This window comes from Amblyomma maculatum, chromosome 9 (genome assembly GCF_055883805.1).
Source record: "Amblyomma maculatum isolate TAMU_Amacu chromosome 9, ASM5588380v1, whole genome shotgun sequence".
Lineage (NCBI taxonomy): Eukaryota > Metazoa > Arthropoda > Arachnida > Ixodida > Ixodidae > Amblyomma > Amblyomma maculatum.
This window is the reverse complement of record NC_139352.1, coordinates 114,170,735-114,314,913: the sequence shown is the minus strand read 5'-3', so window position 1 is coordinate 114,314,913 and position 144,179 is coordinate 114,170,735. Positions and strand designations below refer to the sequence as shown.

The 144,179-nt window shown below is 47.5% G+C and overlaps 4 protein-coding genes across 6 annotated transcripts; 1 reads left to right on the top strand and 3 right to left on the bottom strand.

Annotated features, from left to right (window-relative positions):
* Positions 1 to 41,353: 41,353 nt before the first annotated feature.
* Positions 41,354 to 51,329, bottom strand: LOC146180186 (transmembrane protein 115). The gene is made up of 4 exons (XM_084579418.1): positions 50,577 to 51,329; positions 48,020 to 48,199; positions 44,865 to 45,195; positions 41,354 to 41,811 (listed from the first exon to the last, which is right to left on the bottom strand). Exons 1-3 carry the CDS (start codon positions 51,296 to 51,298, stop codon positions 44,913 to 44,915), a joined length of 1,185 nt encoding a protein of 394 aa, XP_084435544.1. The 5' UTR covers positions 51,299 to 51,329; the 3' UTR covers positions 41,354 to 41,811; positions 44,865 to 44,912.
* A 1,192-nt stretch (positions 51,330 to 52,521) lies between these two features.
* Positions 52,522 to 68,564, bottom strand: LOC146180185 (calcium-independent phospholipase A2-gamma-like). Its single transcript, XM_084579415.1, has 9 exons — positions 68,228 to 68,564; positions 66,864 to 67,521; positions 65,160 to 65,297; positions 62,844 to 62,998; positions 61,388 to 61,654; positions 58,152 to 58,209; positions 56,924 to 57,115; positions 55,259 to 55,457; positions 52,522 to 53,365 (listed from the first exon to the last, which is right to left on the bottom strand). The coding sequence occupies exons 1-9, from the start codon at positions 68,287 to 68,289 to the stop codon at positions 53,115 to 53,117; spliced, it is 1,980 nt and encodes a 659-aa protein (XP_084435541.1). The 5' UTR covers positions 68,290 to 68,564; the 3' UTR covers positions 52,522 to 53,114.
* A 1,083-nt stretch (positions 68,565 to 69,647) lies between these two features.
* On the top strand, positions 69,648 to 127,025 carry Naus (cortactin binding protein N-terminal like nausicaa). 3 transcript variants are annotated; one of them, XR_014700790.1, is made up of 9 exons: positions 69,648 to 70,009; positions 71,154 to 71,255; positions 79,190 to 79,435; positions 80,738 to 80,896; positions 82,388 to 82,513; positions 83,850 to 83,990; positions 93,126 to 93,386; positions 111,689 to 116,416; positions 120,142 to 127,025. XR_014700790.1 is itself a non-coding variant. In XM_084579417.1 (9 exons), the coding sequence occupies exons 1-9, from the start codon at positions 69,920 to 69,922 to the stop codon at positions 120,157 to 120,159; spliced, it is 1,341 nt and encodes a 446-aa protein (XP_084435543.1). In that variant the 5' UTR covers positions 69,649 to 69,919; the 3' UTR covers positions 120,160 to 127,025. The 3 variants fall into 3 exon arrangements, 2 of the variants coding, with proteins under 2 accessions (XP_084435542.1, XP_084435543.1); XM_084579417.1 differs by having other exon boundaries at positions 69,649 to 70,009; positions 111,689 to 111,886; XM_084579416.1 differs by having other exon boundaries at positions 111,689 to 127,025.
* Positions 89,959 to 92,054, bottom strand: LOC146180184 (uncharacterized). The gene has a single exon (XM_084579941.1). The coding sequence runs from the start codon at positions 91,939 to 91,941 to the stop codon at positions 90,100 to 90,102; it is 1,842 nt and encodes a 613-aa protein (XP_084436067.1). The 5' UTR covers positions 91,942 to 92,054; the 3' UTR covers positions 89,959 to 90,099.
* Positions 127,026 to 144,179: the final 17,154 nt, after the last annotated feature.

The window sequence follows — 144,179 nt, the reverse complement described above, 5'->3', positions numbered from 1 at the left end:
CTGAGCAGCCTTTAATTTGAGCGTTGACGAGTGCGACGGGCATTCTTTGTTCGATGATCGACGAGCACGTTTGTTGCTATCGCCGCCGCCAAGTTGCTTAGTTGTTTTGCGGGCGTAAGTCAGCCGAATAAAGCGTTAATTTCAGTACCATCAAGCCCGTGTCTTCTTTTGGTGTCAACGGCCTGGTCACCACTACGTGACAAAATTACTGCACCAACAGCTGCCACGATTGTGTCTTCTTTCCTTTGCTGGTACTTCTTGAGCATGTTGATATAGAATATCTTTGGGACATGGCCCAAATCCACTTCATAGTCCCCTACTGAAAAAGCGTATGCGAAATGTACGAGATTGCTACGATGTGTACGAGAAATGTGGGAGATTTCTAAGAGCTATGCGATTTGTACAAGAATTCTATGAGGTCTCCTAGAGCGTCTACGATGTCTCGTAGAGTTGTACGAGTATTGTACGATGTCTCGTATTGCGTCTACGGTGTCTCCTAGAGCGTGTACGATGTCTCGTAGGGTTGTACAAGTACTGTAGGATGTCTCGTACCGATGTACGAGGGCTCAAGCAGCTTGTAGAAGATCTCGTAAAGTTCACGTAAAACCCTGCAGACGCCGTACGCGGTCTCGTAGAGCTCGTACGCTCAGTTCCCACACGGCCAATTATGTCCGTCGGACGTCCGGTTAAAGTCCGCACGTCCGGAGCCGGAGCGGGACGACCGCCGGAAGAACGAAACACATCCGAAAACGGATCATCCGAATTGGGACATAAACCGGTAGGAACGAAACACAGCCGATAACGGACATCCGTTTTGGGGTGTCCGTAGGATTTACGAGGGATCATCTTTTTCGGATCAACATTCAATTATTTCAGAAAAATAGTCTTTCGATACAGACCTCAACAGAACCCGTGCTATCAGTTCATGTGTGGACACTGGTGGGCACTCATTAGTGGAATGGGCTACCAAGGAAATTCCGACCTGAGCGCACTCATTATAACATCAATGTACCAGTAAAAAAGCAATAATCCCTGCCAGTCATTGCAATTTATATCAAGTTATCAATAGTTGCGCTTTCTCGCGAAAAGCTATCCATTTAAGAAGCTGTCAGGGCAGTTCTGCGTTGTTCAGCAGTGAACTGGCCTTTTCGCACCGCTCGATCCTTGGACGCACTCACAGCGCTCTGATCCTAATTACTACATTTATGATGTCACTAAGAGCAAAGAAACGTCCTCAGTTTATAAACTTCAATCGCACATCCATTGAGCCAGCGCTTCGAACGCACTATAACTATGGTATATTGAATATGTTATCGACGTTTTATCCGCCATGTTTGTTTAGATATCATAGATGGCTTCGACTTGTCTTGACTCAGTGTACAAATAATATTAATAAACTGCTGTTAAAAAATTGTTTTAATACAAAATACTGCATATTATTTATTGTGACACATTAAAATTTTACCTGGAAGTTTAATTTTGGCATAATGGGGTAACATGCCATGGTAGAAGAACAAATGGTAGCGTAACTCCCATAGAAGCCTGCGTGTCGACTCTGAGCGAGGCTTTAGTTTCCCAGCGCCCCCTGCGAACTGTGAGGAACAGCAAACACGTGACGTTGCTTGTGACGTCACAGTGATGTACTTTTGGCGGGGAATTTGATTGTCTTTTAACTTATGAACGAAAAACAAGGCCAACAACGACGGAGGCAGAACGATGCTCGGATAAGGCAGAAAAATGGACACCGTAGCTGTTCAGCCAACTTTGCTTGACATGGATTTCTACTGTCAAGTTTTACGTTAACTGAAATGTTACGGCATCTTTAACCACCTTATCATAGCATCGTTCTGCCTCCGTCGTCGTTAGCCTAATCTTTCGTCGCGCGTCATGTAAACGCATTCTGGGGCTTATTTCTTCGGGCACATTTGTGAACAAGGGCCTTCAAGTGAATTCGGCAAGCACATGGATAGAATCACATGGCTTGAGGCATTTCACTAAGGGCATAAATGAGTGAAGCTGTGCTGCATAGAAAGCCAGGCTTTATTAATTCACGATTACTTACATAGACTCTTCACGACAATGAAATCTTTAAGTGTAGGAAAGCGACCACCGCTCATTCGTCATGGTCTTCATGAAATACTCGTGATAACAAAATGACCTCAGCGTAGGTCTCCTAACGAGACGCGGTGAGATTATAAAAGGGTAAAAAATCTTGCTAACAAACAATACATATCAGTGTCAAAGAACAACAAAAACAAACGAACGGAATAACTAACGCTTGCGCTAGAACGCCAACCTGTAAGAGCTTAGGTAAGCAATTCAAATTGGGATTACTAGTATTTAGAGGTTAATGCGTCTGAGAAGTGAAAATATCTACGATATAGCTTCGCTCCAATAAATCTTGCCCTGTTCATGATTCTCATATTTTACTCGCGCTTCATTTGCCACTGAGAGGAGTCAATGTGAGGTTACAAATTTACAACTTAAGCATTTAACATGTTCACGAGAAAGATCCCATTGACAATAGGAACATCACTGTAATAACAGCTAAAGCACGTTCAGCGAACGTTGGTGCGGTAATAGGACGCAGTAAGCAAAACACGCAGCAAAGGGAGCGGAACGGAAGGTTTTGAAGCAATGCGACACGCATCTTGGGGGCAATAAAATCTCACCTTCACCGTTCAATTAAAACATGCAGCGATACGCCGCTCATGCAGACGTGTATCCGTAAAACAAGCCACCACTTTTGCGACGTGCCTGGGAGGCCGAGCCGAGCCGCCGAGCTGTGACGCAGCATTGTCCCATCGTCCGGAAATGCGCACATGCAGCGGCAATCAGTTTCTCATCGAGCACAGACAGTCTTCGCCTTGCTGTAAAGCTCTACCACAACCAGCATAATAAAATACTGACTGTTTGTTACAGATAACCCACTCTGTACGCAGCGCGCAACGATGAACGTTGAACCGGGGCCGATGACGCACCTATCCCGCGCATGAAAAAAGCTTTGGTCTGAGCCATGTCTGAGCTTTGGGCAACTACGCAGCGGATAATAAGTGGCCGAGAGAGGCCGTTAGAAACAAGTTAAAATATTATTAAAAACGTGACACGTTTTTTTCTTACGCAAGAAACAAAAACGGCATTCATTCCTGAGCGCGAATATTATGTTTACTTTCTAGTTCTTTGGAGTTCTGGCAGATCTTATTTTCTGTGCGCTAGTAATTTGCCTCACAGTTCGCAGGAGCCCTCATCATCGAGTTGATGCCTCTGACAGTAGGCAGCTGCACGCGTTTTCTTCCAAGTTGCGCGACCAGTTATACATTGACCTTGAACATGCCACATACGCGTTACTGGCGGTTCAGCCAAAGTCTCGGCTAAGCCAGCCTAAGCCTACGCCAGCCATAGCCACTAGCCGCTCAGCACGAGTGGCCGTGTTCTCACCGTAGCTTTGCTCGTCGGCGTGCGATTCACAATCCGGTGCATCTAGCTGTGTCGTGGTAAGTAAACATCTTTTAACGCACCCATCAGGGTTTTTTTAAGTGCTCTTCAATCTGTCTCGTAATTAACAGCGCAAATTTTGGTTTTGGGAGTAGTTCATTTGGTACGAGTGTTCCAACGGTCAACACGGACCGCAAAATGCCTCTGTCGGTTAAACCGCTCGCTTATTCACGCTGAAATTCGGCACACGTATAGCATACAACCGTCTGTCTTTTTTAATACCAGTTTAGATTATGTACTTGCCTGATTCGACCACAAATCATTCGAAATCCTGCAGCATCGTTGCCGCGGCGACCCATAAGCAGCCAAGCCGCGTTATCTGGGTCACCGACCGCCGATGCTGCAGGCACAAGTTTCAGCTTGATTCTAATCGTATCAGGCAAGTAAATTGCCGAAACTGATATTAATAACGATACAGTTATGTACTATCTGGCATATAATAGCCGAATAAGCGAGCGGATTAACCGATAGAAAGATGTTACGATTCGCGTTTAGTGTTACAAGTTGCAACAGTTAGAACGCAGCTCTGGTTAAAATCGCATACGTTCCTACTGTTTGCTCCCAGAGACACTGCTTTCATCTTTACAGGTAGTAGTAGTAGTAATCTCATCCCATGATTGTCATTCGCTGTGCAAATGTTTTGCGCGACCAAACAATTTCGAGTTCTCATTGTGGTATTTTGAACTGCATTTTTTTTCTAGCTGCAGTGAGGAGCCTACACTCGGACTCAAGGGGCACCTCTGAGGCTGTCGCGAAATCGTGGCCGAGGCACTCATCGGAACGGTCAGCTCAACCCGCAAGAGCACATCTGACTAAGCACGTTCTTCTTGATGTATGTACATATCGTGAAATAAAACTTTTATTTCACTTGAGACTGGTTCTTTTAATAAAAACAGTGGCCTGCCACCGTTTTATAAACAAATGCATGTAGAAACCACGCGGATTTGCTAGGTATGCATGCTACTATAAAACGTCCGAGAATAGTCCGTATGTCTGCGCTCGGACGTCCGCTGGATTAACTGTACATGTTCTGCGGTCTTGCATCGGATGGTCCGTAGGACGTCCGAGAGGTGACTTCGGGACAGAAACCGGATGACCGACGGAGGTCCGAAGCGGGCGTACCGACGGTCGTCCGTCGGATGTCAAATGCCGTGTGGGTTGTAGGAGACGTAACGCTCGCGTAAAATCACGATGCTCGTACAGCACCAGCACTCGATTTCGCAGTGCTCATTCAGGGTCCATGCAAGTTCAGTTGGCTCACTAAGCCTCCGCGTAAAAAATTCAACCAGTTATCATAACATGGAACCTTTCATAACATGGTTCCATCGCCCCTGCAGTTGATGACCGGAAAAGGACCCTTCCATTGCATGAGCAGCTTATTGTGCTCTGTGGGAAGAATAGGAACCTTCTCTTCCGGTGGTATGGAATATCTTTGGGACATGGCCCAAATCCACTTCATAGTCGACATCGTCCCTGCGGCTGATGACCGGAAAAGAACCCTTCCATTGCATGAGCAGCTTATTGTGCTCTGTGGGAAGAAGAATAAGAACCTTCTCTTCCGGTTTGGGCGAGCGTTTGCGGCTCTTGATGTTTTAGTAGCGGCTATAACGCTCTCCTGCGCGCTCTAGATCTTCGTGGGCAAGTGTACAGGTATTTTCCCGTCTGTCCCGTAGAGCAAGCAAGTACTCGTACGTAGTTCGCAACTCGTCAGGAATGGTTGCATTCGTCCAAAGCTCTCTAAGTACAGCCAGGGGTCCACGCACATTTCACCCATATAGCAGCTCGAATGGGGAAAAGCCGAGGCTTTCTTGGGGTACTTCCCTGTATGCAAACAGAAGTGGAGCTAAGTAGCGATCCCAATCTGTCGGTCTCTCCTGACACATGCGCTTGAGCATTTGTTTAAGCATGCCGTTAAACCGTTCGACTAGGCCGTTCACTACCGGGTGGTAGGGAGAGGTATGCAGCTTTTTTACTGACAACAGACGGCTAACCTCTTTCATTACTTCGGACGTAAAATTAGTGCCCCTGTCACTGAGGACCTCTCTGAGCACTCCTACACGAGAAAACATTTCGACAAGTGCTTCGGCTACCCTTTCGGTCTCGATGCTAGGAAGTGCAACTGCATCAGGGTACCGAGTGGCATAGTCCACCATGGTCAGGATGTATTAATTGCCTTGAGCGGACTTCGGGTTTAGTGGACCAACGATGTCGATCGCCACCCTCTGAAACGGGTTCTCGATGACAGACACTCGGACCAAAGGCGCTCGTGTGGTGTGACCCTTCGGAGTTGTGCGTTGGCACAGATCGCAAGAGGCAACGAACCGCTTAGCGTCAGCCTACAGTGCGGGTCAGAAGAATTCTGTCTGAAGCTTCAGTAGGGTTTTCTTCGCGCCTTGGTGGCCTCCCATCAACCCATCATGTGCCAGCTTGAGAATAGCTGCACTTTACTTTTATGGCACAACAACTTGAGTGTACTCCCCGCCATACTCGGCGACGTATTTCCTCTGAAGAACACCCTTAGCAATGAAAAATTGTGGCTACCCTTTCCTTTCTTCGCTTGTGACGGGCCCACGCGATTGAAGCACGAGCGTAGGGACGCGTCATTCCCTTGCTCTTGACCCATCTCTCCACGGCATACACTAGGGAGGCCTTGCAGGACTTTAAGCTTTTTCAGCGTTTTATACATGCGTGCCTGTGCTCTAGTCACTACCGGACAAGCTTCAGTGCCATCCAAAATGGGTGCGGTGCTCTCGGTGTCAGGCGCTAGCTCTTCAACTTTTAATTTAGTAGACTTCGTAGCCTTGCGTTCTGTTGTCTTGTGCCAGTTCGGATCGGGGTCGTCTGCTGGCCTAGCACCTTTCACATTTCCCAGCACCAAATCGTGCCAGGAATTCTCCATACACTTAGCGAGAAGTCGTCCCTTAAAGTACGGGGTGTCGACATCGATCCAAGCTTCTGGGAGCATTAGGATTGAGCGGTTAAGTAGGTAAACTGGAGACTTCGTATCTGTGATATCTTCTTTCCGTACTAAGTCCTTCCTTACCACCACCATGTTGCAGCCTTGCAGCCACCACCGTGTCTCTCAGGACTCGGACTGTCCGGCCTCCAATCATGCCGGCTACGACATGTAAGCATTCCCTGACTGCGCATTCTTTACTGGTGAACCCAGCATTGATGACGGGGATATTCCCTCCGTCCTTAGGTTCGGGGTATCCTTTCTCAACGCATACTGCAGCGGACTCCAGATTTTCTTCTCTCTGTTTCGGGGCCCCATTTGCCCAGCATCTCCAGCTTGGGTGACCTGGCTTGCCGCATTTATGGGATTTCTTGGGCGGTTCCGATCCGTCAGAGGGGGCGGCCCGGCAGGTTTCGGGGCGGTGTCCCATACGTGAACAGATAAAACATTTATTTTCATCGCTGCTCTTCGCATCCGATAATTGAAGCAAATTTTCCTTTCCCTCGGTAGTCTTGGGGATGGCGTTTTCTGCCTTATTCTTCGGGGTGCTTCGTTTTCCGAAGTTTGACCAGCCATGGGCCTCCACATACTTTTCTGCCCTTACTGTTTCCGAGAAGGATGTGTTCTTCTTTTCTTTCAAAAACATTTGTAGCGGAGTGGCGCAGTTACAAAAGGAACTGTTCCTTTATAATCAGGTCAACGAGATCGTACTTTTTCTTGGTGTCCGACAGCTCTATCCATCTCTCTAGGAAGTTCTGTAGACGCGTCACGATTTTTGAACATGTTTCCGGGGACTAGCAGACCTGAATTTTTCTCTGAACCCTACTGTCATACAGGAACGAATCATGAGTGCCTGCCGGAGCTTGTTGTAGTCCAAGCACTCGGACACAGACATGCGACTAAAAACGCTGAGCGCTTCGTCGCTTAAGCACAGCTGTAGCCCACTGGTCGCGATGCCAACTCTGACTCTCAGCGACAAGCTCGAAACGCATGAGGTAAGCGTCTAAGTCGCCCCTTCCCTCATTAAAAACAGGCATCAGCTTGTGCAGGCTTATGCGTTCGGGCCAAGCAACTTGTCTCTCCCCCGTTTCTGACCTTGCCTATCCGGTGCTATTAGAGTCAGTTGCCAAATTATTCGGTAGGTCTCGTCGGAGCATCAGTAACGCTTTTTTCTTTTTCCAGCTCCGTCATCCGTAACTCCTTTTCTTTCTCCATCTCCGCCATCCGGAGTTTAGATTCTAGTTCTGCCTCCTCTTTCCGCCGCGTACGTTCCTCATGGCATTCCTCTCTGCGACGAGCTCGCTCCTGATCTACCCATTTGAGCAGCCTTTGACCCTCAAAGCCAGAAGTTCGGCCATACTCAACAAGTCATTCTAACTCTGCATCAGCCATGTTACGGGTGAAGCGTTATGCAGTGCTAGGACACAACACTAAAAGAATTTGCCCTTACTCCTCTCTCTCACCAACACTTGGTTGACCAGTCCTGTCGCGGACGCCAATTATGCCACAAACCCCCGTCTTTACGGTCAAAAGAGGCGCGGGATCCCCTTTACGGCTACCCGTCTTCCCTATATGAGGTTTGAGAACACATTTAAAAGTTAGGCCGATCAACCCGTGAAGTACGTGTGTAGATATGTGATTGAGGAATAAGTTCAAATAGGTCACTTTCTTTTACAAACAGTTTACTGCTTATAAATAATAGGCCAAAATTCACTGCATAATAATAGAGTATAATAAAAAAATAAAACGCCACGACAAGATATTGATAAAAGACGAAGAATTAAATGACAAGAGGAAAAATCCGACAATGAACAAAACGCTGTTATAAAAAGACTATAAAGATAACAAAGCAGGTATTCTAAACATGATAAATATGGGCAAAAGTTACAAAGAAAACACAGCGAAAAATTATTACTAAGTCAGGTAAAGGTTAACAAAAGCGAAAATTATCTTCGATTGAACAACAATCTGTGGCGAATGCAATTCTCACGGCTTTCATGTTTGCTGAGGCGTCGAAGGCTGCGTTGCTCGGTAGCGGCGGCCATACAGATGCAGAGGACGATGCGTCGATCGCGGGCCCGAGAAACACAATACGCTTTTCCCGCAGCAGCCGCGAGAGTGGCCGGAAGTCTGAATCTCCCCAGGCGCACTGGCGAGGGCGTTCTGCGGTCGGTTATTTTATACACTCGGCTGTCTACGCAGCGCCCGCATCAAGGACAGGCGGTCGCTGCCTCATCGGCTTGTCGAATCTTGTCCAGAGGAGCGACGGAGTCCCGTGAATTTCGCTCTATATAATAGGTGAGGCATCTTGTGACATATGCCCTTTCAGCCATTGACTCGAACGGCTGCCTTAAACGGATGCCAGAAGAGGCGGAAGAGGCAGCTCTGACAGAGCTGTGACCACCAACCCGCGGTGCGAGAAGTCGTCACAGTGGCTGATTCGGGCCAGATATCAGATAGGTGCTTCAGATATCAGATAGCAGATACCAGGGCTGGCAAACATATTTTCCTTCCTTTTGTATATACAATAAATAACCACTACCACCATCACCACCACAATCCCACTCTTCGGGGGTTAGACCCGGAAGGTGGGACAATCGCCTTGGTTGCAGGCCGGTAGTTTTGGACCCCGGCGGAATCTTCGGCCAGTCGAACAATTTCTCTTTGGGCTTTTGGACATTAGCCCTGCCTGGTGACTTCGCACATTCCCATATTGTGATCTAGTGAACCCCCTTCCTTGCATAATGAACATAGGTCTGATTGTATTTCTGGCTGACTGCTCTTTGGAGGGTCAAATTCTAAAGTTAAAGCTCAGCTACTTTGGTCATCTGATGAGAAGAGAGGAATCGCTGGAGAAAGATTTGATGTTGGGGAAGGTTGAAGGTCACCGGAGAAGGGGTAGGCAGCGAACGCGATGGTTAGATGGCATCCTCGAGGCGCTGCAGATGAAGTTATGTGATGTTAGGAAGATAGTGAGAGACCGGAAAGCGTGGCGTGATATGGTCCATAGGGTCACAAGAGTCGGACACGACTGACCGACTGAACTGAACTGACTGATATGGTTGACAAGAACTGGATTCGGGTATGTACTTGTCTGTAGCTTTCTCCATGCTATTGCGAACGCTAGCACGCCCCCCTTGTTTCTGTCCCCTCGTTGAGTCTGCCGACGACCACATCAACATCGCGCCTCATGTCTCTCGGCATCCGCACCACACTCCAAGAAATCTGGGAGGCGCAACGACTGTCACAGCTCAACCGCCTGACAATCACTCGAACAGGTCAAACCCTTCTGAACAAGATACACCTCAAAGTACCCTACACAGGGACCAAAGGACGGAACTTCCTCTATAAATCCGCAAGAACATCTATGTCCATCAAACATCCAATAACATGCATCTGACATTTAACGCGGAGCGAAGAAACGCCACAGCCGAAAGCCTTCGCAAGAAATTGGATGGTCACCCGGACATGCTCTACGTGGATGCAGCCGGTCCAATCCAAGGGCGGATGACCATCGCCATAACGAATCCCGAGGGCAAATTGATCAACTGTGCATCGGTCCGCATGTCTAACCCCACTCACGCAGAGGAGGCAGCCATTGCACTAGAGCTAGCTACCAACCCAAACGCTATTGTACTAACAGACTCCCAAAATTCGTGCGGGAATATTACCATCGGACTAATCCATCAATCCATGCAGATGCAGTTATGTGATGTTAGGAAGATAGTGAGAGATCGGAAAGCGTGGCGTGATATATGGTCCATAGCGTCACGAAGAGTCGGACACGACTGAACGCCTGAACTGAACTGAATCCATCAATTATGACTGACACTATTAGCAAATCACCCTCCTTATCGGGCCTCAATGGTTTCCGGGACACACACAATGCACGGGAGGAGTTGACGCCGCCCTTCGGCATGCACAAGCTCTCTTACACCGGGATCCCCCCTTAGCCGACGAGGAAAAAGAGCATATTACACAGTCCATAATCACCTTTCCTGAACACCTGTAGGCCTACGGACAGGCCAAACACGTACCCCACACCTCACAAAACTCTAGACAAGGCGGAAGAACACACCCTCTGCCGGCTACAAACAGGCACGCTCGTTACACCATTTAAACTCCACCAATGGTACCTGTTACAGTTTCGGTTCGTGTTTGTTCGTGGCACCACCCTGTGCCGGCGCGATAGAACTTACGAGGCAGCAAGGCAATAAAAAGGACACGGCTCGCGGAGTCGTTCGTTGCGCAGTGGAGCGCGGTGCATCATTGTCCGTTTCTTGGAGCTAGCCCTTGACGGCGACCGCCGAGCTGGTCCGCCTCTCGGCATTGCTCGGCCCACCAACTCGTAACAAGTGGCGACGAGGAAAAAATTCAAGTTCAAGTTCGTCTTTCATCCGCCCCCTTCTGTGCACGTGAGTTCGTTGTTCTGACGAGTCAGCACGCAAGAATTCCGTCATGCCAATGTTCGGCACCCTCGAAGCGTTCGATGGAGGAGGGTGAGATGCGTGGCCTTGCTACGTTGATCACCTTTAAGCTTTTTTCATCGCGAATGACATCGCAGAAGAGAAAAAGAAGTCAGTCTTCTTTAGTTGCTGTGGACAGAAAACGTATGCTCTCTTGCGGGATCTCGTGAAGCCCACCCAACCGCAAGACAAAACCTTGCAAGAAGTTCTTTCTGTTCTTTGTGACCGTTACTACCCCAAGCCATCTGCTGTCGCGCAGCGTTTTAGGTTCAACACGCGTGCTCGCGCTGAGGCCGAGTCAGTAACTTTGTGACGTCGCTCAAAAGCCTCTCGGAACACTGCAACTTCGGAGCTGAGCTTAGCCACATTTTGAGGGACCGCATCATCTGCGGCATCAACGACACAGCCGTGCAGACGAGGCTGCTCGAGAAAGCAGACCTTACGTATGAAGACGCTGAAAAAACTGCACTTGCCGTGGAAGTGGAAGCTGCGAAGAAAGATGCCGGCGAGATAGCGAGCTCAATCCGAAGCGCGCTGCCCACTTATCAAGTCGCGGCATCAAAGGGGCGTGTCACATGCTACCGCTGCGGGGACGAACACCGTCGCGCCGTCACCACCCTTCACTGCGACAGTCAGCGTTTGCGGTAAGCCGCTCTGTATGGAGCTGCACACCGGTGCGAGCGTGTCTGACATGGGAAGAAATCGTCTTCATAAGCTGCTGCCGTCAGTACCTGTCATGCCGTCTGATGTACCCCTGCGAAGCTACTCGGGTGAGCTCACACGAGTTCAAGGTAGAGCGGATGTCACAGTGCAGTTTGTGACAGAAAAGCAGTACTACCTTTATTTTTGACTGGGGAACATTCACCTACACTTCTGGGCCGGAACTGGATTCGAGAACTGGGCACTGACATTGGTCGCGTGGAAGCAGACGTTCATGCTGTTTCTGATGTTGAGGACATTCTTCAAGCGTCTCCTGAGGTGTTTGGACAGAGCCTGGGAACTTTCAAGTCAAGTAATCGTTATTTCAACATCGCAGAGATGTTAGGGGCGTAGCCAAAAAGCCTAACAAAGGCTTGAAGAGGGGCTACGCCCCCATAAAAACACTTGGCAACTTTGGTGCGACAGATAACAATACAAATACACATTTCTTTGTCTTATTTTAATTTTTTTTTTACAGAAACAAACATGGCAAAGCGACACTTCCAAATAATGATGAAACAAGGACATACACGCAAAACAGAAGGCACTTTTATAGAAATACAGTTTCAGTCAGTTCATAAAGGGTATGGAATCTGCATAGTGTAATCAATCTATTGTGTTTAACAGAAGTGGCAAGTTGAAATTAATGCTTTGTCGTCCGTAATTTGTTAGGGTTTGCCGAAGGATGAAATTATTTTTAGTACGCGTGTGATAGTTATGAGTTTTGTGCTCAAGCCTGCACATTTCTCTGAAGAAAAGGACTGGATTTATTGCTGCAGTCCTGTAGCGGCTTAATAAGGTTTACTTGTATTGCTGCGGGAGAGGAACTATATTCAGTTTTTGAAAAATTGATGCCGTAGGTGTGTCTCTGGAAACGTCGACGAGTATTTTAAGGGCAAGTTTTTGCAGTTTGAAAAGCTTGGTAATATTAGAAAATGTGGTGGTTCCCCAAACCAAAAAGCAGTAACCTATAACGGAAGAGAATAGGGACTGAAATATAATTTTTTTAACACACTGTGTTAAAAAAAAATACCGAAGCCTTGACAGAATACCTACTACCTTAGCTGTTTTGTTTATCGTGGCATATATGTGTATTTCATGATAATTGTTGATTGAAATATACTCCAAGGCTTTTGAAATCCGAGACGAGCTCGATTTCAGCTGACCCCAGCCACAGTGAGAAGCCCGAGAAGTCAACGATCCTGTTGCTCGGCCGGAAAAGGACAGCTTTTGTTTTTTTTTAGTATTTATTTCTAAGGAATTAATGGTTATCCATTCGTGAAGGGAACGCAAACACCTATTTGCTTGCCCAAACAGGTCATATACATCTGTTGATTTAAAGAAAATGCTTGTGTCGTCAGCGTACATTATAAATGTGCATTTGTTATCTATACTGGTAATGTCATTTATGTTTAGGTTAAATAAGAGTGGACCCAATATACTGCCTTGAGGGACGCCGTTTCGCACGGCCTGTATGTCAGAAAAGTGATTGTCAATTTTAACTTGCTGGCAACGGAAGGTTAGGTAAGATCGGATCAATTGGAGAAAAACTCCCCGAAAACCGTATGTGTCTAGCTTTCCTAATAAAGTCTCGTAATTGATCCGATCAAAGGCTTTTGATAAATCTACAAATATGCCCAGGATAAGCTGTTTGTTTTCAAATGATTCTAGTATTAGCTCTTTCTGTACAAGAAGGACGCTCTCTGTTGACCGACCCTTTCGAAAACCATGCTGGCATGTACTTATCAAATTATGTTTTCCATTAAACCCAGCAATGCCCAGCAATGCGCTGAAGCATAACCTTTTCCAGACATTTTGAGAAGACGGGAAGTATCGATATCGGACGATAGTTTGAAAGGTCATTTCTGTCACCATTTTTGAATATAATAGAAACTACAGCCATTTTCATTCGCTTTGGGAATACTCCTTTTCCTAGACAGGTATTGAATATGTGCTCCAAAGCTTTGCTGATAATATCAATGACGTGTTTAAAGGGTTGTCCATGGAAACCATCTATATCACGGGACCGGCTGTTTCGAAGGGTTGTAAACTGACTTTCAATTTCATGTTTATCTGTCGGTGACAGAAATGCAGTATGAGGGTTGCGAAATTTTAAATACCCTGCACAGCGGCGATCATGAGCGCTGCTCACAACTGTAACAAAGTAATCGTTAAAGCGATTAGCCAACTGCTTTCCAGTTAGTGTGCGGTCGTCAATCGTTATCGAAGTACAGCTGCCTTTGAGGGTTTAAGATGGGTTTAATTTCCTTCCACACAAGGTCACTTCGTTTTACTGTATTTTAGTTGAACACTTTATTCATATAGTCCTTCTTTGCTTGGCGAAGGAACAAAGTTACCCGATTTCTAAATGTTTTAAAAGCTACGAGGTCATCGGAAGCTCTAGAAGAAATAAATTGGTTGTATAGCTTGTTTTTCCTTTTTATCATTTTAAGACAATCTCTATTTATCCAAGTTTTGCGAGCTTTTCTTGGTTTTTGAAAGTTATTTCGGGAAAGCACTCTATATACATATTTTTTACTATTTTACTGAACAGATCGTACGCGTCATCTGGGTCCCTAATTTTGTACACGCGCTCCCAGGACACTTCCTTGAGTTTGGCTCTGAAAAGTTCTAAGGTATCTGCATTTATTGTTTGGTACGTTTGAACTACTGGCTTCTTCCGTTGACGCTGTTTCACACAATCAGCAAACAGAAAAATTGGTAGGTGGTCACTCAGTCGGGCACAGATTACACCAGATTGTGTATCCTGAATATTGGTGATAAAAACATCAATTGATGAGCCTGTATGCATTCGTGTTGCTTCCAAGATCACATTTCGGAAACCATTACAGTTCAAAACCATGTTTAATTCATGCTGTTCATTGGATGAAGTTAGGGAATCTATATTGATGTCCCCTCCTAATATTAGGTTCAGCCTATTTTCAGTTATCTGCGATAAAAAACAATCAAGGAACAAAAGAAACGAAGACACATTGCCGCCAGGATATACAACTGCAAACACATTTGAACCACAACTGTAGGACAGTATTTCGTAGTCATCGACCACTATCGAGAAGCGAAGAATGACGGAGCCATTAAAAGATTTGTTTAACATTAGCATATCACACCACCTTCTCTTTTATTGATCCGATGCTGACTGAGCGTATTGTGATCTTCGAGAGTTAAAACTTCCTCGTCCTCCCTATACCAAGTTTCTGTTATCATAATTACATCAAATAAGGGCTCAAGAGACTTGAGAAAAGCAAACACTTCGTCTTCTTTATTGCGTAAGGACTGAGCGTTCAAATGAAAAAAAGAAGTGGTTTTTTCGTTACTCAAATGTATATTTGAAACATCAGTGGGCAAGAAAAACTGCGGGGCCGTGGTGAAGTTGTAAAAGCACTACGAAAACGTGCTTTCATTAAACTATTTTATCTAGGTCGCCTACACAGGCAATGCGGATTGCATTGGACAATTCATCCTTGCGAAAATGCGTCCATTTCTCTTCCAGACGAATTTCCATTTTGTTTTTTCTTTCTTTCGAGTGATGGCAGATCCCAGCAGTTTTTTCAACGTGGGGCAAAGGTACTCGTTAAGATAAATTGCTGCCGAAGTCCGGGACATGCTGTTGTTTAGATCAGCTTCACAGTTTGAATTCGCTGTTGCGACGCTAGTTTGTTCACTTGTTCCGAGTTCAAGACTGTCAGTAGTAATCTTTGCATGTCGAGCTTTATCAAGTACAGCATCACGTTTTGACCGATACCGGAATCGCACGATTATGTTTGGACATGGGTTATTCTTTGCCGGGACACGGTGACAGACATCTATATCCTCCATTGTTATTGGTTCTTCAATAGCTTCGCCAACTTTCGAAAGGATCTCAGGCAAACGTTCGTTCTGTTCGAGAGGAAGACCCTTGATTTCGACATTTTTTTTTTGCCTTGAATATTGCTCAAGCTCAGTCAGGCGCTGTTCGTAGGTGGACAGTAGCTTTTTCAAAGAATCCTGCTCAGTGGCCAGTGCTGCATTTTCATTTCTTAGCGCCTTGTTCTCCTCTTTTAGAACCGAGATTTCAGCCTTTAACTCATCAAACTGGGAGCTGCAATACTCAACGCTAGTGGTCAGTTCTCGGTGGTCTTTACGAAAGTCTTTCTATTGCGCTTCGCAATGCAGCAATGCCCTTCTGAAATTCCGCTTTTAATTCATCCCGCAACTTATCCAGTTCACGCACCATATTTCGTACCACACTTGACTCAAACGCACTTGGTAGCAGCAACAGCAAAAAAAGAAAGAAAAAGTAAGGCTAATGACTAGCAATGAATCAGACCTGTGAGTAACAGAAGGTACGTATGAGCCGAACAGCCTCTGTTGCTGCCGCCGCCACCAAGTGCTGGCTGGTGCTTGTTCCTGGGCTTTTATATCCTTGGGGCCTGGCACTGAAACCTGGAAGCTTCGGTACGGCACGTGGCAGTTCAGTCAGCAATTGCGAGGGCAGCCAGTCGGCAGGTGTGGTAGGTGATAAGGTGTAGACGGAAGATGAAGGCCGCGATTGACGATTCCTGTGAGTAACAGAAGGTACGTATGAGCCGAACAGCCTCTGTTGCTGCCGCCGCCACCAAGTGCTGGCTGGTGCTTGTTCCTGGGCTTTTATATCCTTGGGGCCTGGCACTGAAACCTGGAAGCTTCGGTACGACACGTGGCAGTTCAGTCAGCAAGGGTCCAGAAGCCACAATCCATGTTCCACAAGATGCTGTACCCAAGTTTTTCAAGCCACACCCACTGCCCTTTGCCCTGAAGGACGGGGTGTCACAAGAGCTTCAGCGCCTACTACGGGAATGCATCCTGGAGCCAGTCACTTCTTCAGCTTGGGCTGCACCAATTGTTCTAGTGGCCAAGAAGGATGGACGCGTCAGAATTTGCAGATATTTCAAGATTACCGTTAATCCAGTGGCTACGGTGGAAAAGTATCCAATTCCAAGAATTGAGGACCTGTGGGCCATGCTGTCAAGAGGTCAGAAGTTCACGAAGCTGGATTTGAGGGACGCCTACCAGCAAATGGTTCTTGACAAAGAATCTAAAAAGTATATCACAATCTCCGCAAACATGGGATTATTCCAGTATACACGTCTTCCTTTTGGCGTGTCATCGGCACCAGCCTTGTTCCAAAGGAAGATGGAGAACCTTTTCCGAGGGCTGCCACATGTTGCAGTTATGTTTCGATGACATCCTTGTCACTGGCTCGAATTACTCGGAGCACCTTCGCAACCTCAATGCGGTACTATCTAGACTTCGTGATGTTGGACTTAAGTTGAAGTTCGACAAGTGTCATTTTTTCGTCCGACAAGTTGAATACCTCGGGCACGTCATGAGCAAACAAGGCCTGTCTCCAAGTTTGAGCAAGGTATCTGCCATCCTTCATGCACCTGAACCCCGGGACGTCAAGGAGCTTCAAAGTTTTTTGGGACTTGTGAACTTCTACAGGCGGTTTCTACCAAACCTTTCCGGACGCATCCGCCCTTTGCATTTGCTTCTCATGATCGAGAAGGAATGAGTGTTGAGAAAAGAGCAAGAAAATGCATTCCGCCCCAGTCCTAGTACATTTCGACCCAGGGAAGCCACTGTGTCTCAGCTCCGATGTCTCTCCATATAGGATCGGCGCAGTTTTGGCACACCGAGAATCTGATGGTCGAGAACTGCCCATTGCTTTTGCCTCCAGTTGTTTGTCTCGTGCAGAGCAAAACTACAGCCAACTTGACAAAGAGGCATCAGCCTTTGTATTTGGTGTTGAAAAGTTCCACCTGTACTTGTGGGGCACTCCTTTCACTGCTTATACGGATCACAAGCCATTACTAGGATTACTGAATGATGACAAACCCATTCCAGTGCAAGCATCACCACGACTAGTCAGATGGGCATTGAAACTTTCTGCATACAAGTACAACCTTGTGTACAAGCCTAGTCTGGACTTAGGTCATGCGGATGCTCTCAGTAGGTTGCCGTTGCCTGCAAAAAACGTGGATCTACCTGCACCTGCTGAAATGTTCATGCTTGAACAAGCATACCCAGGACTGTTGTCACCTGCCATTGTGGCACAAGCTACAAAAAATGATCCATTCCTGAGCCATGTAGCTCTTGCTGTCCTGCGAGGGGAACAACTTCCAGCAGGACCAGAAGGAAATCCATTCACAGCAAGGAGCAGCGAACTCAGCCTCCGCGAAGGTTGCTTGCTGTGGGGTTCCCGAGTTGTTATCCCAAAATCTTTGCAAGCCCAAGTCCTAATGATACTTCATGCTGGGCATCCTGGCAATGAGAAAAGCAAGACAATTGCTAGAAGCCACATCTGGTGGCCGAGAATTGATGGAGACATCGCTAAGAGTGTAAAGAGCTGTGAAACCTGCCAAGCTTACCTATGTGCACCGCAACGCATCCAGCACACGCCATGGCCGTTTCCACAGAGGCCCTGGTCTAGGCACTATAGTCAAAGCTTCACATTGACTTTGGGGGCCCATCCATGGGTCATACATTCCTGGTCATTGTTGACGCCTATTCAAAGTGGGTCGAAGTTTTTCCAGTGGCGTCAACGTGCGCGGATGCTGTTGTCAGTGATTTGCGAACAGCATTTGCGCAGCATGGGCTGCCAGATATCTCATCGTGTCCGACAATGGGCCTGCCTTTGCAAGTGAACAGTACTTGGAATTCTTGACACGTAATGAAATACGTCGCATGCTTGTGCCTCCCTACCATCCAGCTTCGAATAGTGCGGCAGAGCGCGTCGTACAGACTGTCAAGAACAAGATCAAGAAGAGTGGATCCGGATCTTTCCAAACCCAGATTTCGCGGTTCTTATTTCATTACAGAACCACGCCGCATGACGTCACAGGCAGAGCACCGTGTGAAATGCTCATGGGAAGGATGTTCAAGACACCTTTGGATGTTCTTCGCCCAAATCTACACACTTCAGTGCTGCTGAGACAGTTGAAGCAGAAACTACAGGCCGATAAAGGGTGCCGTTCTTCTCCAGTGCCGAATGTGGGAGACAACGTACTCGCAAGGAACTTTCGTCGGGGGCCACCGTGGGTACCCGCACGTGTCACGAGCACCACAGGTCAGTCAGCAGCTACAGTCTGTCTCAGTAACGTTACTGTCTGGCATAGGCATGGCGACCACCTACGTCCTCAAGTCGAAGAAATCGCTGAGCCAACCACTGGACTATGGAGGCCTGGACCTACTGGAACACAGGGCGTTTCCAGCCACCCATCAACTGAGCGTGACACCAGCTTGGCTGTTTCTGTGGACTCTGACCCCACCGTGAGTGCTACTAATAGCACAGAAGAGACAACTGTGAACGTGACTGGTGGTACAGAAGAAACTGCTATGAACTCTCCCAAGTCAGCGTGCAGCACGCCTTAGTTGCGAAGAAGCACGAGAAGCCGTAAGCCAGTGCAGCGCTACTCTTCATAATACTCTTCTTGAACAAACTAATAGGGGAGGACTGTTACAGTTTCGGTTCGTGTTTGTTCGTGGCGCCACCCTGTGCCGGCGCGATAGAACTTGCGAGGCAGCAAGGCAATAAAAAGGACACGGCTCGGGAAATCGTCGTTCGTTGCGCAGTAGAGCGCGGTGCAACATTGTCCGTTTTTTGGAGCTAGCCGTTGACGGCAACCGCCGAGCCGGTCCGCCTCTCGGCATTGCTCGGTGCACCAACTCGTAACAGTACACCTCACTTTACGCACTAAAGTACTCACACTGTGGAGAAAAAGCTACGGCTTTTCACATGGTGTGGGCATGCCAATTAAATCCCTTTATTGATAAACATCCTAATCCCAGTATGGAGCAGTGAGAAGCCATTCTGCAAAGCGAGGACCCCAACGAGGACTGATTCGCAGGGCCCACGCTGCGGCGCAGGCCACTGGGCTGCCGGAATAGGGGGGTCGAGAATTCCCATGCACTAAATAAAGTTTTCAATAAATCAATCCATGCTATTGCTTCCTCTTTGTCTAACTTGGGGTCTGGTGGTGTACCTCCTGCTTAGTCTGTAGTGCGTTGTTATTTCGCTATAGTTAATCAGGTCCTTTTGTTTGCCTAGCCCGTGCTAGTCTGTGTGCCGCCTCGTTTCCGGGCATGCCTGTGTGGGCTGGCGTTCAAACAAGGGCAACGTCTTTTTCTATTGGCTTTTGATCGAGGATTCTACCCGCGGTCGTCGTTATGACTCCTGCGGTGTAGCTCCCGATTCCGCTTTTGCTATCACTGACTATGTATTTTGCCTCGGTCTGAGCAAGAGCCAGTGTTATTGCAGCCTCTTCCGCTGTCTGTATAGATCTCGTTTTTATAGATTGCTGTAACCATTTCTCCCTTGAGATTTACTACGACTGCATTCATTTTTCCTTTGCCGCAGTATGCAGCGTCTACATATGAAATTCTACCTGGATTTTCTTGCGGCGGGGGCTAGCCTGCCACCGAATTTTTGTCTGTTGTAGGCCGTCACTGTTGCGACGCGCGTCCTTCTCTCCCTCTTCTTTTTCTTTATTGTCTATTTTCTCTTCTGTCCGCACGAGGCAACGGAGGTGGCTCAGCTACAGAGCCAGTAACAGGCCCGTGCATTTTCTTTTCCTTCTGCCTACAGTCGCAACAACTGGTTCTTGGCAAGGACACGCGAGTTTCTGGAAAGGAGACAGCGAGCTGGCAGGAATGGCGCTGGGTGTACACAGAAACACTCCGGTGGGGGGAGTGCAGGAAGACCTGGGCTAGTCCTCGTTTACGGCACGAGATGCAGTTGAGAAGTTGTGCTATGAGGACCGGCTTCTTCGTCTGCCCAACGCTGGCCTAGCCTACCAGACGTTGCTCCACGCCATTTTGGTGGTTGTGGTAAAACATTTATTGTGGGAACCAGGGTACATTACAAGGATTGAGGTGGTTCCTGATCCCGGCTGGTGTCTGTCAGGCCATGTCTGGCAGCGACCGCTTCATGCCAGTCAACTAGCATCTTTTGAGGTGCTGGGCCCGAGCTGGAGACCGCGATCTCCCAATCCTCTTGGTCCGTCAGGACCCATTGGGGAGCGGTGGCTTGAAATCTTCGCATAAAAACATTATGTGATTGAAGGTGGCTCTCGGTGCGCTACATAGAGAGCATGTGGGGTCGTACCGGCCCGGGTGGCGTATTAGCAAACCCTATCCCGTAGGAGCACTCGAGCAGACGACGCTCTGGCGCGTGGAAGGATGGAATGGATGGAATATATAGCGTCCCCTTTGAAACGGGGTGGTAGCAGCAGCTATCAAGCTCATTTTTCTCCATATATCTTAATTATTGATTTAGAATGAATAACTAAACCATCATTCTATTTATTAAATTTTGCTCCTACATTACTAACATTATGTCACTTCTCTGCTTTTAAGCCACCAATCTTCCAGTCGTTTTTTGCTAGTTTCCACCGCCGGTTTATTCACCCGGCCACTGTTATCTCTAAACCCCAGAGCTTCAGGAACATTGACTGCGCCTGCATCAACTTCCGGATGGATACCATTGCATTCGAGTATAATATGGTCAATTGTTTCACTGGAGTTACCACATACAGGACATGCGTCATCTTCATTGTTAAATTTATTTTTGTAGCTGCGTGTTCTAAGGCACCCTGATCTAGCTTCAAAAAGTAGGGCACTGCCTCTTGAGTTATCAAAGAAATCTTCCTTCCTGATTTGCATTTTCCACTTTCGGTATAATTCCACACTCTGTTTCTTTTCCATCGAATTTATCCAATTTTTACCTTCTGTGTCTTTCACCTGTTGCTTAATGCTCTTTATTTCTCCGTCCTTGTTACTAGCATACTTACTAGTTAGTTTCCTAGTTCTTTTCCTCCATTGTGAGTCAAGGTTTTTTGGGTGCAGGTATTTAAATACCTTAGCTGCCCATCTGTTACTGTCCAATTTCCTCAGGCGTTCCTCATATAATATTTTACTCTGAGCTTCCCGTACTTCGAAAGATGCCCAGCCCATATCTCCCTGTACCGCCTCATTTGTAGTTTTGCCGTGGGCACCTAGTGCTAATCGTCCAACGGATCTCTGATTTGTTTCTAATGTCGACTGTACCTCTGATTTTAGGCACAAAACCGCATTTCCGAAAGTAAGTCCGGGCACCATAATTCCTTTCCAAATACCCCTCAATACCTCATACCTATTGTATCCCCACAATGACTTATGCTTCATTATCCCGGCATTCCTTCGCCCTTTGGCCTTAAGTGATTGCTCATGCTTTCCAATGTATGCCAATCCTTCGTTTACCCATACCCCCAAATATTTATATTCTGCTACTCTAGGTATTTCAAGGCCTTGAATTTTAAGACCCTGATCAGTTGAGCCGTTGAAAATCATCAGACCCGACTTAACTGCGCTAAAACTGAAGCCTAGAGCGTCCCCTTCGTCACCGCAATACTTAACTAGAGTTTGCAATTCTTCCAGACTCTCAGCTAGCAGCACAATATCGTCTGCATACATCAAACCGGGGAGGCGCTGCTCTACCGCCTTTCCACCTAATCTGTATGACAGGTTAAAACCTAGGTTACTGTCTTGTATCCTCCGTTCGAGGTTTATCATATAAAGCAAGAACAGCACCGGTGATAGAGGACAGCCTTGTTTTAATCCTTTGCATACTTTGACATCCTCCGTACTTCTTATCCCTTCCCACGTAATTTCTACTTTGTTATCCCGGTATATTTCCTGTAGGAACTCTATTGTCTCATAACCGCTACCTTCTTCTTTTAATATGTTCCACAGGAGTTCCCTGCTTACGTTGTCGTACGCCCCGTTTATGTCCAGGAAGGCCAAATACAAAGGTCTATTTTCCACTCTAGATATTTCGATGCATTGGGTAAGCACGAACAGGCAATCATCTAAGCGCCTACCATTTCTAAAGCCGTTCTGAAGTTCTCCGAGTATCTTGTTACTTTCAACCCATGCTTTCACCTTTAATTTCACCGCCTGCATGGCTAACCTGTACATTACAGATGTTATGGTAATCGGCCTGTAGGATTTTATGTGCATCCTTTCTCCTTTCCCTTTATAAATCAAATTCATTTTACTCTGCCGCCAGCTGTCCGGAATTTGCTTATTCGCTATGACTGTTTCCAAAAGTTTTAACAACGTTTCCTTACTTTTTGGACCGAGTTCATTAATCAGCTTGATCGGAATTCCATCTATTCCTGTAGATGTGTTTTTATGAATATTTTTTTCTGCCTTTTTCCAGTTTAGATTGTTCAGTTCTAAGGTGTTTTGTATTCTGCTACCTTGTGTTGTTTCCTGATTTGCGGAGATTACCCTATCGTCGTTCTTAAATGACTCGGCTATAACTGATGTAATGTAGTTCACTGCGTTGTCTCCCTTTAAACAATTTCCCTCGTTATCTTGAATCCGATCTTGCTTTCTTTGATTCTTCTTCCCTAGCCAGCTTATATGGTTTCAGAATTTTCTTGCTCCGCCTCTAGAGGCATCGTGTATATCAGCCATCCAGCGATCGGTGGACTGTCTTATTTTACTTTGGACGAGGGCCTGCACTTGAAGTTTCTTTTGTCGATATGATTCCCATTTTTGGTCGATTTCCTCCTGAGAAGCCTGTGCTTTCTTTGCCATTCGGTGTTCCCTTGAAGCAGCCCGTCGTTGTTCAATGGCTTCCCTGATTTCCTTATTCCACCAGCTCCGTGGCTTCCTCTTTCCATTCCAGCGTTTTGCTACTTTAACCTCCTGAATTTTACTCCTTATGAGTAGTTCTACCTGTTCATAATCCCAGTCTTCCATGGGGCTTTTCTCTATTGCTTCCTCTATGTCTGCTGCTATCTGCGCTATTTGATCGTCGTTTAATTTTGCGTTTACGTTTTGTCTAAGTTCCATTTCTCTTTTCATCAAAGGCCCCATCTGCAGACTAATACGTTTATGATCACTTCCCAGACTACACTCCCCTTCTTCGTCTATTTTTGTGACCTTGCTATAAATTTCCTGCGACATTAGACAATAGTCAATAGTCGTCTGCCTGTTGCGGAATTCCCACGTGATTTGGCCTTCACATTTTGTTTCTCTATTTACTATAACTAGATCGTGTCGCTCGCAGAAATCTAGCATTAGCTTGCCGTTACAATCCGTGTATCCGTCCAGATCGTCGATGTGGCCGTTCATGTCCCCCAGCAGAATAATATTGGCCCCGTTTCCAATGTGGCTTATATCGTCACTGAGACATTCAACAAGATCCCTGTTTTCTTGCCTGCATTGATGTCCTGTTCCTAAATAAACTAAATAAACTACCCCTAGCCATGTCCTTATGCCGGCAATGGTTCCTGAAACCCAGATATGTTCTTTACAAGATGATTTAATTCTTTGCCAATTTGTTCCCTGGTGTATCAACATACCTACCCCTCCACCCTTTCTTTCCGTTCTCGTTCTGTTGCACCCTTCCCAGACGTAGCCTTCTATAAACGGCGGATCTTCTAGATCCCTGAGATGAGTCTCGCAAAGAGCGTACACACCTATTTTGTCATCCTTCAACTGCTGTTCTATCTCTAGCCATTTCGCTCTTTTTCTACCTCCTTGCATGTTTATGTAGCTGATCGTAGTGTTAAATTTGTTTTTTGTACTTTTCTTTCTCGACCTACTCTTTGCCATTCTTGGGGGCTCAGCCTCAATTATTACACTTTCTTCTGCTTCACTTCTAACTACTTCTGTGCACGGAGTCCTCGCGGACCCCCTAAAAACGCTACAGCCCTGCCTGCCAAGCGCCAGCCGATCTCTGCTCCGACCCTTCTGTTAAAATGAATGCCATCTCGCTGAAAAGCCCTACCAAAACCTGCTTTATGTACCTCCTTGTTAACCTCAACCACTTCGAAACGCTTCTCCAGGCTTAACTTTCTTATGTCCTGATTAACTGTCACCACGTCCTTTTCCATCTTTCCGTTCAATCCTAGCACCTCTGGTACTGTGCATACAACTATCTGCGTCTGCTGTGCTATCTCCCTGATCTCGTCAACTCCCTTAGCTAAACTTTCCACCACTCCTGCAGCGTCACCATTTAGGACATCGTTTAGACCCGCGGCTACTATTACCATACTGCGCTCTGCGGAATCCTTCAACAGCCTATTGTTACTCTCTTTTAGTACAGCCCTCATTGTTCTCCCTGGGAAGGCTCCAACCAACACTCTCTTATCACCTTTTACACGTTCCAAGATATCTCGCTTGCACCTGTTCATGTTAGAATCTCCGGCGATAAGCACCTGTGCCTTCTCTCTCCCTCTCCCAACTGTTGGCTCCTGCTTTCGGTTATCTGTGTCCTTATCTCTGGGATTTTCATTTTTCCTTACTTCTTCCTTTTTTTCCGGCGTCTTAGCTGCTTCTAAATAACTCTGACGGTTCGAATCCGCCTGACCTACTTTGCTTATGCCTTCCATGCCAGTGCTGGCCCCAGCCACGTGGCCCGCATTGGAATGTTCGTCCTTGTTGGTTCCAAGGACAAAGTCGGCCCCTTTCTTTTCAATCTGAGTAAGCTGTCCAAGCAGTTTCTGATTTTCCGGCCTTAGCAAACATACTTCATTTTCTAAATCCTCCACACGAGACACTAAACTCCCCTTTTCTTGATCAAATCTATCTAGACGGGCATTCAGTACGCAACATCGACACAAAAAGTCGCTGCCTTCCGCTTCACCTACAGAATCAAAACGCGTTTCTTTGAGATTAACCTGCGCCTCACACTGAGTACACTTTATCTTCTTTTGATTGCACATCTTAAGCGCTCATCGACTGAACTATAACTGTTACGAATTCTTAGAATATACAAATCGCCAAAAGAAGACAAAAGAAACGACTAGCAAACACGCGTTAAAAACCAAATCTGCGCATGCCAATAGCCTAGAAAGAAAAATATTTATCTAAACAAGATAGCTAAACAATGAACGCCAAGAAAACCTAGCTGCCGGCACGAAAAACCAGGCCGCTAGGACCAAGAGCTAAAATCTATTCTTTAGGCTGCACCTAACCTAACTAGCTGAAAAAGAAATAAGGTAATAAAAGAAAGAACTCATCTATTTGACGCTTCAGAAGCTCCCGCTGTCGCCAGCCGGTAGCCACGTGCAATCGGAGGAGCGATGGATCACGCGTCCGCACCACACGGCTGTCAACTGTCAACTGATTCCTCCGTGATACGTGATTGATACGTGATTCCTCTGAGCAGCGCCACCAGGCGACAAATAGTGCATATATTGTCTAAACGAATAAGAGCACATTTAAAGCTGTGAAGAACATGTGATAACTTGATCAAAGACGAAGAAAGAAACGAAGAAAGGAGTAAGAGGAAAACGTGAAGGCTGGCTCGAGGAGCGCGAGGCAGGAGCAGGAGAGAACAGGCGAGCAGCGGAGCCGATCGGCTGTCCAAGGAGCTCGGAGCGGTGCGTCTTCTGCTGCCAGGCCTGACCCGGGGATCCAGACTTGGGGCCTGCCGGCCGTATCCTGTCCTGTTCTCCTGTCGTCCACGATACTCGGAACGGTGGTCGGGCCCGGGAGTGCCACAGCGCCAGCACTTCACTGGCACGAGCGTTCGGCGCCGTGCTGAGCCCAGGCACGTCGGGGAGGCCTGACGCATCGGCCGTGGAAAGGCAACCCGAGGCCTCTTGCCTCTACTGGGCCCCGTCCGGTGGCCTAGCCTTCCGCTGGGCTTACTGAGGCCTTACTGCACCGACCCTGCAAAACTCTGACCACCCGGAGCGTCTGCACCGGCTTCTCCACCCAACGAACTGGTGACTGTAGATAACTTAGAGTTTAGTCTTTGACCTACTTGTTTGTCCTATTCTCGTCCCGTCCATGTGTATACATAAAAATTATTCGTCGTTAGATTGGTCGGTCTGGTCGTCTATTTAGATTGCTGTCTCTGAATAAGCCACATAACAAGGTGGCCAGAAGATTTAAAGAAAAGAACCTCACAAAAGCCCACCGTTCTCGTCGTTTCGATGGTGCAATGGATTAACACCACGCATCTCTTCACTGATGCCACTTAAACATGCGTTCGAATCCTTTATATCCAGCCTTCAGTGAGTGTATGTTACCTTTAGGTTGCGTTTACAGACACCTTTAAGTAAGAATCGGTATGACAACAGTTACACTAAGCAATTACCTTCCCCACAATCATTTCCTACCTTGGTGAGTGTATGGTACCTCTAGGTTGCGTTCAGAGACATCTTTCAGCAACAATCATCGTTTACAGTGAGTGTATGTTACCTTTAGGTTGCGTTCAGAGAGATCTTTCAGCAACAATCGCCGTTTAACTCGCTGAAAGCGTCATCTGCTCCAGTACGCCTACGGGATATGGTATGGCAATACGCGCCCGGGTGTGCCAAGGCCAACCAAGCTGGGGAAGGAAAGGTTTTGGCTTGTAGCTGTCGCCAGATTATTTGGACAGGTATGAGGTGGAGGATATAAGAGTCGTTGTCTCGGTAGTGAAGTGTTATGTCATGATAGGTGAGAAGTCTGTCCCGCGTGCTTCCCCAGTCTTAGGTATGCCCCGCTCGGTTGACGTGCGCTCGAGCATTTGAGTGGGCTGCCTCGTTACCTGGGTTGCCTAGAGGGGCTTTAGGGTTGCTTGCATGGCCTGGTACCCAGACGATGTGAATGGGTCGGGGAGCTGTGGAGCCAGAGGTTAAGTTTTGATAGGCGACTGGGTGCATTTCCCTCATGCGAAATTTTGAATGGCCCTTTTAGAATCGCTGAAAATGGGCAGTGGAAGCGGAGATGGCTAGCGCTATGGCTGCCTCTTCGGCTTCTATCGACGTTTTTGCTTTGACAGAGGCAGAAACTATGTGATTGAAGTTATAAGAACTCACACTGATGACATATGCCGTGGGGTGACTGTATTCTACCGCGTCTACGTAGGCCGCTTCGGTGTCAGTCGCGTGTGCTTTGTGTAACGCCTTGGCTCGAGCTTCTCGTCGTGCCTTGTGGTGAGCAGGGCACGAGGCATTTTTAGGTAGGGGTTGTACGGTAAGGTTGTCCCGGATGTGTTGGGGGACTATAGGTGGCTGTTACCAATAGGTGGACCAATTGGTTGGAGTTTCAGCGGTGCGAGAATGAACCTGCCCGTCTCTGTGGAGGAAAGTCTGTGGGCAGTACAATGAGCTTCCACTAGTGCTTGGATTGTGTTGTGTACTCCTATATGTTCAGGAGGCGTGTGGTAGGAGTATGTTTCGGGGGGTGAAGTGCTGTTTTGTATGTCTGACGAATGAATGCGTACAAAGGCAGAAACGGAAAAGTGGACCCACGCCATTTTTGCAGGGGTGTCGACGAGGTGCACCCGACGGTCAGCTGAGACTGATAAAACTTTATTCACAATAAGTGGGAGAAATAGGAGAAGTCAGCTAGCGTGCCACAGACAGTGGAGACTTGGCAATGCCTGCCATTCGACGGCCTTGAACTGAATGCTAGGGTCATCGCTGGACCTTAGCTTGTCCCAAGCTTCTTCAGAGGAATCAGGCAAGAGTTCCGATGGAGACTTATTGGCTTTGCCCGCCCAGATCATATGTCCGAAGTTGTCTTTCTCCCCGCAAAACCAGCAGAAGGGATTCATATTCTTATTTATGAATTTATGAATCTCTAACGTGCGCTGACATCACACAGCATGTGATCAATTGCCGTAGCACGCGTCATTGAAACCACGTGACCACTCTCATGTAAGCTAAGGTGGTGACCAACTTGTGTGTCCACCATGGTCGTCAAGGTGGTGAGCGACCATATGTATGACGCCGTCCATCAGTTTACTGTAAACAGGTCAACGGGCGCAGTCACGTGATCACAAGCCCATGTAAGCCAAAGTGGCTCACCGCCATTAGTCGCTGTTGGCGCTTCCTTTCTGCCTTCCTTGCTTTCGTCCCAGGCGCCGTTGACGCCGACGGTCAGCAAATCTGCGTCGCCGTTTTGGTGTTCCACCGGCGTCCATCGCTGCTGCTGCCGCCGAGCACTAGACTGTCACTGGTGCGAAAGTTCGAGAACGATTGCAGAAGGCGGAGAAGTAGGAGTGGCGTACAGGAGCTAAAGTGAAGCCTATACCCTGGACCTTTACAGTGCCAGCAAGGTTATCTGCCGGGAACGACTATATGACAACTCCTTAGCCAATGGCCTGCAGGCGTGGCGAGTGCGCTTCACGAGCGATCTCGACACAACTTGTGCCATCTGTGGAGCGTTGGCAGAGACGATCAATCACAATTTTGGACTGCCCGGCGATTTTGCCGTCCTCCGAATGTTGTCAGCTGTCCTGGGATTTGAGGAGTCTACGAGACATATGTGCTTATGACACTAGTCTGGACAGCGAATTGACAGACATTTTGTTTTTCTGTTGTGTTTTTTTTTTTTTTTTTGGGGGGGGGGGAGGGGGCTCCGCCTTCTGGAGCGGCGAAGCCAGTGGCGACCAACTACACAGGGCAAAGCTTGGAGGAAGGAAACAGGCCCTTACCATTCCTAATGCATTGGAGAAAGTGGCGGAAGTGACGTCAAAATTTAGGGTTAGCCAAGTCGGGCTATTATCAACGGCATCGCTGTTACAATGAAAACTAGGGCCACTAGTAACAGCGTTGTTAAGGGCCCGAGATACGTGAGCGTCGCGGAGAAAGAAAATGCGGAGGGTAAAGGAAGAGACAACACTGCAGCGTCCGGTCGCGGCGCGGTCATGCCGGCTTTAAAAAAGTGACGTACGTCAGGGCCTCCCACGATGTTTGCTTCCTCCATGGGGCCAGCCACCATCACCAGCTATCCTTCACATCACGTGATCACTTAGCAAAACCATCAGGTGGCGCGCCGCCACGGAGATTAGGCATGGCTATAGTGAACTAGGATACATATTCTAGTTCACTATAGGCATGGCGTCACCCCCCCCCCCCCAGCGAGTTGCTAGGCAAACGATGCATACACTCCTCGCTCCTCGGCGACAGGTGGCGGCGCCGAAGCGCATGCGCATAGCAACAGTAGCTTCACCTGCACCGGCAGGCGGAGCGAGTACGCACTGCGACGGCCCTCCTTCACCAGACGTGTCGTTGCAATCGAGTGAGTCGGGTTTTCCAAACGACCCAGTGATTGCAACGCTTCTATGTCAATATGATTCCGTTACAGGGAACGGTCGCCCTTGGTGACACCTGTTGTGTGATCATGAAGGTCCGCTTTGCGGCTGAGTGCCTCGATGGTGCTACAGATCCACTTATGTGGGGGCATCGCATGACGGTCCCCTTGACCGGGTAGGGCCCAGGGGGAGGGGGGGGGAGGGGGAGGGGCTGTCGGAGGTGTTGAACGGATGATGATGTACTGATGAGTTATGTGAAACTCTGGGGCATGGCACTTTAGGGTGTCAAGTCCCCCTTCCAATCTGACAACGGTAGCGATTCGGATAAGCACAGGAAGGCGGATTCCCCCAACACCAAACGGCGGAAGATCAATGAACGAATGCGACTCAACGGCGCCTGGGACGAAAACAAGCGAGGCAGCTGAAAGGAAGTGCCAACAGCGTCAAGAGCGACTATTTGGCAGTTGAAGGGGCGCGGCAAAGGCTTTCCTTTCGCCTAGGCTCACACTGGCGACTCGCGAAAGTCGCGCGGCTCGATTCGTCACGGAGGGGGAAACCGGCGACAATCGTCGATCGCCAGGGAGTGTTCACACCGGAATGCGACTCGCTTCACGACAACCCCTTCACTGAACGAGATTTGAACGAAGAGCGAACTTCTGCTACCGCGCTCGGGGTAGATCAATTCGGACTCATTTCGGTTATGAATATGTGAAATTATCAGCGAAGAACAAGATCTTATGATTATCCCCATGTTTAGGACTGTTTCGACAGCCAAAGCGCTATAGTTCGACGAAGACGGAAGCGGCGGTGGTGTGTGCGCTGTTGTTAGCGTTCTCGCGAAATAGCAGATCACGAAATCGCCTCATGCCCGAGCGTCAAGCACATGACCAAAAATACGAGTACAAACGCGAATTAGTACGCTTCACTATCGAAGTGATCCTTGACATGTGTGTCCAACAGCTGTGGCCGCAGTAAGTCGATCGTGCACACGCGCGCATGCACTCTTGAAATTTCCCGCCTTGGAAGGAGGCAGAAGCGCTGCGGATTGGCTCAGTAGTTTTGCGACTTCAAGTCGCGTCGCAAGAAATCGGTCAGCGATCGACTCCTCACACTACCTCAAACGGGTCGCTGGCTACTCGTTCGGGTCGCCCCCTCCGTGACGAATCGTGTCGCGCGACCTCCGCGAGTCGCTAGTGTCTTGCGACTAGCAGCGGTCGCGCGACCGTTTTGGTCGAAAAGTGACAGTCGCAAATGGTCGCATCGGTCGAAAAGCGACTACCGCGGGCCGATCGGGCACTGCTCGAATTTCTAGTCGCGCGACTACTAGTCGCAAACCATTTCACCAATCAGCGAGGCCCCGGAGTACTCGATCGAGCACCCCTACCTTTTCGACAAACTGCACCCGGAATTCAAAGGCAGGGAGAAGGATATGGCCTGGGAGAAGATTGGAAAGATATTCGGACTATCCGGTAAGTACTATGAACTTTTGAGAAATGGGTTTTTCACGCAGGCGCAACGTTTTATATTGACACCGTCTAGTCGTCGTCGGCGTTCTCGCCTGAAAAAACTAAAGTGTCTGGCAAGCGGCTGCTACCGACGTTCGCTGTCATCGCCCTGCAGCTCTCCTACTCCCAACTCGTTTTTCGAGAAGGCGACAGTCGCAAGTGTGAACACGGTAGTGGCGAGCTCCTCTCTTCTGGTCGCAAGTGTGAATAGACCTTAAGGCTGGTTCACACTGGCGACTCGCGGAGGTCGCGCGGCTCGATTCGTCACGGAGGGGGCGACCTGCGACAATCGTCGATCAACAGGGAGTGTTCACACCGGAATGCGACTCGCTTCACGACAAACCTGCCTCCGAACGAGATTTGAACGAAGAGCCGACTTTCGCGCCTTTACGGCTTCTGCTACCGCGCTCGGGGTAGATCAATTCGGACTCATTTCGGTTATGAATATGTGAAATTATCAGCGAAAAACTGGATCTTATGGTTATTCCCATGTTTAGGACTGTTTCGACCGCCAACGCGCTATTGTTCGACGAAGACGGAAGCGGCGGTGTTGTGTGCGCTGTTGTTAGCGTTCTCGCGAAATAGCAGATCACGAAATCGCCTCATGCCCGAGCATCAAGCACATGAACAATGATACGAGTACAAACGTGAATTAGTACGCTTCACTCTCGCAGTGCTCCTTAACATGTGTGCCCAACAACTGCGGGCGCAGTAAGTCGATCATGCACACACGCGCATGCACTCTTGAATTTTCCCGCCTTGGAAGGAGGCAGAAGCGCTGCGGATTGGCTCAGTAGCTTTGCGACTTCAAGTCGCGTCGCAAGAAATCGGTCAGTGAGCGACTCCATGGCGACTCCCTCAAACGGGTCGCTGGCGACTGGTTCGGGTCGCCCCCTCCGTGACTAATCGCCCCCTCCGTGACTAATCGTGTCGCGCGACCTCCGCGAGTCGCCAGTGTGAACCAGCCTTTATACGGCTGGTTCACACTGGCGACTCGCGGAGGTCGCGCGGCTCGATTCGTCACGAAGGGGGCGACCAGCAACAAGCGCCAATCGACAAGGAGTGTTCACACCGGCGTGCGACTCGCTTCACGACAACCCTGCCTCCGAACGAGATTTGAACGAAGAGCGGACTTTCGCGCCTTTACGGCCTCTGCTACCGCGCTTGGGGTAGATCAATTCGGACTCATTTCGGGTATGAATATATGAAATTATCAGCGAGGAAGAAGATCTTATGGTTATGCCCATATTTATGGCCGTTGCGACAGCCAAAGCGCTATAGTTCTACGAAGTCGGAAGCGGCGGTGGTGTGTGCGCTGTTGTTTGCGGTCTCGCGAAATAGCAGGTCTCGAAATCGCCTCATGCCTGAGCGTCGAGAGCATGACCAAGGATACGAGTACAAACGTGAATTAGTACGCTTCACTCTCGCAGTGCTCCTAACTGCGGGCGCAGGAAGTCGATCGTGCAAACGCGCACATGCACTCTTAAATTTTCCCGCCTTGGAAGGAGGCAAAAGCGCTGCGGATTGGCTCAGTAGTTTTGCGACTTTACGTCGCGTCGCAAGAAATCGGTCAGCGAGCGACTCCCTCAAACGGGTCGCTGGCGACTCGTTCGGGTCGCCCCCTCCGGGACTAATCACCCCCTCCGTGACGAATCGTGTCGCCCGACCTCCGCGAGTCGCCAGTGTGAACCAGCGTTCTAGCTCGACGAAGACGGAAGCGGCGGTGGTGTGTGCGCTCTCGTTTGCTGTCTCGCGAAATAGCAGTGCCCGAGCGTCGAGCACATGACCAAGAATACGAGTACAAACGCGAATTAGTACGCTTCACTCTCTCAGTGATCCTTAAAATGTGTGCCCAACAACTGCGGGCGCAGCAAGTCGATCATGCACACGCGTGCTTGCGCTCTTGAATTTTCCCGCCTTGTAAGGAGGCTAGAGCGCTGCGGATTGGCTCAGTAGTTCTGCGACTTGAAGTCGCGTCGCAAGAAATCGGTCAGCGAGCGACTCCCTCAAACTACCCCAAACGGGTCGCTGGCGACTGGTTCGTGTCTCCCCCTCCGTGACTGGGATAGTTTGGGATAGTTTGGGATAGTTTGAGGGAGTCGCTCGCTGACCGATTTCTTGCGACGCGACTTCAAGTCGCAAAACTACTAAGCCAATCCGCAGCGCTTCAGCCTCCTTACAAGGCGGGAAAATTCAAGAGCGCAAGCACGCGTGTGCATGATCGACTTACTGCGCCCGCAGTTGTTGGGCAACCCGCCGCCGGACACCCACCGGTAAAATTGGGTACAAGCGTCCCCCGGCCCGGCGCCCGGCTCTTTCAGGGGTGTGCGTTTGGGTGAGGCTCTGCTAACCCTGCTGTGCTCCCTCGGGGGCTTAGTTTCGAACAACCATGGTCTGCAAAGGCCGTGCTGAAAAAAAAAAAAAAAAAGGGCCACATAATGGGTTTTTGCCGCGCGAGGCGGGCTTATTGTTGTCCGATGGCGGAACGGATCACTGCCACATCGGAGCAACTATTTAGGCCGTGACACCTTTTCCCAAGCATTTCACCCCAGAAGAGCCGAGCACCAGGCCGGGAGAAAGCTTGTACCCATTGAAAAACCGGTGGGTAACCGGCGGCACCGGGATCGAACCCGGTACCTCCCGAATGCGAGGCGGATGCTCTACCACAAGGCCATCGCTTCGGTTCGAGGCTGAGGCTCTAAGGGAGCACTTCAGGTGAGGGTCAAAGGAAGTACCTTTGCAAGACAAACAGAACCACCTTTGCAGGCTGCGAGGTTCGAAACTGGGTTTGGGCCCACTGCGGAGGAGGGGCGCGCAGCGGGGTTTACGGAGCTTCTCCCAAACGCACACCCCTGTAAAAGCCGAGCACCAGGCCGGGGGACGCTTGTACCCATTTTTACCGGTGGGTGTCCGGCGGTGGGTTTCGAACTGACCACCTCCCGCAGCCGAGACGGGCGCTCTAACCACTAGGCCACGGCTGCGGTTAGGGTTAGGTGGTGAGGGTCAAAGGAAGTACCTTTGCAAGACAAACAGAACCACCTTTGCAGGCTGCGAGGTTCGAAACTGGGTTTGGGCCCACTGCGGAGGAGGGGCGCGCAGCGGGGTTTACGGAGCTTCTCCCAAACGCACACCCCTGTAAAAGCCGAGCACCAGGCCGGGGGACGCTTGTACCCATTTTTACCGGTGGGTGTCCGGCGGTGGGTTTCGAACTGACCACCTCCCGCAGCCGAGACGGGCGCTCTAACCACTAGGATCACTGCGAGAGTGAAGCGTACTAATTCGCGTTTGTACTCGTATTCTTGGTCATGTGCTCGACGCTCGGGCACTGCTATTTCGCGAGACAGCAAACGAGGGCGCACACACCACCGCCGCTTCCGTCTTCGTCGAACTAGAACGCTTTGGCTGCCGAAACAGACAATTAAAGTGCGCCCTGTTAAGGATGGCGACAATGGGTTGGCGCGGGAGCTGCTGCTTTCATCCATCAAGGCAAGAAGTCCCGACCGAAAGAGGTGAACGCTCAGGAACGGCGAGACGTCGCTTGGAGTGGCTATCACAAAAGAAAGCCGGAAAGGAACGCGGGGCTGTTCCAACGGTCAGCGGCAACTACGGGGCATCTGGAACAAAAAGGTTCAAGTGCTCCCGGTGTCTCCCGCATGGGTCGGTACCCTAGTGGCCACGCGGACAGGGGTCGTCGCTGGCTACGCTTCCCCAATTCCTCTTGCTGACGGCGCGCGGCGCCCCGTTCGACGCAGGTGTGTTCCAGACCATGAGACGCGGCATGCAGACAGCGATCGACACAGGTGTCCCAAACGATGAGACGCCGGTAGACACCCGAGCTCCTCGTGTGCTGCCGTCTACACCGTCACAATGGCTTCCTCCTTACCATCAAGTCTAAACTTTCAAGGGGGCGTGTCTGCGACAGTTAACGTGTACCAATGTGACTGACATTAAAGTGATAAGGACACTCCCTCGACGACAAGCCCACCCTTCACCTAGGGAACCTGGGGAACACGAACAGTTTAAAACTGTGTGTGTGTGTGTGTGTGTGTGTGTGTGTGTGTGTGTGTGTGTGTGTGTGTGTGTGTGTGTGTGTGTGTGTGTGTGTGTGTGTGTGTGTGTGTGTGTGTGTGTGTGTGTGTGTGTGTGTCTGTGTGTGTGTGTGTGTGTGTGTGTGTGTGCGTGCGTGCGTGCGTGCGTGCGTGCGTGCGTGCGTGCGTGCGTGCGTGCGTGCGTGCGTGCGTGCGTGCGGGCATCGTCAGCTCTTCTCTACTCCATGCGCCGGCCGCAAGGCGTCTTTGCACCGCAACCCCCCCCCACCCCCCCCCCCCCCCGTTTGTTAGAAACCCGGCGGATCATGCGGCCCCCCCCCCCCCCTTACGGAGTTTCGCCAAGCTAGTGTACGACCGGTCGTACGACGGTACCGTCTATGTTGATAAATGAAGAGCCCCAGTACCCGGACTTCTGTGCGTTCAGGAATTGATCCTGTCTCTAAAAAGAGCTCAATTTTGGCCGTACACTTTGGTGAGGGGCGTATGTGTACAAATTCAGATTTTTGAGGGGAGCATTGAAGGCTGCAGCGGCGAGCATAACGGTCCACTATGGTTGCCGCTTGCTGCAGGTTGGCCTCAATATCTCCAAGGGAACCTTGCGTGGCCCACAGGGTGATGTCATCGGCATACAGCGCCACCCACCACTAAACACCAGCGACAGTACCCAACTGGGCCGGCAGGTGCATCATAGCCAGATTGAATAAGAGAGGAGACAGTACTGCACCCTGTGGTGTTCCTCTGGTTCCAAGTTGGAACGGGCCATGTTTGGTGTCCTGGATTTTAAAGTAGGATTGGCGATCAGTCAAAAATTGCCGAATGTATCTGAACGCGTTGTGTCCGCAACCGGTTTGTGAAAAACGAGTGAGTATGTTACCTCATGAGTAACATTGTCGAAGGCTCCTTTCAAGTCTAAGGCGAGTATGACCCTATCGTTGTGAGGGCATTCGACCGGGTCAAGAACGTCCCGATTAAGCTGTAGCAAAACATCCTGTGCGGACCTGTACGGGCGAAATCCGAACATAGAGTCTGCGAAGATGTGATTTTCCTTTCCATGAACTCGGACAACCTGTCACGCACCATCGTCTCCATTAGTTCGCCCGCACACGAGGTTAGAGAGATGGGGCGAAGGTTGTCCGTGTTGATAGCCTTGCCAGCTTTTGGAATGAAAGTGACCGGAGCAGTCTTCCAATGAATGGGAAGTGGCGCGTCCCCAAGCCAAATTAAATTGATGTAATCCAATAAGGACTGGTAGGCCGGGTCGGGTACGTTAGCTAGTAATTTGACTGTAATTTTGTCCCGACCCGGGGCTGCGCCACGTTTCATTTTCGCCTAGGCCGCCCGCAGATCGTGGAGCTGGAACGGCTGATCCAGCTCAGCGTTCTCCGAACCTGCATAAGAGTTCGCCGGTCCGCGGGGGTCCTGGGTATTGCACAAGTATTGGTCCCGCAACTTGTGCACTAGCTGAGTTGTGCTGCCCTGAAAGCTCTGTATGGCACGTTGTAGATGTTTGAGTTTCTGTGTGTGTCTGCGTTGGGTGGTTGGGTCGATAAGAGCGCGGAAGAGCCGCCAGGTGTTCCTGTTGGACATCTCCCGCGCCGCCGTGTTGCAACGATCCACCCAGTTGGCGTCTGCGAGCTGAGCCGCATACTCGGCCGCCTGCTGGGCGAGCTCGGAAATTCGAGCCTTAAGTTTACGGTTATGCTTTTGTCGGCGCCACCGGCGGACAAGGCAATGCCGCGCTTCCCAGAGGTGGAGGAAGTGGTTATCCACGTCTGATACCGCCTCGGAAAGCTGAATTTTGGTTTCGGTGGAGCGAAGGCTAGAAACCAATTGTTCGGACCATGACTGGTAGCCTTGCTCGAGTATAGATGTAGCTGTGTTGTAATTTTCCCTAAACTTGGACCAGTCTGGGAGTTGAGCCTGTGTTGTGGGTTTCGCTAATGGTCTGGTCCGAATTGCAGTGTTCAGTATACAGTGGTCGCTACTGAGGGTTTCCTCAGTGTTGACCCAGTCAGCATACTGAATGTTGCGGGTAAAGGTTAAATCCGGACACGTGTCCTGAGTCACGAAGTTGCCTATATGTGTTGGGGTGGACGGGGTCTGTGTGAAGAGCAAGGCCCAACGTAGACGCAAGCTCCGCCAACTTGCGTCCCCGTTTCTCTTCACGGCGGTAGCCCCAGACTCGACTGGGGGCATTAAAATCGCCCACAATCAAGAGGGGGTCCCGACCCGCAGCTTTCAGCGCACGGCTGAAAAGGTCCGAGAATGATACATTCGGCAATTTGGGTGGGCAGTAGACATTTAGAATGTGCAGTGGTGGGTCCTGCTTGCGGAGGGGGAGGAGAGTCACCATTACATGGGAATAGCCAAGTTGGAGGTTCAAGTCGACCATATTTGCTGTGTATTTTTTGTGAACGCATAAACAAGACGAGGGGTCCTGCTGAAACGTCGTATAGTTTTGTTAGGGTGGCGCCACTTCCTGGCTCGTGAAGGGCCACCACGGCGGGCATATGCTCGAAAGTTGAAAAGAAAAGCCGAAGGTCGGGCCCGCTTAGAGCGAGACCGTAGCCCTCGGCAGTTCCATTGAGTTACAGTGATGGGGGAGGCCAATTTAGATAAGTGGGAACGCCTACACCGAGGTTGCCCCGCCATGTTCAGGTTTTGGGGTTAGAGGAGGGAAGGTAGATGCCCCGAGGCCATCAACCCGGGGCTGAAATTCAGCTCCTGGGAGGGGGCAGCTATCTTCCTCATTTTCGATGTCAGTTTCTCGACGCGAAAATTTTGAGGGCCGGCTGGATGCGTTTTTGAGAGGAGCGGCCCGGCGAGACGTGCGGGGGAGATTTGCGACATGTTGAGCGATCATGGTAGGAAGGGCCTCCATGACTTTGGCAATGATAGGCTCCATTGCCGTCCCGATAGGGGTTTCGATTTTGGCGTTAAGGCGAGCCTCAAGAATGGCCACGGAGGAGTCCGAGGTCACTGGTGCCGCCGCATCGCTCTCCATGGCTTCTGCTTGGGGGCAGGTTGTGGGAGAGGAGCAGTTTTAGTTTCAAGGACTTCAATTTTGGCAAGTAGCATCTCGTTTTGGACCCGGAGAGAAGCTACCAGGTTATGAAGCTCGGCGTCGGCCGCCGAGCGAACGTGAGGAGAAGGGGGGGGGGGGGGGGGAAGAGGAGGCAACCCTACCCAAGCCGCTCACCTGTTTTCCCTTTTTGACCGCATTTGCCCAGGCACCGCCTTCTCCTTGCTTGAGTTGGAAGTGGGTTTGCTTCCCCGATCCGCCGTGCGGGGGCTGTGGTGGCGCTTGGTCGCCTTTGATGTCACGCTCGCTTGAAGGCGCTTGCTTCTTGGAATTGGTGGCGTCACCGCCGGTGACGTGATCCTGTCGACGTGGCTTCTTGCCCGTTGCGCCAGTTTTGTCGCTCCTTTGGGCAATCGTATTGCCGAGGCGGTACTTTGCGGTACAATCTCTGGAGTTTATGGCATGGCCGCCACCACAAACAGCACATTTCAGCTTACACTCATGAAGGGCCCGCACTCCCTCGACGAAAGGAGCCTGTAGTCCACACAGGCCGCACTTATCTTGCAATGGATTTGGGCATGTGTCTGCCCTGTGGCCCACGGTGCCACACACACCGCAGGCTGGGATAGTGCGCAGGTAGGGCTGCACTTGGACAATTTCTGAGTCGTAGGTCACCGTCCGTGGCTTCACTTTTCCGGCAAAAGACGAGCCTTATTGGAGGTTCCAAATTTGCGAATTTCCAAGATAGTGCCATATGCCTCCACTGGACACCATCTTTCAGGGTTTCCGCTGTTTCGTGATTTGCCACAGTGATGACGCCGTAGCAAATTTCTTCGCCATTTTGCTTGAGATGGCCTCACAGTGGCACATCTCTCGAGCTGATTTGATCGCGAAATCACCAAGCAGACGGTCCGCCACGTATTCGTTTTTGGTGCTCGCAATGAGTAGATTTTGCTCGGGGGAAATGACGAAGCTGAGTTCGGACGCCATTTGCACGCCGAGATAGGCACGCAAGGCTAAGCCCAGCTCACCACATTGGAAGACAGTCCCGATAGCCCCAGCGAATGGGGCTTGATGATCACGAAGAAATCGTCGAGGCGGAATTTGTGGAGAGGTCTGGGCCTCCACGGGTTGGCGATCCTTGGCCGCGTGCGAGACGCGATCCTGCTGAGCTGGGGTTGACTTGCCGGACATGTAAACCTGGCGTCTGCCGTCATCTTGGCTTTCCGGCGCTGAGAGCGGCTCTCAGCGAGACGGATGAGATTTGAGTCCTGGAGTTGGTCCGATGGTGCCGAATTGGGTTCCCCGGCTTGATGAACCGTCGACCGGGTCATGGTGTCCGGGTCGCAGCCGCGTTGAAGCAGGGCGTTCGCCATGTTAATGCGGAGAGTGGCTTCCTCGCCGCCGGCGCAACGCGAGCGCGAGTGAAAGTCCGCTCTGAAGTGGTGAAACATTTGCCCACTAGGATTGAAGTGGTGTACTTGTGTGCCGGGCAACTTGCTGCGTCCGATGGATGCCAAATTTGCGGGGTGCGACGAATTGGTCCGTGGCTCTTGTCAAAAGCTGACGGAGCCGAGGTGCCACGCCGAGCTGCTTCCGACGATCCGGAGCAACGGATAGCCCTCGAGAATGCTTTGCCCGTGAACGGAGAAGCTGAGTGAACCGAACTATTGCTAGCATTTTTCAGTAGAACACCTGCAAAGCGGTGGTGGCATCTTTTTTTTTTTTTTTTTTGTAAACAGGCTCCACTACTATCACTGCCACAGAGACCTTTACGACTCGGTAGTAGTGCTTCTGCATCATTCCCGAATTTTGACAGGATGTAATAAGGAATGACAAAACTGTGAAAAACTGTTGTTGATGGGCAGACTTTTACTCTGAAATGCAAACCATTGCTTTCCCAAAATCCAAACAGCTTTTGGCATGTTTTGGAGAGCTGGTTCTCCAAGCACCCGAAAGTATGCTATACTACTTACAAAGAAAGGCTGCGGTCGGTTTGAAATTTCAATTCTCTGCTTTGCACTGGAGGAATGAGAAAGGAAGAGAGGTCATTGTCTCAGGCCCATACAACCAATTTGGGCATGTGGCCAGAGGCTTGGGAGATTGTGCAGGCACTTCAGGCGTTACTTCTTCCCCGATGCCCATATTGCCTAGTTAGGCCCACAATGCAAATTGGTCATGACAACCTTTATGTTTATGTATGCCATCATCTGCTATTTTGGCACATCACGAGGATTAAGTGTGAAAGCATAGTCACATATGCCAGCCACCACAGTCAGGACAAAGTGATATCAAGAGCCCGACGACCTCCGAGTCGTAAAGCCAACTAGCTCGCTTGCAAGTACTACTGATATCAAGAGAGTTTACAAGAAAGATTGACATGAAGAGAGAATGTGCCAACCAAACACATGGTGCATACAATACTAAACTTTTGGTTTGCATGTTCTTTGTTTCAGGCTTTGTGTAATGTTAAAGGCTATGAGATACATACCAAGTGTTTCAAGGAAGCCCACCACTAATTTTTAGAAATTGGTTTTATGAGACATGAAGACTACTTCTGCAGTAGAAATGTACTGGTGTTGGTAGGCATAAAAAATCAGAACATTGTTAATTAGTATGCTGGTTAACTAAATTCTAATAATTTGGTTTTTAACGATTGCATTTAGGTGTTCAGCTGGAGTTAGGGATTTGCAGCTGGCCATTACTAATAGCCACATCAGTTCTTATAATTTTGAAAGCGCTCATCCTTAGCACAGTGACTCAACAAAATTTGGCAATCCCACACTTAAAGACTCTCTAAGCACAATCTCAATTCTTAGCTGCTCCTTATATGATGGCCCCTTTCTTCATATCTGCACCAGTTCCAAGCTATTTCCGCCTTGAAGCCAATTTTTGTGGGAGGATCTCGGGCCAGGAATACATAAAACAAAGTCTGACCACCATCTACATTTCTGAATGCCTTTTTAAAACAAGCACCTTGAACACATCTAATGCATGTGGCCTTACAACGGTGAATGTGTGCATTAATAATACAGAGACAAAGCACCAAACAGCTGAGAACAAAATGCAAGCCTTCACAACAAAACAGGTACTTCAAATGACACAGGACCATTTATGCATGTATTGCTAAACAGCACTTGTTTATTCATAACTCAGGAAACCTTTTTTTTTCTTTAAATACATATCTCTGTACACAAAAAGATTCCAAAGCACCTGTAAAGGCAGTCTGTTGTGCAATGTTAACACGTGCACACCTCAGCACGTGTATAAAAGAAAACGAAGGAAAAAATTCTGCTTCACGCACACACAACACACATGCCACACACACGCATACAAGAGAAAGAAAAAAGAAATCCATTTCCTTATATAATTACATGTCTCCTGTACACAGCCTCTTCTCCAGGACAGACGAGAAGGGCTGGGGAATGAGGGGCGACCCCTCGCCTTATGTCAGTTTCTCTTTGCTGTTTCTTTTTCTTCACATTAAGAGTCTATGTACAGATGTGTGACTATGGAGTGCCATCTTGCTCATCCACCTTCAGCATTTCGGATGGGCTGGAAAACAAATGCATGGGGTTTCAACCGTGAGTGAGAAAGAGCGAGAAGACACACTACTATGAAGCACTATATCTAAAACACCGCCATGCTGAAAAAAAATCCCGATTTCATACGAGCAGTGTGCAGCATAATGATGCAAGGTGTCAAGTTCTGATTTCGATTCTGTACTGTTGTTAATAGAAGCTGCCAAATTTCTGTTGAGCATACTTTCTTTTGAATGATGTGCAAATCATAGGTAAACAAGAGTCTTACATACAGAAGTTGCCTGTGAGTAGAAAATAACCTGTGCTGGATTGTGCTGTGTTGACTTTCATGATGCATAAGCGGCTAAGGCTATCATGCACTAACACTAAAGATTTTAAAGCTTCTCTATTAACAGAATCTTCACAATTACAAAGATGATGACAGTGCATTACAAGACCCTCTCTGAGATGTGAAGATGACAATGGCTGAAAACAATTTGACCTCCTTCGCATTCTGCAATTTTATGGGGACTAAGTTTTATCACTGGCAGCAGTTCATAAGCATCATTTTTCTCATCAGTTAAGTTGACTGTGGGTCTGTGAAGCTGTTTCCCGCAACTAATTAATACTTTACTGCTCACGTCACAAATTTCACAGACCACTTACGTACTGTTCACTCATTAGTGCACAGAGCACAGACACAAAGTTCAATGTCAACACTCAGCCAGCTGCCAGTGCTTTCTGGTCACAATGTTTGGTGTTGCTGTGGGCAAGTGGTATGAAGAAAAAGAAGATGTGGATGTTCCACCTGCAGACACCATTCAACAATCCACTGTCTCTCATTCTCTGACAAATTATGCCGGCAAAAGAGCAAGACATTTGACAAAATAAAAAATGCTTACTGTTTTCGCTATTCGAATCAGTTCAAGGCATTCGGCGTGATTAGCTGCACGTAATGGACCAAATGCTAACTGGCGCCCGACGCTCTTAGATATAGATGCGAAGTGGGCCCAAACAAGCACCCCTCTCCCCTGCTGTGGTAGATGGGTGAGGTCATTGAGCTAATACACAGGCGGAAATTCCAAGTGCTACTAACCCTCTTCTTTCAGCAATGCAACAGAAAATAGAATTGCGTTCCGTGAAGGCTACAGGACAACCATTGCTGCCCTAGTAGTCTCATACCTCTCTCACACAGGCAATCTGAATGCCCATTGAGTGAACGGCCATTGAAATTTTCGAGGGTCATCGAGATACACCACTGGCACATGGCAAATTTCAATGACCATTGAATAGTGAGCGTGTGATACGACAGATGGTGCCACGGGTAACAACATCGTGTAAAGATATGAAGTTAAACTGGATAACACGAAGCGGACATCACACAAAGTGCTATATTTAAATGAATTCACTCAGAGAAGGGCATTCAAATACCTCACAGCTCAGCATAACCCACAGACACCCCGGGCAAGCAATGGTGGAACGAAGACGAATGATGTGCACTCGCTGCATTCATTTTGCACCAGCAATGCTGCCACAGCTCGGCAGTAGTCTTGCTGCGTTCGTATAGTTGCTATCATTAGAAGCGCATGTGGAGCTCTTCTTGGTGTCAGTTGCCGCAAAGCGTAGTAAAAGACGAACATAAGCGAAACACTGCAGCATGCCCCACTGCCACAGAACACCACCTAGAACAGGCTCGTCAGTTTGTTTACATCTGAACACCGCACATTCTCAAGAGTGATCATTTTGACTCCCGAAAAACTAGTTGACGAGCTGTTTAATGTAGTCTAAATAATTTAATCCAGAACATGGCTTGTTTCTTTTAAGTTTATGTCTTGTGTTTCCCCTTAGGGTGAATGCGGCTGCTCTCAATGTTCCTTGGCTTTCCAATGGCCATTCGCGAACATCATTGAGTCAATGCCGATTGAGTTCAATTGTCATTGAAATCCGCCGTGTGGCAGTGGCCAATCCTCATTGAGTTCGATCTGCATCGACTCAAGGGACATTGAAACTGCCTGTGTGACAGAGGTATCAGAAAAGTTTACAAAATTCTAGGCTGTTGTTGTAGAGAGAATTACTTCAAAATATCAAGTGAAGCATTATTAATTTCAAAAGGTCCTTTTTATTTACTATCTGCAATAACAACACTCTGAGTGCAGAAGATCTGAGAGAGTCTGAGAGAGTTTATGCCACGTGCACCATGGCCATTTTCGGCCAACTTAAGGACAAGTGGTGCTATCTGGTGCTGTCACTGTAATTCAAACAAGACTGATAAGCCTGCTGAACTTGTCGGATTCCTCTGTTTCAAATACAACAACGATGGAGGTAGTAGCGGCACTATTTGTTAAACGCGCATAGAAGACATGTCGTGTACTCAGCACAGCACAGCTGTTGGAAGGCCACAGCTTACATGCGGAGACATGTTTGCTATCAAGTTCAAAGCCAGCAGATGAAACGTGGTGATAGCATATATATTCATGTCGCCAAACAGTGCATTAAAGAATATAAAAGAGCCATCACTTTTATGCACTCTGTGAATGTGAACACACCAATTACGCAGGCACCGGACGCTCGCCTTATCTGCGGCGACTTGAACATTGGCGCTAAGAAATCACAGTGATTGCCAGTGTTCATGAGCGAACTGCTTAGGGTCACATTTGTTAACAATCCACTTCAAGCAGCCACTACCAGAAGTGCATCTTGCATTGATTACATCTTGGCACGACACATCCATGTAACCAGCATGAACTATGTATCATACTTCAGTTACCACATGCTGCTGCTCGCTGCTCTGCAAGACAGCACAGAGCACACGCTCGACTAAATGTATGTAAGTTTCATTGAAAACTGTAGTTTGTTTATGGCAACAGAACATGGATCAGCAAGCATGCATTCCTGGAATAGAATATTATAGACAAAGCATAGATTAGACAGCTAATTTTTTTTCCTGAAATTTATGGTGCTAACAAAATTTCATTTCGACTTGGAGGTGCATTAGCTAGCAAAAGGTGGAGGTGAATTTTTTTTTTCACTCCTTCACAACTTGGGCATGAGCCGTGACTAGGCAAAACAGTAAGGACCACCACTCACAGATGCATGGTTCCAGTCGATCACCCGTGTGGATGCCTCTCAAAGGGGTCATACGTCCAATGGGGATGTTGCCTTAGCAGAGGGCTCGTGTGGTGTTTCACGGCTGGGAGGCAGCTCTCGTGCAGATGGAGGCGGCATGGAGATGGCCACCTGAGAAGACGCGGGCAGCCCTTCGCCCGCAGGCCCAGTCTTCTGGTGGTGCAGCGGGGTGCCCAGAGAGGGCGCCGCGGTGCTGCTGCTGGCAGTGGAGGACTGGTCCTCGTCGGAAAGCAAGGGCCACTGCTGCTCCACCTTGGTGAGCCGCTCACTCAGGGCACGCAGTGCGATTTGCCTGCGGTCGCATTTTGCCAGACCTCCATCAAGGCAAGCAACAGAGCTATGCTGTCCGTACAGCGCCGCTGTGGCTAACCCCCCCAGCTGTGCCAAAGCACAAACACATTGCATACCTCAGGCCCATAGCCATAACAACAAGTCCAGTGATGTCAGCAATATGTGATAAGCAATGAATTCTTAACAGTGGTTGAGTGGACTTGACATATGGCTGCTAAGACCAAGGACCGTACCCTGGCCGCCATGGCGACATTTGATATAGTATGTCATATTTATAGGGTTATTCCTTTCTGGGTTTTATATTTTTTTCAAATTCGGGGGGTGGGGGTAAAAATCAGGTGTTATTTTATGACTTGATAATAGAGGAGAAATCGGGTTTTTCGTGGAAACAATCCAAAATTTGGGTTTTATCGGATTAAAGTTACAAACTAACAATACATTTCATTTCTCCTAATCGGTGGGTTACGATTCGGACTATGTTTTGGTGATGCTTTCAATAAGGTATTTCATATTTCAGCGTTTCTCTCTCTCAGTTATGTACAACGGTCAGTTTCTGGACAAGAAATACTTCATTCACGTGAGCTGGACATCGACGTTTTACACGCCCTTATAAACACAGATAATCATCTGCATGCGCAACATTTCGGTTTCCATTCGAGACCTGTCTGGTATCTTAGCTGAGAGAACGCTCGCTCAACGTCACAGCAATGACAACGCTGCAATTTCTAGCCTGGTGCAGCGCACAGCTGCGTTGTTCCAATAGTCGATTGGTTCAACACTCATTTGTGGAACTTGCTTCCATCAAGTAATGGTTAAACTCCTTGCGAAACTCCTACATCGCCTGTCACAGAAATGAAGAGAGGTCATCAAACGACTGACTCCGCAGCCGATTTTGAAATGGATCGAGTAGGCACCCAGTTTCCACATTGTCAAGTGGTTTTCTTCTTTTTCTGAGATGTTTGGTTTCAGAGTGCAGCCCCATTTTGTGGAGATTTTCACACAAAGCTCTTCACAAAAAAATTTTACTAATGTGGCACTGACCTTAGGTAACATAGACAAAACACCCTTTGCTCGAACGCTTTTACCGGTCATCGTGGAAAACTCGTTGACAGTCTGCTGTAGCTTGACAATTACTAGGTGATCAAAACTTGGCATCAGAATTTTTTCTGGACATCTGAAAGTGGCTCGTGTGCACCTCTCATTAAGACCGCCTTTTGCTCGAATAGCTTCTGCTTTAGTGCTTTCATATGAGCTTTCAACAAGTTCCGTGGGCACAGTTGTTCCAGAAACCGGGAAAAATCAGGTTTTATCCGGCTTTTTAGAAACGTGTTCGAGTGCAAAAACCGGATAAATTTGGGTTTTACCCAAAAACGAACAAACCTACATATTTACTATCCCAAAGCACCATATGGAGGCATGCAAAGCCATAGTGAAGGGCTCAAGATTAATTTCAACTACATCGAGTTCTTCAATGAGTGCTCACACCACACAGCAGATAGAGAGTTTTTGCAATAGAGGCAGAATGCAAACACACTTCTACACTGTCAGTGCACATTCAAGGATTGCAAGCGGTCGAAATTAGTTTGGACCCATTCAGAGCGAAGTCCCTCATAGGCCATCTGTCACTCATATATAAACATATTTACGATGAGTACCTTAGTATATAGCCCCGCGAGGGTGGCGCCGTGGTTAGGGCGCTCGACCCCTGTGCCCAAGGATGCGGGATGGAATCCCGACCTCGGCGGCCACTTTTCGATGGAAGCAAAAAGGAAGGTGCCCATGTGCTGTGAAATGTCGGTACACGTTAAAGAAGCCCAGGTGGTCGAAATTTCCGGAGCCCTTTACAACGACATCTCTAATAGGCTGAGTCACTTTGGAACATTAAACCACTTAAATCAAATCACATTGACAATGCTTTTCACAAAAGAATGTCAGGGTCATGAGACAAATTTTAGCTTCTGAGTTTTAATGGGCCAACGACTATTCAAATCACAGCATGGCATGCCATACTGCCAGACAAGTCCCCAAATGCTGCTAAACCTGTCTTCCATCAATGAGATCAGCATCTTCACAGGCAGAGAAAAACATCCATGCTGCAGCAGTGAAACGTGACACAATGCATCATCACATGACACACTCCATGCAAAACCAGCACGTGACTTCCTCCATTAAATGGCATCCCTTTAGAAACTACATGAAAAGCACTCAGTTTCACGGTACCTATTATACATGCAATTCTGAGCTGCTTGTCCAGCCGATCCAGCTCCTCTTGAAGAATTTCTTATCCAGCTCCCCTTGAACAGCCTCTTTTATACTTTGTAAACGTCATACGAGAGAGCTGCATGATATCATCTTGACAGTAAAACAATTCTAGATTTTTCATCATTTCATGCATCCCCTCTTGCCCCCATGCTAGTCCTCGTTGATGAATCAAGTTTGTATCCTCCTCTACCATGTTGTTTTAAACTTTATTCTAGTAATTTTGGTTGCAGCAGATGAGAGGCACTGGCTTTTTGCCAACAATTTCCAGCATTAAACTGCACGAATTCTTCATAAAAGCACTGCAAATGGGACAGCTAGCATGTATACTTATTAAAAAGATGGAGAACACAACATTTAGACGGAGGGCACAACATTTAGACGGAGGGCACAACATTTAGTGGTGCGTTTTAGTACAAGCCTTATCACAGCTCTAAAGTGGGTTTCAGAGCAGCTTGGCAAGGAAGGAAAATGACATTCTATGCTTAAGAAAACCCAGACCTACTTGCAATCGCCATGCATCTTCCAGTTAGCTTTTCAAAAAGAGCTTCAGCCCGGATGCTCACCTTCTTCGCTCTGCATCCTGGGGGTCAGTACCCGGCAGATTGATGGTCACAGTGGAAGCAGATCCACTGGACAAATTGTACTTCCGCGGCGGCTTTCTACACAGCTTGATCTTGACAAAGAAGTTGAAGATGAGGTTGCTGACCAGTGCTATGGGTGGTTGGAGCACATTGGGAAAGAAACTGCAGCACAAAAAGAAAAAAGAAATTTGTCAGTTGACACAAATACATAAGTTAAAGTACACAAGCTCAACTTGGAAATGCCTTTAGCACAGTGTTTATGCAGGATCTCTCTATTTCTAATACATCAACATTGTAGTTGATGCATAACATCATTTAAACCTTGAGAGAACAGAGTCAAATGAAAACATTTTGGCACCATTTCAGAGTTTCAGATTCTCAAGTTTTATAGTGTGATGTACAGTTCTCATATGAATGCTGCCTTCTCTTTACGCTACTAGTAACTACAATTTCCTTCGCTGTTTACCAGCTTTTAAACACTGTGACCAAGAATGTTCCCCAAAAATTAACCAGCTGAAAGCAACAGCAAGTGTCTCCATCTACACTACAGGAAATCAAAGAATGTTGGCCTTGCCCTATGCAGTTATGCTTCATGCAGGAAATTTGTTTCGGTTAAGGGCTCATAGCAAACACTAATGAAAAGGACAACCACTGCTACTTTATAATTTCCTGTACCCTAAAGTATACAAATAGCAGTGCCTTCAAGGAGACGCATTGCAAATGGAAGTGCATTCACAGGGATGGAACTGCACTTGCAGATTGATACACAGCATGGAAATTAAGAATACATGAGCCAACACAACAAATGTGAGGCAATATACCATTGCAGATGTTTCTGCACCAAAACAATGTGAACATGCAATGACTCCTGACATTTCTAGCTAAGTTTTCTGCAGAATTACGCCACAAAGCAAAATAATTGGCATCTATTGATCTTAATGTATAATGAAAGTAGACATTAGCAGTGCACTTTCTAGCAAAGCTGTGCACAGGGTTATATGTCTGGTAGAGTGCACTTCAACATATTTAAATTAGACTCCAAACATATATACAGCAAGACCACATGAAATCCCTGACATGAGATGGAACAGCAAATCAAGTGACTTTCGTATGTTTCTGAGTGACGTCAACATGAAGAGCACAAAGCTCTGCATTTACTTGTTTGCCTTATACGTGTGTCCAAAACAGCTGAGGGCAGCGTACAGCTGTAGTGGCCATGCCTTTATGTTCACGCTATTCAATTGATCCTGACATCAGCTCATGGCAGTGTACAGCTGTGCACATGCACAGCCCTTGGAGTGCTTTTGTTCTATTAGTTTTCTTACTTTTTTTATAGACTTCAGCTACATTCACTACTTTTACCTTCCTGCAAAGGATTAGCCTGTTTATCAAATAAAAATAGTACAAAACTAGTGACGCTTTTTAAGACTCCACAAGGTGAAGAACAGTAAAAGGAGGATGAAACCCAACTTACAAACTTGTGCGATTAAAGATGAGAATTTGTGCTGTTCCCTAGCTGCTTTTTACCCCATTGCAAGACTGTTCTAGTATTTCATACTTGAAACCAGTCATAGGCACTAACTACTAAACATTTACCAGGAAATTAACATGCAACTTTACAAAAATAAGGTGCACACTAGCTTTCCCTTCAGTGTGCGCACACCTTTGTTTTGACTGCATTTATCACACGGTGGTTATTTGTCTTTGAAGCCCTGCTTGTACATTAAATTTTTCGATATTAATCTCTCCTCTTTTGATGTTGTTTTTTTATTTTTCGCCCATGTGTACACAATTCCTTAAATGCTTTAGTTTCTTCATTTTTTTTTAATAAAGCAAATATCCTGTCTTGTAATGAATGCTGCCTCCCCAGCCCTGTAGTGCCTTTGCGCCTCTCAAGTAAAACACATGAACTGAAATGAATGAAAACATTGATTGCAAGCTGGCAATACTTCAATACATGAATATCCAACAACTATGCCTACTGCCTGCTTTCAACACATGGGAAAAGTGAAATCAAACAATCACAATTGCCAGCAGCCTTTCAAGATTAAAATGCAATAATGTTCCTGTACTGAGATTCTAGCCAGGCCCCATGAAGCTACACTAATCTAAGCAGCCTTCTTTAACTAGCCTGGCCAATTATCTGCAACTTAAATCTATCATCAGAGCGACGACAGTGACGTCATCCAATGTAAACATCTAGAGACTTCACCTTACAGTGTTCTTTAGAAACTGTAAAAGCAACACTGTGAACACACTATAACATCCCTGGCGAGTCATCACCAAGAACACAGATGCGAGCTTATCTGAGCATAATCAAGTAATGTCAGCTGCTGGCTCGTCTAAACATAGCTAGATGTGTATCATACGCACGGCCAACGTTAGAATGCGACGCACAGATGTCATCGACCAGAACACGTTAATTCTTCCAGGCGACAATTCGTCAAATTGACAAGGCAGCTCTTCGACCTGGCACGGCGTACCCAGCCGACCAGATAACGCCCACGGCCCTGATTCATAACCAGCACCACCAACGCACCTGGCGAATGTGAAGTGGTCTGCCATGTCCCCCTTACTGCCGTTGCTGTGGTGCTGATAGAAGCGCAAGTAGACCCACGACGAGAGCATGCCCGAAGCAAACATAACCGGGTAGGTGCCGCGCAGAACCTGGCATGCCCACAGAATGATCGCGCCCAACAGCACCGTAAGCGGAACGTTCCGGTTGCGTATCTTGCCGAACGGCAGCGGTACCAAGACGTGGTCGGGCATGATCTGCTTGACGGCGACCATTACGGCGGCGCAGTAGCCCGCCAAGCCGTGGATTCGCACGGCGAATAGGTAGTCTGGATTCCAGCTGATCGAGTACAGCACGATGTAGTAGGCCACCGAGAGGAACGCCACGCTCGTGTTGACGATGGCGAAGAAGGTGAGCATCTCGATGGCGCCCCACAGAGGCTCGATGAGCTTGCCGCACAGGCCAACGGTTACGATGTCGGCGATCACCATCCAGACGCTGTTCTCGAAGAAGGCGTGCGTGAACGCGGTCCATATCCAGAAGCTGGGCGGTATGATATAGCCCGGCGTCACGCACACGGCTCGCGACGCGACCTGGCTGTAGGAGAGGAAGTAACAGAGGAACACTGCTAGGCTGAGCACTTTGACGACCGCGCTGCACGTCTGCAGCGCGGCCAAGAACTGCTGTCGCAGATACGGCAAGTTTCTTTGCACCACAGTGGAAGCGGCCATCTTCTTGGCGGCCATGTCGTTTTTCCCCCCATGCAGACGACGACCGGAAGCTGTGCGAGAACAGAAACCGGACATGACGTTTTTTGTGGTGATGCGTCACCTAAGGCGGTCACGTGCAACTACTTCGTCTGCACGTGACCGCCTTAGGTGACGCTGGAGCATAAGTATATACGTATTTGGAAAGGTTTTCGCCGCTTCTAAATGTTAACCGGGCTGCGTTCGAAACGAAGAGGCGTCCGTGTGCTGTGCGATGTCAGTGCACGGTAAAGGTCCCCAAATGGTCGAAATTACTCCGGAACCCTCCACTACACCTGCCTCCTTTCCCTTGCGGCGCTGTTTAGGTGTCCACAGAAAAGGTTAAATACCGCGCCTTTCCTTTTCTGTAAATTACTTATTAAAAGCACTGTAGGAAGAAGGAAAATTTAAAAAAAATGCGCGGGCCTGCTACTGGCTCTGTAGCTGAGCCACCGCCACTGCCTTGTGCGGACATAAAGAAAATAATAAAAAGGAGAGGGAGAAAAAGACGCGCGTCGCAACAGCCGTCGTCCACCACCGAAGCGGTGGCGGGTGCAATGACAGCCTACAACAAACGCAAATCCGGTGGTAGGCTAGCCCCCGCCGCAATTAAGCGGTGATGACCTACCAGTCCCAGCCCCATAGGACCAGGAGCAGCCACCCCTCCCCCCGCACTTATTAGCGGATGAGCGCAAATGCAGTCAGTCTTGAGGATGTTAGTGCAAACTGCCACAGCTTGAAGCAATCACCTGTGGTCATCTGTTTCAAACTCAAGCCATTGGCTATTAATTTAAACAGCGCGAACAAGTATACAAAGGACAAGGTAAAAGAAGGCCACAGTACAAGCGCTTTTACCTTGTCCTTTGTCTTCTTGTTCGCGCTGTTTAAATTAATTATGAATGTGTACCAACTCGCCCAACAAAGTATCTTGGTCAAGCCATTGGTGTTTATGCTAAAGTTTCATGACTATGGGAGCTTATCTGAGTGTCCCAATTGAGGTTGGCGGCTTCAATCAATAGGCATTCCCGATGGCGTAGTGTGTCCAATCCAATCCAAAATCCAAGTGTGTCTATCATATTGATCAGATCCACTAGGTCTGGCAGGAAGTCTGTCATTCTCTTCGAACAAACTAGGGCAAATATACTTTAGCAGTCAGACCAAGCACAATAAGAAAACATGCATCGACACAAATGATGATACAAATGACACACATGCAGCACAAAAACAACAATCAACAATCTTTTATTTACAATATATGACGGAAAGGCAATGTCGTCTATTCTCAAGTTAGCGCAACAGTGCATGCAGAGTGACTAGTAAAGCGCACGTGAAATAAATTACATCTAAAAGCTTGCAGCGAAAGGACGTTAAGAATGGATATACTGTGGATTCTCCTGCTAAGATAACAAAATACAACAGTTATGTGGAAGTAAGTACATTGTAGATGGGAGTGTGCGTCGGTGAAAAGTGGGGCTCTCAGCCTAATGAGGAGGAGCTTGCTGTATATAGTATTCGACACATCATTCGCACAAATATCTATCACCCTAGTGCATCACCTCACTCTAACAACATGCCGAGAAAATTGTGCGCGCATACAAATATGCACTCGGCACAAGGCAGAGTCTGTGCAGCTCTGCACATCAATAATCTATAATTCCATCAACATTCCATATTATAATCTGTCACATGTAAAACGAATTTAAAAAACAGTGCTGTCTCCTCAAGTGGAAGGAAACTATTCATCCCCATTAATCTATTTTGTTACAAGGTCCATACCACTGCACAGCAGCATAACCACATTTATCGTGCACTGTGGTCACCACTTGATGGTATACTGCATCCTCAACCAGTCCTCAAGCTTCTGCAGTGGCCCACGCTTCCCCAAGAGGCTCCTGACCGCAGAGTCAAACTTTTCAGAGTTGCGTCTTAGGTACATCTGGGCGTCTTGCTTGAGTAGGTCTAGCTTCTCAGCACGGTTTTCATCCAGTGTAATCCACTCAGACAGGTAGGGATTGAAGCGGAAGTACGAATTTGGAGGCAGGAGATCTTGGATGGTTGTGTGCACCGCTGAAACATTAAAGAGATGGAACAAGATTTGGTACAGGGCTACACGTGACTACCACTGAAATACTATCTAACAAACAGTAGACCTGAACTTGCTTTAAAAACAGAACTAATTCACGAATTCCAACATGTAGGTGTTCGCGAGACAGCTAGACTACAAAAACATAATGTAATACCCCTGTCACAGAAGCAGTTTGAATGCCGAGTCGATGGGCATTAAACTCAGTGATGATCGGCTGGTGCTGCAGCGGTTTCCAATGACTATTGAACTTAATGGAGATCAATTCAATGGAGGTTGCAAATGATCGTTGAAATTCCAAAGGCCTCAGAAAGCAGCCTCACATGCGCTGAGCACTTTGCAAGTGCCAATAAGGAATCTAAACAGAAATAATCGCTTTCAAAAAATTTTGAGCTACACTAACAATGTCATGAACTAATTTTTATTCGAAAGTTGTTATGACAGCTCTGCAAACTGTCCAGGGGTCAGATGTAAACAAACTGACACTGTTCTTCCATAGCATGCAGCTGTGTTTTGACCATTTCCATCTCTTAGCATACTTTGCAAAAATCGGGACCAAGGAGTGCCTCACAACTGCTGCCTCAATTGTGCCTATGAATATGTTGAAGACTGGAGCAAGGCCACTAAGAGCGCATGCCTCTCGGTGGGGAGGAACTGAGTTCGATCCTCAGTGCTGCCAGATATCCAATGGCATTCTAATGGTAAACAATTTTCCCCGTCCTGGTTCTTGGCTATACTGGGATGAAATGCTTGGGAAAAGGCCTGTGGCCAACCCCACTCCTCCCTGGATGGAACATCTATCACAAAGGACTGAAATTCACCTTGTGTAATAAAATTTATTGATGCCCCCCTTTTCTTTCGCTCACGAGGAAGGGTTTACCATATTCCCCAACGATTTTACCCCAGAAGAGCCGGTCAACAAATCAATGGAAATCTTGTGCACTTTAGAATACCGCCGGGTATCAAGCAGCACTAGGGATTGAACCTAGCACTTCCTGAATGTGAAGCGGATGATCTGAGCACTGGGCCACTGGTGATCTGGGAAGGAAAAGAGCGAATACTCTGAAACTGTGCATGCATTGCTACCCATAGCGCCATTGCAGCCAGCGGACTATACTAAAGTATGAAGTTTTTAAATAGCCTCTTCCAAACTTTCAATAGCACTTAATTCAATATATTAGCCTCCTTTTATTATTGATTCAGTTCTATGCTTTTACTCAGTACTGCTACATGGAACGCCAACTGTCTGATCGCATGCTCACTATTCAATGATCACGTTGTGGCAGCAATGCATCTGAATGGCATTAAAAAATCTTGCTGGCCATCAAGGTTGCATGTATGGCAGAGGTACAACTCAGAGGAATTTGCGCAATGCCTGTCGTTGACAGCAAGTGCAAGCACGACATTCATTCACATTTAAAAAAAGAAAGTTATCCAGGTAGCCATCCTAAATGGTTACTAAATGCCGAATTACAAGTCACCCACACCGTGTTCCGCTGTTTTACAGATGGCAAAAGAGATAAAGTGGGAAAGCCACATAAGCAGCCGCAACTGTAGAGACTATTTCATGTCTAAAGCAGTGCTAGCACCCGCTTGTACACTTAAAACCTACACTCAAAAAGATAATTAGAGCAGCAGTGAAAGCTTGCTACGACATAACACTATGCCTATCTTCACAAAGCTTCTTTAAATATTCTAAACACTAGTCATTTGTGCCCTTTACCATTTACACAGGTTAAAGACCAAGGATATAGAATATGACCACATGCCTATGATACTAGTACACAAGCTTGTGGCAGCTGACTACATCAATTATACCGTTCAAGAGATGTCAAAACTGGGCTTGTTTGCATGCCGGCAAAAGTGACGGGGTATACCTTCAGTGTCAGTTGCACTGTCGATGACCTTGAGGATCTTCTTCTTGAGTGAGGTGAAGCCCTGTCCCTGCTCCTTCATCTGTGGGATGAAACGACCGCCGCCCAGCGACACCACACACTGGATCGACTCGTTCGGCCACAACAACTTGGCCTCGTGGATCGCCACTGCCGTCGGGTTGTTGCACATCAGGCCCCCATCCTGCAAGCGAGGGAATAATGGGGAGTCGAACACCTGGCTGCAAACCTCGAGTGCCCTGCACAGCACTCTGGTTTCATCACTTAGTGCATCCAACAAAAGAAAAGTAAACAAAGTTGGTGCATCCAACAAAAGAAAAGTAAACAAAATTGGTGCATCCAACAAAGGAAAAGTAAAAAAAAAATGATATACACACACATCCATGCTATTTGGTGTGAAATGCGAGAACCCAGCGATAACATTTATGCTGGGCAACATGTTTGATAAAAGCAATGTCAGAAGCACAGTGTAACAGCTATCCCTGCAAAAAAAGAAATAAATAAATCCGCTGTCCTACCCTACAACCAGGGTGAAGTATAGCGAAAAGGCAGGTTAGCAATATGTGGAAGTGCATAAGGAAGGCCGTCTTATACCCAAATTTATTGGTTTGGTTTATGGGGTTTAATGTCCACAAGTAACTCAGGCTATGAGAGGCGCCCCAAATTTATTGCTATTGTCATGTGTTGGTGACGATCCCAAAATTAGCAAACGAAGAGACTGGCGTTAGACTGAATAAACTCTTTATTGGGCTGACCTGCACCCGCAAAGGAGCTAAGCAGCTCGCCGGCGGAGACAACAGCAAGCGTGCTCGCCGGTCATTGAGCAATTAATGGTTGTTCCATTTGTCAGTGCTCAATTTAAAGTGGGCGAAGAACCGTCTATATAACTGGCCAAAGGAACCTGGAAACATCTCAAACGATGCAGAAACAGTTGTACATTGCTGTGATCACTCGAGAAAAATCTCGGCACATCTTGCGCTACAAGGAATACAAGGAAAGTGTTAAAGCTGTGTCTTGCGACGAGCATGAACAAACCACAAGTACAGTATTGATCCATGCGCTACAAACACAGTGATAAGGCTGCATGCCAGCGGCTGTTGGGCAAAAAACAAAGATTGGAATGATTCACCGCACTATGTCCTATTGAAGCTCCTGCACCTGAGTTTCTCAGCATCTTCAGTGGCTCAGAATGCATTAGGCTTCTACCAAAGAGCCTTCGCTAACATTTCTTTTCACTGTCCAGGCAGACAGACATATCCCTATCGGGTCCTAAAGCAAAGTTAACAGAGGTTGCACTGAATACCCTTCTAAAAGCAAATAAATTTCGCCTCTGAAAACCTTAATTTCAAAGCAGATTTGGTTGCAGCGCAAAGCTGATATATACCACATCACAGTAAGAATGCCGAGCTTATCACACTATGCCAGGAAAGAAAATCAGCACAACTTTCTCACAATTGTTGGTATTTCCTGGTTCGAAAAAAGCTCTGTAGCTTTCTTTTGCTTAGAAACACGATAACGAGCAATTATGTCTCAGCAGAAACCTAATGTACCTCGAAGAATTTTGCTATGTCAAACTAACGTGAACACTTTGGAAACAGTGGGCCCATCAAAATGCCAAGGATGTAGGAGAGGCCAGCCAACTGCACAAACCTGGTGGACAAAGCCGTCAAGTTCGTACTCCTCGAAGTACCCGGGAGCGGCCCCCGACGCCCGGATCGCCTGCCACATCTTGTGCTTGCAGCTGCCAAAATAGTGGGATTCCACACGGTGCGGGAGGTTGTAGTTGCGGAACACGTACGGCTTCAGGGTTGGCTGGTTCACTGCCACCGAGATAGCCCCCACCTGCAGATTCGTTGCAGACAACACTGTTTACAAACTTCAAACTCTGAGCGGTGCTAAAGTGAGCCGACGCACAGTTTATTTTCCCTACAATGCACCTACAATCAACCCTCCCAATGCTGCAGTCAGATGCAACTTTTTTCTTTACCTACAAAATCATGTGTGATGTTATGGAACAAAATGGCAAATGCACTACAATGAAAGCCTCCAACCAATGGCATCAATAGATTTCCATCACTTAGCGATCAATAGCCCTGTGCTCGCCATGGTAGTTAGTAGGTGCACAGAGACAGATGTCTGTTGTTGTTGCACTGCTAAGTGCAATGGTGGTCGACATCAGAACAATCGATTGATGCCAGTGACTGGTGGGCTTCTATCACTGCTTTGTTTCCCTGTTGTATAAGACTAAAATATCCTCCCACATGACTTCCACAGCAAGGTTACTCCAACTGCAGCTAAATCATTATGATCATCCATGTACCCACACATGAATTGAAGGGCATTTATAAGGTTGTGGTCCCATGAAGACATGGTTACGTGGCTGTCCCGTGCACCTAGTCTGTGCTATGCACTAACCTCTCCAGAAGAGAAACGCAACTGTCACAAACTTATGCATGGCAAATGCAACAACTGCAAAAGCACAAGGAGTAACAGCCAGCACTCACCGCTTGCATTACCATGGAAATAATCATCATTAGTGTTTTTGAAACCTAGAGCTGGCATGTTACAGCGCGTGCCCTATTATTTAGCCCCACAGCAGATTTGCATGAGCCAGGCTCGTCACAAGTTGGCTGTCCTTTCCAGCTCCTGACCAGTCCAGCTAAGTGTGTACTTTGTGACAGTCTGCGTTTGGTTTGCAGAGGATGGGGATCGTCCAACACAAATGTTCGTTCAGCGAACAGATGGCAGTGTGGGTACCAAATGACCATTTTGGCTCAAATTTCATTAAAAATAAAAGGAAAATGTGCATTAGGGAGTTCACCATTCTACTATATACTGCTAACTCGCAGAGAATCCTTATGACCTTCAGATCTCTCACCTTGGGACTGCACGGATTTCTGGTGGTCTCCAGAAGTGTCTTGTCTTCAAATACTCGCCTGGCAAGAAATAAAAGAAAAAGGGAGAAAATATGCTCACTTATCATCACACAGCCTGCCAAGTAAACAATAATATACTCATCAGTAAGTTACACAAAAGCATGGGGCAAAATGATGCGCACAGAATACAATGATGATGTAAAACATTAACATGCTGCTGCTTTATGGTGCAAATGTGTGCACTGCATGATTATAACCAAATTATTGTCCCAATAAAGCATCTACTTAGGCACTGAACATAGCAGCAACTAGTCAATCTGGTTGAAAGGTCACATTATTATGCCTCACTTTTGTAGAACATTACATCTCATGATAAGCTGGAAGAAAAACACGCGGAAACTGGTTAGCTGGTTGGTTGGCCTATTCAGTTTACAACGTTTAACATCCTAAAGCAACCAGGGGTGCGCAGTGGAGGGCTACAGAGTAATTTCGACCACATAGGCTTCTTTAATGTGCACCAACATCCCATGGGTGCCTTGCGTTTCACCTCCACTGAAATATGGCTGCCATGGCTGGGTTTGAACCCAGGTGCATAAACTAGTCCAACATGTAGACTAGGATGATACAGCTGTTGAATGCAAGCAGCTGACAGCATCCTATATTCTCAGGCAGGGTGAGTGAGAAGTGCACTTTATTCCTGCCATTTTAAAATCAAATAAAGTTGATTGCTTCACTGTTACAGCTGCTATCAAGATGTAGCTAGAATGAGTGCGTCTGATTCTAAGCAGTACTAATTACTAAACAAAGCAGCCTTTCGAGCTTTGTGATATACATATGCAAGAACTGACACAATGACGACGTGAAGTTCGAATAATGCCTTGCTCAAATGACGATCAGAGTTGAGCTAAAAAATAACTAATAAACATTTGAAGGCATGGGACCAGACTGGCGGCCTGCAGAGCAGGAACCTACCATATTGCCGCGAAGCTTTCAAAGCTGTATTGTTTTTTAGCAGCCGCCGGCATGCGGCCTTATCACTCTGATTCTGGCACGTATATCAATTCTGTATTCTTTGTTCAACGACCGACGAGCACGTTTGTTGCTATCGCCGCTGCCGAGTTGCTCAGTTCTTTTGCGGGTGCAAGTCAGCCGAATAAAGAGTTCATTTCAGTACAATCAAGCCTGCGTCTTCTTTTGGTGTCTACGGCCTTGTCACCACTACGTGACATCTGGTGGAAGTGCTGGGTGATTTTAAGGACCCCTCCGGCCGCCTTGCCCAATGGAGCCTGCGACTTCAAGAATTTGACGCTACTGTAGTCTATAGGTGTAGTCTAAGCATTCAGACGCAGACTGCTTTACCCGTGCTCCCGTCGACGCGCCCCCGAAGATCGATGACGACAATGCCTTTCTGAGACCAGTAAGTGCCAGCAGTTTTGCACAACAGCAGCGATCAGATCCTCAGCTGAAAGACCTAGCCGATTACTTGAAAGGCAAGACCACTTCCCCTCCTGCTGCGTTTAGGCATCAGTTGTCGTCATTCACCTTAAGCAATGAAGTCATCATAAAAAAGAACTTCGCTCCCAACAAAACAGCGCAGCTTCTTGTCGTGCCTAAAAGCCTCAGGCAGGAAATTCTTCATGCGTTGCATGACGAGTCAACAGCAGGGCATCTCGGTTTTGCGCGCACGTTGCGTCGAATCCAGGAGAAGTACTACTGGCCATGACTGCCTGTTGAAGTTTCCCACTACGTGAAGACGTGTCACAAGTGCCAACGACGCAAGATGCTGCGAGCAGGACTACTAAACCCGATTCCGCCCCCAACTCTGCCCTTTCAACAAATTTGGATGGATCTCCTCGGCCCCTTTCCATCTTCGTCTGTGGGTAACAAGTAGATCATCGTGGCCACTGACTACCTTACCCGTTACGCCAAAGCAAAAACCGCGGCAGAAGTCGCCAAATTTTTTGATGAACTAATTTTATTGCGACGCGGCACAAGCCATCGACGAACAACTGCATACCATCCCCAGACCAATGAAATTACGGAGCGGCTGAACAAAACGATCACGGACATGATCGCCATGTACGTCGACGGGGAACACAAGACCTGGGGCGCCATCTTGCGTACGTGATCTTCGCTTATAACACGGCAGTCCAGGAGACCACCAGAGCGATCCCATTCAAGCTTGTGTACGGCAGGGAGCCCCAGACGACGCTCGACGCAATGCTGCCGCACGTAACCAATGAGGACAACTTTGACGTCGCCGCCTACCTGCAGCGTGCAGAGGAAGCCTGACGACTTGCAAAGCTGCGCATTAAAGACCAACAGCGCACCGACACCCGACTATGCAACTTACGACGATGCCACGCTGTGTAAAATCCAGGAGACCAAGTCTGGGTTTGGACGCTGATTCGCCGCCGCGGACTGAGCAAAAGCTTTTAAGCCGATACTTCGGCCCGTACAAGGTGCTTCGCCGACTAGGACAATTGAACTATGAGGTCATCCCCGATGACGTGACAGCACCTCAGCGGCGCCGAGCGCACCCAGAAATTGTACATGTCGTATGCCTTAGGCCATATTACACACGTTAAAGAATCCGTGGTGTTTAAAATTTGTAATGTTTAAGTTGCTTTGTTTACTTTGGAACATCGAGGCAATGTTTTTTCAAGGGGCCGGTATGCGGCCTTATCACTCTGATTCTGGCATGCGTATCAATTCTGTATTCTTTGTTCGACGATCGACGAGCACATTTGTTGCTATCGCCGCTGCCGAGTTGCTCAGTCCTTTTGCGGGCACAAGTCAGCCCAATAAAGAGTTCATTTCAGTACAATCAAGCCCGTGTCTTCTTTTGGTGTCTATGGCCTTGTCACCCCCACGTGACAATATCACACAGGTGAGCCCAGAAGAATTTATTCTCTTATTTCAGTTTTCTCAAAATACCCTCATAATGAATGAATGAACAAACAAATGGACATGAATATCAGTAAATAAATTTTTACGTTGAAATCTGCCCTGTGGATTATGGATGTGTTTAAATTATTTGTGGTTCCTTAAGATGCACAGGAATTTCATCAGCACACAATCGCTCAGTACAGCAGGATTCAATCCTGTGACCTCGTACTAGGTAGCACTACACTGTAGTTATTGAGATACTCCTTGTCATGAAGCAGTTGTTCCAAGCAGGGTACAACAACCTATGTGCCACGCACTTCCACCAGATGGCACAACCTCCCACACTCACTTGATGGCATCTGTCCAGAAGGAGGTGTCGTAGTAAGCGTGGCTCCAGACGAGGCGCCCAGTGCCCCAAAAGGAATTCTGGGTGAACACTTCGAGGCTCATGCTGCGGTAGAGGGACTCGCACCGGTCCAGCGAGGTGTGCAAACCACCCAGCAGGTAGCCCAAAATGGCACCCGTGCTCACGCCGGCCACATAGTCGAAAAGCTCATATACGCGCCGCCCCGTACATAACTCCAGCTGACGCAACAGCTCAATGGCCAGAATGCCCCTGCAATACACAGCAAGCAAGGAGGTCAGGATAGCCAGTTTGGAAGTTTTAATGTTACAATACATTTCACTACTAACCACTATAAATATTTTGAATCCTGGTCAGTGTAATGTGTTACAAGCAATAGTTTAAAACTGCAGGTGGTGCTTTTGCTCTGCTAAAGTTTCTTTGTTGGCATGGGGTGCAGTTTTGTGTAAGCATTTCTCTAAACAATACATACGCATCCTAGTCACCTTGGCTCTACTACTTATTCATGTTTGCTTGCCATTATATATCTCTCTCTCATGTTTGCTTCTCCCACTAAGGTACCATTCAACAATCTGTGCCAGGCTCTAGTAAAGACTGTTGCAATGCTAAATGCAAACTGCTTTTCTTAGTTAAGCCACTACCTATACCTGCTGAAATTTGGTGCACGGAGGTCTATAGCTTCAGTACCAAGTTTAGGTGTTGCTTACCTTTTTCAATTGAAATTAAGAAATCCGCATCATCTGCAGTGTTGGCGACCCAAAACAAGCAGTTTTTGCATAGTCGGTGCTGGTGGTGCCATCTGGTGCATATCTACGGAATGATCGGGGAGGGAGCCAATATTCGTGAGTGGCTAGTTTGAAGATGATTTCCGAACCTACTTTAAGAATACCGAGTGCAAAAATATTATTTTCATGACTTGCTTCCATAGATCAACAAGTTTGGTTCATGTCTGCTGAAATATAATGATGTAATCTCTTCGGTATACACAAGGTAGCACCACCAGAATCAGCCATGTGAAAGCTACTGGTTTCAGGTTGCCAGCATTGCAGACAATATAGACTTCCAAACAAATTCTGACCGAATTGAGCAAATACATCATCCAAATGTGGAAATGAAAATTATAAACAGCCATGTGCCATCTGCGAGTCAAATTTCAGAGCTATTAAGCGGGAGGTTTAACCAAAGCATTTTGCTTTATGCATTTAGCGTTGCAACTGTCGGTATGTGTAACCCTTGCTTCCATTCTATCATACTGTAATAACACAGCTTCACAAGGGAGCACACTTCTGGTGTCACTAGGAAATGAACAAACCTCTTGCAGAGATGGCCGAGGATAGGGATATTCATGGAAAGCCAATTCAGCGCATCACAAAACCAACAGCAGATTAATGTACTGTCCACTAATTTGCAGTTCCGTCAGTTGTGCACGAGAGACACTCACCTGGTGCCGCCACCATCAATGGACAGGATACGCAGCCCCTTTCCACCTGGAGGGTCCACATAGCCCAGCAATGCCAGGGTCTCTCGAGCAGCACCCTCCACGGTGCTGTTGCCACAGTACTCCCTCAGTCGAAGAATGTGAGCAATAGCACGCTCCTAGGAAACAGAGAAAAGGATATTATCAGCTTTTTCACAGCGGCAGCAATTTTTGTAGCCCAAATCCCAGTGTGGCATGTCTCAACGGTACATCACCCATCAGTTTGTTAGGTGTGGCATGACCCGCCGGTGAGTCAATGATGACACCACCTTTTTTCAGCCGCCAACAGATGGCGTTTGCATGCCTGCTTTTTTGCAGGCTTTCTGAAACTTGCTGAGCAACCCCATGGCTCCCTTGTGCAAATCAGTAATCATGGGTGCACAGCTTGCACATGCCCCATGGCCCATTGATGACCAAATCACAGTGGATTCGTTTATTGAAAGTGGGCACAGTGCAACCTAACCCTGAGGGAAGCTAACAGCAAACAGCACAAGACAAAACTACTGCCTTTTAGAAAACAGTAAGCACAAAAAGGACAGACAAGCAGCTTATGTTGTATGCCAATCCTGGCAACCAGCATGCCCAGGGCTTTCGCTGGGAGCTCATGCTGGAATTATCCAGACACAAACATCCAAAAGAATGTCCTATATTCGCTTAGCTTTCTGTGGCTAGGCAGCCAAGGCTACGGGAGTGGCGATTTCCTAACAGTGTTCCTACAAGTAGTTCAGGCATATCTGGCCTAGGTTATGGCTTCGGTTCTGCCTTGACATTAAGATAAAGGTATTCTAGCTGCCAACTATGCAGAAATGTGTTTCTTTGTCACATAATGCCTATATGAACAGACAGCTTCAAATAATAAATGGTCGGTACAGTGTACATGTCAAAACAAGCAGATTGTGAAAGCATGCAGGAACTGACAGGGAGAGGCAGAAGTTGCAGCGCACTGCGTATGCTTTGCGGCAGTGCCAATAGGCAGCGCAGCCATTGGCTGTAAATGGCATATTACATTATTCATACTCGACTGGCTAGTATTGCAATATAATATTGATGTAGCAATAAAGTTAATAATCACAATGGCACATATGCCAGAGCAAGATGTGCAGAACTCCTCTCTGTAGCTTTTGTTGCATAGTCACAGAAAGTCGTCCCAGAGTATGCAATTTCATTCATAGAACTGTACAGCACTATGTTAATGTAAGTCAAATGTGCAAACTGCTCAATATTTGTGCCTAAATGCCTTTTTCCTTACTGCTATCAGTGTTTACAAAGGGTCAATTGCATTGAACTACTCAAAACACATTATTTCGCATTTCTTTCTACATTGCAATTTATTGAAAGGCTCGGGTGAGTCAGACACAAAGCAAAGTGCACTGTGATGCAGCCTCCCGTTAAACTTATGACAAATATGAGGGGCTTGGGCTCCACCCCCTAAAAACTAGAAACATTTCTTTAAGCTTTCCTCCGCTGAACATTCTTACAGCTTCTAATGTATGCGGTGTCCTGTTGCTCACTTCTAACCACACTGTTCCTAGATATCTTAGCTATCAATTCGAATGTATCCACAACTTGATCAGAAGAAATGATCATGCATGCCCAAGCATGCAAGGAACCTGCTTGTGTGCCTGGCCCCTGGAACACCCAGCATCAAAGATTTCTTTTGCTTGCCTCTCCTTAGCAGGTAATGCTTACAAAGAGCTATTAGGAAGAGCTATTACAAAAAACTATTCTGTGCTACTAAAGCCATCTCTTACTCACACTACGTGTCTCAGTGGTTTGCAAAGCACTAAGTTGACTAGCTGATGATGGCTCATGAGTGGAAGCATGTAACTGTGCTAAAAAAAATGAAGACATACACAAACCTAAAAAATTAAGTCGTATGACGCAATTACCTTCTGTGCACATCCTGCTTTCTCAAAGTTTGCAGATCTATTTTTTAGCCCCATTACAATATTCGAGTCACAGCTGTAAAATAATTTATTCTCCACCATTCTGCAAACTTCTGCAGCCTACAACCCAGGAGCAAAGCCACTGCAAAATACCTGCATGGCTCCAAACACTTGCATTACTGTGCGATAGCTGCGTTTTTATTAACCTTGTTTAACTGTGTAAATGAGCACATTGTCCTGTTAATGTGAAAAATGGTCACTGGTGACTCTTTTATGTGACGTAAGAGTGGCAATGCAAGATGACTCAAGCTTGAAAGAAACACATGTGCACTTTAGAAGCAACAATGTGATCACACCACTTCCACAAGTCCTCGGCACGAACGCGCGTTCTCACCTTGACGAGTATGCACAGGCTGCTGGGGTAGTTCATTATATGATTGTTGAGCTCCTCCAGCCGCGCCACCTGGGACGGAGGTGATGTGGCCGCCACCACCGATTTGAGCAGAGCGCGTGACGTGCGGTCTATCTCTGCCTGGAGGGGGAATGGACAAGGTGACAACAAAATAAACGAGAGTGAAAGGTGCGAAGAAAAATAACAATGAGAAGGGGTGGAAACTCTATTGCAGCCCCACAGATATCAAGAATAGATAGGTAGATAAGAAACAATAAAATTACGAAGAAAGATTCAAAGACTCAAACTTCTGTTCTTGCTGAAACATAATAAAATGTTAATAAACTCCTGGCCTTACCTGAAATCATTAAACACCCGTCTGACGAGAAATCATCACGAACATTAACTCCATATAATTCTAGAGTAAACGCTTTTAAATATTTCTTTTTTTCCTCGTACTATAGAAGACCGGAACCTACTGCCACCTCACCTAACAAATAGCATCGACTCGATTGACCTAATTGAGTCTTGACTACCTTTACTAACCTCTTATTGTGTTCCTGCTTTAAATATTTCTGTGTTTGAAATAACGAAAAAAAATTTTTTTTTCCCTTATACTGCTGATTTCACTGACGTATTTCATTAGGTGATTGTACAAAATGTTCCGTTTTTCTACCCCTGGCTGCCATGATTATTGTGTTCTAGTTGTGTATAATATTTTATTGTTGCCACTCCTGCTAGGGTCCACCAAAGGGACTGCAGTATATTGTAAATAAATAAATAAATAAATTGTAGGATGGATATTGTAAATAAATAAAAGAAGTAACTTTTATTATGCAAATAAAAGATATAAGAGATAGGCCAAGAAAAGAAGTGTGAAGAGCTCAAGCATCAGCTTGGCCTGAACGGTTATAATGCCCTGATTCACCACGTCTTTAATGCCCAAGACGGTGCACAAAGCACCGCTAATCTGGAGCCTTGCTTCATGAGCCTTTGTCAGCTTTGCAAGGGGAACTATAAATCAAATGGAGCAGTGCAGCAACACAGTTGAATCAAGCTTTGCTGAAAGGAATATACACACCAAACTTTTGCTGGCATATTTTCCTCCCATGTGGTTCACTATACACCCCATATAATCCTCTATGAGGACTAAATAATTTATAAATTAATTTCCTCCTGGATGCTGCTTCGATTTCAACAACCAAACAATGGCTAACATGAGTAACATGCATTTATGTCACATGAAGCCCCCAAAAAGGTGCAGCATAATCACTCACACATAGTTTAAATTCACTGCATCACTTAAGCTAGCCTCTTCTAGAGCTCAAATGACAACAAATGACATATCCACAGTTGTAATGCAGTTTTTCCATGTGTCTAGTGACCTAAATGCACCTTACATGGGTGCAATCATGCGGATGATGAATCCACAAAACTATCCAAGAAGAAATTCAATTTTACATAATTTAGCAGTAATTGGTGAATATATGTAGTGGTCCATGTATATGATGTTTCATGTGACATTACAGAGACACTAACATGCCACTAAAATAAGGTGTCTATATTCCTTTAAGACCACACTTTGAAGGACACCCAGTGCCAACAAATAAAAGCAAACAAAACAAAACCTGTGGCTGCTGCACATGTGGTGATTCCCATTAAACACAACAGTTATCTGTAGTTATGCGAAGGGGGACATATGAGCACCTGAGGCATAACGGGAAGCTTGGTCTTGGTTTCCGTAGCAGCCGTCTCATCCTTCTTCTGGGGCTTTGGCTTTTGGTCATCCGCAATTTCCATTTCAGACAGGATCTTGTTCACCTCAGACTCTTGTGCACGAGCAAACTCTTCAGCACTCTTCGACGGATCTTTGGCTGTCATCTCCCCTTGCACTATGCTTTTGCTGTCAGCACCAGCAATGTTGTTGTCACCAGCCTGCACAACACCTGACTGTGCTATCATGTTTTCCTCAGTGCTTGATTCAGGCACGATGGCTTTGCGAAGCCGGTATCGCCAGGAACTAGGGCTATCAGGCAGTGTCTGCTTCAGCTCTTCAACAACACTCGGTCTGCTGTCATCTGCGGAGCTCTGTGACACTGCCTGCGTTTCAAGATGAGATGCTTCTTTCTCCCGCAGTCTTGGCTGCAAGGATGCACTACTGCGTAGCAACATCTGTGTCATCCTGTGCACATGAGAGTCCCTGAAAGCTACTACATTGTCAAAGAACAGACGAATGTTTTCTCCCAGGCGTGCCTTCTGGAATCGCTCCAAAGAATTGGCTATCTTCGACGTCCAATAGGGATTCGGCATGGACTTCGAGGTGCTGTTCTGCCGCGCAAGTAACAGGCCAGGTTTCTTTTTCCACCTGAAAATATACGGCATGTTTAGAGCGTGCAAGGTTTTAAAAGTATATGCACGCCTGATCACACACTGGTTTAGCTAGTAAATTCCAGTGAACAGAGGAGCACAAGGGCGAAATGTGAAAGCTGTAAAAGTGTCAGGTACCCTCGCAGGCGATAAGTAACAGCTGGAACCTAGCAGCTCTATTCATGACGCGAGAAAGCTTATGTATGCATCTGGCAAAGAACTGCGTTCGACATAGTGAAGAGGTCAGTGACTGCATGCACTCAATCATATCCAGGTAAGGTAAGCGCGTAGTTAACGTCGCGATGATTGCGCCTAGCGACAATGAGAAAACTAACCGACTTCCTCGACGACAAAAGACCGCGAGTGAAGATCAAGCTTTCGGCACGTACGCCAGCGGTGGCACCTGCTCACAGCTAATTTATCCGATTCTAGAAGTGTTCGCTGTCGCGCTTAACACAGAATACGTGTTGTGTCGCGCGAGATAACGTCCGAGATAAGGAGCCAGCTACGTGACTGACGTAACGCTCCCCCCACGCGTGCAATAAATTTAACCATATCCGAAACCAGCCCTGATATGTAACGATGGCAGTGGCGCGAGACAAAGGATGCAGCTGTACTGCGGCTCGCCAGCGACAAGAACAGCCAGGCGAGCAAGGCCAAGGACGGCCACGTCTGGGTTCATTTCTCGTACAAGGAGTGCTCACCTGCTTGACGGTCGACGCCAATAACTGTTGGAGCGGGCAATCCATGTCCTTCGGGACAACATCACGATCAGCTGCTGCTCGCTTCGCGTTAACGTTAATTTCCTAATGCACAAACACACACACACACACACACCGCAGAGATGAAATCGTCAGTTTGGTCGGGTCGGGCGAGATATCTTGTTCCCCATGTTTAACTGATAATCGCGCACACCTCAGGGAGCCACAGCTCCCATCATCAACACAACCGACGCATGATGGGGGCAACGGGGGGCTCGTCTCACCTCACTTCGGGTGCGAGAAATGACGTCAGAGCTATCGCCTGATCCTTGACCACGTGACCATAACACACACACAAAAAAAAAGACGAATGCAGACGACGGCTAGTTCGCGGTTTCGCCTTGTCGCTGGGCGGTAGTAGTCAGCTGTAAAGCGTGGTTACTGTCTCCGCAGGGCTTTCACGCGAAACATAACTCGCTACAAGCAGTCACATGTGAAATGTTCTAGCGTAAGCGAAGCTCCAAGCCCTCAAGAACGTACAAGCTTTAAATGCGGAAGATTTCGCCATAAGCCCAGCACAAACGCCATGGCACACGCGCAGAGACAACTAGCGCCGCCGTTAGCCCCGTTTTGACGTCACTTTTCCTCATCATATGGCAACAAAAGGTGCCGGAGGGTCTAAGCTGTTCATGATTGTAACCAAGGTGCGCATGCAAAGAGAGTGTATCAAACTTTTCGTCTGTGGTGGGATTCAAAATTCACAACTGAATACTTATGATGGACGTACTTAAGATCCTTCAGGACGCGAATGGGTGGCGTACTTCAGAGCGTGGTCGTATTTTAAGAGGTGCACCACAAACCGTTTTGCGTAGGCATTCAGGGGTATATTTTGCGTAAACGGTGAAACAACTTCAAACATACTTTGGCCTGGTAGCTTGTCAGATTGCCGTTAAATTTCAGCTCGAAGCTAGGTCGACGATGTTAAGCTTCGCCACTAGACTTCAAAGTTTTGCAATGAAAGCGACTTTTCTTTGAGCTCCGCATAACAGATTTTCCTACTCATGAAAATTGCATAGCCTCCACAAGTTGTCACTTGGATGAGCAGCATCGCAGCAAGTTCAACAAAATTACTTCAAATATCTAAGTGAACTATAGGTGTGAAATCGAAACTAACTTTAGTAATTTTGATCTTGCGCGTGGACAGAAAGGGGTACGTGGCGCAAGCTTGGCTAGAGAATTCGAAGCAGCCATGAGTTAAGAAATAGATGGAAGCTTCCTTGCTCCTGTCTGTTGAAATAGTACCACGTGAGGAGTTTCGCCGAGTGACAGTTCTTTGCGCGAACTAAAAGAAAAGAAATTGCCACCAAAAGAAAAGCACCAGGAGCTGTTTCATCCGCCATCTTGTCTCACGTGACGTATGACGTTGTCATGGCGGCGGACAGCAGCAGTTGTGTAGTAAAAAAACATGGCGCCGAGTGAGAGCCATCCGTGAGCGAGGGATGTAAGCTCTCCACTGATCGGTATCACCTGTCCGCTTGTATGTCGCTCGTAGGCAGCAGCTTTCAGCGATTCCGTCCTGCCCCTTCGGCCGGCCTAGTCGGCCGGCTGGCTACACCTGGAGCCGCGGGAACAGTCGTCGCGCTCGGCGGGTAATAAAAACAACAAGGCCGACGCTTTGTATCCCTTTCGGTGACCATGGCGGGTCGCGGAGCGCTCAAGCCCCAGCCCGGCTCGGCCGCCTGCTCCTACGAGGGATTTGACAAGCTGACCAGCAGCACGCTCAAAGTAAGGCATGCGCTGATCGTGGCTCATTCGCTTGCTCGAGCTCATCTGCACCTTTCGATTGTGCGCGCGAGCAGCGTTTTCGGAGTACCGTGCTACGTTCGAGAGACTTTGTATCGCCTCGCTATGAATAAAAAAGCACGTTCGCCCTCGAATGGTGCGAAACATTGAAAGGCGAAGCGCTAGAAACGGCGCCCACGTTCGCTCGACCTGCGTTACAGCGATTCATGCAGTGAGTCGACGTTGGCGAACGCTGGCTACTCGAGAACTTCGTTCACTGTGCTCTGCGGCAACCGTGTCTAACAGCAACGTGCATATGCGTGTTTTCTCATTTCCCCATGCGCGAAGCCGTAGCTTGTTTATGTGAATTCGTTTGTTTGTAGGTTCAATTCCTTGTTCGTTTCGGTTCCTGATCGCGTTCGTTTGCGGTGGCGGTGATTCCGAACACGGCGCGTTCCCGTGAAATAGTGTCACGGCTAACCGCAACAATTTGTCCGTAATGATCGTTCGCGGGCGCGCGCCGGTAGCGCTCCGCACGCGAGTTAAGTTGACCGGGTTTTTATTTTTTCTTGTCTTATTTCTGCAGGCTCCACCCGGCCTGTCCGGGGTTTTTCTATCGAGTCCTTCGGACAAACACGCTCGGTATCGCCCCCCTTTTATGAGCGTTGACTTTCATTGCGCGCGGCTTTACGTTGCTCAGACTGGAATCGAGCGGCTGTTTTAACCAGAAAACTCCGACAGTGAATTATGTTTCGTTAAAGGGTGAATACACGTTCTATATATACTTTTTTTTTTTTTCGTGAGGTTGACGAACTGTACGCACGAGCTTATTTGTGGCAACAGTAGTGAAATCTCTGTCCAGACTTTGTAAGCTGGGAACAGTTTTAGTAGTTTTTCTTCATCTTGGTGCCTCTTGTAATTGCTTGCTGTGCAGCTTCTTGTTTCAATGCATTTGTCAAGCAGCTTCTTTCAATCTCATTCGTGGTATGGTGCGCTACTTTCAAATCTTGTTAGCTCGTCTTGCCACGATTTTATTCCTAAGTGATCATAAAGTGGAAACAGGCAGTTGAGTCCTTATTCGACTGTGATCTGATCATGCATTCTTACATGCTTTTGTTTTGCACATGCATCTTTCTCTTGTTTCCAGAGGCATCCAAAAATGGAGCTTAGCAAGGCTGACCTCCTCAAGCTCCTCAGCGTGCTTGAAGGAGAACTGCAGGCCAGAGAAATCGTGATTGCTGTGCTAAAGGTGACCCTTCCCTTTCTTTGATTCCCCGTTGTTAAAGGTGGTGCAAGCAAGCACATGGTAAATGCTGAAAGTTATAGCCTACGATTACTGTCTGCATTATCCTTCTGTGCATTTTTTTCCCATTATATATGTATGACCTGTGTTTTATACTACCTTTATTGTGTTATGCTTTCAGCTGTCCCCTGTACTATTTTCAAGCTGATTTGGGTAGACATGAGGGAAAACCGTCAAATTTTGTCATAGTTTGAGGGCTTGCTTTATTGCTCAGTCACGTTGTTCACCTGATCTTGGGTACTGCAGCAAGCTGTGCTTGCAGCTGAACGCTTGTGGCTACTCTGGAGAAAATTTCGATAGAAAGTTACGAAGGCTGTTTATAAAATGTGTTTTTGTATCACAATGTGGCTACTAGTCTGGAACGATGATGGAAGCAGATTCTTGGGAGTCATGTTCACAGAATGAAATCACGATTGTTTGAAGCCTAATGTATATACCCACAATGAGATGTCAGTGCAAACGAGGTTCTTAATTTGGGTCACAGTTGGTAGCAGTTGGAACCTTTTATTGCAATAGCATTAATGGCCCTATTCTGCAGAAAATCTGTTGTCACCGGCTTTGTTGCTAATGTGAATGAAAAACCGCTGGCAAGTGACGTGGCCGAGAACTGTTTGATGAGTTGGTTGTGTGAAAGGGGGAGATAGGAGTCAAATCTTTCAGGACCCTTGGGTGATTAGTAAGACATTTTAATCCTATGCCACGCAAGCACGTCCGTATGACTTGGTTAAAGTGGGGCTTTACAGGTATCTGCGTCGAGTAAACTCGTATACTAGCTTACGATCACATTTTGATGAATATGTGCCATGCAATAGAGCCGCAAATTAAGAATTTAATTATCAGGTGAGCAGCAAAATGCATATATGCAAACAAAGATCCCCAGGCGGAAGCCATTGTTGCTATCGCACTATACCCTTAAAGGCGGAGCTTAAGTGTCATAGACACCAGTGCCCCGGGAAGGTGTCTCTAATGTATTTATTTGTAATACCCTCAGGACCCGGATTGTGCATTACAAAGGGGAGTGAAATACATGACAATATTAAGGACATACATATAAGGGTACAAATCAGGAGATAATGAGCAGTGTGAGCATTTTTAAACAGGTTGATATCTGTAGCCCAAGTGTTGCTCCAATGTCGGAGTAGATGACTTGAAGTTCACACCCTGTTATAACTCATTTTGGGCTGAAGTCACTCAAATAACTTTATTTTTCTTTCTCTTTCTTTGATGCTTTCACATTATAAGAATGGAAGGCAGGTTGGACATACACAGCTCTATACAGTACGAAAGCATTTTTTGGCTCATGAGGGACGTGGACAGAGCCTCTCATTCACGGCCAGTCATCAGTGTGTGTCCACACGAACTGACAGTTAAGGAGAAAAAATAGGGTCACCACCGTGAATCGAATCACCATTCGAACAGATTGGCTTCCTTGGCCCAGATACATAGCATTACACTATTGCTTCACTTGATCATGCCTTGTGTAAAGTTGCAACACACTCATGCATGCAACACAGTTGCATGTGTATGAGGGGAGATATTGGAGAAAGTGTAAATCGAAGATGTGTGTGGTAATGCATGAAAGGTACAACGGTGATAAGCGGTTCTACGCACCTACTTCGTATTTGATTAACCATTCAAATCGGCCATACTATATTGTTTTTTCTTTTCTTGTAAGAAGCACTTAGCGGCAGAATGCCGGGCTACGGCGCCTTTGGCTGCAGCAACCTGCATAAATCTGGGAAGATTTTTAAGGCGAAAGCCTTTCTAGGCTCGTTCATCTAGCGAAAATGTGTGCGCTTGATCTATGCGCTAATGTGTCGCTTGCAAATAGCGGACATGTGAGGAGGGCGATAAAGAATGAAAATGATTGACGGTGATAGGTAATGGATAAAAATTATAGACATTGATATAGTTAATGACTAATGCTAATAACTAATAATAACGATTAATAATGACTTGTAATGACCAGTGTAATGAATCGCTAATAGAATCAGGACAACCTTAGACTGCAGTCAAGCAAAGGATCAAGCAGGGTTTCGGAAACGGTACTCTACTATCGATCATATCCATACCATCAATCAGGTGATAGAAAAATGCTCGGAATATAGCCAGCCTTTATACATAGCATTCATTGATTACGAAAAAGCATTTGACTCAGTTGAAACCTCAGCGGTGATGCAGGCATTGCGAAATCAGGGGGTAGACGAGCCATACGTGAAAGTGCTCGAAGATATATATAGTGGCTGCACAGCAACCATAGTTCTGCATAAAGAAAGTAACAAAATTCCCATAAAGAAAGGTGTTAGGCAACGAGACACAATCTCCCCAGTATTATTCACAGCTTGTTTAGAGGAAGTATTCAGAGACTTGGAATGGGAGCAGTTAGGGATAAGGGTAGATGGAGAATACCTCAGTAATCTGCGATTTGCTGATGACATTGCCTTGCTAAGCAACTCGGGGGATGAACTGCAAATAATGATTGATGACCTAGACAGAAAAAGTAGAAAGGTAGGCTTGAAAATCAATATGCAGAAGACTAAGGTAATGTTCAACAGCTTTGGGAAGGAACAGCAGTTTACATTAGGTAGCGAAATACTGGAAGTAGTAGGCGAATATGTCTACTTAGGACAGGTAGTAACCGCAGATCCGGACCATTAAAAGGAAATAACAAGAAGAATAAGATTGGGATGGAGCGCATTTGGCAAGCACTCGCAGATTATGACTAGCAGCTTACCGGTATCGCTCAAGAGGAAAGTATACAACAAGTGCATCTTGCCTGTACTCACCTATGGGGCTGAAACGTGGAGGCTAACCAAGAGAGTTCTACTTAAGTTGAGGACAACCCAGAGAGCTATGGAACGAAAAATGGTAGGGGTAACATTAAGAGATAGAAAGCGTGCAGAGTGGGTCAGAGAAATAACTCAAGTTACCGACATTCTAGTGGAAATTAAGAAGAAGAAATGGACATGGGCAGGACATGTAGTGCGAAGAGAGGATAACCGATGGTCGCTGAGGGTGACAAACTGGATTCCAAGGGAAGGAAAGCGTAGCAGGGGGCGGCAGAAAGTTAGGTGGGCGGATGAGATTAAGAAGTTCGCAGGGGTTAAGTGGATGCAGCTAGCACAGAACCGGGTTAAGTGGAGAAATATGGGAGAGGCCTTCGCCCTGCAGTGGGTATAATCAGGCTGTGATGATGATGATGATGATGTAATGACCAGTATGTCAAACTACGAATTTAATTACCTCAACTGAGTAGAAATGCTTATTGATGAGGGGTAATAACTACAATGACTAGGCATGACTCATCATGACTGCTAATGACTACAAAACGACCAGTATGTCAAACGATAACTTGCAATGACCACAGCTGATTGGAGTAGTAGTAGTAGTAGTAGTAATGCACTTTATTCAGGACTCAAATTAAGCGTCCAATAGGTCGGCTGTTGGTCCTTCAGTGAAGAAGATTCCAGCCAGGCACGCCAGGATACAGGGGGAGGGGGTGTAGGGATAGTGTGAGGATTGTATAGCGGCAGGACAGAGGAAAAGACAGTGTTCAAGATTCGCATAGATGGAGGGGCAGTTAGGGCACGAGGGTTCAGCTCGCATGTGATAAAGGGAGAGCCGCGCTGGGGTAATGAGGGCATTTGATTGAATTTTACGGAGAACTCAGGTTTGGGGGATAGTGAGGGCTGGGTTGGGTGCCGGAAGATGGGCAAAATCTTCCTTTAGTTGCGTGTAGTGCTCTTTCAGGGTGTGTTTTAGAGCGTGTGCCTTGTCGGTAAGCTGACCCAGGGGATCACCGGAGCCCGGTTATGGAAATTGCGAGCGATGTGATTACACAGTTTATTTCCCGCGATCCCTGAATGACCAGGGATTCACTTTAGAGTGACAGTGGCTGGGTGTAAGGCGAAAAGGGCCTCATCGAGACTGTCTCGTAGGTCAACGGGTATGGTGCGGTTGTGGATGGATCGAAGAATGTTTTGTGAGTCGGTGTATATATATTGTAGTTGTTTGTGGAGAGCATTTGCACGAATTTATGAGCGACGTGCATGATGGCCGTGATTTTAAGCGTGGTTGAGCTGGGACGGCTGCTAAAAGGTCCACACGTGTGGCATATGGGGGATTGGAAATGAGTAAAAATGCTTAGCTATGAGTTGTAATGACTACAATGAGTAGGTATGGCTCATCATAACTACGAAACAACAAATATGTCAAACGACGACTTGAAATTATCGGAACTGATTGGAAATGAGTAAAATGACTAGGCATGACTGCTAATGACTACGAAACAATCAATATGACAAGCGATGACTTGTAATGACCGCAGCTGATTGGAAATGAGGAAAAATGCTTAACCATGAGTGGTAATGATTACAGTGACTAGGAATGACTCATCATAACTGCAAAACGACCAGTATATAAAACGATGACTTAAAATAACCATTGGAAATGAGTAATACCCTTGTCACATGATCATTTTCAAAGGCGATTGAGTCGATAGCCTTCAAGATTTTCAATCGCGATTGGACTCGAAGGTTGTTGAAATAGTTTTTTGGCGGCAAACATTTGTGGCGCCGCTGTCATTGCTTTCGGTTTTGCTTAATGAACTAAAATATTCTTTAAATGCAAAATAAAATATAATTGTTACCTTTTTTTTTTAGTTACTGTAGGCTGTTAGCTGCTTTAACCCTTTCGCTGTCACGAACGTACCGGTACATTCTCGCACTTTTCCTCCACAGTGTCACCGGCATACCGGTACATTCTTTATCGTGCGTTCAAAACGTTGCGCCTGAGCGCGAAGCTGGCGCACTGGGACAGGCTGCACCATCTGTGATATCTTTCTACTAGTTCATATTTTCGCCCCACGTTATGTTGGTACGTATATACTGAAGAGTATAGAGCGACCACGCCCACCCCCGCCACCTTCTTTGCAGGAAGGCGCAGTCGCTCCGCGCGCTACTCTATCGCGCTAAGCAATCATGCAGCGCACTCGTTTCACGATTTGTGCATGCAGTTACGGGTTCAAGGGTTGTTCTGCCATCTGCTGCAGGTTTTTTTTATTCTGTTGGAGTGTCTGCTACGACGCGTCACGTTCAGGGGCTCGTGCTGTTGCCTCTCCAATAGGTCAACACATGACTCGATTGGTGCTTTCGCTCTCTCTTGCCGCGCTCTTGCTTGCGGCTAGCAGCAGCAAAGGAGGTTGTTTTAGCCTCCTTCAACCGCCCTCTATCATTTTCATTTCACAACGTGCCATTTCTCTCCGTTGTGCGGGCCACTGGAAGTGCGCCTTCCGTGCACGCGGCTACTTTCGTATGGCCGACCGCTCGAGACCTTCGACTGCGGCAATGGATCTTTTCATTATAAATGCGAGCTGAGCTTGGAATCGGACTCAGAAAGTAACGAGCAGTTTTTATTATATTCTCATTTATCTCATTTATAATCAGGCTGATGATGTTAATTAACAGTACTTGCAGAACACTGAAATGCGCATATTCCGATGACTATGTTATTTGCATAGCAATCATAATAAAAAATAAATCGCTATGCTCGTTCCCTGAGTACTCGTTCCCTGAAACCAAGCCGACATTGGGGGTGCATCACAGCCAGAAACGCCCGACAGCGAAAGGGTTAAAGGACAACTTTTTTTTTAAAGCGCGTTGACGTTTATAAGGCTGAGCTTTTCATTGTGCTTGCTTTTCTCGGCTGCGCAAGTTACAGTGGCGGAGAGTGCAGAAATAATGCACCTTAAAAAAGAGTGATACTATTCTTAAATTATTACGTACAGCAATATTTTACCGCATAAATTAAAGATATGAAATAATAACTATAGTTCATGTTTTTGTGTCATAAACGCGCTGTGCATGAAAGTATGTGTGGCGCTCCTTGGGTCAACGCTACCAACTTTGCGCGACATTCAAAGGCCTTCAAGATCTCAAAAGAGTTCTAATCTATTCCGTTGACTCGATAGACTATCGACTCAATGGCCATTGAAAACGTCCATGTGGCAGCGTTCGAAAGCCTTCGAGTCGATAGACATTCGGTTTGAGGGCCTTCGAAATGCCTGTGTGACAGCGGTATAAAATGCTTAGCTATGAGTGGTAATGACTACAATGACTAGGCATGACTCATCATGACTACGAAGGGACCAATATGTCAAACGACGACTTGAATGGCCGCAACTGACTGGAAACGAGTAAAACTTAGCAATGAGTGATAATGATTACGATGACTAGGCATGACTCATCATGACTATGGAACGACCAATGTCAAACGAGGACTTGAATGATCGCAACTGACTGGAAACGGGTAACAATGCTTAGCGATGAGTGATAATGATAATACAGATGTTTAACAAGCAAGCACGTGTGAGCGTGCGTCAAAGTGTCCGTGCGCATGTGCGACGACGTACAGTTAGTTATCATCTGCATCGCCAAAGAGAATCACTCAATGTGATCGTCTACGGTAGTAATTGAGGAAGGCAAGAAAGTGCAAGTAATTACAATGCCACGAAAATCACAACGGAATAACAAGGTGTCGGATTAATCGATAAAGCTCTTTGGCAGGACTGAAATTATCCGCATGCAGACCGCTGTTCAGCCTTCCATGCAAGCTTACTGTTTACAGTTTGCAAATTCTACTATTTCTAAAGTAGCTGCGGTGCTCTTCAAGGCAATGCACAAGCAAATGCCCATGCTGCTTTCAAAATGTCCTCTGAGTTTGACTTGAATATAGTTGCCTCAAGCAGTTGGAAGCTTCATGGCTGCGCCGGTCATGGTTGACAGCACGCGATGGGAACTTCGCGGCACTCTGAAAATTATCGAGTGACTCTAAAATACGCCGTACACATGCACCATCTGGCTGAGTGCGGCCGAAGTCGGTTAGTGTAGTGTCGCGAGAAACTACCAGGAGGCATGGCAGAACTGATAATGATTTCGCATTACTGCACCTATGCAAGCTTGAGTGCACCCCTGAACATTTTTCGTCTTTTTAGTCCTTCATGCCTGTTGTTTGTGCTGTGATTTGCTTGATGGGACACTGACCACCCCAGTTGAATGCCTTTAATTACCTCAGTGAATGATTTGCAAGCATATCAGACTGGCGCACTTCACGGTTAAATGGCAGGTGCAAGATTGGTTTTCAGTTTAGAGTTTGTTGACTAGAAGCAGCGTGTGGTTCACCATGTGACACACATTTCGCCTGTAGCGCTGCTGCACTTCACATAATGCCATTGTAAAAATGTCTGGTAACAGCTGTATCATTTGTCGTAAAATTTACTTTCAAACGAAATTCGACTGATTCAGCAAACAAAAATGCTAGGCTTTACTGTTTTATTTCCAAGCACACAGTAGAAATGATAAAATCTGCTCACCTTTTAAATGGTGCACTGACCCTGTAGCATATTTCTACAAGCTGGTGTGTTTCCTGAAAGGAAAAGGAAACTTGAGGATGAAGAGTGCTTTGAGGGTGGAATGTATAAAGTGTGTTCCACAGACTGAATTTTGAAGCCACTTCAGAATCTCTCTGAACAATCTCGGTGAGTGTTGGAAGTCGGAGTGTGTCTGCTACTGTGTCGACATCAGAAGTCACACTGGTTTCCATGCTAGTGGACCAGGAACACGGTGAAATCCTGTTATGCCTCCTGCCCCGTGGAAGCTGTTTGTGGTCCTTTATCATGCCGCCTTTGATGTCACACTCAAGCCAACTAAACGAACCAGACCTGTCAGGGGTTTATTAGCGGAGACAAAGAGCATTTGATACCAGTGTGCAGGGACCATTGTTTGCATACGGACATTGAAACTGCCGCCTGTTCAGCATATCTTAATTGCACCTACTGGTGGCAGTGCTGAGGCATCCCTGAGAGCACTCTGTGGCCTGTGCAGGCAGAGCAGGTGAAGCAGCTGTTGTATCCCCGCAAGACGGGCGCCAACGGGGCGTCAGGCAGCGATCCTTGGGCCGCCCTGCAGCGGGACGTGCTGAATGCCTATGATGGACGCTTTGACGTGTCCTCGGTGCGAGCTCTACACGGCCTCCAACTGCACCACCTGGAGCACCTCATTGCCCTGCACCGAAGGGTCCAGGGGCGCACGCGGGAGGAGCTCCGGGCTCTGGAGCAGCGCTGCGCAAAGGTGGGCTTCCTGCGGCTGCTTACGCAGCAATAAAAGAGTTTGGGGTAAAGTGCTTATAGAAGGTTCGTTGTTGCAAAGAACTGGTCTGCCCTGCAGAATATTTGTCCCAATGTCTTCAAGCTGGTCAGTGATTGGGATCCTTTGTTACTTTGCTGGATGTGTGTAGTATGCCCATCAAATATCATTAGGCTTTAAAAAACTTCCGGGGAAGGATTCTGATGCATAAGTACTTGCTGCATCAGAAGTACATGGGTACTGTGCAATGGACTTAAATACAATAAGTCTGCTTTAAATACTTAAAGCGTCTCTCATAGCCTGAGTGTCTTTGCAACATTACACCCTATAAAACAAACCAAACGAAACTAAGTAGGTAGTCCTTTGCGCTGTTCAAATGTACAAATCGGCTGCTCTAATTGGGGCCGATTCATTAAAGGTATACTAAATAAAAAAACTGCCACCGAGATTTCCAGCGCAGATGGTAGCTATTGCATTGGAAGTGACCAAAACAATCCACTTTATGAACAGAAATGAGCGGAAAGTAAGTATTTTAATTAATATTTCTCAAATCGCCGCACCTAGCGGGCTTCTGTGAAAGCTCTGACAAAACCGGATATCACGTCACAACTACCCCCATCACGGCCGGTCGCACCTGTTCATTTTTCTTTCCCCCGTGGCACTCGCAAAGCGCAGGGACAGAGGCGTTTTTTTTTTTTTTTTTTTTTTTTTCTTCTTTTTGCTGCTGCTTGTGTTCCTGCGCACAATTCATCGTTCCCTCCCTGCACGGAAACAATTGTCTGCAATACGCGCCCTCCGTACGCATCCCCCTCGACCTCCCTCGTGTTAAGCATTCCACACTTCTCATCATTGTGCACGGTGCGGGGGCGGCGGCGGCGGGATCGCAGGGCCATGATGTTGCTGAGGGTAGTTGTGACGTCACACCCGCCGGCTAATAGTCGGGAGTGCGCTGCGTTTGACCCGGCGGCCGCTCAGAAAACGTCAAAAATACAGCCATCCGGCCAAAACTAACCCGAATTATGTGTCTGTACTAGTGTAATCTGGTCTTAAGAATGCAGTTGTGGTGCTTTCTCAATATTCTTGGATATTTTTTCAGTATACCTTTAAAAAAAAATTTTTCATCATCAGATGGAGTGAGGGGGGGAAGCTGGTACAGATCGTTTGGGGAGGGGGTGGGGGGCGGGGTAGATGTCCAGAGAAGCCTGTGTCATGGCATAGTTCAGTCCACAGCAGCCAGCTAATGCGAACTGTTGACGCTTGCAATTGCTTGCCACAAACCACACACAGCTACACCGGGAGCTGGAAGAGGAGAAAGGGCGGCGGGCGCACGACACAGCCCAGGGGGACGACGTGACATACATGCTGGAGAAGGAGCGGGAGCACCTTCGTCACGAGGTGGACTTGGAGAAGCAGCAGAATCGGAGGCTTGAGAAGGACCTCCAGCAGGTGAGGATGGGCACAGCGCAGTCATGCAAGTACCTTCTCTGGAGATGGAGATGCGGTGTCCAGTGCTGGGAATTCAACCTGTGCTGCATATATGGCTAGAAGCATGCAATTCCCTTTCACAGTTTTCGCAAACTTAGGGAAATTCAACAGATGGTTCCTTAGTTCCAGCTTTTTCAGCATGCCAGCCTTGAGGGAGGAAGTTCATGTGGCGAAAAACATAGCACAATTAAAAATATTTTTTTAATGCATCGGTACATGCACTGAGTAATGAGTGCAATACTCAAAGCAATTTTTATATTTTATCCTAATTAGTAATCTTACAGCACTTGCAATCAGCATTCTAAACGTGTCTCTCAAGCGTTAACTTTTCTAAAACACAAATTTCTGAAGTGCGATTGAACATTTGTGTTGTGCTTTGATGCTGTGGTATCAGCATACAGCCAGGAGCCGAAATTTATTCGTCATTTTATCGTCTGCTGCTGTGAAAATTCAGCCCCACGATGATCAGAATTCAGTGTTATGGTCAAAAAGTACTGATTTCTGGGATAAAGAAATTGGCTTCTCTTGGAGAATAACGCCATTTCTGAAATAAGTGACTTTTGGGGTCATATTTTGCTCCCCAAGGCCACTGTTACTCCCTTTATGCATTTGGACTTTTCTTGGAAAATGCGTATTTCCTTTAGCATTGCTTGCACCTGTACTGACAGCACCAAATGGATTGAGGGCAAGATGAATGGCCAGCCAAACCGAGAGAACAAGATTGACGAGTGCAGGAGAGGAAATGCACGAGGGGTCCATCTTCAGGCGATGGAAGTGAAAATCAGGTGCCTTATTATACGTCCTCTGTGAACTTAGAACTTGTTAGGTTGCTGCTCCCATTTATGTTGTTAGCATTTACATTTGATGCTTACAGTGCACACAGGGGTGTGCATTGAGACTTCAGCTCTTGGGTCTCTGCCTTGCCTGTGGTGGGAGCTCTCAAAAAAAGAACCACTGGGAGCACTTCGAAGTGCTACACCGGGCAAGAGCATCTTTATGGAAGATCCACTTCGGTAGGCTCAGGTTCAGCAAATGCTTTTGGAAGAAGCTGAGATAAAGGGAGAGCCTTGAGCTTCCTATTGGATCAACATTATTCGTGTCGAGGAGGCTTCAACTCGGTCAACTGTTCCCCAGAATATTCTTTGAGGGATTGGGCCATCAAAACGCTAACCTAATCTTTTCTAATTTAATGTCTTCTAGATTGTGCAACAAAGTACCAGCCTTGTGCACCATTCTCTGCACATTATTATGAAGGTCATCTCTAAGCGTCCTTGTAATATGCACTCAGTTTAGACGACCTATGTTTGTGTGTGGTTGAAGATTGTAGAGAAAAGAAAAAAAAACTGGCAGATATGGTGTTCTTGGGCATTATTGCTTTTCTATGTTGAATCTTCTTTCTCTGTTGGCATTCTTCTTTGTTGATGAGGTGGTGTCCTTGGCGTTCACTCGTAGGCAACAGATGCCCTAGAAATGGAGCGAAGTCGGCAGAAGCAGATGGTGCTGCTGCTCCTGGCAGAACGGAAGCGGCTAATCCTGCGGCTAATCCAAGAGCGACAACGAGGGGACCAGCTCTTACAGGTGAGCGTACATATCGCAAAAGCTGACTGCGCCAGACTACCAGTGCTTTCTTCCTGGAGAGATTTTTAAAAATGAAGACTGAATGTGAATCCTTATGGCTAAGCCGCATCTTCATTCACTTCCTAGTGTGGGTCATAGAATCGTTTACAATGGTATTGGCATCACGAGCTTCAGTCAAATTGAGAAAATTTTTTAATGCAATTTCCTCTGCAATAAATGGATGTTTTCTTGATGGACAAACATCAACTGTTAGTGAGTGACAGGAACGAATTTAACTGGAAGTAAAAACTATGAAGGTACCCTCGGTGCCCAGTCAACCCTTCTGAAGGCTAAAGGGTTAAGGTGTTGTGTCACCGTATTGAGCCATTATTATCGAGGACATTGACTGTGGCAGCAACAGTTGGAAACCTAATTGTTTTGCTTGATGGCCCACTGGGGTTCTACCCTTAAATCTCAGGTGCTTAGTGAGCCACTGGAAGAACCAGCTGGAGGAATCAGCTGTCAAGAGATGGCAATAGCGACTGAAGGCTAAAGGGCTAAGGTGTTGTGTCACCGTATTGAGCCATTATTATCGAGGACATTGACTGTGGCAGCAACAGTTGGAAACCTAATTGTTTTGCTTGATGGCCCACTGGGGTTCTACCCTTAAATCTCAGGTGCTTAGTGAGCCACTGGAGGAACCAGCTGGAGGAATCAGCTGTCAAGAGATGGCAATAGCGACATTATGTGCATGTGTGCTTTTAGTGGGCTCCTTGACACTTGCTAGGCTGTCCTACAGCTTCTTTGTTGCGGCACTTGTGGCTGCATAGCTCGCACATGTGCATCATGACTAGCCAGTGATCCATTGGTGACCCATGACTTAGTGAACTGGCTAAATCTATTTGAGCTGGTCCACCATCAAAGGAAGCTTAAATTTCTGTTGCTTTCTTCGATTGTGATCCTGCACCTCGTGGCTTAACTTAAACAAAAATATCTGCTCAGATTTGCATTGCCTTGTTGACATCCTTGTATACATCATTGACAACATTGACCGAAGCCCTGCTTGACTATGAAAGCGTTCTCACACATATGTGAAGGTGGTGTCACTTTCTTCGCTTTCTGTGCTCATCCACGCAGCCACCTCGTGAGACGTATCTTACGATAAACTTTCTTTCTCAATGCATTCACGGGATGACGCCACTAGCATGTGCAAGAGGCAGATTGGAAAGGCTGACTGCATTGATTTATCGCGGAATTTTGAAAGGGTCTTTGCCTTCCTTCTTTCCACTGTACGTCATGTTAGGTTTAGAACCTGTGCAGTGGCTGCGTTCTTGAATTGTCCACTTCTCCTCCACAGAGCTTGAAGGAGGAGAAGGCCAGGTCATCCGAAATGGTCGAGGGCCTCGAGGAAGAGAGCAAGCGATCGCTTCAAATGGAAGAGGAGTTGGAGCGACAGGCGGCCGACTTCGAGCTCGAGAGGGAACGCTTCCAGGCACAGGTGGGCGCATATGCTGCTTGCGACACAGCTAAGCATGAGCAGCTGTTCGTCCTGGTGTGGCAACTGTAGCTTGTTTCTCTTTCGTGAATTCTGCTCGTTAGAGCACATTGTGGGGCATAGCTTGCTTATAAGAAACAGTCGTTGCGCTGTTATGCATGGATACTCATTGTTGTGTAAAAAAAAAAATGGCAGTGGCTTAGCTCTGGTTAAGCCTAGTAAATTGCGTTAGCAATGGCCGCATGGCTACGCTTGTGTGTTCACTTGTTGCGTAGCTTATGTGGTTTGATAATTTGGCTATAGAGTAACACATGACACACAATGTTTACGACTGTTCTTCTGACGATTCTTCAGCGCGGTCTTCGCTTGGTGGCATTGCGGTGTTCCTGAGCAGTCATTTGTTCATCAGTAGCCGACGAAGTGGAAGCACGCGGAGAGCTAGAGTGCAGTCGCTGAGCTTCATCTTGTGCACGACGTTCTTCACGTTCTTCCACTGTCTCTTGTGCACGTTGTCGCTTCCTTGCTGCAGCTTGTCTCTGACACTTCTCTTCAGCACCCTGCATAGCAAAGCAAACACGGCGAGGCAGAAGTAGCGGTAAACCATGTGGTTTCTACGTGGTCATAGGCCACCAACCACCGCGGGTTCGAGCGTCGCGCGAGCCGAAGCTCCGATCAGCCGTCACCACACGCACACTGTCTCACCGCAGCGTGCACTCAACCTCTGCAGGGAGGAGAGCGCTTCGCTACGACACACAAGCCTCCTAGGGACACAGAAGACGTTTATTTAATGCCGTCCTCCAGCGGTACACAAATACTCAATCACCGCGTCCCGGGAGCGCATGAGGAGCAAGGCTCCCCTGCGCGTACGCAGTGACACGGAGTGCGCGCCGCAAGCACGCAAGGGCGTGCTGTGATCTCTCTCTCGCAGTGACCAAAGGGTTCCTTTGAAAGAGAGTGGGCAACCACCGCAAGGTATGCCTGTCGCGGATTGTTGGATCACGATCGACAGGCTCGAGCTGCGGTCTCAGGTACGACCCGGAGCAGACTAACTCGAGTACACACTGGTCTGCGCGGACAAAGACCAGCAGACAAGAACAGTAGCGTATGCACCTTGCAGTGTCTCGGAGGGGTCTCTTCTTGGGCCCCACTTGGAGGGTCGCGTGAGCGCGGCCGTCTAAGCGGTGCCGTGTTCCCGCCAAAAGGCGCTAATGAGAACAGCCACTGGGATGCCAGGGCGGAGCTGTGGCCGAGCGACAGTGACAAGTCGTCCTGACATCTCTCCGCCGCCTCAGGCGGGAGGAAGAGAAAGAGGAGAACAACAGGGGAGCGGGCGACGGCTGCGCAAAGGGCAGCCTCAGCAAGCCCGAATCCCACATCCTCCTCTCCTTAATTGCCCTCCTACCCATCAGCGAAAGCATGCGGCAGGTCCCTAGCATGAAGAAAAGAATGCTATCCTCACGCAACAAGTAAACTACGCTTCAGTTCCAGCCCAAAAAAGATCTCAAAAAGATGAACACACAAGAAAAACACACACTAAAAAAAAAAAAAAGCGCACACAAAACAAGATAACAAGATGGCATGAAGAATAATGTACAAAGTTCCACAAAGTTCTGAAGGCGAAGTAACAACAACTATGTACAGAAGCCCCAAAGTTCGTTGGTGCAGCTCAGGGACCCAGCGATGACCGGTGACCCACCGCACGTCGACTTCTCGTTGGCCAGTTGGCAATTGTCGGCTGCAGACAATCTCCTTCGGTGGCGCTACAGGTTAGATGCAGGGACAACGAATGCGCCGAAGGAGCCCAGGCGTGGAAACTCCGCGGCGATCCAAGGGGCTCATGTGGCGACTGTGTGGGGCTTTTTCCACCACGCTCAGCACACGCCGGCAAACACACATGGCACAACGTCGTTGCCTCCGCTCTTGGCACGCGCTCGCACAGCCGCAGCCACACACACACACACCACACAAAGGGGGGCGCCGACCTTCAGAGGCGGACCTGTTCCAAACACCTTCGCAGTGGCGGCGGCCGTGAAAGGGGGCATCGTCCACGCTCCCCATCCCCAAACATCCCCAGCATCTCCTCCACACACGCAGGAACAGCCGCGAGACGGGGCTGCCTAATGAGAAACACTCGGAAGTTCAAGCAGAAAGAGGAGAGAAAAGACGCACTGTACAAAAGAAGACACTCACTGTACAATATTTACAAAATAGGAAGCAAGAACGAAAACAGAAGAAAGCGAAAAATGTGAAAAAAGACACACACACACACAAAAAATAATAAAGCACACATGCTGGAACTGAGCTGCCAGAAAAGGGGAGGACCAACCTTGCTTCCGGGTAGGGTTCGACGAGAAAGCTTGCTCGGTGAGGCGGTATGCCTTCGGTTGCAGAAAAGGCCCGCCATCTGGCATCAATCACACAGGTGAACGTCGCCTCACATTGTACCGGTGCGGGGCACGGCTGCGTTCCACCGCATCGGGTGTGCCTTGGCAGTTGCCTGTGGTGACAATGGGCACCAGCGCAAAGGCAGACCGTTGCGCATAGGCCTTCAGGTCTGCGATGTAGGCACGGCTGGCATTTCCCGTTGGGGGATTCTCCAGCAGTGAGCCCCTGCTTGTTACTTGGGAAATGCCCCATGAAATCGTAGGTGGCCATCTGCCACGGACGCACACTGTCACTTGATTTCGTCTTTTCCGGTGGCTTGCCACCCTTCGACTTCTCCATTTGACAGACATGGCAGGAACGGCAACAGCGGAAAATGTCGCGCTTCATGCCGGGCTGCAGTCACCCATTGGCTCAGTTTCTTAAAACCTTGGAGCCACTCAGATGACCAGCCAATGGTTTGTCGTGAGAGAAACGCAACAGAGAGCCTCTCAGACATTGTGGAATAGCTACTTCAAATGGTTCATGGACTCATCATCTGTGGCTATGTATTTCAGCGCGAGCCCGTCATGGCCCAGCAAATATGAATCCCCGGGGCACGCCGCGACACACGCTGGCTCGTGCCCCCCTGCGCCCGCTCAATACAAGTAGCGTAATGGCGCTGCGCCCGCTGCAATACAAGCAGCGTAACGGTGCTTCATCTCCTAGAGACTGTCGCTGACATCGCGACAAAATGGATCATTTTGCTGGACCGTCATAGCCCTTCATGGCTGAAAACGATCCCAGTCATCCTAAAGGAGAGCCTGGTTTCGTCCCACCGCAGGTTCGCAGCAAACCTTCTGCTGGCATCGGCGTCTCAGAGGTGCTCACAAAGAGCTTCCGCCCTCGCCTGCTTTGCGGAGCGCTGCTTACTGGATAGCGGAATGGGGGAACTCGTTTGCGGGCGTCCCCTTCGTGCCGATCGGCGGCTCGCCCGCTGTTTCGCCCCCTGCTTGCCGGTGTAAGGACGCCGCGGGCGAGTGGGGCACTGAATAGCGGGTCAGCTATTAGGTTCGTTCTTTCCTTTCGATACTGCACTGAAAAGTCGAAATGCTCTATCAGGAGAAAATGGCGTGCCAGCCGGCTCGCAGGTTCACGGAGCCGCATCAGCCAACTGAGCGTGCTGTCGGTGCGGTTTCCAGAGGGAGCCCGGCCGACGCCTCGCCGTTCCCCGAACAGAAACGACTGCCATCAGAGTATGGGTGCTGTTGTGCAGAGATGCCGGCAGCGGCGGCGTCGCGCACATTGCTTTCGCAACGGGGTAAAGCTGAAACAGCGGAGGCATATGGTCAACGGTCGCTCCGCAGGGTGGTCCGAAGAACCATGTAGCGTGTTTCAGTGCCTTTGCCGAGTGCCGCGCAGGGGGCGGCAGGCATGGCGCCCAAGCTTGATCTTCAAGGCGACTGGCTCAGCCGATGTGCTGTCCAACGACTCATGGAGCCGAGGAAAATTCACGTTGGGTGCCAGTTGTGGTTTCTACGTGGGCATGGGCCACCAACCACCGCGGATTCGAGCGTCGCGCGAGCCGAAGTCCCGATCAGCCGTCACCACGTGACACTAAAACACCACAGCGCGCACTCAACCTCCACAGGGAGGAGAGCACTTCGCTGCAAGAACACAAGCCTCCAAGTTCACAAAGGAGACGTTTATTGAAACGCCATCCTCCAGCGGCACACACACACACGCACACACATATATATATATATACAAACGCACATACACACACATACTCAGTCACCATGTCCCGGGAGCGCACGAGGAGCAAGGCTCCTCTGCGCACACGAAGTGACACAGAGTGCGCACCGCAAGCACGCAAAGGCGTGCTGTGATCTCTCTCGCGGTGACCAAAGGGTTCGTTTGAGAGAGAGTGGGCAACCACCGCAAGGTACGCCTGTCGCGGATTGTTGGATCACGATCGACAGGCTTGAGCTGCGCTCTCAGGTACGACCCGGAGCGGACGAACTCGAGTACACACTGGTCTGCGCGGACAAAGGCCGGCAGACAAGAACAGTAGCGTACGCACCTTGCGATGTCTCTGAAGGGTCTCTTGCACCCCACTCGGAGGGTCGCGCGAGCGCGGCTGTCTAAGCGGTGCCGTATTCCCGCCAAAAGGCGCCAATGAGAACAGCCACTGGGACGCCAGGGCAGAGCTGTGGCCGAGCGACAGTGACAAGTCGTCCGGACATCTCTCCGCCGCCTCAGGCGGGAGCAAGGGAAAGAGGAGAACAACAGGGGAGCGGGCGACGGCCGCGCAAAGGGCAGCCACAGCAAGCCCGAATCCCACAACCATCTGTTCGGCGCCGCTGCAGCGCGTGGCTGAAGCAGTTGCTATTCAAGGTCAAACAGGGCTTCCACCCGTGGATACATGGCGACTCCAATCCTGGCGCAGTGCCCAGGTTGACATGAACCACTTGAAAACGGCGTTATCCACGCCATCATAGGTCGCTGCCTTCAACCTTTTCCGCTGGTTGCTTGTCCCCTTTTTTAAGGAGTCGATGATGGATTCCTTGGAGCTCAAAATCGTGGAGAGCAAGCTTAGTGGTATCCCGAACTTTGTGGCGACATCTTTCTTCTTTTCACCCTTCGCGACGGCATCCAGTATGCTGGCCTTCACTTCTAGAGAGAGCACTTCTCGTTTACCACTCATGCTGCTGGAACGGAGTCTCCGCGCCTCCGAAGACCTCTGGCGCTGCGTGGTTATACATAAACACAACACAGACACAAGAGAATTAAACCAAGACGTTCACACCGATGATGCGCTCGCTACCAACTGCCTGTTATTTGTGATATGAAGAAGAAGAATGCATCACAGAAAACAAAGGGTTACAATAAGAAGAAGAAGGAAACAAAAGATTCAGAAAAAAATGCGAAAGAATTCAGAAGGAAAAATTAAACGAAAATAAAATGTAAATAATGACAAATTGCGTCTAACTTCTTGTCACATTGTCCGAAAGAAGCAGTATCACCTCCTTCCAGTTGAGCGTTTTTTTGATGCATTCTTCTTCGTATCACAAATAAAAGGCAGTTGGTAGCGAGCGCATCGTTGGTGTGAACGTCTTGGCTTAAGGGGAGATGCTACTCGGAAAAACATTTTCTTTAATTTTTGTCACAGCTGAATGAAACTTTCATCATTTAAAGAGTTCGAGCTCCTCTTTTCAAATCTGCTTTTAATTTTTTGATAGCTCATTTGGTTCTTTGTTTACATACCACACAACTGTAAAAACAATGCATGTTTGTGCACACTTGGGTGACAACAGGGAGCCCAACAGAACACCGAAAAATAGCTCATATTGCTCCAAATGAATAGTAGAAGTCAATAAAGCATATAAATATAGTGTTCCATTACTGTTTTTTTTTTTCTAGAAAAAAAATTTAAATCTGAAGTATCACTTTTACCACTCCCAACAAATAAACTTTTAAAATTATCTCATTGAATAAGTTTGATAAAAGGTCTGAAAGTTGTTTGTTTGAATTCAGCACATTCTAAAGCATAAGCATGCCAAGTTTCATTGTGATTGGACAATGTAAATGGTCAAATTTTAGTGCACAAACTCCAAAAATGGGACAAAATGAGGAACAGAGAAAAACGAATTTGAAAGTTAAAAAACATGTTTACTAAAACACTAGTCAGTATATACTGATGAAATTTACACAGAATGTCAGGTAGAGTGTCTCAAAGATATATACAAAGTTAGAAGGCACCAGCCCCATAGGTTGCCCCCTCACAATCCCTGCGAGCAGACTCCTCCATACGGGCCTTCTTCGTTGCACTGCGGCGATGGGCCCTAGCCTCCGCAGTTGCCTTTGAGAACATACTTGAGATACACCTCCTGTCAGCTTCCTTGCTTAGAGAAAGCAGTTCCTTTGATGGGAGGATGCCAAGCTCCTGTAGCACCTCCTCGAAACCTGTGTGTCCTTTGTTGAACCAAAGAACTGCGATTGCTGGCGCCGTCTCAACTACAGTTCGTGTTGCAAACTTTGTCTTGGGGCACAGTAGCCATATCTTGCTATTCAGCGATTCTGCTGCGTTTTGTGTTTGTCCTTTAACACAGCGCTGGAGCAGCTTCTCATCTGTCAATCTTTTGTACACTGGCAGCACAGCCTTGCCTTGGGGAACGCTCAGGATGGGAGTGTGCACTGGTGCTGACTGACCCAAAGCTATTGCCCGCTTATGCTTGCACCAAGACATCTCTCCGTCTGGGCAAAATTTGTGGCTGCTGGCACCATCCCTTGAGCAGGAATGAAAGTACAATGCCCAGACAGCACAATACATATCTCTTACATTCCCTCTGTTGCTGGCGATTGCCACTTGGAAATAGCCTTGCAGCTTGTGGATGGTACCATCTTTCAGCTTCTCTCCTCTTGGAAACTTCATCTTCCGCAGTGCAGTGCCCAGTCTCTTTGCAACATGGCTTGTGCAATCTTCCTTTTGCACAGGAATACTGCCATAGATACCCAGCTCTGCTACGGCAGCATAGGCTTTGCTGTCCCCTTCAGACAGGAAAGTTGTGAACTGGAGAGGTGTGGCATACAGGTCTGTCCTCTTCCAGATTCTTAGGGCAGCCTCGGTCTCCATTGCGTGTGCCGAGCAGGTTGTGTTTTTCTCACACACAGGTGTGTGAAAGGCCTTCCAAATTTCTTCTTCGTTATCATCCAGTGCCTTGTGTCTGCTACAGCTTAGGCAGTAATTGGAGAGGACTTCATAGTCCAAGCACAGCCCTGTCAGAAGTGAGATAGCTGTACCCACACCATTGTGGCTTTTGTGGCCTCTTTTCTGCCACGTTCCGTCGAACATGACCGCGACGTTCGTGCATCCTGCCTCACCTGCAGTCAGCTGCCTGGCTTGTTTGAGGTTTTCAGCGGCAGCTTTTGTCACGGCAGCGTGCACTTTTTTGCTGATAGCATTAAAAGCCTTATGATGCATTGGCTTTGCAATGCCCATAATCGCGCAAAACCGCAAAAGCTGTTCATGTCCAACGCCGATCGCGCGTGCTGCGACCACCGACTTTACGTTCACGGCGAAGGTATCCCTTGCACTGCCGCGGGCGCACTTGTCATCACTGTTGCACGATCGAGATGCGCGGCTTGAAGTATACGCCGAAGAAACGACGGTTGTTGCACATGCGTCATTTCTGCAGTACAGCTCCAAAAATGATGCCAGTCCTTTTCTTTTCCCGGCCGATTCTCTGACCGAGAGATCGCATCGTCCGCAGGCCGGGCACGCCGCGCCGCTGACGAGGTCGCTTATCATGCCGATCTCGCACACAACTGCGCTTCCGCGCTCGTCTGCGCACTTGTTATCGCCATGAAACATCTTTATCTTCTTCTCAGATGCACTGACAAAGTCATCGACGCTCCGGATAAAGCTTGCGGCATCTAAATCGGGTGCGGCCCCGTTGCCGCAGTTAGGCCTAGCGGCAGACGTACCTTCCGTCCCCGGAGCTCTCTGCTTGCGCTTGGGGCGTCTTCCTTTGTACTGATGCCTCGTCAGGAACTTGCGTGAGCGAAAATCACGTTTCTCGCTTGTATCCATGGCGTAGAAAGAATAAAAACTCGGACAGTAGCGTTGGTGCGCGTCTCGATGACTGCAGAACGAAGAAAGAGCGTCTGCGTTCGCCAGCGCGGTGGAATGCTCGTGGCCAATGGCGGCGCTCCAATCATACTATGTGATTTAAAGGGCCAGTCGCAGCGGTCGACTTCGGCTGGAAAGAACCTTTTTTTTTATTATTTTGATCAGGAGCGCCGCTGCCGATGCGGCTTCTGGGAGAAGAAGGTTGGGCCTACTTCCCCACGAAAATTCAAAAGCGGGCGACGCCGTAGTGCAAAATGCCGCGTACCCGAAATGCGGTCAAATCTGCACTTTCACGAGCCACCGCGAGTGCTTTAATTGCATTTTTTAATAACTTCCCGTTGATCCTCGGCTTTGATTTTTTTATACATAAAAGAAGAGGCTTTGAGGAATACAAAACGCGAGAAAACACAAAATCGACTTTTTCGAAAAAAATCGCGGTTTTTTCACCCGCATCTCCCCTTAATTCTCTTGTGTGTGTGTTGTGTTTGTGTATAAACATGCAGCGCCAGAGGTCTTCGGAGTCGTCTATCCAATTAGCCCACTCGCAAGTACTACGGAGTCGCCAGACAAGCGTCGCGACTACGACGACGACGAGGGACAGGTCACCAGTTATGCGACAATGTGACAACAAATGCACACACGCTGCACGCCGACATGCGCTGCGCAAAAAATAGGCGTAAACTGGGTAGGAAGCCTGCATGCTGCGTTGCGGTGCCTAAACTGGGCCGATGCTCGTGCCACCTAGTGGAGTTGTTCAACACCATGTTTCCGTCTCCCCCGTAGTACATCAGATGGCGCAGCGTATGCCACGTATCATCATCATCATCGCATTTTTAAGCGTGCTCGGCTCTTCTGCGCCACCGCGTCAAGGTCAACCCACCTTGGCCGCACTGCGCTTACTTTCAGGCGCTTTGATGGGCGCTGCTGTCAACCACTCAGGATCGTGGTACACCTTTGTTCAGGCATTGAGTCTTCAACTAAATTTCGTTACATTGAAAGTTCGGCGAAATTTACTTCATTATAGGGGGGCTGAAAATACATTGTGTTCTATGCGCCCAAAGTTACCAAAACTGAACTACTTTGTTACATCGGGGATTTCGTTAAATTGAATTTCGTTACATCGAGAATGTACTGTATGCATGCAGATGTCAGAGCTGAAGGCACAGAACGTGCAGCAGCAGGCGGAGCTGGAGCGACTACGGCAGGAGGCGGAGCGTCTCGTGCCACCACCAGCACCTGCACCCCCTCCCCTCGGTGAGGGTGTCCGCAGTGCCACCGTGGTTACTCCTGCCAGCGCCCCTGCACCCACCGTCAGGGCAGCCGTGCCCACCCCGACACCTCCCAGGGGCGTAGCAGTTGGGCCTAAGGCTCCGCCCCCGGTCGCCAAGGCCCCAACTGTGCCACAGGTGGGTGGGTGAGCCTTAAGGGACATGTTTAATGTGGCTCATGAGTGGCTTCAACTGTCATCAGTGCATGTCACCAGAGCATGGCCTCATGAACTCACGCTTGAGAGAAAAAAAAAAAAATCATGTCCACGCCAGGAGTCGAACCACCATCCTTGCTTGTCCCAGCCGAGCACCCTAACCACCAGTCTACACCAACTTCCTGTGAATGTGTCCATGGTTCTCTCTGTCTAGCATAAGGACGCTGGAGGGCATTGAGGGAAATAACAAAATGAAAATATTTAAAAATGAAACCAAAATTTTAACAATTAAATTTACGAACATTTAAAACATTTTTAAATGACGATGCCTCTAGTGGCGCAACAACAGCACCAACAACGCTCATATTTTCGCATTTCTCCAGCGAAGATTCTGCGGTACTGTAAAAGTTTTCTTTTATTATTATTATTATTTGCTTACTCTTTCTTTTTTTGCGTCTCAGTGTTGAGGGTGCTAAAAATTTGAGATTTGTGTCATGTGAAATGAGATTTAACTTCTGCTGTGAAGGCCATTGAGAAATTGATATGGCCTCAATGCCCACATGGGCTACCTACCCATGGGTCATGTTACCAGTGGCATTGTCTTACATGACCGATGACATAACCAGTGACAGCATTTTGTGTGAATGGCATAGCTGCCTCACAAAGTTCTTTCACAGCTGACGCTCTAAAAGAAAAACCGATGTGACCGGTTACCAACTGCACGTGTGAACTTTTGCATTTGGCGGCCTGGCAGCAGTTAACACTTCGCAAACTTCAGTTTCTGAGTATGTGATATACCGTATAAATTGTACATAGGTCGACTGGAAATGTCAGTTGACCCCCTTACCTTGAAAAAAAAAAAAAAAGAACAAAAAGAAAATAAAACAAAAAAAATTGCTGCAGCGCATATAGTACAGTCGAACCGGGTATATCCAACTCGAAGGGGATCGCGAAATAGTTCGATATATCGATAATTCAATATACAGAAATCGGCTTGTGACGGCACTTATGATCCGAAAAAACGATACCATATTTGTCGCGTAATCAGCCCACTCCCATAATGAACCCACCCTCCACTTTTGCACCTGAGAATTTGAAAAAAAAAAAGTGTTAAGGCCAGCTCGCTCACATGCAAGCGATTGAGCGATCTCAGCGACGAGTAGCAGCGACAGAGCGAAAAATTTCCAACTTGTTGGAACTGCTTCCCTCTCGCCGCTCGAGCCACCGCGGCAGCTCAAAACAAGGTTTCTCTGTCGCCGCGGCAGAAATCGCGAGCGTTTTTGCTTGCATGTGGATGGCGTGCGTCACTCCGTTTCGTTTCGGTCATCTCATCCACAGCTCATTTCTTGGCAGCGTGCCAAGATGCTTCGCAGCGATAACATTGCAGCGTGTTTATCTTTTGATAGCTCCTGCGGTGGCGGGGAGCGAACTTGGCAGAGTGCCCTTGATGGCTTGACGGCTTGACTGCACAAGCCTGGTTCGATTTATCACGCCGCACTTGGGGCGGGCGTAGTCCACTTCCGCAAAATCATAGGAAAGCGTGATAGCTAAATGCTGTTTGAAGCGAAAAATGCTAAAAACCAGTGTCATGATTGCAGCTGACCGCTTGCTTTCGTTGATTCATACATGCAAGGATAAACGACTCCTCCCGAGAAAAAAAAAAAAAAAGGCCGTTTCGTAACGTTTGCAGCTGCCATATCTCACGCTACGCCGCCCGCCCGTACAGCACAGCGATAAAAATGGACGACTCTCGCAAAAAAAAAGAGAGAGAGAGAGAGATCTGCCACTTTTTAACGTCTGCAGGTGCCATAGCCACGTCAGTCGCCGCGCGCAGAGGGTTCCCAACCCACGCTGGAGAAAGCGTCTGACGTTCTGTCTGAAAACGGGCTGAGCTGGCTTGGCGCATGCGTAGCGCATGCTACTGTGAACGAAGGCCAGGAGAGATGAAGGAGAGAGATAGCTCGGCAAAAGAATGTTTCGCTCTATCGCACATGTTGGCATGTTGTCACATGTTGGCACGCTGGAAACGATAACCGCAGATGCGCGCGCCTTTGGGGAATGGGCGCGACGCTGCCCTAGACCAGCCGTCGCCGAACTGCTCCTTCTCATTCCTTCCACGCGTGGCTTGAAAACGTCATGCGGCAAACGGCCGAGGGTGATGCGATCGTCTTTGGGGCAGGCACACTTTCCAGTGCGTGGTGCGTAGTTCGATCTATTGTAGCATGCGTTGACGACAAAGAAGCGCAGAAGTGTGAGAGGAAGAAGTGTGCTAACCTCGAGCCTGAACTCTGACGCTGTTTGTAGAACCTTTGCCACGCCTTGGACCTCGGACGCAACTGTAAAGGTCGCTGTTTACGCGACATCTGGTGGAGCTGCGGGGTACGATTTTCATGAGCCGGACGCCCCCTACAAGCCCAGGACGCACCCCTAAGGTGGAGACCCCAGTACACCAGAGCAGCCGCCGACTGCAAGGTCTGCCTCCCGAGTGTGGTCCTCTCCCTGACCACAGACCAACAAGGAGCGTTTCTCTCAGCGCGATGAATCCCCCGGTATTGACAACTCCTGTCCTGCTCAACCACCAGCGGGATCCACCACATTTCCACGGTCTGCCACATGAGGATGCTGAAGACTGGCTGGAGCAGTTCGACCGGGTGGCTGCCTTCAACGCCTGGAACGCTGACTCGAAGCTTCGCCATGTCTACTTCGCACTGGAGGATTCTGCGAGGACATGGTTCGAAAATCAAGAAGCCGGACTCCGAACGTGGGATACATTCAAGGCAGAATTCTTGCGTATGTTTACCAACACGCTTCGCAAGGAAAAAGCGCAATTGCTTTTAAATAGCCGTATACAACATCCGAATGAAACTGTTACGGCCTACGCCGAAGAGATGAAGCGACTCTTTCGACGCGCGGACCCAACCATGTCGGAAGAGAAAAAAGTGCGCTTTTTGATGCAAGGTGTTAAAGAGCAGTTATTTGCAGGCCTGGTGCGAAGTCCACCAACAACTGTCGCCGAATTCATAAGTGAGGCGTCTACCATCGAGAAGGCACTTGAGATGCGCGCCCGGCAATACCAGCGCACTACAGTGTCTATGAACGCCGCGAGTGCAGGTGAAGCCGTACAGTTTTCGTCAGAATCGCTGCATGATACGATCCGGGCGATAGTCCGGGAAGAGGTGGCCAAATACCTGCGGATTCCTCCACAGCCACAGGTTGCCACAGTTTTTGATATCATCCGTGAGGAAGTACAACAGGCGCTGGGCGTTCCCGCACCCGTCACCGTGCACGCACCCGCCACCGGGCCCGCACCCGTCGCCGCGCCTGAACCCGTCGTAGCTACACCGCTGCCCCAGACCCTGAGCTACGCCGCGGTCACCAGCCGCTACCTGCCGCCTTCAACAGCATCCTATGAGCCTCGCGCACCGGTCGCCCATGTGTCTTCACGGCCGAGCGTACGCCGCCGAAGGACCGATATCTGGCGAACGCCCGATCACCAACCGTTGTGCTACCATTGCGGCGAAGCTGGACACCTGTGTCGCCGCTGCCCCTACAGGGAACTCGGCCTCCGTGGGTTTTCTTTTGATGCCCGTCGTCCGTTGCCTGGTCAGCAGCCACGCGAAATCGCAGAATACATTTCGCGTTCCAACACAGGCCCAAGCCGCCTCCGATCGCCGTCGCCTCGCCGTTACAGCTCTCCTGGACGCCAGGAGCAACTCCAAAGTCCCCATAGGGGAGACTAGATGCAGCAGCCTCTGGAGGTGCGGCTGCTACAGTGCGAAAATTTCAAGATCCTCCACAGACCCACGACAGTTCTTCACTGCAAACTACAGTTCGTTACATACGGCCACCAGCAGAATCGACGCCGCTACGAAATTCCGCTGATCCTCAACGTAACCACGACGCCGACAGTCGCCCCACCACTCCTTCAGAGCATCGAAGTCGAGACCGAACCCCACGAAGCTGTCGCCGCCCGACACAACAAACTGCCGACCTGCAGATCTCCGTTGATGGCGTAGACGTCACTGCTCTAGTCGACACTGGCGCTGATTATTCAATTCTAAGTGCACACTTCGCCAAAGCTCTCAGAAAGGTCACAACATCATGGGGTGGCCCGCAAATACGCACAGCTGGCGGACATTTAATTATGCCCACGGGAGTGTGCACGTCGAGGATCACTGTACAAGGGCAAACTTTTCTGGCGACGTTCATCGTATTGGCTCAGTGTTCCCGTGTCCTCGGTATGGACTTTTTAACCGAAAATGGCGCCATTATCGATCTGCAGAATAAGTCCGTGAGATTTTCAGTTGAGAATGCTATCAAATCCAACAGCCTGCTCCCCGCTGCACTCCACATTATTGATGACCATGTTAGTGTGCCCCCACGTTCAAGCATTATGGTCTCCGTGGGTTCCCTCCCAATCCAAGATACAGAAGGCGTCGTCGAGACAAAACAGAAACTGCTTATTGAAAGAGGCATCGCCGTTGCCAGGGCAGTTGTTTTTGTTGAAAATGGCAAAGTTGATGTTCTTCTCACGAACTTCAGCAATGAACATCAACATCTGAACAGAGGGACAACTGTCGCATATCTCGACGCCATAACTGACACTAGTTATGAATGCAATTTCACCAGCGCTTCAGCAACAGAACCCTCCGACAACACTGAACCTCTGTACGATATAAACCCGGCCTTACCTCGAAAGTATCGAGAGAAACTACGGCGCCTCCTCCGTCGCTACTCTAATGCATTTGCCAAATCATCACGCGTCGGTCGAACCCACCTTGCAAAGCACCGCGTCATTACAGACGAAACTGTTCGACCACTCCGCCAGTCGCCTTATCGAGTTTCCCCTAAAGAACGTACTGCCATCCGAGACCAAGTGAAGGAAATGCTCGATAACGATGTCATTCACCCTTCCCGCAGCCCCTGGGCTGCACCTGTGGTACTTGTGAAGAAAAAAGATGGCACACTTCGTTTCTGCGTAGACTATCGCCGACTGAACAACGTTACGAAAAAAGATGTTTACCCTTTGCCCAGAATAGATGACGCCTTAGATCGTCTGTGCAACACAAGATACTTCTCCTCCATGGATCTCAAGTCTGGATACTGGCAGATAGAGGTCGATGAAAGGGACCGCGAAAAGACTGCTTTCATTACACCTGACGGGCTATACGAATTCCAAGTCATGCCCTTCGGCCTTTGCTCCGCGCCCGCAACCTTTCAGAGACTCATGGACAGCGTTCTTGGAGATCTGAAGTGGACGACATGTCTTGTATACTTGGACGATGTAATTGTGTTTGCCCCGAATTTCGAGGAGCACCTCCGTCGCCTAGACGCAGTACTAGACGCCATCCAAACGTCGGGCCTCACTCTGAAAGCCGAAAAATGCCATTTTGCTTATGAAGAGCTGAAGTTTTTGGGCCATGTCGTGAACCAAGCGGGAGTTCTGCCGGATCCTGAAAAAACAGTTGCCATCGCCAATTTTCCGACGCCGCGGGACCAGAAAGAGGTGCGACGCTTTCTTGGACTATGTGCATATTATCGACGTTTCGTGAAAAACTTTTCTAAAATAGCCGCCCCCCTTACACTTCTTACTAAGGCTGATATGCCGTTCACATGGGGCGACCAGCAAATGGACGCATTTCAGGAGCTTCAACGTCGCCTGCAGTCACCTCCAGTTCTAGCACATTTCGATGAAACCGCAGACACCGAACTCCACACGGATGCAAGCAATGTCGGTTTGGGCGCTGTCCTAGTACAGATACGGAACAGTGAACAACGTGTGATCGCCTACGCTAGTCGGGCTTTGTCTAGGGCTGAGACAAACTACTCTGCCACTGAAAAGGAATGCCTGGCCATCGTGTGGTCTATTTCGAAGCTTCGACCATACCTGTACAGCAGACCCTTCAAAGTGGTGACCGACCATCACGCGCTTTGTTGGCTGACAAGCCTTAAAGATCCTTCTGCACGTCTCGCCAGGTGGAGCCTACAACTTCAAGAATACGACATCACTGTAACCTACAAGTCAGGTCGTAAGCATTTAGACGCTGACTGCCTGTCTCGTGCTCCTGTACAACCAGCTTCGGACGCCTCAGGTGACGACGACGCATTTCTGAGTGCAATTAGTTCAGACAATTTTGCCGATGCCCAACGGAATGATCCCGAACTTCGCCAGGTAATCGACTTTCTTCAGGGTGCCGGCAGCATGGTCCCTAGCCCTTTCCGTCGTACTTTGTCTTCTCTGTGTCTCCGTGATGGCGTTCTCGTCAAGAAGAATTTTACAGCCAACAGTCGCCAATACCTCCTCGTTGTACCAGCAAGCTTAAGGGATGAGATTTTTCAAGCCTGCCACGACGAACCCACATCCGGCCACCTGGGAGTCACTCGGACGATATCCAGAATTAAAGAACGGTATTACTGGCCTCGTTTGCCAAGCGATGTAACGCATTATGTTCGAAGTTGCCGTGACTGCCAACGTCGAAAGGTTCCGCCTCTGAGGCCAGCCGGTCTTTTAAAGCCCATTACGCCACCGTCCAGACCATTCCAGCTAATAGGGATGGACTTGCTCGGACCGTTCCCTACTTCCACCTGTGGGAACAGGTGTATTATAGTAGCTACTGACTACCTGACTCGCTACGCAGAAACCGCTGCTCTTCCTTGTGCTACCGCTTTTGAAGTTGCGAAATTTTTCGTTCTTCAAATTGTCCTGAGACATGGCGCACCAGAAGTACTCATTACTGACAGAGGAGCTGCATTTTCTGCAGAGCTCATCCAGCATATCCTTGTTCTTAGTCGCACCAATCATCGTCGCACGACTGCATACCACCCGCAAACAAACGGCCTGACAGAACGTTTGAACAAGACCATTGCCGATATGTTGTCAATGTATGTGGACGTCCATCACAAGACATGGGACGAAGTATTGCCGTATGTAACATTTGCATACAATACCGCCGTTCAGGAAACTACCAGCATGACTCCATTCAGCCTAGTTTACGGCCGACAAGTGACGACCACGCTCGACGCCATGCTGCCCCACATAGACGAAGGTCCAAATGATGATGTCGCCTCTTTTCTACAGCGTGCCGAAGAGGCCCGTCAACTTGCACGGGTGCGTATACAGCAGCAGCAAGGCCGAGATGCACAACGCTACAACCTGCGGCGGCGGACTGCAGACTATCTGCCAGGTGACCTTGTCTGGGTTTGGTACCCCATTCGACGACGCGGACTTAGCGAAAAACTCTTGCGCCGTTATTTCGGCCCCTACCGCGTCCTTCGACGCGTCAGTGAACTGGACTATGAAGTCGTTCCGCACGAGGAACCAGAGCCCCGGCGTCCCAAGCGTTCTGAAGTGGTCCACGTGGTCCGCTTGAAGCCTTTTCATGCCAGATAGCGGCCCCTTTTACTCTGTCCCTCTTTCAATATAGCATCGGGACGATGCTTTTCGCACGGGGGGGCTAATGTAGCATGCGTTGACGACAAAGAAGCGCAGAAGTGTGAGAGGAAGAAGTGTGCTAACCTCGAGCCTGAACTCTGACGCTGTTTGTAGAACCTTTTCCACGCCTTGGACCTCGGACGCAACTGTAAAGGTCGCTGTTTACGCGACAATATCGAACGACCAGTGAAATTGAGTTCGATATATGACGCGGCTTTCCTATACTTTTACATGGGATTTTCAAAGGGATATTCCATGAGTTCGATATAACCAAAATTCGATATATCCGGGTTCGATATATTTGGGTTCGACTGTAGTTATAATATCGACTGCATCACTGGAGCTACGATGTCACTGCAGACTTTCAGCAGTATGGTCGGAAGGCAACTCTCTTTCGCTTCACCACCTCCGACAGTGCGTCACATAGTTCCATTAAACACGTTGCTTACACAGCATTTCTTGAAAGGCTGCACGTGAACGGCTGATCTTCACACCAATACCTGCAAGCTCATTTATGAAACGACAAACTGCGCGCTAAACGAGTGGTAATATTGCCGTTTGCTTCTGTGAAAGCCAACTTTTTCTGGATAGCTGCTGTAAATTGCGTCCACGTGCTGCTATTCATTGCTAATGAGAAATTATGGGTTAAATGAAAGAGCGCACGTGAAGGCAAATATGCCAGAGACTGAAAAAAAAAAAAAAAGGAAATGCAACTGCTGGATGTTGATGCGGCTTTGGTACAGTTGTTTAGAATTTAGAGAAGTGTGCCGTCTTTAGCGCTTGGCAATGGGAGCGAGGTGGCCGCCGGAGCAATGAAAAGTGTAGATGACACTGTTAGTCGCAGGAGCGCGTCAGAACTGCGCGCGCCACGGACAAAACGTTCAGGGTGTCTGTCTCTGTGGCTCGTCTCCTGTGTCCGTTGTATCGCGTTGCTTCTCTGTCATACCATGGTGCATTGTTGAGTGAAGAGAGATGATTGGTCAAGCAGGAAAACACGTGTCTGCAAAGAGCGCAGTCACAGTTCCAGTCCGTCTCGTTTGGCTTTCAACCACTCCCCGCCCCCTCTTATTGAAGGCTCTCTGTTCTGTTCTTTCTTTTCTTGCTCAGTGCGCGTTCTTCCACGCAACAGCACTACAGAAGACCTTCGGGTAACTTTGCAGTCAACAGTCGACCTCATCGACTACTTATCTGCAAAATACGGCTTTGCATATATCCTCACACTGAGGCAAAGCCAAGACAAATTGGAAGACCTTTTCGGCATTGTGAGGCACTTTAATGGCTGCAACAATCATCCTACACTGGCTCAATTTTTAGTGACAATTAATGCTCTGGCATTTTAAAACATAGCAAAGCCCCCAAAGACAGGATATTGTAATGCTAAAATTCTTAATTTCTTACTTGGAACCCACCTAGCTTCTTTCAAGTCCGGTTGATGAGCTTGATTGCTTGGTTGACAAGTGAAGGCTGGAGGACGTCGAAGCTACTTTGAATGTCCTTCCTCCAGATGCTTATAAGTGCGTCACTATAGCACAGTTCAATCCGTCTCATAGCTGATATTGCAGGATATGTGGCTCGAACGTTCATGCGCAAGTACTAGTACATGTAGTACTTGTTCTGCGTATCTCATTTCAAGCAAATCGTGCGTGGCACAAAAAGAAGAAAATTAATTCATCCCAAACGTCGACCACATAGGTCTTCTTTATTCATCTGCGGAGCTTGCAAAGCTCATGAACACGCTGGGAGAGTCTTTCAAAAAAATTTTCTTTCTATTCTTTTTTTTTTTTTAAGCTCAAGGAAAATTGATGCAAATAGCATGTGTGAATTTGCGATGTTTTTACTAAGCGCAGAGGTTCCCAAGCTTGGGACGTCCTACCCATGACAGAGAAATAGGGAAGTTCTACATCCTCATGCGATTCCGTTTTTTTATGTGAAGTCACTAAACCAAGAGCAGAGCTCTAAAGCAGGCCAGATAAAGCACTTAAGCTGAAGAGGTGTTAATAATCACGTTTGAGGAGTCTATTTAATGAATCTGCCTGTGTCTTGTGTGTTTTCAAATGAAGCTGCTTAAATTCGTTCATGCTCTAGTAGTTCATGACATTTTCATTTAGTTCTGTAGTGCTTTATATGAACTATTTATTTATATTCACTTAAGTCGTGAATTGTTTTTTCTGCTGGTTTTTGAGGTCGTCTGCTGTGCGTTTTCGTGCATTTGTATGAACTCTCGCTGACCTATTTCGTTTTGTATGCAACTGCCTGTTCATATGTATCCACCCACATTCAAATAAAGTATTCAACAGCCCCTGGCATACTTTGTTTCCAAGCAATTTTCGCATACCTCTATTTACATGTGGTGCAAACAAAGTGCGCTAGCTCAGCCTAAACCTTCCTTCATTGCGTTTTCAGTCTGCGCGAGTGTCGACAGAGAACTTCAGTCTAGCCCGCATAAACTGGTGTGTCCGAAAATAAATATCTGTGTCATCATAAAAATGTGTTAGACATACGTCATTAGACCTCCCATTAACGTTCGAGGATAAAAGTACCTAATACGTTGCAGGAAATTTCTTCCTGTTGTATGTCAGTTGATCGGCAATCTATATCTTATGTTGGCTGTACGTATCTTGCTGCTTATACATATTTGCACCGACGATGACCGCTTTTATAGGGATCTAGTTCCTTTATTCATGCACAGAATTGGTTTGATACAGTCAAGCGTGTGGGAGCTAAAGCGACCTAATTTATAGCTGCGCACCTTCGGCGTCCAAAGAACTAGTAGTGACAGAGGTGGTTCACCCAGCTGTCTACTCAGCGCTCCTTTGACACACAACACCCTCTCATGCCACCCGGAGCGGTCATCACTGAAACGACCAGCTTGCCGGCGGCAGATGGCAGATGGCACACTTCTCAATTCTAGAACACTATATAGCTTTGGCCAACGTTTATACAGTCGAACCTGGATATATCGAACTCGAAGGGGATTGCGAAATATTTTGATATATCGATAATTTGACTACAGAAATCGGTTTGTGACGGTACTTACGATGCGAAAGCGTATTTGTCGCGTAATCAAACCACTCGCATAATGAACCCACTCTCCACTTTTGCACCCGAGAATTTGAAAAAAAAAAAGCGTTAAGGCCAGCTCGCTCACTTGCAAGCGATTGAGCAATCTCAGCAACAAGCGGCAGCGACAGAGCGAAAAATTTCCAACTTGCTGGAACTGCGTCCCTCTCGCCACTCGAGCCACCGTGGCAGCAGAAATCGCGAGCGTTTTCACTTGCAAGTCGATGTCGCGCGCCACTCGGTTTCGGTCATCTCATCCACAGCTCATTTCTTGGCAGCGTGCCAAGATGCTGCGCAGTGATAATGTCGCAGGGCGTTTATCTTTTGATAGCTCCTGCGGTGGCGGGGAGCGAACTTGGCAGAGTGCCCGTGATGGTTTTATTGCACAAGCCTGGTTCGATTTATCACGCCGCGCTTGGGGCGGGTGTCATGATCGCAGCTGATCACATGCTTTCGCTGATTCATACTGCAAGGATAAACGACTCCCCCCCCCCAAAAAAAAAAGAAACTGCCTCTTCTTAACGTCCGCACCCGCCATATCTTACGCTATGCCGCGCCTACAACGCGTCGATAAAAGTGAACGACTCTTGCAAAAAAAAAAAAAGAGAGCCAGAGAGAGATCTGCCGCTTCTTAACGTCCGCAGGCGCCATACCCACATCAGCCACCGCGAGCAGAGGGTTGGGTTCTCAAACACGTTGGAGAAAGCGTCCGACGTTCTGTCTGAAAACGGGCTTGAGCTGGCTTGGCGCATGCGTAGCGCGTGCTACTGCGAACGAAGGCCGGGAGAGAGGAAGGAGAGAGATAGCTCGGCAAAAGAATGGGCACATCCATGCACATAGCTTGCAAACATGTGCTGGCGCACGGGAAACGATAACTGCAGATGCGCGCGCCTTTAGGGAATGGGCGCAGCACTGTCCAGACCAGCCGTCGCCAAACTGTCTCCTCTCATTCCTTCCGCGCATGGCTTGAAACATCACACGGCAAATGGCCGAGGGTTATGCGATCGTCTTTGGGGAAGGCACACTTTCCAGTACGTGGTGTGGAGTTCGATATACCGAACAACCGGTGAAATTGAGTTCGATACATGACGCGGCTTTTCTATACTTGTACATGGGATTTTCAATGGGATATTCCGCGAGTTCGATGTAACCAAAATTCGATATATCCGGGTTCGATATATCCGGATTCGACTGTAGACCCTTTTCAGTTCCGCATATCCTCAACGTGCCCGCAGGAAACAAGCGGCCCGCCGCTGCTCCCGTCACCGCGGCGGTAGTGTCGACCTTTGCGCCAAGCAAGAGCGTCGTCTGCTACAGAAGCGCCGCGCTCCACTCTGCTTCCCGAACTGCTCTGAAGCGTTGCTCGTGCTCTGTGACTTCATTATCTGCGCTTTATAGGTTTATAAACTTGAGTGCCGTGACAGTAAGGACATTTAATGCTTACAAGAAAATGGGTGTCTGCGATAGTTATCGCTTTGGGCAGAACAGTCACCTTTTTGTGTGTGCATTTCGCCATTTGGTTTTAATGCCTGCGTACATATACATGTACGTATAAGTGCAAACAATGACAGGTAACACCGCGTGCTACAACACTCAACGGTGTTTCAGTCTTGCCAGTCGCGTTAGGTGTTATGCGATAGGTTATGCAAGTACTCCAGTCGAAAATTTGTCGGCGTAGTAATTATAGTCCTCACCGCGCTTCGGAAATAATGGGGGCCTGAGTAAAAGAAATCGTATCGTGGTAATTAGTAGTTCTAGTTATTGATGACCGATTGGTTTGTGGTAGACAATAGTGAGTTATCGAAATCACTGAAGCTAATTGAGCGGGGAATTAAAGGAATTGAAAAAAATATGAAAAAGGGGGTTCAATGATGTCAGGATGCTCAGAATGGAAGCCAATGCTCTATGATGCTAAAAAGTAAATTTCAGAGTGTCAAATTGATCAATTAAATAATTGAAATAGTTGAAAAAATGAAACCTGCATTAAGATGTGTACTGCACAGAATGAAAAGACAATGTTAGCAGGTGCTAAGTATCGGTGAGTAAAAATTGTCAAAATAAAAAAAAAAAAATGAAAAGTGCCAAGCATTGTCTGTATGTGCGAAACGCTATATCGTCTTAACGGCGGAGCATCAGTGTCACCCTTATTTTTAGATTTTCCGACGTGATCTAGGTAGGTTGCCTTGGAAGTGAGTGCGTGCTCGCTATGCTCACTCCTTTTTCATCGTGTTCCATACAAATTAATGTTTTCATAATCATTATGGTTTTGAGCAATAGTAGGCACGCCACCCAAAAAAATCTTTGGTGAGGCGTACGTGTGAAGCCTCTGACAGTTGATGCCATCTAAACCCGAGGCTTGAGGCGACTTATTAAGAATCGACAGCCTCCTGTTATTGGGATATATTCTAACCTGACAGGTCTTGTATACTTTCATAAGAGCTTTTGGCACTTTCTTCGCCCATTTCCTGAGTTGGTTAATTTGTTTCTGTTTTTTCTGCGGGCTAAAACGGCACGAATCAGCCAGCCTCTTCAAATTACGGCCGCGAAGCGCACTTTTTTTATGGTTTAATGTAGTGCACTTTATGTTTTCTGAATCGTCCTTTTCAAAAGCTTTAGACCCCTTTTATCGTTAAAAAGAAATCCGTCCTGTTTGTAGCAGACAGTCCCTCCGCTGTTAAAGGTCCAACGAGCCTTGCATAGTTTCCAAAACGTGCACAATCGCATCTACATCTCTTAGCGAAGTGGTTGTCAGATCTATATGGACAACGTCGACACCAGTTGTCTGCAGCTAGATATTCCGCAACTAATGCTCATCTTCGCGGACTGCGCCACTAGCTCTTACTAATATTCCTGCATGAAAAAAAAAAATCAGCCTATGATCAATGCACATTTTCATCCAGAGCTGCCGATCTCTATGTAACCATAAAGCGGAAATTTTTTCCCAATCAGTTGATTAAATTTCACTCGTCTGATTTGCTCAGTATCTTTCGCACATCGCTTTGTGTTGTGTCACTGAATGCAAATTTGGTGGTATTTATTTTTAGATTTTTGCCGTTTGCCGTTCCTGAGGTAGACAGATGTATGATAGGTCATATTGTCACCAGCACGGGCTGGAACATTGTGGAAAGACACCCGAGTGGCCGGAACCTTCGAGACAGATCTCGGTGCATCTTGCGCTACAACAAAACTGATAAAGGTATGACTCGCGACATCGAGCATTAACAAACAAAGATTACGGAACTGATACGCGGTCCAGAATCAGAGGGATAAGCCTGTATGCCGGCGGCTGTTAAAAATACAACAAATACAGTTTTGAGGATTTCGCGGCAATATGCTAGGAAATGTATGACGCCAGAGGGACCGTGCCGGTAGCTAAATTTCGACCACTTCTTCGGTGACTGCATGTTTGTAGAATTTAGCAATATAACCTCTTCCCAGAAATGTGTGTTGCACACGCTTCATGTTGTTCGCAACAATTTGGCTCTCCGGGGTATCGTTGTCTCCCAGTTGTATGACAAACGGCCATTTGGCGGCAGAGAGAAGTGTCTCTTCTCCCAGTTACGCCGGTGCATGCTGAAATATTATGGCTCAAAACGCATTATAATATGTTTCTTCAGTCCTGACACATTCTGAAAAAGATAGCTGATAGTCACCACCTACCCTCTGAATGATTACTTTCAAAATTTTTCGCTCGATAAACGTCCAGCAGCGCGTGGTACTTGTAAATCGATTAATAATTCATGGCCAATGCCGGCGCCCACATTGAACTGCAGGGTAACATGTACAGTACAGCTGATCATTCGCAGACACTAATACAGAAAAACCAAGATATTTCTATGAAAAAAAAAATCACTAAATTATTGCACGCATGCTGCCGCAGCATCGGCCGTGCTGCCGTATCGGCGCGTAGTCGGTGTGGAGCAAACTTCGACCGCAGCGCCATCTCAGTGCTTAGGCACAAAGCGCGGCCGCTTTTGGAGGCGCAGTTTCACAACTAAAGAGGATCTGTAAACGATGGCTTTGGCTGTCTGTTCACGAGCAAATATGCCACATGTTGCCAGACTGAGCCTCACATTTTGCTAAAGACCGCTGTATGAGACGAATGGCGACTTTTTTTTGCTTCAAGAAAAAATCTCAACTTATATTCAGGCGTGATGTTTTTATTTCTGTTGGTGAGAAATTGGCATCCTCTTTTTGTCTATTTAATCAGTAGCCACTTTTCTTTTGTTGTTTTTAGCAACCAAAATTTCCTGCTGAGGGATAACCTGTGACACCCCTTCATCCCACTCCCCCCCCCCCCCCCCCCACACACTTCCCCTTTTTATCTTTGGTGGTCCACAAGGTATATTTGTGTTGCCAAAAGCCACATGCAATTGTGCCTTCTGTCTTGGCATATTTGTTAGCAACAGCAGTTGATGTACATTTAATTACACTCAACGGGTTGTGTCTAAAGCAATGATCTCAATGTGGAATGATCTCTCTGGAAAGAAAAATTAACAGTGTGTTAAGTGATAGGCCATGAGACAAAACCATAAATGGGAGTTTTCTTTTTATAAGAACTGCGTTGGGCAAAAACCAAATAAATGAGATAAAGAGCAAGCGAAAGCAATAAGTGAGCACTATGCACACATGTTTACCTAGGTTAGGGAAGTAAAATCAAGCCTTGAATGGTGCCTTGTTCCATTTTGTCCAGTTGCTTTCATGTCAAAGTGCTTATAATAATATTGGTTATAACAGCAAATAATGCCGGTTAGAATGATATATCAGATATAACAACGGACTGCGTAGCACCATCAGCTTTTTTCATGTTTTCTGTAGTGAAATAAACCACTTATAAGAATGCTGTCACAAACTCATTATTGGTTTTAATTAAACCTGGTCACTTAGAACCTACATTAAGGGACAAAAACATGAAATTGTTGCAACCACACCAGCCAAACAATGCTCACAATGCAGAAGCGTGCGTATGGCAATCTGCCAGTGCTGACTGACGCATTGACCTGATGCTGTGAAAGTGAAAACCACACATGACTACTCATGCACACATCTTGTGCACCAGGAATGCTTACATTCGCGGGAGCACAGGAGAAGAGAAAAGGCTGAGATTTTTCGTTATCTCCTTTGGGGGAGCAGTTCATTATTATTATTATTTTGGACAGTGTGCCTCTCATAGGAAGCACGGAGAGTGCCAACACATTGTACTCCGTCAGTCACGAAGGTGCATGCGCCTTACTGGCACGGTGTTCTTTTTTTTTTTTTTTTTCTCAGACATCACTCTTCTCTCAGCTTGCAAGCTCATCAGATTTCCCATATATACAGTTGAATCCGGATATATCGAACTCGAAGGGGATCGCAGAATAGTTCGATATATCGATAACTCGGTATACAGAAATCGACTTGAGACACCACTTGCAATTGTGGAAAATGATACCGTATTTGTCTCGTAATCAACCCACTCGCATAAGGAACCAAATCCCTATTTTTGCCCCTGAGAATTTGAAAAAAAAAAAAGCCGTTCGGTTGCGCGGCTCTTTAATTCGACCATCGCATCCACAGCTCATTTATTGGCAGCGCGCCAAGATGCTGCGCAGCGATAACGTCACAGCGTGTTTGTCTTTTGACTTTACTTTTGATGTTAGTTCCTGCGGTGGCAGGGAGCGAAATTGGCAGAGTGCCCGTGATGGCTTGATTGCGCAAGCCTGGTTTGATTTATCGCGCCGCGCTTGTGGCAGATGTAGTCCGCTGGCAAAAAATCATTGGAAAGCGTGATAGCTGCAAATTCCGCTTTAAGCGAACAATGCTAAAAGCCGGTGTCATGATCGCAACTGACCGTGTGCTTTCGTTGATTCATAGATGCAAGAATAACCGACTCTCGCAAAAAAAAAAAAAAAAAAAAAAAAAAAAGATAGTCTGCTGCTGCTTAACGTCCACAGCCGCCATAGCATACGCAACATCGCATAGTCAGCACAGCGACAAGGATGAACGACTCGCAAAAAAAAAAAAAAAATATTGTTGCTTCTTGGCGTCAGCAGCTGCCGTAGCAGAACACACTCGCATCGCACGTCAGCCGCTGTGCGCACAGCGTTCACAACACACACTAGAGAAGCGTCTGCCACGGGCTAAGCTGGCTTGTCCGCGCATGCATAATGCGTGCTGTTGCAAACGAAGACCGGGAAAGAGAGAGGAAGGGAAAAAATAAAGCTGGGCAGAAGAATGGGCACATCCTTGCACTTTGCTCTATCGTGTTTTTCCCCTCTCCCGAACAACAGGGCTGCATTGGTTCCTTCTCGTTCCTTCGCGCACATGGCTTGCAAACGTCACGTGCTGGCTCGCGACAAACGGAGGAAAAAAAAAAAGCTTTTTTTTTTAACCTCCATGGCGGCAAATGATCACCGTAAATTCGCGCGCCCTTGGGGAAAGGGCGCTGCGCTGTCCTAGACCAGCCATCGCCGAACTGTGCCCTCTCATTCCTTCCGTGCGTGGCTTGAAAACATCCCGCGGCAAACGGCCGAGGGTATTGCGATGCTCTTTGGGGAAAGTGCACTGTCCAATGCATGGTGTGGAGTTCGATATATCGAACGACCGGTGAAATTGAGTTCAATATACGATGCAGCTTTCCTATACTTTTACATGGAATTTTTAAGGGGATATTCTGGGAGTTCGATATAACCAAAATTTGAATTATCCGGGTTCGATATATCCGGGCTCGACTGTAATTGCTTCTGGAAAGCGGGCATCGTTTGGAATACTAATGACGTGAAGTTTCGTGAAGCTCCTATCAACGCATGATTATGGTGGTTTGTCGAGACTTGAATAAGCCTCCTATGATTTATGATGCAGTTGCAAAAAATGCAAAATGCACCAACAAAGTGATTGTCTCACCTATGCTGATAATGAGGAGGAACAGGAACCTACGCAAAAGATTCCTTACAGACAATGGCGTCCCTTTGGAACGTCATTTTTACTGAAGGTCTGCCATTTGGGTACAATAATAATAATAATAATTTGTTCGCAGGAAAGGAAGGGCACGGTATCTGTCACACTTGCTCTGTGGGCACCTGAACTCATTCTTAAGGGAAAGGAGGAAGGTAGGAGTGAAAATGGAAAAAGAGAAAGAGAAGCCATAGTCGAGGGCAGCATAGTATTTATGACTACCTGGGGAATGTTTAACATGCACTGACATCACACAGTACACTGATACCTCTCCGATTCGGCTTCACCGAAACGCAACCGCCAGCTGTCGTGATCGAGCCCAAGCGCAGTAGCCGGGCATCTTAACGATTGCACCACCGAGGGGCCCACTTGGGTATTTGCAGTAGTCAAAGCACCCTACATAAAGATGTGAACAAAATATGCTGTGAACCAGTTGAATCTTACTGATCTGAATTTTTTCTTCAAAGAAATCAGTATTGTAAGCTACTCTGTTGTCGTTAAATGTTTTGAAGTTTGTCATTTACTTCTCTTTTTTTTTTTGGTTTGACCCAGTTATAACAATCATTAGTTATACCAGTGATATTTTCTTGCCTTTTCAGTGTTGTTATAAGGGGTTTTGACTGTATTAATTATGTCAAATATAGTAGGGGGCAGCTACAGCACCATCAGCTTTACTATGTATGCTATGGTACATTCTGGGTCTATTTTTGTGGGCTCTTTCAGCTCAGGTAGCCAGGTGTGAGGCTGATGCAAAGCATTCCAATCTTGCGCCTTCGTTCGCGGACTTGGTAGTGTTCATTTCACTTATCATCTTGCACCTTGGGAAAGTGTTTCACATTCCAATTGTTGCCTGCTGCCAGGTTCCCCCAAAGCCGGCTCCCGACCGGACATTGGTCAAAAAGCCCGGAGTACCAGTCATGGCCGGCGGCATTGCATCTGCGACCGGGACCGTTCTCCGGCCCACACCACCCCCCGTGCCGCCTAACAAGCCCATACTTCAGCGCAAGGACCTGGGACCGAAACCACCCGTGCCACCCCGCACGGTGCCAGATGCACAGGTGGGTGGCGGCTTCGGCGCAAGTCCCGCCCGCTACACCTCTCCACACTGCACAGTGATGTCTTCCCAAAGGGGGGCCCCCGTGCCAAGCCTCGACCTGTTTGGACCCGAACTGGCTGATTTTCAAAGCCTACTGGTCTCCATGGCAATGGACAAGCCCAACAGTCCTCTGCGAGGCGGCTCTTAGAGGCGTTTTTGAGGGGCTTGGTCCTTTGCTCACTTCGTCAATTTTCGTTTGCTTTCTTTTCTGTAGTTTTCTTCTAACCGTCAGCCCTGGCAGCTAAAGAAAGCCACTCACCTCTTCTTCCAATCACTTTCATGAAAAACTGCATTGAGGTAGCCGACTGTTGACCACATGACTTACAAGTTACTAAGATGTGGTCTTTGGCTCATGGGTGTCTTATATGTTGTTAGGCCTACGTGTTGACCTTTGTCACTGGAGGGTTTGGCTTTAGTGGTAAATGCAAAGCCTGTTGTTTTGTTGCAGTGTAGAATAGTGTTGTAGAGACTCGATGAGGTTGGTGCTTACAGCACCTGTGAGCAAGTAAATGCGTGCAGCGTATCCTAGTTTATGGTTCCTTTGAGCAGTGGACAAGAGGTGGAGCTATATACCGCTTATGGCTGTCATCTTTAAAAGTTGCATCATGAGAACTTTTTCTTTGTTTTTAAGTGATCTTTGTCTTAAGTAGTAATCTCCGCAAATTAAAACACATATTTTGTTAAGATGGAATACAGTCAAAAGAGCCATACTTCATGTCACAGTGAAACTGCTCCTTCATTAAGCTCTAGGTTGTTAAAGACATCAATTAAAACATGCTTGTTTAGAAATCACTATTATGTCAATTTATTGTGCCATACAGATACTTGAAAGGAGTAAGTCATGTACTGATCTTTTTAATGCTGATGCTAGTTCCACACTTTGATTTGGGGTGACATTTTCACACTCTCAGTGTGTGTGTGTGCATGTGTACGTGTGTGCGAATATGCATTTGTCTGTTACACCCTGTGGAAGCTTGTTAATTTGAACCTCGATAATTTGAATTTTTTAATCATTCGCGTAGCAGTACTTGGTCCGGCCAAGCTCCATAGAAGTCAGTGCAAAAAAAAAAAAAAAGCCCGCTAATTGGAACACGAGTAAGTTCCGCCATGCCTGGCACATGACCAAAGAAACACCTCCAAAACAGAGAGAGAAGATAAAGCCAAATACTAAATCCAAAGCATGGCCAGCACTGTCTGGCTGTGCCAGAGATTAAAGGGATGGTGGCCATGGTGACGGCTGCCAGCTCTCGGTTCCGCATCACCTCCGAGACTTGCAAGCGAGTGCTCGTTAACCCTTTCGCTGTCTGGCGTTTCTGGCCGTGACGCACCCCTAGTGTCGGCTTTGTTTCAGGGAATGAGTATATCACGGAACAAGCACAGTGATTTATTTTCGATTATGATTGCTATGCAAATAACATAGTCATCGGAATATACACATTTTAGTGTTCTGCAGGTATTATTAACATCATCACATTAGCCTGATTATAAATTAGATAAATGAAGATAAGAAAAAACTGCTCGACACTTCTTGGGAGTCCGATTTGGAGCTCAGCTCGTATTTATAATGAAAAGAGCCATCCAGTCTGTAATCAAAGGTCTCGCGCGGACAGCCATCCGAAAGTAACCACGCTCATGGAGGGCGTACATCCAGTGGCCCACACAATGGAAAGAAAGAGCACATTGGGAAATCAAGATGACGGAGGCAGGTGGAAAGAGGCTAAAACAACCTCCTTTGCTGCTGCTAGCTGCAAGCAAGGGCATGGCAAGAGAGAGCGAAAGCAGCGATCGAGTCATCGACCTATTGGAGAGGCAACACCGCAAGCCCTTAAATGTGACGCGTCATTGCAGACACGCCAACAGAATAAAAATAAAAAGCCTGCCAACCTGCAGCAGGTGGCAGAACGACCCTTGAACCCCTAACTGCACGCACGCACCATGAAACGCGTGCACCACATGATCAATTAGCGCGATAGAGTAGCGCACGCGGAGCGACCGCGCCCCCCAGCAAAGAAGGTGGCGGGGGTGGGCGCGTTCGCTCCATACTGTTCAGTATATTCGTACCAACACAACACGGGGCGAAAATATGAACTTGTAGAAAGATGTTACAAATGGTGCAGCCTGTCCATGTGCGCCAACTTCGCGCTCAGGCGTGAAGTTTTGAATGCACGATAGAGTACGTACCGGTACGTCGGTGGCTCTGTGGAGGGAAAGCGCGAAAACGTACTGGTATGTTCGTGACAGCGAAAGGGTTAATGTGACACGATACCCAGAAATGTGGCGCAACAAACACAAACACAAGCGAAGAGACACAACACACGCCACATTTCTGGGTATCATGCAGCACCAACTAGCCCCTCAAGCCGTTATTTTGAGGTTAATGTGACACCCGTTAATTTGTAAATACAGTTACGGCTTACCTTCGGCATGGTCCCAGCTGATACATATAAAGCTATGGTGTCGAACGGGCGCTATGGGTTCAGGCATGACGAAACACTGACGGCTTTGTGTCTAATAATAGGCTGGCTACTTAGTTTTGGTTTTGCATTTAGAAGCTTCGCGCCGTTCACGCTAGCCTGCAGCGATGGCGCCTATTGGCCGCGCATCAACCAGCTAACCAATCACAGTTGCCCAGTGTTTTGAAGTACCATTTTTAGTACTAGACGTTTTCCACTGTTCAATTGGCATGGTTCTGGTGGTTCTTCCACTGCTCCAAAAATATGCGCTTGTCAAGTGCCGTTCAATGCGTTATGCGGCGAAGTCTTGCGCACGACTTAGGCTGCTTGTCAAGGGGCACTGTTCCTACTGCGTTGCACCATGAAGGATGCTTTGACACACTCCACAACGTGCACGCAATGAAGCATTGACGCTAATGCTCAAAAAAATAATCATTGCCATGTTGCTCTCGTGTGAAATGCAGGCGACCATTGCCTTATTTTCGTCAGATAAATTTATCGTAATGCAAGTTGTTCTTGTTAGCCATTCGATAACTCACACTTTTTTCAGTCCCAGGCAGTTTAAAATAATGAGCTTTTACTGTACTATGTTTTGCTGAAGAGCACCTTCCTTCAACTTCAGTAAACTGCGCAACCTTCAGCTGTGCCAACCAGTCAAGCATGCATTGGCACCTGTGGAGCGAAGTAATGTTGCTTCAAATTGACTGGTAGTGCATCTGCACAGTGACTTTTCAGTTGATGATACCAGGCTGCACTGAAGAGAGCACATACTTGTTTGCCACCAGTTCTCAACTCTGACCTGTACTTATTGACTTCACATCACTGGTTGTCATGCACTCTTCAGGAAACACCTTGGCCTGCTGTTTCTGTCCACAGACTCCTTGTTCAAACAGGCATTGATTCTGAAAAGTTTGCTTGATGGACAGTCAAACCTTAATGGCTCTTCATCCAACAGCATAAGAAAATTGCTTCGAGCCGATGAAGTCAGAGCCAAACGCATGATGCCTTCATTGCTGTCAGTTTAGTTTTCTACCTCATTCCTTGCTAGACGTAGCTCTCTATTTCTTTCTTTCTTTCTGCTTCTCTCCTTTTGTACTTCACAGGGTAGGTCATTTTTTGTACTACCTGTTTTACAGGGCTTATTGCAACAGGGTTGGCTGCTCTTTAGTAGCATATGCAGTTTTCTGCCGAGTTCCGGGGTTTGTCCATGGGCAGTAAATAGTGCATGGGCAGGTGACACTAAATTAAACTGTAAATTGCATTAATTATTGATCTTTTGAGAAGTTTTTGGTGTTCATGCTTTTCCTAAGCATAGTTACTGAGTGTTGAACTTTTTCGTTTTTCTTGGAAAAGACAACGCTTGGTTTTAGTTTATACATCTCATAATTCTCGTCCCTATGATAAAGTGCTTGTAAGGCTGCAGAGTTAAGTACACCAAGAAAAATTTTACACTGAGCTATTAATGGCTCTTGGTAAATTTGAAGGCTAGGGAACGCATTCTTAATGGAGGCTTTCGCCTTTTTTTTTTTACTATTTGATGTAACTTCGTCTAAGCTGTTCATTATAAACATTTTTCATCCACCTTTTTGTCTGCCTCTAGTACCCTGCATTTCCTTTCTTTCATTCCTCTTCAGCATTAGTGCATTCTAGGCCTGTTTATTTGCATTTCAGTATGTTTATTGACTGCCTGTGTTGATGAGCATGCATGTATGTACGGCGTTAAGCGACTGTGCTAACATACGGTGTGTTTGGTGCCAGAACCTTGTGCACAGTACGGTTGCATTGTACTGGAACTCGCACTTGCATCCTTGGAATCATTGTGCCTCTTCGAGACGTGAATGCATGGCAACCTGTGTTCCCCTGCATGTGTGTGAATGACGGGTGCCAAGCTTCGTCACACCGAGCATTCCTCGAAACTGCCTCGCCTGAGCTTTCTTCGGGTGTCTCTGCGTTGTGCACGTGACCTTCAGAGTCCTCCTCCTCCTCACCTCATCCTGTGCACCGATCACCAGCCACTGGAGACCATGCACATCTCCCAGGTGATGATGCCTCGGGTCGCTGCGAGCTGAGCTCTTTAACATACCACTTGTGAAATGCACCCCCCACAGGCCACACTTTTTAATTAATGACAGTTCGTTGCTGAAGAATGATTTGCAATCCATTCAGATGGCCACTTATTTGTTCATTAAATGATATCAAAAATTATGAGTTCTGAGAACTGTCACACTATAAGTGGCAGTTGGAAAGGGCGCTGTCACGAACAGCCAGTTGCAACTAATTAGGCATGAGCATCTGTGTGCTCTCTTCTGGAGACTGGCGTGCCACAAATTTTCTTGCTGCATTGAGTGTGTTGCGCACAACTAAACTATTGTGACTAGTCACATTTGTTTGCCTTCAGCTTTTCATTTTTTCTTCATTACAGCATGATGAACAAAAATATATATAGCTGCCTTATTATTGTTACCCAGTGTGTGTGAACCTCGCATTCTCACCGTGCATGGGCAAGAGCACGTCTAACAGCATGGTCTTAAAATGCAGGGTAAGCAAAACAGTGCACAGGGTCTTTTTGGTATCAGTTGTAATCAACCAGCAGTGTTTCATCGGCATCACCGGAAGCACTCGTAGCAACGTTCGTCCCACTCGACAGAGGAATAATTTCAAACGAAGCAGGTTTCGTTAGAAGTCAAGCGTTTGCAGGTGCATACTGAGCATTATTTTGCATGAGTATTGAAAGAAGGGGTGGGATGCCCGACTGCTACGGATTGCCCAGTGATGTAATCACACCCCATTTCCTCCGGCTGTGAAAAGCTTTGGGCCTTGCTACAGTGCCAGGGATTTTATGAATTGAAAGCGTGTTTGGTTGCAAAGCTATGTATTTGTATCAGCGAAAGCTGGTCTGGAGTGGCAGACCCATTTTGGCGTCTCACAAGCCTGTCTTGGCATCTCTGTGCGAACGCATGCATGTCATTATATTCTGCTTGCGGTCTTCGATTCAATCGCATTCCCAGTAGTCGGTCGGTTTGGAGGATGCAAGCAACAAGCACGATAACACTGGCACAAGCATGTTTATAGACATTTTATGCATGCGATGAGATAACCATACGCACAAAATCCATCTTTGCTGACGTGTCGGGCCTTATAGCAGGCAATGATGCCCTCTTCTTCTGCTTGCAGCAGTGTCTGTACTGCCAAGGCAAGCTAGTTCTTGTTTGCGCTTTGTGACCTTGTCCAAAGTAGCAACCTAGTGGTCACACGTGAGCTTCCTCTTGCCAGCGAACAAATTCTGGGGGCGACATTTCAAGTCAGAGGATTCGATGACGCCAGCACGTAACTCATAAGCGTAACACTCACTACATCTGTGCCATCTATTATATCCAGGTCGGATTGGACACTGCCTACACCTCATGAGCAACTGCTTGCAACTTCCATTCCATTGGCGGCGCATTTGATAGTGTAGTGTTACATACTGCACCGCTTCACCGACACCTCCATTGTTATTGCAACCTGCGCTCGGATCTTTTATCGAGAGCACTCATCCCGTGAGGCTTTTATTCTTTCCTAACTCCACTTTTCTCCTTTCCACGTGTGGTGCTCCGTTGTGTGACATTGACTCCCAGTGTTGTACGCCCTCTATTTGGCTGTTAGTTACTAAGTTAATAAAGCTTTCGCTTTAATACCATATTTACTTGAGTGTAATGCAGGGAACATTTTTTTCCTTACCAAAAATGAAGTGAAATGTCAACCCCCGCATTATAATCGAATATAAGCGCACTGACCAAGGCAGACTGCACAGTCTGCCTTCATCACATTTTTTTCTTTCAAAGCGTTCAAAAAAAAAAAGAGAGTGAATGTTCTGGAAGTGGTGCATGTCGGAGATCGCAAGTTGCCTACACACTGCTGAGGCCATACAGCAGGAGCCAGTCGCAAAAAGTTTCTGCATAGATGGATAGTCCAACGACACTTCATGGTTGCTGCGGCCAGTTCCAGTTGGTGAAGGCTTCCAGAAATCCATGCTAGCAAGGATCAAAGCTAGGCTAGGGGCCCAGGGATACACATCCTGGTGGCAGTTTTCTTCTGCACATGTTAGTTATCTTTCATTTCTCGAGGTAGCATGCTCAGGATGCATTTGGCAGCTCCACTGGTGGTCGCTTGCTAGCCTTCGTTGCTGCTTGAGTTCACTGACTTTACATGCAGCTGGCACATCTCTCCGTGTACCCTTTTATGCTTTTGCATGAAAGTGCAGCACTTACCATAGTGGCTAGTTTCTGATAGCCCAGTGGGCTTAGCTGTTGCGTGCGAGGTAGTAGTCTAGTGTAGTAGGTTGTTTTTTTCTCTGTACATACATATATCTGGAAAGTTAGTTGGGGTAACGTTTCAAATGTGTGGGACACCTTCTTTCTGTTCTCCTTTTTATTTTATTTTGTTTCTGGGTTACCTAGTGCATTTGGTGTTGTGTTCACCCTCAACTTTTTGCCTTTCTTGCTACTTTTTCTCTCTGGCTCCTGTTTCATCGAGGCTTGACATTCCTTCCCCTGACATCGATTTCAGTAATTTGCTCAGTTTTCACTTCTCGTGTTCACGTTTTGAAAAGGGAAATTTGGAATCCATTTGTGCGTTATTATGCATTCTTTTCACAGTTTTAATGAGTTTGAAAATATATTAGCTAAGGGTTTGCACTGTTTTTATAATGCATGCCAGTGAAAAGGAATTTCACACATTATTCATGTTGTTACAGTCAATTTGGCAGGAAAGTTGTGAGGTAACAAGCGTCACATGTTAGCAACTTGTGCCATGCCGAAGATGGCCATTTGACTTGGACAGCGAGCAGGTCAGGTTTCTGTGGAATGTGGCGTTGATGCTTACTTGTGAGGAAATTTTTAACTCTAGGTGGGCTGCTACTTGATGCATGCTGAAGCAAACGGGGGAGCCCAAAATCATTCTTAAGTAGGCTTTATCATCCTCAATAATATCTTGCAGAAGCAGTTTTATATGTATGCAGCAGGACTGCCAACCACTTTATTGCATGAATAACAAGTTGGATTTTAAGTTATTACAACCTTTGCTGACAGATGCTGTACATTTTTAGTGTTCTGTGCATGTTTAATGTTTTAATTAGTCAATTCATTAGTGTCCTGTGCATTTGATCTTTTTTTTTCGTGCTCATTGTGCTCACCTACTATTCATCTTTGTTATCATAAATCCACTCTAATGATCTGCACTTAGTGGGTCTTCGAGAGAGCTGGGTTTCATTTCAACATGAGTGACTTGGCAGTGCTTTCTATTCCTACTGCTTCTGGTTAGTCAGATGTGCTTTTGTAGCTTCATAATGTATATGTTTACTGCCCCGTCAGCTGTAATTTTAAAGGAGTCCTGACATGAGCTGTTGCAGCACGGAAAATGCCATGTACCTGGGAAGCTTTGAGAGGCAGCGTGTTAGCATGACCTTGGCAGTTAAAGCCAAACTTTATCACAATTAACCGTAGTTGTAGAGCTTTTAAACTGCTTTGCGTGTTCTGGCGCTCGTCACATTTAGCACCGTGATCATATCTTAAGCAGGCACCTGTGCATACAAAAGTCACCGAGAAAGATAATGTTGGGACCCCCAGAAAGGCAGCCAGTTTTTGTGTGTAGTGCTTTTTTTTTACGCATTATATCAATTCCTGTGTATATATGCATTACCCCTGCGGCAGCATTTTCTTAAGCCCTTTTCCTCCTTTCTCTCTCTCTTCACTCTTCTTTCCACTCCCATTTTACGTCCTTGCAGGGTGGCGTGCAGAGGTGATAACATGCTGAGACTGCTTGTCTTTCGCTACGAACCCCCTCTCTTCCACCTGTCTCCGGCAGCTTGGTGTGGAAAAAAAAAGTGCGGAGCAAATGCCCTAGAGCGTGCTTCGGTTTGCTTGCTGGTCAGGGCGGGTGATGCTTTCCCTTTGCCCCATGCTACTGCTGCTGCTGCTGTTCCTGTGCCCCCGTTTCTTCTTCGCTTGCCTCAGCCGGCCTTGCTACCAACAACACCTCAAGGCAAGAAAGTGTCACAGATATGCCTGCAGAGAAGGACAACCTGCGAGGTTCTTGTTTCATTCTTGTGGAGAAAGAATGTGCAGAGTGGAAAATTTCTGCATGCATACTGGGCTAGATAGCAGCTTTTCGCTTGTGCGCATTCTTTCCTGCGAGTTTTGTCATGGGTTTTATTGAGAGGTAATCTTCGTGCTTGTACCGCCATTCAGAAAAATGGACGAGTAGCACTTCTATATCAGAAGCCGCCTTACTTGCCTATCAGTCATATTTGCCTGTGGTTATATTTGTGAAGTCATTTTATTTGACGTTTACATGTGTTCCACAAAAACAATGTTAGGAATGGTGGGCTTCTTTGGGTTGAACAAATTTTCCACTATAGTCAAGTTCGTTAAAGTTGAAATGTATGCCAGTGTTTTGGGGACACCTCTTAGCTAGTGTTGAACACTCCGTGTGCCCAGCTTGCTGAGATTTGCATTAAACCCTCAAATAACCAGCACAGCTAGCTTGTGGCGAAGTCATCTGCTGTACAAGCAATGCATGAACAGTTAACTAATGCTGGACCTCAGATGGGGCTTGTAATGCTCCTGGACAGGTCTCAGTAACTGGTAAGGTATCAGCACTTAACTATTTAGGTTGTCATTTAAGCTGCTGTGGTGACGCAAAGTTAGGCTGGTAAGTGTGATCAGTGGATTTTAATGAGCACTCGGGACAAACTCAAATTTCGCCCAGAGTGACGAATTATTATAATGTTAAAGAGGGCCGCTTTTGAATGGAGGCAAAAAGCAAGGTGTGTGTGCTGTGCGATGTCAGTGCACATTAAAGAACCCCAGGTGGTCGAAATTTCCGGAGCCCTTCACTACGGCGTTGCTCATAGCTTGAGTCACTTGAGGACTTTAAACCCCATAAATCACACTAAACCTAAAGTCAGAGGGGCTACTTCACTGGGGAAGGGGCTAATATTATCAGAAAAGGAAAAGAGGGTGGGTGTCACCACCATTGCCTGTTTTCACACATTGGCTTGCAGTAACCACTGTCACATGTTTGAATTGAAATGGTAGGGAAAAGTATTCCAGCTTTACCTAGTGGTTTTCTAGCAGCAAAGGTGTTTTTCGCAACCATACAAAACTTCAGCAGAAAAACAAATGTCCCAGCTGTATTGAATTTTATTGATCGTGCAGACACGACTGTGTATCTGTTTAATCTAACTGCTATGTCCACATTTTAACGGGCAGAGTGAGAGGCAAAATGGCTTCCTACATAATGTTAGGTTTACATCAGAATCTCATTTATTTGGTCAGGATGCTGCTTTAGCGTATAAGAATCCATTTATATGAGGAAAAACAAAAGGCTATTGCTGGAATGGCGCCTCTAATAATCTGTCTTAAGTTTTCCGCTCGAATAGTAGATTTAAACACCTTTCGAAATTCAGTTTTGAAGTAAAATGCAGTGAAATGAGAATGAAGAGCAAAGCGCACACTATGGTTGAGTTTTGCAGACCTGGCTTGACGAGTGCACAGAGTCCTGCAGTTTCCATTTTTCTTTTTCTGCCTGTATTTTATGAAATGGAATTAAGGTGCACAGATCACAGTGACAGCTTGGTTTTCAGTGGACCAGGTGAAAGGGGGACAGTTAGGCTACTGGTGCACCTAGTCTGATGCTTCGGAAGTACTTGTGAAGTCCTCAGTGGCAACATATCCTGACAATGGAGTCTTGCCTAACTTACTCATGGTAGGAACTAAAAAAAGTCAAGTGCCACTGTCAGTTTCTGGTGCAGATCCGATCTGAAGGACGCACGTGATATTCACGCTAGTCTACAGCAGCTGAAGGTTTCACTCGAACTTTATGCCCTGCGTTGTACTGTTATAAGTGGCTTCCGGAGCAGGAACAGCAGCAGTGTCTTGATTATTCCTCGAGTTTATCAAAGTGGAAGGCATCTACAGTTTATTTTCTATACCTTTTACCGCAGTCGAATTCCACCCTATGTGAATGTCACAGGATTGCAAAATATATTTGCATCATCAAAAACTGGACAAAATCTACGTGCTGAACTATGCGAAACGCATTCTTGCAGATCCGATTATGGCTGATGAGATTTATTTATGGCCTCGTGCCAGCTAGGAGCGCTTGCAGTGCTTGACGGCCACACCGTCAGTGAGGCGCGGGCCACATGCTTACAGCGTGTACCATGCAACTGGTGGTTGTGGCATTGCTGATATACACGCGGCCCTTAGTGGTTGTGGATGTGGTAGCAGCTCCCGCCTTCTTATCCATGTTCCATGCGGTCTGAATGCCCAAAACTGCGCATGTTGTACACAGCTCACTTCGGCCACCAAATTTTACTGATTCGTATCGCCCCGAAATTCGTATCGCCTGTGGTCGTCTCGTCAAGCTTCTACTGCACCATTATTTTTGGCTCGAGAAGACTGTGACTAGGAAACGTGCAGTGTAGTGTTGCAGACTACAAGCGTAGTGTGGAATGTAGAGTAGTGTGAAGTATAGCGTTGCTTTTGCTGAGCTGGGTTAGCGCAGCTGTTGCTTGTATACATGGCCACTCTCACTCCTTGTCCCGTGCTACATTTCCGAAGTTGGTTCATTTGACGGTGCCCTCTTCGCTTACAGTTCTGATTTCTCACAAGCACGAATATCCAAACGGGGCCGTAAGTGCAAAGCACTGGTACTTATTAGCGAGTTCTTGTTGAAAGCTGTCGTACACTCTTGTGGCTGTCAGTCAAGCAGCTTCGCAAACTCCAGGTTTTAAGGGTGTTAGTATTCGTACCTGCTGGAAATTGCGTGAATTTCGTGCTGTGTGCATCTGTAAATGTGTGAGAGACTCCTCAGCCCCGGTTCTTTAGATTGTGTTGTTTGGAAAAGTGGCATTTCAACACGTGTGTTAAATTTTCGGTGTCCGGAAAAAGACTTGGCACGTCAAGAGCCAGAGAGGTGCATGACTCCTTTTCGTCTCTCGTGTCCGCTTCAGATACGTAAAAGTCAAGCCTGTGTGTGTCATGGAATACTACTGGAATTTCAGATCAACATATAACACTCTTTCATTGTATGATATAATACTGTAATCACCTGTGCATAAAACAGAGACTTAATATTGCCATCGGGGGATCCTGCCACCTGTCTTGTCTGTGGAAATGCTAGCTTGCTTTAATGTACAGACGCTAACGTTTTATTTGCCAGTGAAAATGCCGTTTGCGAGCAAAAGTTTATGGAAGGTTACGGTTGAGATAAGTACTAATAGCCACGTACAGATGTCATGTGAGACTCAAGTTGCCTTTCTGTTCTTACGAGCTGTGTACTTATGCATTAGAGCTGCAAGTTTCTCCGTATAGGCACCAGTCAGTTTGTTCTTGCAGGAAGCATGTGTGACCTTTGCAGACGGAAAAGTTATGCTTCATGCTGTCTGACTTTGTACTGATGCTTGAGCACTTGTAGAGAACATATCTGTAAAGCGCCGTCTCTGTATTTGCTGTATAGGATTCCAATGTTGCACAGTGACGTTTGGCTGTTCCTAGTCTTGACTTGAGATGACAACAGGTTTACGTTCAGCTGGCATCACCTATGCTTGATGCTTTGGCACGTGCACTTAGTCATTGGTGCCTGTCAGACAGAATTGACAGAGATAGAACACGGTGCCTGAACAAGGTATGCAGACGCGGCACTTTGTTCAGGGTACCTGGAATGAGATACATGAATAAGGTACTTATGGCACAGTATCTCTTCCAAGCTATTTGGAATAACGTGTCTGAACAAGGTACCTAGAACATGCTATCTCTTCCAAGCTACCTGGAATAAGGTACCCAGAGCACAGCACCTTGTTTCCCATGTGGTTGTAACTGTGCGTCTATTGGAAAGGTTTATATTATTTAACCGGGCACTGAAGCTGCTTGCGTTCCTGCACATGGCATTTATCTCTACCGTGTTTTATGGCTGCTTTTGACACGCAAGCTCTCTACGAAACGATGGTGGGCTCTGTATATTTGCCAGGTGTATGTTGAACGTGCGAGTACCGTCGGCACCTTTTTGTTGTGACACCTTGAGGGAGGATGTTTTCCAGAGTTTCATCGAGTGTTCTCACCGGCCACTCTGTATACTTACATTCACTGCACTTCATTGTCATGCTCACACCTTTCCTCTGGCTCGATAGCTATGCACATCAAGGCTACAGCAGTTGGGGCACACTTGGAGAAATTTTATTCCACTTTGTCTTGGCTTGATGAGGACAAGGAGACTCAGGTCAGTCGTTTTGTTGTGTGGGGACCTGCATACTTAACTGTAGTGCCAAACCTTCTGTGGGCATGTTTTTGTGTAGTATTCAGCACGGGAATTCTCTGCATCTTCACTCTATCTTTTTCCCAGAACTGTGACTGGAACGTCTTCCAATTTAGACCCGTAGCCAGCTGCACTTGAAAGTGACGAGTCCTCATGCCATTGAAGCTGTTGCTTCTTTTCTCAAAACTTGTGTGGTCCGTCGCTGCACAGGCGGGCCTTGTCCTTATTGCTGTGAGTAATGCGGGCATCTAACACTGTGGTTTGAAAATATGTGCGTGTAAATTCTATCTTATTATCAGTACTCTCATTTCTTGCCAGGGCATGCTGCTACGTGTGTATGGAGTGGTGGCTGAGCTAGAACTTGTCAGGCTTCTGAATAATGAGTTAAGGCCATTCATGCGAGTCACATTATTGCTGGGATGTTTACTGCTAGTTAGTGAGCTTCTGTCCCATCGTGTGACCTTGTGCGGGTCGTTTGAGATGAGTTTATGAGCAGTGTTCCAGCATAATGACCTTGAGTCTTAACAAGACATTAACCTCGGCACTGCAGCGGAAGAAAATGGAGCAATTGCTTAGTTGTTGTTCACCAGTTATTGTCCTAGCCGCTCATTTGCATTGGCCTTGACTGTCATACTTTTGCGCTGTGCACACATCCTCGAGCATTCCGTCTGAGTGCAACAATTCAGAGCAGCTTTCCATCCACTGCAAGGGGTTATGGTGTCTCTTGCTGACCAGTGCCATATGGCATGGCCTGGGAGCATGAAATTCTACAGCTGTTATTTGCATTGTGCTCACTTGGCATACTTTTCAAGCCTCTTCACATTCATTACAGGGACTAGAAAACTCACTGTTAAAGCAGTCTAGACCAACAGAGTATCTTTCAAGGATATCAAAGGTCTAGGTTTTATCACCAAACAGGGCCTTGCTAAGTAGCTCAGGGCACAAATTGCAAAGAATGATGAATGATATAGACAGGCAAACCAAAATGGTAGGCCTAAAAATTGATATGCAGAAGAGTGAAGTAATATTCAACAGGCCCCGGAAAGGAACAGCGGAAAGGAAGGTGCTGGAAGTGGTAAGAGAATACATCTATTTAGGACAGGTAGTAGCCACAGATGCGGGCCGTGAAAAGGAGAGAGAGAGAAAAAAAACTTAATTGTCCACTGGAGTGGGCCGCAAGCCCTGGCCATGCACGGCCTCACTGCACTAGATGTTTGACAGTCCATGTCTCTGCAGCACATTTGCGGCCCACGTGATGGCGGTCTTCTGCCAATGTGGGTCTGTCACGCGCAGTAAGGCCTCCCATTCCTCCCAGGTGGAGAGCTCCAAGCCCGGCGGGGGAGGATCAGCGGAGCAATAACTAGGAGAATCAGATTGGGATGGAGTGCATTTGGCAAGTGCTCACAGACCATAACTATCAGCTTACCAGTATCCCCCCAAGAGGAAAGTATATAACAGCGTTATCTTACCGGTACTCACCGATGCTGCAGACATATGGAGGCTAACGAAAAGAGTTCTGCTTCAGTTGAAGACAATGCAAAGAGCTATGGAATGGGAAGTGGTAGATGTAACATTAAGAGATGGGAAGTGTGCAGAGTGGGTTAGGAAATAAACTAGACTTAATGCTATTCTAGCAGAAATCAAGAAGAAGCGAGCATGTGCAGGACATGTAGCGTGGAAATAGGATAACCAGGGGTCTCTTAGGGTAACCAGTTGGATTCCAAGGGAAGGAAAATGCAGCAGGGACCGGCAGAAAGTTAGGTGGGCAGATGTGATTAAGAAGTTTGCAAGGGTCAAGTGGATGCAGATAATACAGGACTGGATTGATTGAAAGAATATGGAGGATGCCTGCACCATGCAAGGGGTATAGTCTGGCTGATGATGATGATTACGGTGCCAGTGTGAGTACATCTGTTGCATCTGTTTTGTTCGCATCACATGAAGCTACTGAGAGTGTTAATGAAAGGAGATCATTGCTATTTCTTCAGCTTAGCGATGAAACCTTAAGTGATGGGCTGGTCACTGGATCTAGAGCAGAACCAGTGCTGGTGTAGTGCCTGTGCTCCTAAAATTTGCTGGTGTCTTTTCTACAAAGCGGTGTTAGAGGAATAGTTGCGTACAGACTAGTCTTGGGCTCATAACGTTTGTCCCCTGTCCTCTGTGTGGCTTGCGACAGGAGCCATTTGACAGTGCCCCAACCTTAGAGACCAACTGGATGTCTTGATTTCTTTTTTACCCAATAAATGAGCCAGAGGTAGGCTGACAACAAATAGTGAGTTAGTGGTGAAATCAGCTAGCTGTGTTTGTGGTCCTGGATGTCACGGAAGTAATTTTCAAAAAAAAAAAAAGAAACATTCATTTCTTTTGCTGTCGTGATTTCAAGGTGTCCTACATGTTTACAGCAGTTAGTGAGCCAGATTTGTGCTCAGTTTTCCTGTGCTGGCCTGGAATTGAACTTAGGGGCAGTGGCACCGAGCTGCAGACAGTGACTGCCTGAAGTGTGATCTCAACATGGCTATGTCTCCTTTCTTTCTTTCTTTCTTTCCTTCTTTCTTTCTTTCTTTCTTCGGTTTTGCTGTTTTTGTGTGAGGAATGTGAAGCAGCATAGCTGACTGTCACCACCTCATCATTATGAAATGCTTTGCTAGTGTGCCCGTCTGATTGTAACAAAATAGTAACATTTGACAGCCAATAGATGCAGGTGTAATGTTTACTTAGAGGAACTGATGAATGTGCCTGGTTGCCAAGAAAGGTTTCTTGAACTTTTTGACCATTCTTCTTGTATCTCCACACCAGTCAGTCATGACCGCAAGTTCTTTTATTGGGGCTGTCGGTTTAAACAAAAACAAATTCTAAGCTCAGCCTTGTCACCTTGAAGATAAAGCCTCCTAATATTTTCAGTGATCATGGAGAGAACATAATGTACTTGCCCAAAATATTTCATAGAGGTCACCAAAGAGTCGTACAGGAATTTCATTGCAAATATATATCAGTATGACATGGTTTCATTATGTGTGATTGCTTTGTGAACCACGTGTGGCTACGGCTTGTCGCTCTGGGTTCGTAATGATGGCTTTGCACCTGGGACTTCAGCATAGTTCCCTCTTCACTTTGAAACACAAACGTCAAACGCACTTCAAACTGTTGCTAGTCAGCTCATGTGGTGGGCACCGGCATGTTGCTCCGCCATCTGTTCAGTTGGTATCATCACACCCAATTGTCGTCACCCTGCACAATCAGTGCTGAGCATTGTAAATTCTGCGTAGTAATCTGTACTCCCGCATCCTAGATGGTGTGATTGCCCTGTGGATGCCATTTGGTCGTCGGCCATTTTGCGCTGAGAGCAGTGACATCACGAGTGGCCGTGTGGCAGCGCTTGTCTTGTTGCATGACATGAGCTATGTAGGGAGCTTTGAGCTTGTACATCTTTTAGTTCTAGCAGATGGTGTACGAGCTTCGCGTTTGCCATTGGGCCATGACCGCGACCATCTTCCACATCAAGTGCACGCAACTAATGGCAATTTTCAAAAAACTTTTCAAAGTCCTTTCGCAAAGTCTTGCCCGACTGTTCACGTTTACAAGTGTGTTTATGACCAGTTTTCCTTTGTCAGTGGTCTAATAAGCTTTGCTGTGCATTATTTTTCATTTGCATGTTCTCCACAAGTGGGCAGCTGTGAATTTTAGTTGTGTACAGTGCTAAGCGAAGAGTCGTAAGAGAGCCTGTTATGCTACTCTGGTGCGTGCGCTGTTCGAAGAGAATGAGCGTGTGTTGTTGGACCTTTCACTGGAAAAAAAGCGTCATTATTTGTAAAACCATTCTATTTCGTTCTATTGCTATTTTAATTATTTTTTATTGTGTCCATTACTGCGCTGGTTGCCAACACTCATGCGAAAGTCTGCTAAAGATGGACTTGTGCCATATCACTGAGCGCACACTCTTAGAACTCTTTTAAGTGCGTTTCTTTTAGTTCCCGTTGGAAATAGCAATAAAAAATGAAATAAAACATGCATAACTGGTGTTGTCCGTGTCCTTTTTTGCTCTCCCATCCACTCGAATGTGTGAATAGTGTATCGGGTGTATGACAACACATATACAACTTAAGGCTACAGTAACCACCATACACAATTCTTCCATATTAGAAACTAGTCTGTCATTAAGGCTTAGCTGGTTCCCTAAATAAGAAGCTAACCATCAGATAACCAAATTATAAACTCAAGAATTTAGGTGCTTCTGTCTTGTTTGGTGCATTAAAATCTCAAAAACTGAACCTGTTTATTATTCAACGGGGCACACCGGGAACCATTTCCCATAGCCTGCTGCTGTATCTTGTAGTTGTACCCTACTACACGTAACATGGCTGCACCATTGAACCCTGCCAGTGGCACTGAAACTTTGCGGCAAATAACGGCTCGAAATTCAGTAGAGGGCAGAGCAATGAGCTACACACTAAAGCAGGTGCTGACACGGGCCCATGTGGCTGTACAGTTAAATCTAGGCAGAAGAGGGAGGCTTTTATCTGCGTCCCACAGAGAATGGGCTATCACCCCTGCACCCCACGGCTGACCGCAACCCCACTCAGAAATACATGGCATGGTAACAAAGCCATGTCTCGTTCCCTTTCCTGTCCAGCTCCCGCTGCAGAACAACGAAATGCTGTTCGCAAGTTAGGTTCGGAAAGTGTTAACAGCACTGTCATCTCTGCTATTTCGGGAATTAACACCCTGAAAGTGCGCCTTTGAGTAAACGCCTAAAAGCACCCTTCGGGCGGAATAAAAAAAACATGTGTTCGATAACGGTGGAAGGTCGGGATAGCAATAGCCGGCTTGGAGGAGGGGTTTACCGCATACCCCTCTGTGTTGGCGGATCGGCGACCCAGACAATCATTTGCTGCTGGTGCGCTTGGAGGCCAAGAAGTTCGCAGAATCTTTTGTAGAGGATTCTTCCCGGACGATTTGCACGAAAGGTCAATTGAAGGCGTCTGTAGAATTGTGCTACGTGGAGGATCTTAGTTGCATATGCCTTAAGTGTTCGTAGAGACTGCGCACAGAGGAATACACCCAAACTGTCCGTGAACAACAGCGGCAGCAAAAAGAAGCATGGACTCGTACGCAGCTTTGACGACGCGCATTGCGTGACAACTTCGCACGCGGCAGCAGCGAGGCCGACCGGGCGCTCGCGACGCCGCTTGTGAACGTGCATCACCTCGCACGGACCGGGGAGTGACGTCAAATAGGTCAGACGCTCTCCGTTGTTACCGCCGCCGGCAGCCCAGCCTCGGGAGGAGCGGGTTGGACGACGCCTCCCCTCTCGCGGTCGGAGGTGAAATCTCGGTCAAGGTTGAGGTCCCCCGTGCCACGCTGCGCGCGCGAAGACCGCTGCTGCCGCCGTCACTGATGTGTGCGTGCGTTTGTTCCGCGCTGTGTGCGTGCGTAACTGTGGATCGGCGTCTGTGCGAAGCAGCGGCGTGCGGCGTCGTCGCAGGAAAAGCAGTCACCGGGACGATGTCGTGATCTGGCGTGTGTGGGACAAGGTTTCCGTGTGCGGAGAGAAGCCGCCCTCCTGCCGGAATGAGACTTGTGCAGCGCAGCAGCCCGCCCGTGTGGGCAATAAAAGCCAAGCCAGTGGAAGAATTCAATCGTATATACTTGCTTGCAATCATGGCGCGTGCGTTTTCCACTGGGGAGGAAATATCTGTCACCTGATGGCAGGCTGCGCGTGCACTTGCGCGCCCCTTGACGCAATGTCGGACGTCTGGAAGGTGTGTACGAAGACAGTGGGTGCGCTCGCTGACACCGGAATTGAAAGGTACCGCGCACTACAAAACCAAACTGGCTGACGGAGGTCCACATGTCGTTGGTTCCTAATTCTCTGTTCCGTACTACACGCTCACACGCCTTCATATACCTTGCAGCCACCTTTAGAAGGCAGTGCGTGAGAAATAAAAATGAAACGCGGCCATTTCCTGGTCGTGTTTTCTGTCCGGAGATAGAAGCAACTTAATTGAGACACCACTCAGTGAAAGCCAGGAGAGAAGCACATCTTCCCCGTGGCCTTTAGCCGTTGGCCAGAATCTCTCGTGACACAGCAGCAGCAAGATATCTTGACCGATGCTGCCCTGCTGGACGTAGGGTCTGGGCTACAGAGTAAAGCCTCCCTGGATAAAACGTACGCAGTTTTTTTTTATTATTATTCTGTTTGAACCAAAGAACGTCAGCATCATCCACATTTACTCCACGTAGCTGGCTATTGAAGGAGAGGAGAGAACACGTGGAAGCTGCAGGAGTGCAATGAGACAACCGATCGATTACGCAATGTAGAAGACCGCAAATATATATCCTTTTCTTACAGACTGCTGTCACCACAAATGATCTATAAACGTTGGCTAAAACGCCTTCACTCGATTTAACGCGTTCTCCGGAAAATTGAGCGCCGACATTCTGAGCGAAAAAGCACGAGCCAGGTGGCAGGCAGATATGGTAGTAGGGGACATGTTCGTGCACTGACTGGTCTTTTCGAGTTGGGATGTCGCGAGACCACGTGATATGGCGGTGTTGGCAGCTCGGACTTTCAGATGAGAAGGTGAGATCTCTCCCTTCCCCCCAGACATCACTCAGAGGATGCCGCCACTGCACTAGCCATAGCCCGCACGAAAGCTGGATACAGTTTTACAGATCGAAAGCCGCGATTCTAAATTTTGCACGAGGCCGAGTCCATTCCCCCGCTTTTGGCATACTGGAATCGCCCGATGCATTCCCACCTCGCCATGTGTACCTAATCTGGGTGCCTGCGCACTTCAGGAATCACGGAAATGAGCAGTCAACCTTATAGCCCGAGGTTCTTTAAGCTGGGCTTCTGATCCAGGATGCACGAAGGAACGCATGCACTCGTTCAATGAGCTGACGCAGGCATCAGAGCTTCGCGCCAGCCCTTGCCCCCACCCGTCCTTAGACAATACGCAACGCTGTGACGCAGAGTACAAACATACTCTTCCCTAACCCATTATCATTTCCCGCTACCATTCCTCCTTCCCAACGCCTGCCTATACCCTGTGTCCGGAACCCTTTGCCTCTCCCCTCCACATTCTCTCCCTCTGCCCGGCTGACCCTCCAACGCGGGGCCTAGGGTACTTCAAGACCTGGGAGACCCTGCTGCGCTCGGAGGACCCGGCCGTGTAGACCATCGCCCGGGCCACCAGTGTTATATGAACTTCTGGGACAAACGCTTGAGTGCGGTTTGGTAGCGCGGGAACCTGGAGGTCAGCGTGCCCCGAATCCCTTCGTCAAACCAAAGTTTTTTTGTCTGTGGTCGTAACCCAGCCTTTCAGCCCTGTTTGGGTCCCAGTTGGACATGCTGCCTTAATGCCACGCAGGCACGATCGTTCGGTTTATACTTATGCCGGGTGGCCTTTTAGATAATGGACAGGTTATGACTATGCTTATGAGTATGTTTGGTATAACAGAAGAACAGATTAACCTATTAGTGAAAAAAATTATCCGCAAGCGGAGCTGGCCAACGAGACCTTTCAATGCTGTAGCCGCCACGCGCCCTTTTAAGCAGAGTTTAAGTGTTCGCCATAATTTTTTTTGCCTTAACCATTTCGGCCCTGAATCTTTTATTTTGACTATAGGTTTTTTTCTTGGGTATTATTTTTATCTATCCTCATCAGCCTGATTATACCCACTGCCGGGAGAAGGCCTCTCCCATATTCCTCCAATTAGCCCGGTCCTGTGCTAGCTGCACACACTTTACCCCTACCAATTTCTTAACATCATCCGCCCACCTAATGTACTGCCGCCCCCTGCTACGCTTTCCTTCCTTTGGAATCCAGTTTGTTACACTAAGCGACAATCGGTTATCCCCTCTTCGCACTACATGCCCTGCCCATGCCCATTTCTTCTTGATTTCCACTAGAATGTCGGTAACTTGAGTTATTTCTCTGACCCACTCTGCACGCTTTCTATCTCTTAATGTTACCCCTGCCATTTTACGTTCCATAGCCCTCTGCGTTGTCTTCAACTTAGGTAGAACCCTCTTCGTTAGCCTCCACGTTTCAGCCCCATAGGTGAGTACAGGTAAGATGCAACTGTTGTATACTTTCCTCTTGAGTGATACCGGTAAGCTGCTGGTCACAATCTGCGAGTGCTTGCCAAATGTGCTCCATTCCAATCTTATTCTCCTTGTTATTTCCTTTTCATGGTCCGTATCTGCGGTTACTACCTGTCCTAAGTAGAGATATTCGCCTGCTACTTCCAGTGCTTCGCTAGCTACTGTAAACTGCTGTTACCGAGGCTGTTGAACATTACCTTAGTCCTCTGCATATTGATTTTCAAGCCTACCTTTCTACTTTTCCTGTCTAGGTCATCAATCATTATTTGCATATTATCCCCTGAGTTACTTAGGGGATGAATGTCCTGATTACTTTGGCTACTGTAGAGGTCAGTATAGAACTCCTCGGCTACTTTGACTGTATTGTCCATGTTTGTGATGACGTTGTCCGCCTCGTCCCTTAGCGCATACATCTGATTTCTGCCTATGCCCAATTTCTTCTTCATCGCTTTGAAGGCCCACTGTCCAGGCAATGACCTTTTAAGCAAAGGAGCCCAGTGTTTCGATCAGGTACCGGAGATAGTCTGTGCAAAATGCTACAGCGATACGCGCGCCGCAAAGCAGCAAAAATACAAATCAAAGCTCTCTCATCCTCCCCGTCGGGAAACCAGCTTCCCCATTCTCTACGAGCCGCAAGGATGACGTCGTAGTCGCAAACGACATCCATTGGTCCATCTCGTTGACTGACGAGCGAAGGATGGGCGTACACCACCGCTTCCTGCGCGCTTTTCCATCGCCACGGTCGGACTGAATGCAGCGGCGCGCGCTCCCGCGCCCGTTATTATTATTATTATTTTTTTTTTTTTTTCACGCACGAGAGACCACGTTCTACCTCCCGCCAAACTCGGAAAAGGAAGGGGGGATTTGGCTTGCGGAGGCTAGACGACCGGGTAGGAGAGTGAAAAACCTTTGCGATGGAACGGAAGGAGAGAAGCACGACAGAAGGGGGTGATTGCGTTGGCTGTAACTGCGTTATTAGCTACTCTTTTCAAAAACATTTTGCGCCTTGCGTTCTGGGGACGAAGTCTCATAGTCACCGGGAAAAAAACAACTATTTTCGACCGGAGGGTAGACAGAGGACCTTTAAGGCTTCCCCCGTTCTTTACAGCATCCTTAATTTTCTCCATCTTATAATTCCTTATATCGGCTACTTCGCACTTATTCATTAGCTTTGATATGTCTGCCAATTCTGTCTGGTCTGTTGGATTGGAAGTGTTCATACTTTGGCGTTTCTTTATCAAATATTTCGTCTCCTTAGACAGCTTTCTGGTATACTCTCTAACTATCCTATCGCCTACTTCTACAGCGCACTCAAATGATTTCTCTGAAATTATTGTTTATTGCATCTAGGCTAATATCGTCATCCTCGGTTAGAGCTGAATATCTATTCTGTCGAGAGATCCTGAACTCTTCTGCCCTCCCCCTCACAGCTAATTCGTTGATGGGTTTCTTTCTTACTAATCTGTTGCGTTCCTTCTTCAGATTTAGGCTAATTCGGGACCTCACCATCTTGTGGTCATTGCATCGCCCTTTCGCGATTACCATCTACATCCTGCATAATGGTGGGGTTTGAACACAGTATGAAGTCAATTTCGTTCTTAGTCTCCCCGTTAGGACTTTTCCATGTCCACTTCCAATTCTTTCGTTTGCTGAAGAAGGTATTCATGATTCAAACTCAACTAGTAACTCCCCCCTGCTATTCGCCCGCCCACTGCCTGGTCTCCTGCCTGCTTTTTTCCCTACCTTGGCATTGAAGTCGCCCATTAGTACAGTATAATGCGCCTTTCCCTTCCGCATTGCCAATTTTACATATTCGTAGAAGCTTTCAACTGCTTGGTCATCATGACTACATGTAGGTGCATAGGCCTGTACAACCTTCAATTTAACCGCTTATTAAGCCTACGATGCCTACGATGCCTGCCACCCTCTCAATAATGCTATAAAATTCATTTATATTACCAGCTATATACTTATCGACAAGGAAACCTGTTCCAAGTTCTCGCCTCTCCGGTAAACCTCGATATACAGTACATGCCCGTCATTCTACAGTGTATGCTTCATTCGGCCTCCTAACTTCACTAAGCCCCATGACATCCCATTTCATACCTTCTAGTTCCTCTAACAGCACTGCGAAACTATAAGCTATAGCTATAGCTTCACTAGCTAGGGTTCTCGTTAAACGTTGCCAGGGTCAGTTGCCAAGGTCATTTTTATCAATATGGTCCCATTATCACGCAGCAAAAATTTGTTTGCAGAGAAAATATTAATGTATTTAGAGACATGTCATCAAAATTAATTAATTCAGTCATAAACATTTATTTACAAGGATGACCTGATGCCTTGAGGGGAAGTGGGCGGGTTAGCTGAGGGTGCCAGACTCTGGAATGAAGTCTAATCATCATCAGTCAGATTGTGCCCACTGCAGGGCGAAGGCCTCTCCCATATTCCTCTATCTAACCCGGCCATGTGCTAGCTCTATCCACTTGACCCCTGCGAACTTCTTAATCTCATCCGCCCACCAAACTTTCTGCCGGCCCCTGCTATGCTTTCCTTCCCTTGGAATCCAGTTTGTTACCCTAAACGACCATCGGCTATCCTCTCTTCGCACTACATGCCCTGCCCATGCCCATTTCTTCTTGATGAGGTCCAGCAGCTGGCCCATGCCTTGGTGTCGGCACTTGGGGCTGTCCAGTCTTCGTATGTCTGGATGTGGTGAGCAGATGTGTAGATCGCCGTGCCAGGACAGGTTCAGATCAAGCGCTGCGGATCAACGGAGTCAGCAGAGCTGTTGGGGCAGCCGATGCTGGTTCGGTGCCATCGGCTTAGTATGTCCGGCGTATACGCTGGACCGGCTCGCACCTTGTGAGAGCTTGGGTAGGGCGAGAACGACCATAAAGAATCGGAGGAGTAATGTCGGGGAAATGGCCCGCAACACACCCCTCCGCTGATGTTTAAGGTGTGTGATGACGAGAGTCGGGTATTGTGAGGGTAATGGGAGAACAAAAATCGGACATCATGCAGACTCGGCGGGTGTAAAGAAACAACTGAATGAAAATATGTTTAATTTGTTTAACTATGAAGGACTCGTAAATAAATGTTTACTTTTGTAGCGTATAGTTCTTTCATCATCATCATCATCATCATCAGCCTGATTATACCCACTGCAGGGCGAAGGCCTCTCCCATATTTCTCCACCTAACCCGGTTCTGTGCTAGCTGCATCCACTTGACCCCTGCGAACTTCTTAATCTCATCCGCCCACCAAACTTTCTGCCGGCCCCTGCTACGCTTTCCTTCCCTTGGAATCTAGTTTGTTACCCTCAGCGACCATCGGTTATCCTCTCTTCGCACTACATGTCCTGCCCATGTCCATTTCTTCTTCTTAATTTCTACTAGAATGTCGGTAACTTGAGTTATTTCTCTGACCCACTCTGCACGCTTTCTATCTCTTAATGTTACCCCTACCATTTTTCGTTCCATAGCCCTCTGGGCTGTCCTCAACTTAAGTAGAACTCTCTTTGTTAGCCTCCACGTTTCAGCCCCATAGGTGAGTACAGACAAGATGCAACCGTTGTATACTTTCCTCTTGAGCGATACCGGTAAGCTGCCAGTCATAATCTGCGAGTGCTTGCCAAATGCGCTCCATCCCAATCGTATTCTTCTTGTTATTTCCTTTTCGTGGTCCGGATCTGCGGTTACTACCTGTCCTAAGTAGACATATTCGCCTACTACTTCCAGTATTTCGCTACCTAATGTAAACTGCTGTTCCTTCCCGAGGCTGTTTAACATTACCTTAGTCTTCTGCATATATAGTTCTTATATATAGTATAAAGAACTTATATATAGTATATATAGTAGTTCTGCATATATAGTATAGTTCTTTATTTTGATCTAATTATCAGTTTTACACAGGCAACGAACTATTACTTTTTATTCATAGCCCAATGAAGCGCTGCTATCCGTTTGATAAAAGAATGAAGAACGCGTTTGCGAACACTTTGTATTCGCGTTGTCGAGAAAAAAAAAAAAAGCAAAATACGCTGGATGTTCCCAGTATCGAAGGCATGCATACGAGCTGTACGTCCGGAAATGCCTGGCATATACCAGTATATTCTAGGCACTATATTCTAGCTGTTGTCCACATGCCACTCTTTGGGAATGGAGCGGGGGCGAGAAAGGGCATCCAGGCACACTACAGAGCGAAAGACGCGCGTCGGCAACAGCCCTCGTCCACCACCGAAACGGTAGCGAGTGCAATGACGGCCTACAACAGATAAACACATAGTGACATGCAGGCTAGTCCCCGCCGCAAGCGGCAGTGACCTACCAGTCCCAGCCCCGTAAGGCCAGAAGCATCCACTTAAAGATATCAATGTACAGCATATAAATGGCTAATGCGATCAATTTATCAGTTTTCTGTACTGTTGCTTCTCTTGTCAAGGGTTCCTTGTCTTCCTCCTCACACCAGCCAGCTTAGCATAAATGCGACAATAGTAATGTTGATGGAAAGAAGGATCCCGAGGGGACTAAAACAGTGATTGTCAGTTGTTTTGAAGCGAAAGCTTTACTACGCCAGCTTTTCGAGCCGTCAGCGTGACGGAGGTTTTCACCTTCAAGTGATCTTCTGCGCCTTTTTTTATAAACCAATCTACAATTGAAGCTAAATGTTCACTACGCTAGGTAGAGCCGTTTTTCACGGAGCACAAAATTTGACCTTCGAGCAACCCTGACCTAATAAAGTGTATACCACGATTCCGTGGTATACCTCCGAAGAATACGGCGCCTTCCTTTCCCCAAAACCTAAAGTACCGCGTTTCGATGGAGGCAAAACGAAGCAGCGTCCGTGTGCTGTGCGATGTCAGTGCACGTTAAAGATCCACAGGTGGTCGAAATTACCCCGGAGCCCTCCACTACGGCACCCCTTTCTCTCTCTCTCCGCTTTCACTCCCACCTTCCTCTCCTCCCTTACGACGCGGTACAGGTGTCCACAGAACAGGTGTGACAGATACTGCGCCTTTCCTTTTCTGTAACCCAATTATTATTTATTCGATCTCGACCGCAGGCGGCTGCGTTTGTTGTGAATGTAGGAAAAAGGAAAAGAAAATTCACGAGCCTGCTACTGGCTCTGTAGCTGAGCCACCTCCGCTGACTTGTGACTGTAGGAAGAAGGAAAAGAAAATGCGCGGGCCTGCTACTGGCTCTGTAGCTGATTGATTGGTTGATTTATAGGAAGGGAAGTGCGCGGTAACTGTCTCACTTGTTTTCTGTGGACACCTCAACCGCGCCGTAAGGGAAGGGAGGAATATGGGAGTGAAAGTGGAAAGAGAGAAAGAGGAACCGTAGTGGAGGGCTTCATATTTTTTTTTCTCATTGACAAACCTCATCTGGTACCTTGTATCATCAGATGAGATCAAAGCATCAAACAGCAAGCATACCATGAGGTAGGTGTCAGCCACCTCCCCACAGTACTGGCACTGTCCAGTGAATTGTGAGTCAAAATGTTTAAGTACTGCCGGGCACAGCATTGTGTTAGTGAAGAGGCGCAGGAGCAGCCTCTCGTTCGTTTTTCCTAACCCTTTGCAGGGGTTAGGGTATTTGCGATGCGAGTTTTGATAAAAAATTACAATATCTTTGAATGTGTAGGCCGGATTGGAATCGATGTCCTCAGCCGATTCGAGTCCCGAGGAAACTGCCCGGAGAGAAAGCGCGCGGGCGGCTGCGTCAGCTGCCTCGTTCCCTGCAAGACCCTGATGGCTAGGAGCCCAGATGAGACATCGGCACGCGGGGTCCGTGTCCCGACAGCAATTTTGAAATATTCTATAGGCTAAGGGGGTGGTCCACCCTTGGGCGACGTTCCGGCAAGCCCCTCGTGAGTCGGTGATGATATATTTAGAAGCGTGGTCTGAGGCGGCGAGTGCAATGGCTACCTCTTCAGCGTGTGTTATAGATTTGGCCTTGAATGTAAGGCCATCGACTGTGTTCCCGTTGTGAACGACAGCGGCCGTGTACCAGCCCCCCGGATGGGGGCCCGAGGCATCCACGTAGAACACACCTGATTTGTTGCCATAATGGCGGGCCAAGGCTTCCGCCCGCGCCAGGCGCCGTCCATTATGGTCTTCTCGTGACATGTTGGCAGGGAGAGGCCGCACTCTGAGGGCGCGTCTCCAGAGTTCTGGGATGCGGAGCCTCTCCTCTGTGAACTGTTTATGTTGAATGTTCAGCCGGGCAAGAAGGCGGCGTCCCGACACTATCTGTGTGAGGCGGGTATATTGGTTCATCAAATGTGCTTCCCGAAGCTCCCTGAAAGTGTTCACCACCCCTAGGGCCATGAGCCGACAGTTGGAGGTGGAGACTGGGAGGTCGAGGGCACGTTTCATGATTTTTCGGAGAATCACCTCAAGGGTATCCTCCTCGTGCTTCCGCAAGTGGAGGTATATGGGAGAGGCCTTCGCCCTGCAGTGGGTATAGTCAGGCTGCTGCTGATGATGATTCCGTATATAGCGACCATATTCCTAAAAGCATCAATTTGCGCGTTAATTACTTGTTGCTTGTTACTGATTTTGCTCACAATTATCACCGAATATGAACATAAGTGTATAGCGACTTAACTGTATAGTATGAGGCCACAAATATCAGCGAAAAAAGGAAGCAAGTGCGACAGCTTGATACTGCGCCTTTCCTTTCCTGCGAACCAATTATTATTACTAATTATTCCTCGGCATAATATTCGCCTAAATAAAGAGAGAGAGAGAGAGTACTGTCTCTGTGATGAATAATTAATAATTGGTTCACTGGAAGGGAAAGGCACGGTAACTGTCTCACTCGTTTTCTGTGGACACCTGAACCACGCCGTGAGGGGAGGGAGGAAGGTGGGAGTTAAAGTGGAAAGAGAGAAAGAGGAGCCGTAGTGAAGGGCTACGGAGTAATTTCGACCACCTGGGGATCTTTAACGTGCGCTGACATCGCACAGCACACGGACGCCTCTTCGTTTGTGTGCTGTGCGATGTCAGCGCACGTTAAAGATGAACGCCGCAAAAAGACCATAGTTTTCAAAATATAAGCACCAAAAACTGCAACCCTATAATTATACGCATCAAGACGCACGTAGCTTAATTGTTGCACCCAGGCTACATTGATGCATTCCGATTGTCTAAATACCTTACCAGCGCCCAGCCTGCTACGATATTATTCGCGTAAAAATATGGGCCCTCGCTTTTAGTGGGATGAATTTAATGCTACAGTTTCTTTTTGCTTTAAAATTATTCATCGCACTGTACAGGGTTTCGTAGAATTTCATCGCCTCAATTATTTGGAACTGCTACTTACAGTGCGGGAGGAGGGGTGGGAGATATTCCCCCCGTAAGAAAATTTCAAGGGGAGAGCTCTTCGAGAAAATATTCCGATTACATTGTAGAAATATTACCGCTCCCACACAGCTATGATTTTCCTGCGTGCACAAAGAGGTGTAACCCAATCTCACCATTATGTTCTGGAAAAACACCCTCTCAATTTGGAATGAATTACATTTTCACATTGATGACTACCAAAAATAATTACCGCTTCTTCTAGCCCCCTACCCCCCCCTCCCCCTTAAAAATTATACACCTCCTCGAAATTTAATTTTTGACGAAATTCCTTGCACATTCAACCATAAATCCGGCGCTGCTCACTTATTCTTGTCTGCTCGCGTATAGTGCATGAATAACAGCAAAGTGTTGCATGAAAGAACAAAAGAGAATTAAGCGAGCATTTGAAAATAAAGAGTGTCATGTGCCACATCCTGTTCTCGAGTGCTTCCTCTGTTTCGCTCATGCTCGCAGTCAGCATAGCAACAGCACAAAATAAATGTATACCCGCATGTTTGAACCTCCTCGCGTGGGCCAAACGCTCGGACATGCAGAAAGGAATCAGGACATTCTTAATATGGGGCCGCCAATGATAGCGTGCAACTCGTTTCTAGCCGACTCCAGCCCAACAATGTTTGAACTGGAGATGCGAGTATACGTGTCCTGGGCAAATTTTGGCACAGAAAGCGTGTCCACGTCATGACCTGAAAAGCAAGCAGGCGTCTTTGTGTGACTGAACACGCTACTTCGGGTAGTCGACTAAAAAGTGGACGTTCTGAGTCGCTCCCCGCGATAAGCGAGGTGTGAACGCTTATCGCTTACCCTTGCAGCTTTCTACACACGCCCGCAACACTGCTGAGAGGATGGAGCGGTGAGCGTGGCGACAGTGGTAAATAAGGTCTTAGGCGCTATAAAGGGCAGACTTCTTTCACCTTTCACGGGAGGCGAGGAACGATGACACAAGCGGAAAGCCGCGTGACTTTGTTTTATTATCTTATCTCTGGGGCTCCACTTTTAGCTTCACCGTTACTTATGCCGTCACGTACTGGCTATTTTGCACACATGCTCGATAATTTAAGCGCGTCACGCGGATATGTGTGTACCTTTCAAATAGGCAGTATGCACCTACGTCACATTGGCGCCATTTTGTGGTGCATGACGCACGGCGAAAGGCTGCAGGCATATCTGATCGGCTTATCGTTACCTGTTTCAGCTTGCACTGTGCTCTGCATCACAAATGGAGCCCATCACTTAATTATTCTGTGCGCTTGGCGCCACAGTGGAAGCCGCAGAGGAGCCGATTTGCAGCAGTCCAGGGAGAACTAAGGAGCGAACAATATGGCGACGCCCAGTGACCACTTACTGCAGAAGTTAGCATCTGCAACGCCTTCTCATGCCCCGCCGGGAGTTCCCGGGTTCGAACCCTACCTCGGCGGCTGCGTTTCGATGGAGGCGAAACGAAGAGGCGTCCGTATGCTGTGCGATGTCAGCGCACGTTAAAGATCCCCAGGTGGTCGAAATTACTCCGTAGCCCTCCACTACGGCTCCCATTTCTCTCTTTCCACTTTCACTCCCACCCTCACCCCTTCCCTTACGGCACGGTTCAGGTGTCCACAGAGCAAGTGTGACAGATACTGCGCCTTTCCCTTCCTGTGAACCAACCAACCAACCAACCAACGCCTTCTCGTGTACAAGGATATCATCAGCGTTTAGTTGGAAATGGGGCTGGCAAACGCTCTGGACGAAAACTAAGCAGCTATGCGGGACCGAGAAGTTAGCTCGTAATGGCGAATACCACGAATGACTCCAACTCGGATTGCAGGGGCGAATTCACGACTACACGCGTAGAGCAGGTTCGAACCTTGCCCCTTCGTCCCCAACGCGAAAGCCTTTAATGCCTCACGCGGTGTCCGGCGTCCGTCCTGTCTTGACAGCCAGGCCACATGCCGGGCAAGTTTCTCATACCAGCGCGGTTGCCATAAAGACCGCCACCGCTAGTTAGTTGTAGTATAGTGACCGATAATGATAGTTAGTTATAGTGATGATGATAATGACAGAGATGACTGACTATGACGCCATCACATATGGTGGCGTCATGACGTCACGACGTCACCAGGTGATTCACCCGGCGGGCGTCTCTACTATTTTTATCTTAGCCGGCCCTGGAGAGCTAGTGCATTCCCAAATTACATGGTTGAGTGTCCCTCTCTCTCCACATTCCTTACATTTATCGTCCTGTCTTTCATCTATCTGGACGTGATAGACCCAGACCGGCTGTATGTAATTCCCTGCCCGTAGACGCCGCCGTGCGATCGCCTTTGTTCTCAGACGCTTATCCGGTGGCATCAGCTTTCTGCTTTATCGATATAATTTTCGACCATTTATGTATAAATACGTTCGTCCATGTTCTGGCGATCGGGAGGCTCCAAGGTCACCCGGAAATAGAGAGCTCTGGCTAACTCGTGTGCCGCCTCGTTACCAGAAACAGACGCGTGCGCTGGAGTCCAATTAAGTTGACTTTTATATCCAGCTGTTTTCCGGTCACGATTCTCACCGCTTCAGGCGCGATCCTGCCCTTTGCGTAATTGTATATGGCTGCTTTATAATCGCTAATTATGAATTTGGCTTCCGTTCCTACGCAAGCGAGCGCTATTGCAACTTATTCAGCTGTTCCAGAGTTGCGGTTTCTGATAGCGGCTACCGATGCTAGGGCGCCTCAGCCGTCGACCACCGAGGTATAAAACACTGTAACCAAGGTTACCGCCGCACCTGACTTCCCACTCGCCATATCTACGTATGCAACCGTCTTAAGGTCTATTCACACTTGCGACTAGATGAGGTCGCGCGACTGGTAGTCGCGCGACCAGAGGAGGGTAGCTATGTTCACACTTGCGACTGTCGCCTTCTCGAAAAACGAGTTGGGAGTAGGAAAGCTGCTGGGCGATGATAGCGAACGTCGGTAGCAGCCGCTTGCCAGACACTTCAGCTTTTTCAGGCGAGAACGCCGACGACGAATAGACGGTGTCAATATAAAATGTTGCGCCTGCGTGAAAAACCCATTTCTCAAAAGTTCATAGCACTTACCGGATAGTCCGAATATCTTTCCAATCTCCTCCCAGGCCATATCCTTCTCCCTGCCTTTGAATTCCGGATGCCGTTTGTTGATAAGGTAGGGGTATTCTTTAATTGCATTGAGAAGGTGCTCGATCGAGTACTCCGGGACCTCGCTGATTGGTGAAATGGTTTGCGACTAGTAGTCGCGCGACTAGAAATTCGAGCAGTGCCCGATCGGCCCGCGGCAGTCGCTTTTCGACCGATGCGACCATTTGCGACTGTCGCTTTTCGACCAAAACGGTCGCGCGACCGCTGCTAGTCGCAAGTGTGAACGAGCCTTTACTGTCCAGTGGCTCGAAGCGCTTTCCGAGTGCTTCTGCTCTCTTTTGCCTCCTTTCCGCGTTGTATATGGGGTGCATGTTTGGAGGAAGGGGGCAGGCGGTGAGTATAGGGCCTCCATTCTGGTGGAAATAAAAGTTGTTCACGCACACGCACGCGCACACGCACGCACGCGCGCACACACACACACACACACACACACACACACACACACACACACACACACACACACACACACACACACACACACACACACACACACACACACACACACACACACACACACACACACACACACACACACACACACACACACACACACACACACACACACACACACACACACACACATTATCTCTCTCGCATGTCCGTGATGCTCACAAGAAGTGCCAAATATTTCCATTCGAAACGATATACTTGATTCGACCTCTGCAAACTGTTGTCGTGCTGCGCGCTTTGGCGATGGTGCCAAACGCTCTGCTTAGAAGGTCCCGTGATGCCGAGTCAAAGTGGCGACTTCGTTCCTCAAGACAAATTCAATAGATATTACATGGATTGGCTAAATAAATTTTTGTAAGAGTCACTCTTGGACGGCGGTGATGCCGAATTGCGAGGTACCATGTACATTATTCATGTGAAGGATGCATGCAGCAGATTTTTC

Coding starts and splice junctions, on each gene's coding strand:
- LOC146180186 (XM_084579418.1), bottom strand. CDS start 51,298: ATGGCCGCCAAGAAGATGGCCGCTTCCACTGTGGTGCAAAGAAACTTG. Junction 48,200..50,576: donor GACCACTTCACATTCGCCAG/GTGCGTTGGTGG, acceptor TTTGTGCTGCAG/TTTCTTTCCCAATGTGCTCC. Junction 45,196..48,019: donor CAGGATGCAGAGCGAAGAAG/GTGAGCATCCGG, acceptor ATGCGACCGCAG/GCAAATCGCACTGCGTGCCC.
- LOC146180185 (XM_084579415.1), bottom strand. CDS start 68,289: ATGTTGTCCCGAAGGACATGGATTGCCCGCTCCAACAGTTATTGGCGT. Junction 61,655..62,843: donor ATTGATGGTGGCGGCACCAG/GTGAGTGTCTCT, acceptor TGTGTATTGCAG/GGGCATTCTGGCCATTGAGC. Junction 53,366..55,258: donor CAGTGCAACTGACACTGAAG/GTATACCCCGTC, acceptor TTAATGTTTCAG/CGGTGCACACAACCATCCAA.
- Naus (XM_084579416.1), top strand. CDS start 69,920: ATGGCGGGTCGCGGAGCGCTCAAGCCCCAGCCCGGCTCGGCCGCCTGC. Junction 70,010..71,153: donor TGACCAGCAGCACGCTCAAA/GTAAGGCATGCG, acceptor TCTTGTTTCCAG/AGGCATCCAAAAATGGAGCT. Junction 93,387..111,688: donor AGGCCCCAACTGTGCCACAG/GTGGGTGGGTGA, acceptor GCCTGCTGCCAG/GTTCCCCCAAAGCCGGCTCC.
- LOC146180184 (XM_084579941.1), bottom strand. CDS start 91,941: ATGGATACAAGCGAGAAACGTGATTTTCGCTCACGCAAGTTCCTGACG.